Genomic DNA, 144,179 nt, shown 5'->3' with positions numbered 1-144,179 from the left:
CTGTAGGGCACCACGTTGGCAGTGTCTGTCTTGCGTGGCGTCTCTTAACCCACCAGACATTTCCTGCTGGTGGGCTCTGGGCATGGATAGTACCACAAGCTGTTTGGGAGAGTGCCATAGCTGAGGGATTCTGCAGCAGGGCGCAGATGGCCTCTCAAAATCCATCACTTTATTTGGAGCCCAAGAAACCAGTGGTGTAGCGTGGGTTGTCAGCACCCGGGGCAAGGCAAGTAATTTGCGCCCCCTAACCCGTGGATTTTAGTAGGGGCAGAGAGCTGCGAGTGCGAGCGTGGCCCCCCCCAGATGTTGTGCCCGGTGCGGCCGGCCCCCCCTGCACCCCCCACGCTACGCCACTGCAAGAAACTGAGGGGAGCCTGTCACCAGAATCTTTCCAGAGGGAGAAGAAATTCTCAGATAGTTTATTGAGGTGAGGCTATCTTTTACCGGCGGCAATAGAAAAGCTTCTTTATTCCCCCTACTCCAAAGTTTGTTTTGTTGCTGCTGCACCCTAGCTGTGGATTTTGCCCCCAAGCTGTGGATCCCACATCGCCGGGGTTAGACTAAATGATCCTTGGGATCCCTTCCAACTCTACAGAACAGTGATTCTAGACACAAACCACCAGATCTAGTATCACACAACCTTTGCAACTTGCTCTTCTTTTCTAGAAGGTGAGAAAAAGAGAAATCCGAGGGACCCCCTCCCCCAAAGCACATATTATGCAAGTGTCCCAGAAAACTTGGGGCATCCTGTTTTTTCCTCATTTGAGAACGGTGGCCATTTTGGATGTCGTGATTATCACAATTTCATGCTGTGATTCCCCGCCCCCCAATGCTTTTGCAGGGTGGAATCTCAGTGCAAAATCACGTAAGATCACAGTGTCCAAAATGGCCGCCGTTCTCTCAAGAGAAAAAAACCCAAGAAGATGGAATCCGGGAAGGCCGTGTCCCAGATTTTGCTGTGAGGCATTGGAGGGTATGAAAATATCTTCAAGGAAAATTCGACTCAGCTCTTAAGTAGAACATCCCCTGGTTTGCACATGGAAGCTCCCAGGTATTATCGCCATCTTCAATCCTGCAGTTGGAGGAGACAATGCAGAAGGCAACTTCCTCCTTCTGTATTTGGAAAGGGTTTTCGCTCAGCAGTAGAGCACCTCTCCTTTGCATGGAGAAGGTCTTGGGTTTAATCCATAGCTGTCAACGTTTCTCTTTTTTTAAGGGAAATTCCCTTATTCCGAATAGGATTCCTCACAAGAAAAGGGAAAAGTTGACAGCTATGTTTTAATCCCTGGCATCTCCAGGTATGACTGGGAATGTCCCCTCCTTGAAAACCTTGGAGGCACCAAGGCCAGTCAGTGTAGACCTTCTGAACTAGATGGACCCATGGTCTGGCTCAGGAGAAAGTAGCTTCCTGTCTTCAGTTGACCATAGAGACTGAGGTGCGCCAGAAAGTAGAAGGGGAACCATAGAGATCTGAAGGGTCATTTTTTAAAACTTTTTTTAAAATAAAGATTTCTTGATTTACAAAAGTATGTGCAATGTCTCTTTTTCAAGTTACATTTTCTACAAATCAGTTTCACCTGTTGAGACATTTGTGTTACATTAGGAAGAAAATAGGTTTTTTTAAAATTTGATATCCCGCTTTATCACTACCCTAAGGAGTCTCAAAGCGGCTAACAATTTCCTTTCCCTTCCTCCCCCACAACAAACACTCTGTGAGGTGAGTGGGGCTGAGAGACGTCAGAGAAGTGTGACTAGCCCAAGGTCACCCAGCAGCTGCATGTGGAGGAGCGGGGAAGCGAACCCGGCTCACCAGATTACGAGTCCACTGCTCTTAACCACTACACCACACTGGGGAAGAGGTGGAGGGTGCCATCTTGAGTGGGGGTGGGGTCGGGTGGCGATGTTTCTATTTTACTTAATGTATGTGTGGAGTTTTGTGTCAGCATCGCTTGTGTAGGTTCTCGTTGCTATTCCCTTGTGTTCCTTTGGTGGTGAGAGAGGTTGGGGTTGGCCTAGGGTGTGGTTGTTTGTTTGTGATTGACTGTGGTGGATTTTGTTTTCATGTGTGAGTAGGGTGGGTGGACATTTTTGAATCAGGTTAGCCAGATTGATTTGTATGCTGTTGGTGGATTCTTGTCGTAGTCTTGTTGGGCTGTGTATGTGATAAAGGGGAGCCATACTGGGGTAAAGGCGTCTTCTTCCATTTGTCCCCGTGTCAGTTTCAGTTTATTGGTTAATTTTTCTAATAAGGCTGTTTTCCATACTGTTTGGTACCATTGGTCCATGCTTACTCCTGACAGGTCTCTCCAATGTTTATCCATAATGTTTCTGGCTGCTGAGATTAGGTGAGTTATCTGAAGGGTCATTTATCATTTGAAGAAGAAGAAGAAGAGGAAGAAGAGTTTGGATTTGATATCCCGCCTTTCACTCCCCTTCAGGAGCCTCAAAGCGGCTAACATTCTCCTTTCCCTTCCTCCCCCACAACAAACACTCTGTGAAATGAGTGGGGCTGAGAGACTTCAAAGAAGTGTGACTGGCCCAAGGTCACCCAGCAGCTGCATGTGGAGGAGCGGGGAATCGAACCCGGTTCCCCAGATTATGAGACTACCGCTCTTAACCACTGCACCACACTGGCTCTCATGTTCACTTCCTGGCTGGTCCATACCGAAACATCCTACCAAGGTCTGACCTTGCTCTTTCCTTCTGTTTATGAAATTCTGGGGAGGGATGCCACTGTTTTCCTTTCATCGGGTATTTGTTGTGTATTGGAGTGTGCCATCAAACATCTTTTCTCCTCTGCGCCTCCTGAAATTAAAATGTGGTAGGTTGCTCTGTTTTGAAGCTCAAGATTAAAAGTTGTTTGAAGACAAATATTTGCCTAAGTTTTCGCTGACATTCAATTTTAATGGCTTTTTAAAACAAAGTAACTATTTAACTGTGCGTCATTTTATAGTTTCCTGATGTCTGACAGGTGTTTTTGCCCATGTGGGAAACAGATGCTAATAGCATTTCCCCTAATAGCTCATAAATAATAATCATTTAGCATTTTCCTTTGTATACCGCTCTGTCAAATAGCCAATTTACTTTTCAGAAGCTGCTACGTTTTCCTGTCAATCATTTTTAGCCTCCGGCTCTTTTTGGTGATTAGAAGCCCCTTGGAGAGTAAGAACTCCAAATTAGTTTTAAATAAAAAATAAGAGTATTCATGCTGTTGAACATCTAAAGGTAAAACCAAAAAAAGAAGAAGATCTGGGTACACAAATATCACTGGTAGCATATTAATACTTTATAAAAATAGAGTGACCAGCTGTCCTGGAGAAACAAAGCAGAGATAAATACGACATAAAAAGTAGCGGGTGAAAGACAAAAAGAAACACATTTTGATTAAAGGAAAAGTAAGTAAGTAAGTTTGGCTGTTAGCGATATCTCTCAACACTTGGTGGTTTTTCCATGCTTCTGCACACACAGAATTTGGCAACTGGCGTGGAATCTGCCAGTTGCACATGACAACTTTTGGGAATCTTGACTTTTAGTGTTTCTAGCCCTCATTGTTGCAGGAACTATGCAAGCAGAACCCCATGGGTGGCACAATACTCACAACGGCCTCACCCTTTGTAGTCATTAGAATGTCAGGCTAGGACCTGGGAGACTCGGGTTCAAATCCCCACTTGGTCATGCAGCTCACTGGAAGATTTTGGGCCAGTCACTGCCCCTCAGCCGTGTTTGGGGCCACTGTGGGGATTAATTGAGGAAGAGGATAACTGTTATGTACTGAAGTTCTCACCCTGGGCCAGCAGGGGGACACTGTAGATAGTTATGCAAATGAAGGACTGAAAGTGAGGATCGAAAGTGATGTTCAGTGATTGGATAGTTTGTATGCAAATGAAGGATCGAAAGTGACGTTCAGTGATTGGATAGTTTTAGAAAGTTGCAACAGTTACGTTGTTCTGGAGCTCCATATAAGCAGGCTGACTGAGCCCTTCAGTTCAGTTCTGTTCTGGCATCTGAATAAAGAAGAGCTGTTTGAAGAATCGCTGTGTCGTCTGATATGTTCACCCACGACTTAACAATAACCACCTTGAGCTCTTTGGAGAAAAAGGTGGGAAATAAGTGAAGTACCGTAAGTGGAAATAATAAATAAACTGAGGTGCACTTCTGTGTGTGGATGGTTTTCATACTGAAGTTGATTTTGAAAAAAGATATCAAAACTCGATCAGGGACCTGTTCACTTAACACATTCCTATTACAAAATCAGACTCTTCAAATTGCAGCTTCAGTGACCTGCTGTGCCCATTTTACTAAACTTCCATTGCCACCATAGCTATTATCTGTATATCTTTCCAAACTGTGCGTCACAACACACTAGTGTGTTGGCTGCAGTGTGTAGGTGTGTCGCACGAACGCTCTCCGTGTTCCTTCCAGGGCTGGAAAGGGGTTAGGTTAACCTCTGGTTTGCTAGTGAAAACTGAATTACTGTGTCACGAAATGATGCATGTCTCAAAAGCGTGTCACCAACATGAAAAGTTTGGAAAGCTCTGCTGCATATCATTCCCTCTAATAGCAAACCGGCGATTTAGTGATTAATCTGTTTGGAAGCAAAACAGGAAACCACACAGGAGATTCCACAGGCAGAGGTATAGACATTTGCAAATTATAAGAAAAACATTTTTGGGTGGTGGTGGTGGTGGGGACTTCTCAGAAATGTTCCCCAACCGAGCAGAAACTACCTGCAAACTTTATCCTTTTTTTTCCTTTGTAAGTTAAAAGGGCTATAGTCTGAATATTCTTTAAGGGGGAGCAGAACCCCAGAACACCTCCCCCATAAATGCTATAACCCTGGAAACACTGGTTTGTGTGACTTAACTCATTTTGCATAAAGGCACTGAGGAGGCAAGAGCTGAAAATTGATTATTCAGTTGGGAGCATTCAATCCCAATTCTTCATGCTGCTGCTTAGGAGAAGATTTAATGCTTCACTAACGTAACTTTATCATCTCCAATGGGTTGGGGTTTTTTTTGGGGGGGGGCGGGTTTCCCTCCAGCTGCTCCAACGACCCAACCTTGTGTTTTAGTTGGTTTTCCCTCCTAAAGCATGGCTGGGTTAAAAGATACACGTTCAAAATGCACAAGCTCTGATCTAACCGCAGAGCAGGTAAGTTTTTCGTGGGTTTCTAAAGCCCACCAGTCCACAGTTCACAGGTTGAAATGACCATTCACGAAACATTTCTAAGACCATACAACAAAATAAACTTTTGACCAATGCAGACATGGCCATATTGACAGTGGCGTAGCATGGGGGTGCAGGGGGGCCCAGCCGCACTGGGCGCAACATCTGGGGGTTAGGTTTAGGGGGCGCAAATTACTTGCCTTGCCCCGGGTGCTGACAACCCACGCTACGCCACTGCATATTGACACATTGGATTTGAAGCACATGGGAACCCAATCCCGGGAACTGTAGTTTAACCACAACTGAGCTGCAATTCCCAGCATCCATAACAAACTGCAGTTCCCAGAATTCACGGAGGTGCCGTGTGTTTAAACGTGCTTCGAATGTATGGTGTGTATGTGACCATTATAGCTTCTTCTTCTTCTTTTATTTGATTTTAAAAAGCATAAACATACAAGAAAAAAACAGTTCCGAATCCAAATATCAAGATTACTCTGAATCTCCTGACTTCCCCCTATCCCTTCCATGGGTCCTAATGGTATTATTTACAAGTGCATATCAATACTTATCCATTTTTTTAAATCCTTCTAAATTATGCATACTTTCCATTACTTTACAAGTATGGTTAAAATCCTGCCAACGTTTCCATCTGCTTACTGTGGTCTCATAAAAAAAATTATAAACTTTTCCCATTCCTTATTAAAGTTTTTGTCTTCTTGATTTCTAAGCTTAGCAGTTAATTCTGCCATTTCGGCATAGTCCATCCCCTTGGTTTGCCATTCTTCTTGTGGCCATTATAGCTTCAGTACAAAGCTGTATTTCTGCCCCCTCCCTGCCCTTGAGCTCTGCTTAACACCCAGTCCTGGAGGATTCAAAAGCTGACTCACTGTTTTGTGACATTACGGATGGCCACAGAAAAGAGATCCAAGCGATTCCCTCCCCCCCCCAAAAAAAACGAAAGTGGAAATTTAACCCATGTGCATGCTAATATTTAAACCCACCTCTCCCTCTGTTTGCTGCTGTTGTTTTTTCCCTGAGAGAAATTATTTCTTTGGCCTGAAATATTACTTACATATTCTGTTGAAAAATATTGGGCAAGTACCTTTTTTATATACCGTATTTTTTGCTCTGTAAGACTCATTTTTTTCCTCCTAAAAAGTAAAGGGAAATGTGTGTGCGTCTTATGGAGCGAATGCAGGCTGCACAGCTATCCCAGAAGCCAGAACAGCAAGAGGGATCGCTGCTTTCACTGCTTTCTTGCTTCTGAGATTAAGAATATTTTTTTTCTTGTTTTCCTCCTCCAAAAACTAGGTGCGTCTTGTGGTCTGGTGCGTCTTATAGAGCGAAAAATACGGTATATTCTGTTTTGCATATTCTGCTTTCTTTTACAATGTGTATGCAGGTAGCTCAGTTTTGTTATCATTCATCGGTTGTGTGCCTTGTATCTTATTTCCAGCTGATGAAGACTTGTGAAACAGTAGTGTCATTCCGGAGACACCGTCCTTTTGAGGCTTTTGAGACATCTTCCATTGAAACTTTTGAAAGACTATTGTGAGGCTGTCCTTAGACATCTGTTCTGAACACACGGCTTGACGGTCCTCGCTGCCGCTCTGTTATACTGTACATATGAACTTTGATTTGGCTTATTCCTATAATTTGAATGATATCCTTATTCTGTTATATATTCTCTACTAACTATTAGCCTACGTGTTGTGTTTGGATTGTTGTGAGGATTGACAAATATGGTATGCTTGTTATTGAATTAGGATGGAAAGAAAATATAAATGGACAATGGAAAAATGGAATGACTATGTTTTTGAAAATACAGTGGTACCTCGCAAAACGAATGCCTCGGAAGACGAAAAACTCACAAGATGAAAGAGCTTTTCGTTTTCTGAGCTGCTTCGCAAGATGGATTTCCCTATGGGCTTGCTTCGCATAACGAAACATCTTGCACAGTTTTTTTAAACCGCCAATGCATTCCTACGGGAAACCGTCAATACGCAGTGGTGCTTCGCAAGACGAAAAAACTCGTAGAATGAATTAATTTCGTCTTGCGAGGCACCACTGTATACAGTCTGACATATATTTGAACAGGTAATGACGGAAGATACATGGGAAAACAAATGTCAAAAGATTTTGAATAAAAGGACAAGTTATACGAATTGGATAGCACGGGGGGATGCCAACCCAAGCATCCAAATTAGAATGAATAATCTGTGCACATGGTTAAAGATTTGAAGACAGAACAAGTTTTGGGGAGGAGGGGTTAAAGGGGAGGGAGGAAGGGGAAAAAAATGAGGACAAAAGTATATACTGTTATGTATAACGAATAGGAGGATGATTTTGATACATGCTATTGTTAGATTTTTGACTGAATGATTTTTTTGGTAAGTTATTCGACATCCCTGGATGAAAGTGTGATTATAAAGAATGGGGTGGGAAAATAGGATTGCATCTTAATAGAGGGCAGCATCATTTTTGCTGCAAACTAAGCAGCAGTCCTTTGGCTCTGCCTGCTCCTCTACATCACTGCATCTGCAGCCAAAAATTGGTCAGGGGTGGAAGGCAAGAGAAGAAATTATGGATCTGAGGCCAAATAGTCAGCACGGCCAGGGACTTCTGCAAATGTGATCCCTGAGCGGGAGGTGGCAGATTTTAAGAGGCTAGTTTTGCTTGGCTCAAGAATTCCGACTCCAGGTTCAGTCTTGTGCCCAAATAGGGACATGCATTATCCTTGACAGATTAGGGATCTTGTGATATTTCTGTTCATAAACTCCGGACCACGCTCCGATATTGATCTCGCCATTGTTTGGGCTGGAGCATATGCCTTGGGCACCCGCCGTCCCCAGAGAAAACCCCTGTCACATTTCTAAATATTTTAGCAAATAAAGATTTTCTCCTTCCGCCACCGCCGTTTCCAAACCCACCCCCCACCCCCAGCACGCGGCCAGATGTCCACACTGACACAGCGCTTAAGGCGTTTGACTGATAAAAAGGCAAAGGACCTGGGTAAGTGGGGATTTTCAAAACATGTCCCGAGGCAAAGAGTGTGAAATTAAAAACATCCTGGGCTCTTTTGTATGGAGATTTGCATACGCCGAGGTTTTTAAAGAGGATGTCCATCTGTCACTGAGCATTCTCCCGATTCTACAAAGTGCTGATAAATATTTTGAACCGCGGTCGCTTCTTTTGCGGTGGGCACCAGCAGTGGAATATAATAGCTTCAGCTGGGAAATCTGTGCTTTGTGCCTTAAAAGAGAATCCTCTGCCTCTCTCGGAAGGGGCATTCAGTATTTATGAGGGTGACAGGAGCGTTACAATTAGGGGACCCACAACCTGGTCCTTCGGAAGATTGGTTAGGAAGGGCCTGTCAGTGAAAAGTGAATACTCAAGCTTTTTGGGGAGGGGGTGGGGGAAGAGAAGGACTAGGCCATCTAAGATAACAACTAGTACATGAATTATTATTAGTCTGAATTCATAGTTTTATTGTTCTAGCCAAAGGCTGTGACCAACAATACATCCATAATATAAGCTGACATTGTTATTTATTTCAATGACACCCTCCCATTCCCGCCAACATTTTTCTGATGAAAACAGGTACGTCCTACCATACAGTCCAATATTTCTCTGATGAAAATAAGGACGCGGGTGGCACTGTGGGTTAAACCACAGAGCCTAGGACTTGCTGCTCAGAAGGTCGGTGGTTTGAATCCCCACAACGGGGTGAGCTCCCGTTGCTTGGCCCCTGCTCCTGCCAACCCAGCAGTTCGAAAGCACGTCAAAGTGCAAGTAGATAAACAGGTACCGCTCCAGCGGGAAGGTAAACGGCGTTTCTGCGTGCTGCTCTGGTTCACCAGAAGCGGCTTAGTCATGCTGGCCACATGACCCGGAAGCTGTACGCCGGCTCCCTCAGCCAATAAAGTGAGATGAGCGCCGCAACCCCAGAGTCGGCCACGACTGGACCTAATGGTCAGGGGTCCCTTTACCTTTACCTAAGGAAAAGTGAGACATTCTGGGATCAATTCAGAAACCAGGACAGCTTCTGTAATCTGGGACTGTCCCTGGAATATAGGGACACTTGGAGAGTCTGTTTATTGCAGGAGTTCCCAAACTTTGTCGGAGCACTGCCTTCTTGGGTTGAGGCCCTCTTTTGTGTGCCTCCTCCTTGAGAGGTCCAGAGGGTAGCAACACGAGAACGGGGCCTTCTCTGCAGTGGCTCCCCATCTACTGAATGCTCTCCCGAGGGAAGTTCGCCTGGCGCCTTCATTATACAGTAGTACCTTGGGTTACATGCGCTTCAGGTTACAGACGCTTCAGGTTACAGACTCCGCTAACCCAGATATAGGTTAAGAACTTTGCTTCAGGATGAGAACAGAAATTGTGCGGCGGCAGCAGCAGGAGGCCCCATTAGCTAAAGTGGTGCTTCAGGTTAAGAACAGTTTCAGGTTAAGAACGGACCTCCGGAACAAATTAAGTACTTAACCCGAGGTACCACTGTACACCTTTAGGTGCCAGGCAAAAACATTTCCTTTTAATCAGGCCTTTGGTTGACCTGATGGACATCCTACACCCTTTTAAACTGTGGGTCTTTTGGGGAGGGGTGGTTATTGGGTTATTGTTCTTATTTTGATTTTATATATTGTGATCTTTTCTGTTAACCGCCCTGAGACCTCCTGGTGTACGGTGGTATATAAATTCAAATAATAATAATAATAATACAGTGGTATCTCGGGTTACAGCTGGTTTAGGTTACAGATGCTTCAGGTTACAGACTCCGCTAACCCAGAAATAGTACCTCAGGTTAAGAACTTTGCTTCAGGATGAGAACAGAAATCATATGCTGGCGGCACAGCGGCAGCAGGAGGCCCCATTAGCTAAAGTGGTACCTCAGGTTAAGAACAGTTTCAGGTTAAGAACGGACCTCCGGAATGAATTAAGTTCTTAACCTGAGGTACCACTGTAATAAAAATAAACAACTCATCCCCAGTGCCCCCTACCCTACCCCTTCCCTCCCAAAAACCCTCTAGGTGGATTAAATAAATCAACTTTCAAGTGAAAATAATCATTTGGTCACGACACTCTCCAGTTTTGAATTCAACAGCGTCTCATTCCCATCCCCACCCACTCCAGTGCCCAAACGGTGCTAGTTTACATCCAACTCTTTAGGGCTTGCGTAGCTGCAACTACTTAATTTGCACAAACCGATCATTACAGCCAAATTAAAACCTACAATTAGCAACCCAGGAGTGCATAGCTCTCATTCTGGCAGATGCAGCACTTAAAAAAATATTTACATAAAACTGCCAGAGTAAGTACCTGGCTCGCGGCGATCCAAATAAAACTATTTTTTTAAAGGTATCAAAGGGCCAACTCACATCTTGTGCTAAACATGGTTTTTATTTTTAAACAAGTGGGATTAAATTATCCACTTTTACGTCAAAGCAAAATCAGGCACAGGGCGTGGAAATGGAATATGCCTCCAGCCTGGGCTGGGAACCCTACCCTGCTTTCATGCTGGAAATGGTCCCTCTCCCAGCTGCTATTTGCACAAAAATCTGCTGTTCCCTGCAAAGAGTTTACTGCACGGGCTGCATGTCGCCCAGCAGGGGATCTTCATTGCACCAAACTGAAAATATAATAATGGGATGATTTAATCTTATTTCAGTAACAGCATTTCAATAAGTGATGGAGTGCCAGGGGACCTCTAGATCTTGTTGGACTACAGCTCCCATCAGCCCTAGCCAGCATGGTCCGAGGTGAGGGATGATGGGAATTGTAGTCCAACAAGCTATGGGGCCACAGGTTCCTCAATCCCTGCTGTAAATCTACATTAAAGCCTGTGATGTCAGCAACCAACCACAACAAAAAAACCTTATCTGCCTAAAGATCTTGTGTTTCCTCTCCTTGATTTCAAACTAACTCGTTTGAACATAAACCAGCCCATTCCCCTCGATTTTAATGAGACAGGATCAGCCTCTGGTTTTTTTTAAAAAAGAAAATTATTGGTGGTGACGATGGCAGAACTGCCCTTTAGCAAAGTGCTCAAAAACTTTCTGAAACCGAATCCCGCTTTTTATTTCAGAATGAAAGGAGATCTCATTCCAGCCCAATTAATCTCCTGATCTAAGAGTTTGGAATATCTGAACAGGTGATTTGCTTTGTTTCAGCACAATGGAAACTTAAAAAAAAAAAAAAGATACTGCAGACAAATTTTTTATTATTACAGCTTTTATAGGGAACATGAAATGAGCACTAGTTTAATACAAAGTCATTACTGCAGTTAAAACCATTAAGTTAATTAATATGGACATTTATTACTGCCGATAAAAGATAATAACAGGGGATTTATAGAATCAATATATCTGTATATGTATTCACACTCCTGCTGCCACTGCAAAGACAGGTGTACAGAGGAGCACTGCGTAAAAGGGTCTGTTACCATAGCCAGCGCTAAAGGCAGGTCAAGGGGAATTGCAAAATGTAAGTCCCCCCCAGCTATCCCCGAGAGCCTAAAAAATGTGTTTATGAACCAGAGGCATTGTCTGGGGGCTAACGAAGCAAAGGAACTCTGAACATACTATGCACGTTCACATTCGTAGTGTGGACATGCCGTTCCAGAGAAACAGATCCGTCAACAGTCATTTGATGGCTTTACAAAAGGATTGGACAAATTGATGGAGGGTAGTGCTATCAGTTGGTGACAGCAGTCACGAAATTAAAAGATGCCTGCTTCTTGGGAGAAAAGTGATGACAAAGCTAGACAGCATCTTAAAAAGCAGAGACATCACCTTACCGGCAAAGGTCCGTATAGTTAAAGCTATGGTTTTCCCAGTAGTGATGGATGGAATGAGAGCTGGACCATAAAGAAGGCCGATCGCCGAATAATTGATGCTTTTGAATTATGGTGCTGGGGGAGACTCTTGAGAGTCCCATGGACTGCAAGAAGTTCAAACCTATCCATTCTGAAGGAAATCAGCCCTGAGTGCTCACTCGAAGGACAGATCCTGAAGCTGAGGCTCCAATACTTTGGCCACCTCATGAGAAGAGAAGACTCCCTGGAAAAGACCCTGATGTTGGGAAAGATGGAGGGCACAAGGAGAAGGGGACGACAGAGGACGAGATGGTTGGATAGTGTTCTCCAAGCTACGAACATGAGTTTGACCAAACTGCGGGAGGCAGTGGAAGACAGGAGTGCCTGGCGTGCTCTGGTCCATGGGGTCACGAAGAGTCAGACACGACTAAATGACTAAACAACAACAACAAAAGTGCTATCAGTGATTACAAGCAATGATTGCTATGCTTTGGCTCTATGGTCAGAGGCAGCTGTGCTTCTGAATGCCAGTTACTGGAAGCCAGAGAAAGGGAGAGTTCTCTTGTGCTTGGGTTTTGCTTGTTGGTTTCCCACAGGCAACTTGTTGGCCACAGTGAGAAAAGGAGGCTGGACTAGATGGGCCACTGGCCTGATCCAGGAGGTTCTTTGAATGTTCTTAGATTAACCAGTAAACGTTCAGAGATGGATGCAAGGGAAAGAGAACAGATGGCAGCTCTACCAACACTTCCTAAGCCCTGTCAGGCTTGTGCTGGCCAAGGCAGGAAGTGGTCGTGCGATGATCAGTTTCATGGAAAAATTTAGTCCACAATGGGTTCACCAACTGGGCATGCCCATCCCACGTGGGCTTCAGCAATTTTTAAAAACGATGATAGCAAAAAGCAGCAAGTACAGCAGCAATAAAAACAGAAAAAGCAGGAATAAAACTAACCATTGAAAGCTTGGGTATTTATTATTTATACCCCACTTAATTACACTTGCCTCTAAGCTGTGTACAATAATTCATAACAACAACAACAACGATGATTATATACTTAAAACTATAGCTTAAGTGCACAGCTATAGTTAAAACTATAATGTAAGCCTGGGTAGCTCAGATGGTTAGAGTGTGGTGCTCATAATGCCAAGGTTGCAGGTTCAATTCCCGTATGGGACAGCTGCATATTCCTGCATTGCAGGGGGTTGGACTAGATGATCCTCAGAGTCCCTTCCAACTCTATAATTCTATGTTTCTATGATTCCATAAAATCAGAATTGTTAAGATGCCACTGTATTATTATTTGAATTTATATACCACCGTATACCAGGAGGTCTCAGGGTGGTTAACAGAAAAGATCACAATATATAAAATCAAAATAAGAACAATAACCCAATAACCACCACCCCCAAAAGACCCACATTTTAAAAGGGTATAGGATGTCCATCAGGTCAACCAAAGGCCTGATTAAAAAGAAATGTTTTTGCCTGGCGCCTAAGGGTGTACCGTGGTACCTCGGGTCAAGTACTTAATTCGTTCCAGAGGTCCGTTCTTAACCTGAAACTGTTCTTAACCTGAAGCACCACTTTAGCTAATGGGGCCTCCTGCTGCTGTCACGCCGCTGCTGCATGGTTTCTGTTCTCATCCTGAAGCAAAGTTCTTAACCTGAGGTACTATTTCTGGGTTAGTGGAGTCAGTAACCTGAAGTGTCTGTAACCTGAAGCGCATGTAACCCGAGGTACTACTGTATAATGAAGGTGCCAGGCAAACTTCCCTGGGGATAGCTGGGGATAGCTGGAACACAAAATTTTCTTTGCCTGGAGCCAAAGAAGCTAGAAAAACAGGAGCTGACCCGAATGTCTTTGTGAGAGTTCTATTTTGCAACCGGGGTGCCACCACCAAAAAGACCCTATCCATCTTAACTCAGAAGACAGTGGCACCTGGATCTGGTCCTCTGATGCAGAGCTTACAGAGTGGACAGGCTCACAGGGTCTTTGGGGGTATCTCGCTCCCAGGTCCAGAGGATTCCTGGTTTGTGGTCTTTGCATCTCAGTTTGAATAACATGGGACCCCCCTGCTTCAAATAGCAGAGCTGGTGGCCACAGCAAAATCACACCTGACAGCCATGACAGGCAACATGGGCTCTCTCAAACCAGAAACCAGCACCAGCAGCCACCTCTGGGCCACTGGCCTCTGAAGCCCACATTGTACGGCTACTGAGCATCTTTATCAATGTCAAAAGTTTGTGTTGCCACTGCCGGAGACTCTTGATAATTTCATCCCTCTGATTGCAGATGACATTTGGAAGGCAAGGTAATTTAGTGAAGCTCGGAGAGTGTCGGCAACTGCAAAACATGATACGGAAGGCTCTATCCATCACAATAATGATAGGCATTAGCAGAATGGCAAGTGTTTTGGTTGGAGCAACGGCCGCCCTCTCCGCTTTGCCACCAACAGCCGCCGAGCGAAGTTGCACGCAGTGGCCGTTCTAATTTAGTGCCGGCTCCCGAACTGTCACTTAGAGGGGAGATTTATTGGGCTGATACATTTGATTTACGCCTGACAGCTTCGGCTTTCCTAGCTCCGGAGCCACAATAGTCGTTAACAACCAATTAAAGCCTTTTCCAATCCATTTTGCCGGCAGCTACAAAGGCTCCTTTGGACTAACACTTAATTGCAACCTCCTCTTTGTCATCTAACGGAGGAAGACAGATTCACTCGCTGCCCTTGAAGGTGCAGCAAGAACCTTTTCCCACACACAGAAAGGTTCTGTCGGCTGGGATCTCCCAGGCAACCGGTTCTGGGAAGTGGCCAGCGACTCGTTCCAAGGCTTGTTTGTTGGTTTATTCCACCGTCGTCTCTCAACTGGTTTTCCTTCCCCATATGCTGTCAAGAAGGGCTGGGCAATTTGTTCTGGCCTGCAGCCACCTTGGAAGCTGGCAATGACCTCGACACCCGCATCTCATTTGCATATATTGCTGAACACACAACACCATTGGTGTGTGCATGTGGTGGATGCCAGGTGACAGCACACAGACAGAGTGTACTTCATCACCGCTGCAACTGGGTCTTTAACATTTACTTAGCACTGAACAGAATAGAGAAGTGATGTGCTCTCTTTTGGTGAGGAAGCGATCTACATAAAACAGATGAGACAAAAGTATATAGAGCAAGACGGGGCTTGTGGAAGGCAGATGAGAGAGAAGAAGCAGGAAGACTGCAAACTTCAACGGGTGGGTTAATCAACCACTGCTTTAGTTGATTAACGAGTGCCAGCGTAGTGTAGGAGATGCTGTCTTGCACTTGGTCTACAGAGACCAAGGACTCAGCTACATTAGTCAAAAGACGACGTTCTGAATTCGTTATAGACATGCATCACCAGATAGAGAAAACAAAACTTCTATGCATTTTTTACATAGCGCTTTTTTTCTTTTGTTATAACGATTTAATTTCTGACTTACTTACAGCGTTTCCCCCCCTGCGATCCATCCCAAGGTTCAGAGCCAAACTAGATCTACAGCAGCAATATATAAATGTAGCATGTCCACTCGAACCGTGTGTTATGTGGGAGATAGGATAGGAGTCTATTTTTTTTTAAGAGTATAAAGGTTGGATGCAGCCCATGAGTGTGTGTGTGTGTGCATTCACACATGCACATATAAAAATGTTCCTGCCCAAAGATATACAGCAACAGAATGTCAAGGAGAAGTCTAGGCTATACAGATTGTGTCCTTGATGTGCTGAGTTTCCGAAGGAAGGGAGTTTTTGCACTCAATCATTTCTTTTTCTGCAGTCTGAAATGCTATGAGCCAAGGACCACTGTACTGTATGAAACCTGCAACATTCCTTCCTGGGCTTCAAGATCTGGGATGATGCACTGCTCTGCGTATTAATGTGTAGAGATATTTGAACTACAAGTCCAAAAGACTAGGAATCCTCATCCATAAAGACCCATCAGCTTCCAGCTTTACCAGACAGTAAAAACTTTTTAAAAGTACTTCCAGCTTGATACGATTAAGTTTTTAAAACGAATCACTCCTATGCAACTGGAGAGACGTTGGTTTCTGGTTTGTCTTAATTCAGTTCAAGCCCTACATTGCTGGGAGCCTCCATGTATCTGAATTCAGTCGTTTTTGAAAATGCATTTTCTGCCCTTCATTCCAGTCTTCGGGTCAGTGCAAAGCCATTAAAAATATAAACCCACAGTACAAATAATATATAATCAGTAGCATAAGAATACGGTCCAGTGGCAAGGGGTGGAACTAAAGAAAAACACCACCTCATCTCACTTCACCAAAAGCCTGGGCTGTGAGCTGAAGGACTGTGGCTCAGCGGGAGACCACATGCTTTGTAGGAAAAAGATGGGCCAATGGCCTGACTCAGTATAAGATAGCTTCCTATGTTGCCCCACATGAGACTGTCAGCCAATTGAGATATTTGCCAGGGGCATCATTTTGTAGTTCCTGCCATTGTTTTAGGATAGGCTGGTGGGAATACAAGACAGGGCCTTTTCTGTGGTGGCCCCTTGGTTTTTCCCAGAAGGCACATGAGGCTTCTTCCTACTTCTGACATGGTACAGATCATTCTTTTTCACTGAGCTTCTTACGATAGCTAAGTGGATTGTAGTGGACCTTCATGCGGCATCTCTCCCCTAGGAAAAAAACACCAGGTATCAGATCCAAGTCACCGTTTCAAATTAATTTGCGGCAAGTCACATTTGATTGCATAGTACGAAATTATGCATTTTAACCTTTACGAGCTTCCTTGGGGGCCTTTCTGGAAAGCCACGTAGAAGCAAGCGATAAGAAAAGCGCCGTACGATATAGCAAATGACAACATTACACCTTGAGCGTTTTAAGGCGAGGTGACAGATAAACGTAGCAAACAAGCCAATGCCTGCCTGATTAAACCTGCAATTCTGTCCCCACTTACTTGGGAGTAAGCCCCACTGAATTCAATGGGGCTTAACTTCTGAGCAGACTAAGATTGCGGTGCAAAAATCTCTTTAACAAGTCAAGCGCCAGACCAGTTCGTAAGACGAATGATCTGGCATTGCCCTTATCGGCCGACTTCGCTGCACCTCCCTCCCCCCCCCCTTTCCCCATTCTCTCATCTCCTTTGAAGCGGATGCGTTGATAGCAGCGACTGTCTTCAGCACCCGTTTTCGAGGCAACAAGCAGCTCAGTCACACTGCTCCAGCTGATGGGCTGCCAAATCTGGCTGCGCGGTGGCATGTTGAGCCAATCTGGATCTTTTGTGTGAGATGAGAACTTTTTCCAAAAGCAAAAACAATCCGTGATAATTAGCTGCGCTGCATATTATGGGTGGTGGCTCTCCTCTGAATGAAGTTGTCTTAATTACTAATGACGGGTTTACTAATGGCTGCCCCTCCTCCTGAAACACTGTCGATATCCGGCTTAAGAAGCATTGGATCTGGTAAACTGGGTTCATGCCCTGGGCGTAACCAAGTTGTTTGGGGCAAAATGGGTGCTTCATAACCGTGGATCTGTAAAATGGGTGCAAGTAATTGTATTGGCCAATGGGAGGGGGGCAAGAGGGACGATGCCCCAGTTTAGATACTTAGCCAGTGCTGAAATAAAATGGGTTGCCTTGACGTTGAGCCTGGGACCTTGCGAAGGCTCAAACACTGATTACCCTCCCTCTCAAAAGGCACAGAATCGACTCATCTTGCTTTCCTTGGGATTAATAATTACAGCTAATCACAGCACACAGATAAGTTCCACAGCGCTGCTCCACATTGTAATATGACCCTCGATCTTTATTAGCCAATCGAAAAAGAATTGGCTCCCGTGCAATTTTTCAAGCTCTTCGTTATCCTGCAAAGCTAAGGCGGTTGCAGCGGATGAGCAAGTAAGCACATTGTTCCGTGGGAGTCCAAGTGGTTTTGCTGCTTCCTAAGACTTCTCCACTTCTGTGTTCCATGTCAGGAGATGCTGCTGCAAAGGTATGTTAACTACCTCATGTCCTGATGTATTGACACGATTTCTTCCCGCTTTGTATCAAATTTAATATGCATAATGTTAGGAGAAGCAGGTCAGCATTTGAGATTAACACCAATAACCATAATGAGAACAGATGTTTACATCCATCTGGAATGCAGATTTAATATGTTAAGTTCATAGCTCAGGCCCATGAAATGCAATCAGAGGGTTGCTGGTCCCAATTTAATGAGTGATTTCGGATTAAACGAGGGGGGCCCAAACAACAGGCCACTGATCTATATTAAATCTCCACAAAATGAAAATTGCAAAGATTTACTTAGGGTCATTACACAAGAAAATTTAATCACAACCCCATCCATAATGTCACATCGTCATCGGCTGATAATTGAAATGCCATGCTAGGGATTATGAATAACCCTCTGTTTATGGAGATAGCTTTCTGATTATCTTTATGTCCGGTGGGTAACATAAAATATGATTTTTAATAATGTACATACACTTTGCTTACAAGAATCTCCACTGGGAGCTTCGTAGAGAGAGAAAACCCAGTATTTACCTTCTTTTTCTTTCTGACTCTTGAGATCCTGGTACACACTAAAGGAAAGGCTAACTATGAACTAAAATCTGTCTCAAATTATGTAGCAATTTTCTGGTCTCACATGTTTTTAGATGTTTTGTAAATTAATAATGACTCTTTCCAATGGGGTCCATTATAATTCTGTGGGGCTTTCCAAATTTATGCCTGCTATAATTATTGCGACAGGCAAACTTTGCCTCAAATTCTTGCCATCCGTGTTGCGTTTGACTTTGGGAACCATCAAAATAACGTTGCAAGCACATTCCGGCTTGCAAAATGTTGTGGGAGAACCTTTCTCTGGAGGAATGCCTTTACTTAGGAGCAAACTGTCTAGGGGTAACCAAAATGATGCCCGTGGTCACCAGAGAGACTGACAGAACCTTCTCTGGGGCCTGCAAAAGATCTTGGAAAATATCCACTGGGGAAAAAATTCACACTGCATGACAGGCCGTTTGCAATTCCTGCTCAGCTTGTGTTTGCACTGTCAGGAGTTCAGCCTACACTCGAGTAGGACCCTGGCAGAGACACATGCCCGACTGGCATGTTCACTCCCTCCTGGTCTTTCATTTGGGAGCTTCATAAGCTTTCTTCAGCCCGAACATCACAGTGACTGATGCCAACCGACACCGTAACACTTAGGGATCCGTAGAGTTTGCACATCATGCACGTGACAGAACTCAGCATTTTGGCTAATCTACCATATTTTTCACACCATAGGACGCACCGGACAATAGGACACACTTTGTTTTAGAGGGGGGAGAACAAGCAAAAAATATTCTCCCCCTCTCTGCCCAGTGCCCCTTCTGCGCAGAGAGGGGGAGAACTTTCCCCCTCTTGTTTTCCCGCTCTAAAACAAGGTGCCGTTTAAGGTGCGTTCAGGTGACTACCTTGGAAGCCTGGAGAGCGAGAGGGGTCGGTGTGCACTGACCCCTCTCGCTCTCCAGGCTTCAGGTTCCTTTTGAGCTGCTCTTTGGGGCTGGCGGGGGCAAGCCCACCACCAGCCCCAAAGAGCAGGTCAGGGAGCAGCGGAAAGGCGCAGCGGAGAGGCTCCTGCCATAGCCACGCATCACCTCTCCAGCCCGGAGAGGGTCGCGGACTATGGCTTCTTTAGCCCCGTGCGCGCTCTCCCGGCTGGGGCGGTGACGCACAGCTATAGAGGCTCCTGCCATAGCCGCGCCTCACCTCTCCAGCCGGGAGATGGTCGCGGGGTGCTTCTTTAGCCCCCTGCGCACTCTCCCGACTGGAGAGGTGACGCACGGCTGTAGAGGCTCCTGCCATAGCCGCGCGTCACCTCTCCAGCCGGGAGAGGGTCGCAGGGCTATGGCGTCTTCGCTCCATAGGACGCACACACATTTCCCCTTCATTTTTGAAAGGGAAAAAGTGTGTCCTATAGAGCGAAAAATACGGTACTTTATTTAGATATAAACACACACAGAGCACTGCAACATGGCTCCCTCTCTATCTAGCATCAGACAGCAAAGAGAAAAAGAACAAAGGTCAATAGTCCCACTTCACGGAACACAGTAACACAAACATCCTGTCTCCCTCACTTCCCACTTTGTGGAGACAAAAATCCCATGACTGCAATCATGGAGCAGGAATTTTAACACGCACCAGCTCATCCATTCCTGCCTTGACGCCACTATGCTACACCCCTGTGGCACTTTCTCAAAATTCTGACTATGCCCATTGACACCCAAATGTTGACTACCCCTAGGGCTTTCACAAGAGGTGGTAGGGGGGGGGGGAGCAAAAAGTGGGAGGTGCACATTCTTTTCTCCTCTCTTTCTGCCACCTCCTTTTCTCTCTCTCCTTCCCTCTCTGCCCGGTGTGTGTGTGTGTGTGTGTGTGTCAGGTTGGTGTTTCTACAAGTCTGAGCTCATTGCTTGTAGAAGTCTTTCCTAGCCCTCCTTCCATCCCTTTGGCTCCCCCCCCCCCGCCCCGGTGTCAGCCCATCCACAAGGCGAGTCAACTGCCTCCGGTGGCAAGAGCCACAGGGTCAGCAAATCTGGCCCCCAAGAATTTTATGTAGTTGGGAGATGATTCCCTTTCCCAGTGGGTTGTTGACTGGTTGCTTAGAACTATTTAAGCTGCATTAATTCTTGAATCCTTGGCTGATTTAGAAAATATACAATCTGGTGTATCTCTAACCAGCCACATGGTATATCTCCCAATATAAAACTTATTTCTGGAGCTGCAAGGGTTTTTTGTTTTGATTAGTGTAGATGTCTCTGAGTTTCTGTAATCCCACTGTTTCCTGCCTAGCAAACGAGCCTGATTCGGCCGCTGTGCCAAAGGGAGAGTGTTGCGTTATTGGGACTAAAGGGGAATCAGAGGTTGGACGGCCATCTGTCATGGATGCTTTAGCCGAGGTTCCTGCAATGCAGGGGGCTGGACTTGATGACCCCCAGGGTCCCTTCTAACTCGGTGATTCTATGACCTCTTCAGGAGCAGGTGCAGCTGGTACACCAGCCTAAGATTAGTCTCAACCAGAGCCAGGGCCTTTTCAACACTGGCTCCGGCCTGGTGGAACGCTCTGCCTCATGAGACCAGGGCCCTGCAGGATCTGATTTCTTTCTGCAGGGCCTGTAAGACAGAGTTGTTCCGCATGGCCTTCGGCTTGGAATCAACTTGATCTCCTCCCCCTCTTTCCTTTCTCCTTCTGTGTTGGAACTCCTATTTGGGGACTTCCCTGGCTTATTTCTGGCCCATGTAGGACCAGTCTGGATAGTTAGCCTTGGTGAAGACTTGACATTTTTATCCCCCCAAAAGTTTTTGATTGAGTTCCACTGAAATGAGGCTGCATTTTAATGTTTAAATGTTGTATTTTAATTTTGTTTTTTCGTTTTTATATTTGGTGTTAGCCGCCCTGAGCCTGGTCTTGGAGGGCAGGATATAAATAATTTTTTATATATTATTATTATTATTATTATTAAAGCATCCCATGCCACCAATATATCCAGGTGTGAGGCTGAATCCAGGTGTGCCCCTGTTGGGATCTCCATTCGACTGAGCTGATAAAGCTCATCATCCTCCGGCCGAGTCCTTCGGAATCACCCTCGATATGATTGGCGACCTGAGCCTCTGATAAGGCTCCAGGCACATCCCCCATTCAGCAGAGTTTCCAGCACAGGGAAGAGACGAGAGGTTTGGGCTACATTGCTAGGAGTTTTATTTTCCTAACTACGCAGACAAAAAACCCATCCTCTCTCTGTGAGAGCAGAGAGCAACTGAACAACAAAGGAACAAAGGAACAGGAAACCACTAACATCACATCCGTCTCCCGGGAGACTTCCAACAGTATGGAATGTGTGGAATGTAAACAGAGTCTTGTGACTCCAAAGCACTGCTCAGTGGCAAACAGAAACTAACAGCCCCCACACTGAGTCTGATGCTTCAAGGACAGTCCCCACCCCATCCAAAACAGGCAGCATCTCTGGGCTCAGACGGAAGCCACAGAGCCAAAGTGATCCAAGGCTACTAGCTGCAATGTCTATGTTCCACCTCCACTCTTGGTATGCATCTGAACACCAGCTGCTGGGAATCTCAGCTGGAGAGGGTAGTCTTGCCCTCAGGTCCTGCTTGCGAGTTTCCATGGGCATCTGGTGGGTTACTCTGAGAACATACTGGATGGGCCTTTGGCCAGTTCCAGCAGCCGGGCTTTTACCATGCCATGACCTGAATATAAGTTTCCCTTGCATTAGCAATTATTTGGGCAACATTCTTTATCAACAACAAGTACAACCCCCCGTACTTGAAGAGCTGCACATTATCTCTCTAAACGACATATTTAGCTAGTTATTCAGGGCCATAATGAAGCCGCTTAATGAAGTCAATGTCCTTGAAAGTTCTTCATCAATTCCACCCCCCCTTCATCTGTCAGCATGTCCACTTGCCGACACAATATTAATTAAACACAACATTTCCTGAAGTGTTGAAGTGAAGCCCCGGCACTGATAATGAACAGGTTTAGGAGAGTCACATCCCAACAAAATTACTTTTTAAACCAGCCTTATTAAGCAGAAAATTAGACCTAAATCACCATACACCATCCTCATTAAAAGCCACTGATCCTTGGCTGCTTCTATGTTCTAACATCTTTAATTAGCAAACTGCTAGTCTCTCTGCCATGATAAATGCTATTAATCTTACCTTTCATTTGCTTCTCTCCCCCTAACCTATCATTTTCCAATTTGGGAGAGTCCTGTACATCCAGCCAGAATTCATTGCATTTCGCTGCCTGCCCTTGTCTACATTGCATGCAAAATGGCACAGTCCTATCAGCTCTCAGAAAGAATGCTGCAAAAGCAGTGCTTTCACCCCAGCTAACTAGCTGACATCCTATTTCTAGCTGTCTTCGAGTTCAGAACATTGGCTTTGACACTCAATATTCCCCTTTTTTAATAGTTAAAATGCACGGCTCCTTTGTATCCTCATTCCAGGGATATAGGGGAACTTTCTGAGGCCCACTGCTGACCACCAGAACCTCCTATCCCTGCCGTTGCTCCTCTTGCCACTGCTGTTTGTTTATTAAACAGGTGACTGTAGATCGCTTGCTCAATAAGAAGAAGAAGAAGAAGAGTTTGGATTTGATATCCCGCCTTTCACTCCCCTTCAGGAGTCTCAAAGCGGCTAACGATCTCCTTTCCCTTCCTCCCCCACAACAAACACTCTGTGAGGTGAGTGGGGCTGAGAGACTTCAAAGAAGTGTGACTGGCCCAAGGTCACCCAGCAGCTGCATGTGGAGGAGCGGGGAAGCGAACCCGGTTCCCCAGATTAGGTGACAACTGCTCTTAACCACTACACCACACTGGCTCTCAAATTGTAGTAAATAAATTGTAGTACTTAACGGCGACAATAATGCTTCGGTTTGGATCTTGATTCTGTCTACTGGGTTCTAGCTATCATCCTTTCACCCTTTTAGAAGCTTGGCACTCGCAGTGCCAAAGAGGCAAGCCACTTTTCAACTTACCTTTCAAAATTGATAGTGGCAATGCAGCTCACCTCATCGACACGGAGAGGACCTTTCTAAGAAACCATCTTCTTGGAAAAGTTGGGTGACTTAGCACTTTGCTGTTATGGCTTTGATTGTGAAAGTATATGCAAGACTACTAGTACGTTTCTGAGCACAATTCAAACTGTTGGTGTTGACCTTTAAAGCCCTAAATGGCCTCGGCCCAGTATACCCGAAGGAACGTCTCCACCCCCATCGTTCTGCCCGGACACTGAGGTCCAGCGCCAAGGGCCTTCTGGCGGTTCCCTCATTGCGAGAAGCAAAGCTATAGGGAACCAGGCAGAGGGCATTCTCGGTAGTGGCACCCGCCCTGTGGAACGCCCTCCCACCAGATGTCAAAGAGATAAACAACTACCTGACATTCAGAAGACATCTGAAGGCAGCCCTGTTCAGGGAAGTTTTTAATGTGTGACATTTTAATGTATTTTTAGTCTTTGTTGGAAGCCACCCAGAGTGGCTGGGGAGGCCCAGCCAGATGGGCGGGGTACAAATAATAAATTTTATTATTATTATTACTACTACTACTACTACTACTACTACTACTGGTTCCCAGATCATGGAGTTAAAAACCAATGGAGTCAGGTAGAAAAGTGGGATAGAGGAACTCTACAGTGGTACGGATGCCCTCGGATGGTGGTAGACTCTCTTTCATTGGAGATTTTTAAACAGAGGTTGGATGGTCACCTAGGATGGATACTTTAGTGGTGATTCCTGCATTGCATGACCCTCAGGGTCCTTTCCAACTCTACAATTTTATGATTTCATGAACCTATATTTCCCATCACCCATTTCCACTGTCCCAGAGCCCAGAAATATCCTCTTTCTAATTGCCACTGCTGGGGAAAGATAAGGCACAGCAACCACCTCTTGGAAGCTACCACCCTTTCCTGAGATCCTGAGAGACCACAACTGGCTGCCTCCTCACCTGAGATCTCATGCTCCCCATCACTAGATCACCAGTGCAAGCAATGGACTAGGAGGAAAATGGGAAAGATTTCAAAACAGAGGTTGGATGGCCATCTGTCAGGGATTATTTAGCTGTGGTTCCTGTGCAGCAGGGGGTTGGACAAGGTGATTCTTGGGGTTCTCCCTTCCAACTCTACAGTTCTGTGATTTGCACATTATAGGTTGCATACACACCATACATTTAAAGCGCATCCTCCACTTCTCAGAAACCTAAGGAGCTGTAGTTCACTGTCACAGAGCTACAATCCCTAGCTCCTGGTTTGTTTGCTTGTTAATATTTTTGGGGTGGAGGGGAAATGTGCTTTCAATGTTTAGTGTGTACGCCACCATAATACAGTCATACCTCATGTTACGTTTGCTTCAGGTTGCGCCTTTTCAGGTTGCATTCCGCGGCGACCCAGAAGTACCGGAAAGGGTTACTTCCGTGTTTCGCTGCTCGCGCATGCGCAGATGCGCAAAATGACATCACGCGCATGCGCAGAAGCAGCGAATCACGACCCATGTGTGCGCAGATGTGGGTTGTGTTCGCTTCAGGTTGTGAACGGGCCTCTGGAACCGATCCTGTTCATGACCAGAGGTACCACTGTAGTGGCTCCCTTGGAGCTCTCCAATGTCCTGAAACACTGGCCTTCCCTGCACCACTCTCAGGCCAAAGAATAGTAAACAAGGAAAGGAATTGGTGCGAAGGCAGCTTGCTTTGAGAGGACTTTACCACCCTGTGCCCTGCTCTCCACAAGCAGAGAAAGCAGGATTCTGCCCTTAAAAAGTGTCTGTGCAGCTGTCAGGCCCTAGGAGAGAAAGGGAAAAAAAGAGAGCAAAAAGCCAGTCAAGTTGTTCTGGGAGGAAACCAACCATACCAGGAGAAACTCGGTGTATTATAACCAGCCACCGCTGGAAGCGAAGACGGCTGTTCTCTTTGCAAGTGTCTGATGCTGAGCATTGCCGAAATAAGCTCTCCTTGTTCAAACCAGTCTCCTGGCATTGTATTAGTTGTCACCCTGCCAGAGCGAATCACAAAACCGCGTTTTAGGAGTAACAGAGCTTCTGGAAGAAAAATTGTTTTCTCTCCTCAAATCTTTTAGGAACAGATTGAGGGAAGATGGCAATAAAAACAAAAAAATTACCCTGGAGGAGAAAATCTTGTTGCTTGGAATATTTGCATTGTTCTTGCACACTGGGAAGCACGTAGACCAGCCAGAGGCCTTCAAGTCGGCAGCCTCTGCAGCAAAAGGTTCCCCATCCTCCTGCCCCCCACCCACACTGTAGCTTCCCCTTATTTAATCTCAAGAGTGCCAACAGACGCTGTTGATACTGTGCATCGAAGGAGAGAAGGAATGTGAAAAGCGTATTCACGAATGTGTGCATATATGCATGCAGGTACGTAGACACAAAATAAAAGCTTCTTTCTTCAAGCTGCACACATCAGAACACTGTGAACGACAAGCATAGGCGCAATGTCCCCTGTTTCGCACAAGGTGCTCTGCAAAATAATGTTTCCTGTTTTGCACAATGTATTCTGCAATGATTGTGATTTTTGCATGATTCATTCTGCTTCCGATAGCCTTGAAGATGGGCAAGGAGTGGCTCTGAAAGTTGACGCTCAGCCACTAGAAACCTTATTCAGAGAGGCATGATGTTGGTGATGGGAGGTCAGGTAAGCGCCATGAATCGCAGCTGCTCCCCATTCATCCTGGCCTCACATCCTGCTCTTCTGATCGCTTAGGATTGATTCCTTTCCCTTAGGCAGGAGTCCCACAACTGATTCCTCCTCTGCTGTTCTCAAGCTGAAAGCACCCGGTGATGCTCAGAAAAAGCAGGTATTTTCTGTTGTAGTGCAGGCCGGGCAAACGGGGCATCGTGCCACCAACCTCAGCCTGCCCCTACCTGTCTGGACAGATTCAAGAAAGATAAAGAAAAGTATTTCATGCTGCACATAGTAAAACTGGAACTCACTCCCATGGGAGGCAGTGATGACCTAAGCAAAACGTATAAACTAAACAAGCTATAGCTTAGGGCCCTAATCTCTTGGGGCCCTCAAAAAAATTTAAAGGAAAAAACAACTGGATATATGTAAGAAAATGTAAGATAAAAAACAAATAAAATAAAACCTACATACAGCAACAATGATTTGTGTTGTGTAGGCTCCTATGATGTAAGTAATGGGCCCCGCCTGCTAGCCTGCTCCCTAAAATATCACTGGTTTGCTCATTTCTATATATAGGGTGCCTACATTCTGCATGGACTGGTTGCATGGCAACACGTGCAAATGGCTTTAGATACCTATTAGGTCCATAAATTACCATACAGCATATATTCAACACACACAGAAAATGACAGTTTGTTGTTGACAAAGGACAGCTGGACATATAAAGGGCCCCATTGCCCCCAGTAGCTTAGTCTCTCTGCCTTACTCCCTATCAGTACCCATGGGCACCATTCACCACCGTTATGTTGGCTGAAGATTCAAACGCGGTACCCTTTGCACAGTGCTGCCCCAGGCAGCCACCAAAGGTAGTTGTGATGGACACACCTAATCATTAACTTGGAGGAGGGGGGTGGGTGAAAGAAAGAAAGATGAAGAAGGATCCTTCATCCCAAACCAGCGGTTCTGCACATAAAGCAAGGATAGGGAACTCGCCACCCTCCAGTTTTGTTGGAGTGCAGTGATGCTTTTTGGGCAATATGATGGACAAACGGCTTAAACAGCAGGGTGTCCCATGGCTGATGTTTGCTGGAATATAATTGAATGTATAGCATGGACACGACCAGAACCAGCCTTCAGGCAACTCTGTGTATTTATATACATAGGAAATATTTACATAATTAGAGCAATTAAAATTATCCTTGCCCATTTTCACACAGTTGGTTCTTGTGCAATTGACCATATGGGCACAAGTGACATTAAAGGAAGCCACGTACGGGGTCAGCAAATCAACGGCCAATGGTGGGCGTCGGCGCACTTGGGTACCCCAGGTATAGTAACTGGAATAGCCAAGGGTGCGGAGAGATTTCTCTGAATACCAACTTGAATACCAGCAGTGCAGATCCCAGGATCCCCTAGCAAACATGATCGATGGTCATGGAGGATGGTGTTCCAGCAGCATCTTGAGCCACATGTTGTCCAGTCCCGGTAATAAATAAATAAATCCCACCATTCAATTCAATTCCCATTCATGCATGGCTTTCCTCCATTCACTTCAAAAAGAGTACTAGCACTATGAGCTCAAAGCATCACAAAGCTCCCTCCAAAAAGGGAACAGGCAGTTGTGTGCAATCAGAAACTCTCTGCGCACATGAAGAGGAAGCACAGAAATTTGGATCGGGTCCCTCGTGGTCAGACACAGGCCTCTACGCACAAATCCATGCTTAGCTTTATCCATGGAACGGTTCATTTTGTTTGTTTATTCTGTTTATCCGTCTCGAGATCCCAGGCCGGCAGGCTAACACAATACATAAAATAAAACCGCATGAATATTGGAAATTGAAGACCTAAATCCTGCAACGGTCAAACCACAGAAATGCAGCTGACCTCAAACCACATAAAGCTCTCCCAAAAGGCTTGAATGGAGAGCTGTGTCTTAAAGCTCTGCCAAAAACTCAACATGAAGGCAGCCAATAGAATCTCCTGGGGGGGGGGGAGGGCATTCCACAAGCAGGGTGCCACTACTGAGAAGGCCTTGCATCTTCTCACTTGACTATGCGATTTGCATAGCATTAAACACAGTTTCTGTTCAGCACATGCAAGTGCCCTTGCAGTTTTAAATAAACATCACTTAGTCCCTTCCCCACCGCGGACTGACCTGCCTCTGGCTTCAAGGCAAATGAGTGCACAGCAATTCCCCACCCCTCCCTTGGCTGGTGATCACAAGAGAAGTGGGAAATATTTCTACAGTCTCTGCAAAAGTTCAACCCCACGTAAAGTCTTAAAGAACACCATTACTGTGATTAGTGTTTGTGCAGAGATATGCCTGCCTCTTTGTCATTTCTCATACTACGTCAAGCCAGTGCTGGTAGGTCCCTACTGGTGATGTCGCCCAATTGACGGTGACCTTTTTGGGTGACTGCATTCAGGTTCTGCTTCATGGTGGCTTCCCGTCTTCCCTCGCCCCCATATCTCCTTCTTTCCGTTTTTGGGGGGACAAACGTATTAGCATGGAAATTGCGTAGGTCTCCGCACATTAAGCGCAGAAGCTTAAAATATGCTTCCTTCTTAGATTTTGCAACTACGGTGTCATTTGCGATAGCTGGAGAAGGTGGGGGAGAGGAAGAGAAGGAGTATCTTAGAAAGTGGGGGGGGGGATCTTATGCCACTGTAACGGTGGCGATAAGAATCTATAATGTCAGTTGCCTTGTGGCAATCAGCAAACATTTCGCGTTGTGCTTTGCATCTTACAGTTTGCGGCCACAGAAACCCCAGATTTGCCTGCGTCTCATTAAAACAACGCAGGCAGTCCAAACGGATCTGCAGTGCCGGGCTGTACGTCACACCAAATCACAACGCGTTTGCGAAGCAATTGACTATAGCCTCATTACTTTAGACAAAAGTGGGCTCGGAGGGCGGGGGGGGGGGGAGAGAAATGGTGGCGATGCCTTTTCTTCAGCCTTGTTTCTTTCACATACTTAAAAGGCTGAAAGGATGGCAACCCGTTACCAGACCTGCAGAATGGGGGGGTTTCTGTTAGGTTTCAAATTCTCTCTCCCAATGCAAACCGAAAGTATGGGATTTCCCAGCCACTTAAATGCATTGGTTTTGGAACTTAATTGAATGCAGATGCTTTCGATATTTAGATTTAATTTTAACAGCAGGCTCGTTCTGGGGTGTAAAGCCAAAACTGCATATAGTCAAAACACATTGGGTTCAACGCTGGGTAGGATTGCCAAAGTCATTTCCATCAGACCCCACCCTTTAAATTTATTTGGGTTTTCTTTTCTTTTGTGCCAAGTGTGTAAAGCTCTGTGTGCACAAGTTAAATGCAGGCAAGTTGCAAGTTATAAGTTATCTGTATGCATATATGCATGAACCGAATGCAGAAAGGAGATCAGCATACCTTTTGTAAGAGTTGCGGCAGCAGAGATAAATCCCTGGTGTGTGCTTGGTACCTCCGTGTTGTGCTGTTTAAATAAAAGGTAAAATAATACTGTGGTACCTCGGGTTAAGAACTTAATTCGTTCTGGAGGTCCGTTCTTAACCTGAAACTGTTCTTAACTTGAGGTACCACTTTAGCTAATGAGGCCTCCCGCTGCCGCTGCGCTGCCAGAGCACAATTTCTGTTCTCATCCTGCAGCAAAGTTCTTAACCTGAAGCACTATTTCTGGGTTACCAGAGTCTGTAACCTGAAGCGTCTGTAAGCCAAGGTACCACTGTAGTGACAACAATGGCTGGCAGTCAGGTAATTCTTGGGTCAATGTTATTCAAGTTTGCACATCCAATCTGGAAGTGAGGGAGGGAGGATGATATATGCAATTAAACCATAATAATAATAATAATAATAATAATAATAATAATAATAGGCTGGATCCAGTCATTTCCTTCCGTGAATGGAAAGTCTCCTTCCATTCACAAAAGGGACTCCAATCCAACAGCGGCTTCTGTTGGAGGAGGCTGTTATTGGCCAGCCCACCTTCTCCTTGTAGCACCAGCATAGGAATTCTCATGTTTTTGTGGAGGGTCCCCCGAAACTCAGAAAAAGCTTTCCAGGTAGCACACAGGGGTCTGCAGAAATCTGATAACTGCTTCCCTCATCTCCTCCAACGGAGTGCTCCATTAGAGTGTGGGTGGCCAACCTAGTAGCCTAAAATGTTTTGGACAATTGCCATCACCCCCAGTCAACATGGCCAATGGCCAGGGATGATGGGAGTTGTGATCCTGCAACATTGGGAAGACATCACATTGGCTACTACTGCATCTGCACGAACTCTGCTCATGGGAGATATCAGATCCAACCCAGATCCAGTCTCTTCTGGTCCCTTGTTGGGATATTAAAGAGCATTAAACTTTAATCTGAAATGAAGAGCATGATTGATCAAGAGGTGCTCTCAGGGCCCCACCCCCAGGCTTCACTCATTTCCCTTAGGGCAGGGGTGGCCAACTCCCAAGAGTATGTGATCTACTCACAGAGTTAAAAACTGGCAGTGATCTACCCCCTTTTGGGGGGTCCAGGTCAAAGTCGTTAAGTTGTTGAGCTTTCCCGTTTTTATGGGCTGAGCTTTTTTTTGGGGGGGAGCCAAAGCTGTTGAGCTCCTTTGAGGGGAGCCAGTGATCTGCCAGTGATCTACCACAGACGTCTGGTGATCTACCTGTTGGACGTGCCTGCCTTAGGGGACATAAAGAAATCTCTGGAATGTAGCGAAATTTGCAAAGGTAGGAGTCACATCCTTTGCTCCGCCCACTTTTCATCAGGCCCCACCCACCACTTGCTTGCAGTCCTTAGATAGTTGCCCACAGGGAATGCAGTGTCCCCCTTAAAAAGATTCCCTATCCCCTAAGTTTGCCCTTGCAGTTATTCCTCATTTGGAAGGAGAATATTCAATTAGATTTGCCAATGAGTATTTATGCTTTGGTCCTTTACACAAAAGGAACTGAATGAGAGGGATAAAATGGGCGATTTAAAGCACAACAAATCCTTCAACATATTCCGCTCTCCCCTCCCTCACAACAAACTGCCAAAGGCGATTAAAAACAAAAGACCTATCACAAATAAATTTACATTACCAAAATTACTGTAATCAGAGTGTTTTCAGCATTAACCAGGATTTAGGAACTTTTCTGCTTTGTAATGCACAATGGAAAGACTACAAAACAGCAAACAGATTTAGGCTGCAATCCTATGCTTGGGAGTAAGTGCTATTGAACTCAATGGGGATTACTTCTGAGTAGTCGTGTACAGAATTGCACAAAGTAATTAAAATTGTTCTCTGCATTAAAGCAATTAAAAACAAAACAAAGCACAACACAGCACAGCACTCCCCTGGGATTCAAATGCATTGCCAAGGTGCTTTTCCCTTGCAAAAATGCTATACCTAGTAAAGGAAATGTAAATCCATACATATTCAAATAGGTTTTGCTAATGCTTGTAAAAGTAACAACAACAACAACCTGCTTCAGTTTAGAATAGCATCAATCAAAATTGCTTGCTTGCTGCTTTCATTTAGTTAAGTAGCATTTCTAAATTTACCCCCTTATTTTAATTGTGCTACTAAGGTTAATGTCAGGACAATGGAATACCATTTGTGGGATTTTCAGTGGGAGGGCGCTTCTGGTAATGGCGGATTTCCTCCGTTCGGGAGGAATCCACTCCTTGGAAATCAGGGTCTGACCGCCATGGCGAGGCAGAGACCCGCTAGAAACCACAGGCGGAAGAAGCCCGTGGACTTGGGATTCGGCAGGTACCTTTTGCGCCTCCCCTACTCGCGGGGAGACCCGGTTTCGGGGCTCCGGAGTGACATGGGGTGAGCGGCGCGGTACATCAAATCAACTGCTTCTTTCAAGGAGTGAAGCCGCATTGCTGTTGCCAGAAAGCGCCGACTTTTCCTGTGGACATTTGGACTCTAAGTAACTATTCGTAAGTAAACAGAAAATTGGATCATTTAAACATCATAATTTGGCATTTGAAAAGTGAAGGTCTAAACAGGAAGTCCGCCTTTCGTTTTGTAAACAGATCAAAGCAAAGATGTCGCAAGCTAAAGCCTGGGAAAAGTATTCTGTAAAATATTAAATTTTCACCATTTAAGATATCGAACCCCCCCTTGGAAGCAGGAGAAGAGGGGGGAATTCTTTGTGGACTGTTTAAACCTGCAGGAGAGTGAGTGAGATGAGATAAATTACCATTCGTGGGATTTTCAGTGGGAGGGCCTGTAGATCAGTGGTTGAGCATATGCCTTGTAAAACGTAAGGTCACTGGTTCAATCCCCAACATCTCCAGCTAATGAGATGATGGTCAGCAAGACGAAGAAAAGCCTCCACAGGATCTTGGGAATCTGCTACCGGGCAAAATGGACCAATGAGGGATCTTTATATGCTCACTGTATGTTTCAATAACCAACAGCATCAAATGCCAAACAATGGAACAATGGGTTATTATTTGATTGAGAGGCAATGTCAACTGATGGGTGATTTTTTTTAAAAAATATTGGAGACTTTGCACCTTTAGAAAACTGTATGACAGGCACATGTAGACACTGATAGACACTGATCTGGTCCACATGTAATGTTGAACCGTTATGTTATAAACCTTGGCTTTACAATCCAGGATTACAGTGTCTTCCAGTGTGGTCTCTGTGATCTCTGGTTTGTGCATCGCAGCAAATCAAGATTCTTTGAAAGCGAAACTAAAATGCTATTGAAACCCTTCTTTCAGCTATCGTCCCATATCCTGTGCGTTGCTTTTTATATACACTGCTTAGAAATGCAAATAAATAAGTGCCACAGAAATGCCTTAAGTAAATAAAAAGACACAATAAACTAATCCCATTCAAAACAACACAGCAATAAACACAGGAGTTAATAGATTAAGGGTAAATCTTCAAAAGCCGGCAGAATGCCAATACAGAGGCAGCATCTCATATTTCAGCAGAGAGCACAACCCTAAAGGTGAGAGTTTTGAAAAAATAAATCCGGCCCTCTTAAAAAGGTCACTAAGCATTTCAAAGATGGTGCGTTCAAAATGCCTCTGTTGTCTTGCACCCTGGTCCACAGTTCTCAGGCCTGTAGCTTTAGAATAAGAAATAAGTTTCAAAAATTATTTTAGGTAGGAAATGCAGGTAGCTTGGCTCTGGCTTCAGTGCTATTAGCAATGGGGTGGCATCCTTCACGGCACCTGAGCCAAGCAGGCTAGCTCAGGGGGTGCACAGAGCTCTGCCTGGGGCGGCACCCAAAGGGGAATGGTGGGCTTAGGAGGGACAGCTGCCCGAAGATGCTGTGTTCACTATGCCCAGTGATAAATGGTGACCCTGTTACCTGTCAGTTGTCAAACGTATTTTTGTGTCTCATGGAACAACAGGTTAGGCATGTGACTCTCTGGGATGCTGTGTCCTGGAAGCAGGCAGTGGGGCAGGCGGAATTCTAGTCGTGTGCCACAGACTGGCAAAAATGAAAACTGGGCCGAAAGTGAAATCAAGTAGGGGGAAGGCTGGAACTTCTAATTGATATAATTGGTTGGTGCTTTACAAACATGATCTGTCCTCCTGTGGGAGCTCCAGTGCAGCAGTCCATGCAAGCATTAAATATATACACCCAGCTGTCCCCAAAGGCCTTGTGTGTCCTGGGGCTTGAGTGCAAGTTTCTCATGCGCCTGCACGCTCCAATGTGCGTGACTGAAAGCCTTTTCCAAGATGTACAGTTTGCACCCTGCCAACAGGACAGAGCGTGCAACAATGCCCAGATCCTGTGGCATGGACATCATTGCATACTGTATTTTGTACTGGGGAATCTCAATAATAATAATAATAATAATTACTACTATTACAATTTGTATACTGCCCTTCATCCAAAGATCACAGCATAAAAATACAAAATGAGAGCATAACATACATAATAAAGCAAGAACAAGAACAAACCAATAACCTTCGTCCCACAAACACATTTAAAAGGCCATAGAATATTCAATCACCCAAAGGTCTAGTTATAGAGAAACATTTTCACCTGGTCCCTAAATATATGTAGGGAAGGAGCCAGCCAAACTTCCTTGGACAGAGCATTGCATCAACGGGGAGCCACAGCAGAAAAGGCCTTGCCACCTTGCAGACCTCTCATGGAAAAAGGGCACACGAAGAAGGGTCTCAGATGATGGCTGCAGGGTCCGGGGGGGGGGGGTCATATGGGGAAGGGGGTCCCTGAGGTATTGCGACATGAGCCATTTGAAGCTTTATGGGTCAAAACCAGCACTTTGAATATTATATACATATGCACACTGTCATTTTTCAATGGTACATGTCGGTATCAGTCACAGCTTTTACCTGCAAAACATACGCTAGTGGTTATTGGTCCTTTCTTCATCATTGCACTGAATGCCTTCCAGTCCAAAATCTATTTAGTAGGAAATGTGGATTTTGTGCCACTAATAAATTAAACTGATTCTACATGGGCTATCAAATAAGCACCGGCAAACCACCATTATAAACACACCCTTGTAGCAAAAAATAAATAAAATTTAAACCTTAACAACAATAAAATTTCCTATTATTTGCACCTTCGCATAAACATTAAGGAAGGAAGGAAGGAAGGAAGGAAGGAAGGAAGGAAGGAAAGAAAGAAAGAAAGAAAGAAAGAAAGAAAGAAAGAGTTTTTAAACTTGCTAATGTCGGAGAAGCCCTTTCATACTGATTTGATTCTAGAGCAAATTCCAGATTATAGAGCAGACAGAATTCTTGTAATTGCAAGTGCTGGCCAAGACCATTGGGCAACATGGATGCCCTGTGTCTATTGAGAGCACACCCAGTACTCTCCTGCGGCTACACATTATGGTGGAACATCAGCAGTAGTGGGCAAATCATCTTTCAGAGAAGCTCATCTGCCACTACTATCTTCTCAATGAAGAACAAACAAAACCATGATAAGCGTCCAAGGAAGCAGCTCTCTTGAACAGAGCTGGAAAATCAGTATTAAAAACCCTTAAACAGCATAATTTATATCTTAAAGCATGAGATAGAAGGAACTCAGAACTCACTGGATAATGGAAACAACCTGGTTGATCTCCTGAAGCCGATATTCCTCTGCCATGGGTACCACAATGGCAAAATTCCTGCCCCCAACAGATTTCACTTCTGTAGAAAATAAGAAGGGCCTGGCTGCAGAATCAGGCCAATGGTCCATATGGTCCAGCACCCTGTTGCCACCCATGAGAAACCTGCAAGTTGGAACTGAGCACAACAGCACCCTCTTCACTTCTGGTTCCCAGCAGTTGACACCCAGAGACATCCTGCATCCAAATGTGAAGGTAGAACATAGCCATCATGTATAATTGCCTTTGATAGCCTTATCTTAGAAGAGTGATCACTGAACAAAGGACTGTTCATTGAACAAATGGTGCTCCTTAGGTGTGGAGGGCCCTGGCTTTAAGGTTGTTGTTGTTGTTTAGTCGTGTCCGACTCTTCGTGACCCCATGGACCAGAGCATGTCAGGCACTCCTGTCTTCCAATGCCTCCCATGGTTTGGTCAAACTCATGCTGGTAGCTTCGAGAACACTGTCCAACCATCTCGTCCTCTGTCGTCCCCTTCTCCTTGTGCCCTCAATCTTACCCAGCATCAGGGTCTTTTCCAGGGAGTCTTCTCTTCTCATGAGGTGGCCAAAGTATTGGAGCCTCAGCTTCAGGATCTGTCCTTCCAGTGAGGACTCAGGGCTGATTTCCTTAAGAATGGAGAGGTTTGATCTTTTTGCAGTCCACGGGACTCTCAAGAGTCTCCTCCAGCACTATAATTCAAAAGCATCAATTCTTCGGCGACCAACCTTCTTTATGGTCTAGCTCTCACTTCCATACATCACTACTGGGAAAACCATAGCTTTAACTATACAGACCTTTGTTGGCAAGGTGATGTCTCTGCTTTTTAAGATGCTGTCTAGGTTTGTCATTGCTTTTCTCCAAGAAGCAGATGTCTTTAAGGTACGGATAGTCAATATGTTGTCCTCCAGATGTTTTGGACTACAGTTCCTATCATCCTTGATAATTGACCATGCTGGCTGGGGCTGATGCGAGTCCATCAAGATCTGAAGGACACTGTATTGGCTACTCTAGTAACCTTGAATCGGAAGTAACCTTAGCTTGCAAGTAACCAAGTGATCTTGAAAGCAAATGGGAAGCTAGTGCATAATAATAATAATAATAATAATAATAATAATAATAATAATAGAATAATTAGTGTGATGTGTTCTCTGTGGCCAGTCCTTGTGTAGAAGCAGCTCCAGCTGAATTCTGAACCACCTTCTAAGGCACACCCACACACAGAACACGACAGTAATATTAGAAGGCAAAGTCTTGCTCCTTCAACACACATCATGCATAGTCTTCTAACTGCTTCCAGAAATAATGAACCAAGAATAAAAACGTCGCACCTCCCCTAAATGACGTAAAGGGAACAGATTGCTTCTGAGAGCCCAGAATTCTATCTGACCCCCAAGCACCCTGATAAAGGTAAATGTAAAGGTACCCCTGCCCGTACGGGCCAGTCTTGACAGACTCTAGGGTTGTGCGCCCATCTCACTCAAGAGGCCGGGGGCCAGCGCTGTCCGCAGACACTTCCAGGTCACATGGCCAACGTGATGAAGCTGCTCTGGCGAGCCAGAGCAGCACACGGAACGCCGTTTACCTTCCCGCTAGTAAGCGGTCCCGATTTATCTACTTGCCCCCGGGGGTGCTTTTGAACTGCTAGATTGGCAGGCGCCAGGACTGAGCAACGGGAGTGCACCCCGCCATGGGGATTCGAACCGCGACCTTTCGATCAGCAAGCCCTAGGCGCTGAGGCTTTTACCCACAGCGCCACCCGCGTCCCTAAACACCCTGATATTGCATTACAATTTTTTAAATTTTATACCTTTCTTTTATCTCATTTTATACCTGTTTAACGAGAACAGTACTGGGAACTGGAGTTTGGTGAGGAATTATAGAAATCCCTCCTTAAAGTGTGACATACTTCTGAAAGCACTTTTTAAAGCCCCTTCCTCCATGACACACTTTGCCTCATTTTAACTACCTTTGTCACAATATTTTGTGATTCCTTCGATGGAGGTGAACCCAGTGCTTTTTTCTGGGGGTACGCATATCCGTAAACATTTTGTGAATCTAAGTTTGGCCTCATTGAGGGGCAGTATTTCAATATGAGTAGGAAAATGAGAGTACCTCTAAACATTTTTTTTAGAAAAAAAAAGCACTGGGTGAACCCACAGCTCCTCCGTAAAGACCTATAGTTCCCAGGGAACAGGGAGGGGATGTTATCTCCTTATTGCAAATTTAAATCTCTCTCTCTCTCCACACACACACACACACAAAATCTTTTTCTATCTGAGAAGCAGATTGTGGCAATTAAGGAGCACACACACATCTTCTTTGAAAGAAGCAGCAGAACCTAACCAGCTCAAATCTGTTACAAAAAAAGCAGGTCAAAGTCAAGGGATCTTCTGAAACCAGTTCCTCCATCCACATCTATGATTATGAATTTCCTTTAATCTCATTAGCTGCATCGAAAAGATTTGCAGGCTTGAATCATATTACAAATCAAAAGTACAACCCCCCCTCCCACTCACTTTTGCGTTATTATTTTTCTTTTAAGGTTCTTCTTTGTCTACCTGATTAAATCTTTTACCAGCAGTAGTTACTAAACAATTTCATCTATTCCTTTGCTTATCTTCCTAAAGCTATTCAACAGCGGCAGTTATTAAAGTTCTCAAGATGAGATTACTGAGTAACTGCTATCTATTTTAAGGGAGGAATTCAGTGGGCTCCCCCCCCCCAAAAAAAAAAATTTAAATTGAAAGGGAAAGCAATTGTTAATAGACAAATCAATTTCAAACCAACAACATGAGTTAACCATGTTGAATAGTGGAATTTAAAAGCTCATTAAAGTAAATTCATTCTGGGTCATCCACCCCCTGATTCCCCCCCCCCCATTTTTTACCATGTATGCAACAGTCAGAATTGAAAAACACATTCCTGTAAGACGGCATCAAAAGCACTGATTTTACCTAGCAAAAATAAACTACCTTTACACTGTGCAAACCACCTGAATAAGAAACAACAGAAATAAACACTTAAAAGTTTTTTTAAAAAAAACAAAACACCCACAGTCTTGTAATTTTTGAGGGGTTGTGAGAAGGGAACTAGTTTGCGTCCACCTCTCCCTAATTCTTTATCTTTGATTTGTTTAGTATCTCAGAAGCCAGAATAGCAAGAGGGATCGCTGCGCAGTGAAAGCAGCAATCCCTCTTGCTGTTCTGGCTTCTGGGATAGCTGTGCAGCCTGCATGCGCTCCATAAGACGCACACACATTCCCCCTTACTTTTTAGGAGGGAAAAAGTGAGTCTTATAGAGCAAAAAATACGGTACCTGATGTTTAATTTCTGGATCCTTGTATTTTCTGGATGGTTCAGTTGCCAGGTACGTTTATTTGCTTTTGTGTTTTTAGGGCTGCCATACGTCTGAGAATCGGGCAGCAAAATGGTGTCTGTGCAGATTTTCGCTGAATCGGCAACATGTCCAGGAAAACCCGGATGTATGGCAAGTTGGAGGATTAGAAAATTAATCAATCAAAGAAAAGGCAAAAAATGTTTTCATTTTTGGGAATATGGCAACCCTAAATGTCATAAGAATTGGTAGAAACACTATGGACCCATTTGTTTTTATTATTTTATTAAAATTTTATAATTTTATTTCTTACCTGCTAGGTAACCCTTATTTGGGTTTTTAAGTGATATGAGCTATGCAACCTACCACTTTCAACAACCAGCCAACCAACCAACCGCTATATAAAATATCATTGCCGAAAGAAGAAGAGGAGTTTGGATTTGATATCCCGCTTTATCACTACCCTAAGGAGTCTCAAAGCGGGTAACATTCTCCTTTCCCTTCCTCCCCCACAACAAACACTCTGTGAGGTGAGTGGGGCTGAGAGACTTCAGGGAAGTGTGACTGGCCCAAGGTCACCCAGCAGCTGCATGTGGAGGAGCGGGGAAGCGAACCCGGTTCACCAGATTACGAGTCCACTGCTCTTAACCACTACACCACACTGGCTCTCAAGAAACCTTGCCCACATCAATTCTTACTAGCGCACAAAACCCAGTTCTGGCTTACCTGTAGTTCATTCTCATATAACTAGAAAAGGAACAACACCTCACCTGCTCATCTGAAAGCAAGACTTACTTGCCACAGGCCAGTGACTATTTGCAAGCCTCATGTAACAGGGAAGGCAGGAAACAGAACCTTTGCAGGTGCAACCTAGAGAATCCAGTTAGCGCATTTGTGACAGTGGCATGCAAAATGCATGCACTGAAGGGTGTTCTAGCCTAGAATCATGCTGAACTAGCTGAAACCACTGACTGTAATTGACTTAAAAGCATAAGAAAAGCCATACTACATCAAACCAAAGGTCTACCACCTTCCACACCACCTCATTTTCTCTAGTGGGTAGCCTGATGTTGATGGGAGCCCCAAAGCAGGGCATGAAGGCATAAACGGCCTCGGTCCAGTATATCTGAAGGAGCGTCTCCTCCCCCATCGTTCTGCCCGGACACTGAGGTCCAGCTCCGAGGGCCTTCTGGTGGTTCCCTCACTGCAAGAAGCCAAGTTACAGGGAACCAGACAGAGGGCCTTCTCGGTAGTGGCACCCGCCCTGTGGAACGCCCTCCCATCAGATGTCAAAGCGATAAACAACTACCTGACATTCAGAAGACATCTGAAGGCAGCCCTGTTCAGGGAAGTTTTTAATATGTGACATTTTAGTGTATTTTTTATCTTTGTTGGAAGCTGCCCAGAGTGGCTGGGGAAACCCAGCCAGATGGGCGGGGTACAAATAAATTATTATTATTATTATTATTATTATTATTATTATTATTATTATTCTGCTATTGTACCCCAGGCAACTGCTGTTTAGTGTCATACTGCCACTGAAACGGGAGGTTCCATTTAACCATCATGACTAGTAGTAGTCACTGATGGGGGAAGGGCTGTAGCTCCACAGGACAGTATCTGCTTTGCATACAGAAGGTTCAATCCCTGTTAACTCTAGGAAGAACTGGAAGACATGCCCTGCTTTAAATCCTGGAGAGTCACTGCCACTCGGCGTGGAGAATATTGAGCCAGGTGGACCAGTGACTTGACTCGGCATCAGGCAACTTCCTCAGTTCCTATAGACTGCGCCTCCTTCCATAAATTTGCCCAATCCCCTTTTAACAGTCTCAGCAGCACAGTGGGTCAATGGGTCTGGCTATTAACCAGAAGGTTGGTGGTTCAAGCTCAACCAGGGACAGTTGAGAGCAGGATTCCTGCATTGCAGTGGGCTGGACCAGAAGACCTTCCCTTGCAACTCTATGATTAAAGCCATCTGAGTGAGTGGCCTTCATCACCACGTGGTGGCAACAATTAATTACACCGTCATGATTTTAATTAATTAATTTTTTTGTCCACCAGAAATCTACAGTGGTACCTCAGGTTAAGTACTTAATTCGTTCCGGAGGTCCGTACTTAACCTGAAACTGTACTTAACCTGAAGCACCACTTTAGCTAACGGGACCTCCTACTGCCGCCGCGCCACCAGAGCACGATTTCTGTTCTTATCCTGAAGCAGAGTTCTTAACCTGAAGCAATATTTCTGGGTTAGCAGAGTCTGTAACCTGAAGGATATGTAACCCGAGGTACCACTGTACTGCCAATCCATGTTTTGGCTGACCCAAAGTTCTAGAATTATTGAGAAGCAGGAAAACTTCCGATGCACTTTTTCTATAATGCGCATCACTCTACAGTACAAAAATCTACCAAGTCCCCTTCTTTTCCTAACTGAAAAGACCCCCCCCCAAAAAAAAACCTTTTAGTCTTTCATCCTCGAACATTGCATCCATCCCTCTTATCATTTCAGTCGTCCTTTTCTGCACCTCTACAGTATCCTTTATGAGATGGCGAGATTTGAGCCTACTCTTCCTGTCTAAATGCAGTGATTCCAGCTTAGAAGGCTCCAAAGTGCAAATGGGTTTAACAAATGTGCAGCCAGTTGTTAACAAGTCAAAGGTTTGTATCCACACTGAGTCATATGCCGATCTTTGTGTTTGCAGACAATGGGAACCTCATGAACTCATGTCTTTTGTATCACGGTGACCCATTTCCACAGGAAGCAATCTTAGTGTCGTGGCCTTTGAACACATCAAAACCTTCCCTAACAAGTACAGTACCCAAAGAAAGAAGGTTCAAATATGCTATTTTGGCTTAGCAAGAAAATGGAACGAAATAAAAACCAGGGCCTTCTAGATCCAGGTCTTTCAAGAAGTTTTGAGTACTTCCATCTGTCACAATTAAATATAACTCAGCTGAACCATTCTAAATAGCTTGGCCCAGATCCTGGTGCTAAAGAGGTATATGCCCACAGAACTCTTCCTCAGGCTAAGGAAGAGTTCTGTGTAATTCAGAGGTTTGCACATTCCTTTACCAGCAGAAGGCAGGTAAGAAAGGCCACCTTACTAATTTGCAGTCCATGTTCTCTGGGATCAATAATATAGAAATTTTTTACACAAAGCTCCTACTAACCAGCTGTCTGACCACTATTGAATAAAGTTTCCTTTCTTCTGGCTAAGTATGATACATGACATGACTATAACAAAGAGTACTGTTGGAGTCTTCAGACCAAAGGTCTGTCTCGCATCCTTCTTCCAACGCTGGCTGGTGCGATGCCACAAAGAAGCACATAAACAGGGCACAGCCTTCCCTTGTTGCTTGTCCTCTGTACCTGGCATTCAAAGATACACTATTGCTGAACATGGAAGTTCTATTTGTTAGCATGGCCAACAGCTCCTGATCAATCAGTCCTCAGTGAAGCCATTGAGGGCTGTCACAGTAAAGGCACTGAGATGGAGTCTTCAATTATTTGCTCCCACACTGAAGTCCAGATTCAGCTCAGTGCCACTCCACGCCTGGAAGGAGAGGGAGCAAAAAGATTCCATTGCTACGAATTTTCATTCCAATGGAAACTGCAGGCACAGGAGGCTGGGTCTGGATTGGTACCACAGGGGAAATGATTAAAAGACCTTAGGACTCCACCCTCGTTCCCCTGCATCCCAATCCAGCTGCTTCTACCTGATTACTTTTTTAAAAAAACTGTGGCCATCAGCTACTGGACTTCAAGAAAGAAGCAAGACTAGCTATCAAGAAAGAAGAGGGGATTCCTTACTTCTGAAATAGATCTGCTGACACCGCTTTCAATAAGAATCCACAGAGACAACCCTGCAGATTTGAAAGCTAGTATCTGAAGAAGCCCGTCCACTGCTTGAATCTTCCAATGCTAAACGTCTGTGTAGTGCATCCTTTCAAAAGCTTGTGGTCCTCCAAATATTTGCTCCACTGAAATCATTGGGACCTACCGTCTTTTTCGCTCCATAAGACACACTTTTTTCCTCCTCAAAAGTAAGGGGAAATGTCTGTGCATATTATGGAGCGAATGTGTGGTTGATCGCTGGCTCCCTTTCCAGCCCCGGACCCTTGCCCAGGCCTCCATTGTTGAATGTTCTGCAGACGGAGGCTGTTTGTTTCCCCAGCAACATGTGACTGGCTGATCTGTCTGGAAACGGTAGAAACGGCTCCCTTTCCTTTCCTAAAGAAGCTGCATAACTGTGAGTTGAACCCCATAAAAACAGGGCTTTCCACCTTTCCTCCTCTAAAAACTAGGTGCGTCTTATGGAGCGAAAAATACGGCACTTCAAAGCAAGAGTGCTTGGAATCAGGACACAAGTGCAAACTCTAAACTGGGTATCGGAAGCATTTTTTGGCTGCACTTCAGTCTCTTTTGGCCTGATGTACTGCACAAGCAAAAAAGACAGAAACATTACACTATCACAAAATATGCCATTATTATTCTGGTGCTGCAAACACACCTAACTAAGCAATAACTGGTTGCAGATATCCCAAAGTTAATTTTTAAGTGTTAAAAAACTCCTTCTTTTAGTCCGTTCTCTACCCATAATACAAAAGGGAAACCCTAGAAACAGTAGACTATAAAACTTATTCTATACATTTAGGAAATGTGGGGTATTTTGGTCTCTTGTTTCTAAATCACCAAGTCCTCCTTACTAATGGAAAACCAACAAATAAACAAACCCAGTTTGCAATATGCCAGGGAGAGATTAAAAATCCTACCAGATGTGCAAATCTGTTTTGTTTTTTCCCCTGGAACCACCACCCTATTCTGCAAATCACTGTAACTTATTTTAAAATTGCATTTTTTAAAAATTATTGCAATCTGCTCTGGAACCTTATGGAGAACAGCAGGTTTTAAAAAAGGGGGAAAATACTAATCCTATAAACAATCACCATCTCTTTGGATCCTGACCAAAGGGTTGTCAAAATGAACAGTAGCTCTAATCAAACAAGGAGGCCAACTCCCTGTTGGCTGCTCTCCAGTACCGTATTGACCCAAATATAAGCCACACCCGCAAATATGCTGCACCTTTAAAATCCAGGGGGATGGGGGGGGAGACAATACCTGAATCCCTTAAAATTGCTGCTCCCTTAAAATTCTGCAGGCACTCACACCCATAAATGGCAAATGTAGAAGAAAATCCTATGGGTCCTAGAGAGGACCTGCAAATGGGTTAAACACCTGTTCGTAGCACCATAAATGCAAAATAAAAAAATCAATATTGCACTGTAAAAAAACAGGGGAAATGACAAATGACATTAGAATTAATTGCACAACAGTCTCAGGCTCGCAAATTGGCAATAAAACATTTTTTTCTGTGTTCTGTTGTACAGTTTGTCTGTTTCAGCAGCGATATCATACAAGCCAATTTTTGTAAGGTTGAAAATTTAAGCCGCACTTTTAAGTTTTCAAGGTCAGAATTTGGAAAAAAGTTGCGACTTATATTCAGGCCAATGCGGTATATGCTTAAAATTTACCTTCCTTTACCTTCCCACTTGATCAAGCGTGCCCTGTAAAGTGTGATAGCAGAAAACACTTGCCTATTTTGTTTAAATACACCACGAAGTACCTATTTCCTGTGCTAACAGAGCAGTGCAAAGAAATTCACAACCATGGACTTCAGGGATGGGGAACCTGTGGTTTCCTCCTAGTCTGGCCCTCCTCCACCATGTCCCATGTCTGCATCCGCATTGGAATTGCTTTCGGATGTTTTACCATTTCTGTGCCACCTTGGGTTCCTTTGGGAGGAATATCAATTTGACTAATAATATTATTTGGGGATGATGGGAGCAGTGGCGTAGCGTGGGTTGTCAGCACCCGGGGCAAGGCAAGTAATTTGCACCCCCTAACCCGTGGATTTGCGCCCCCTAACCCTAACCCCCAGATGTTGCGCCCGGTGCGGCCGGCCCCCCCTGCACCCCCCACGCTACGCCACTGGATGGGAGGCTCCCAGTGCCGGATACAACAGCATCTCCAATAATACATTAGTAAACATTTACTACCTTAAACCCAAACATAATCTAAGCCCGATCTTAGGAATGTTCATTTGGAAGAAAGTCACCTGCCCTAAGCATTCAATAGTTCTTACACTCCCAACATATAGGGCTGTAGCCTTATTTAAAAGAGGGCTCTGTCAAAAAACTGAGGGGCCCACATCCAGCACAGTCCCAATTTCAGCTACCTGTAGTTGCAGTCACACCCCAAACCTCCTTCTATGTTAGTTTGGGCAATTGCTGTCTAAATGAAGATTGCAGATATTGCATTGTACTGCATCGCGGAGAGCAAGAAGACTATATGTTAGTCTCCGCAATATGAATTATGCAAATGTCCAAAAAACAAAGCAATATACCAGTGAATGTGGACAGTCATCCAGCTAGCAATTATTTCCTTTCAGTGATTCATGTCCAAAAAAGTAGGGAGGTATATATGTATTTGGGGGCATTCAGAAAAATTGTTTGGGATTATCCACATTCATATGTTAATGTTGATATTTACCACATGAGGGGCAAACAACATAATCCATATCTATACACACAGATAAACACACACAAATCTTGCCAATATGTTCAGTAATACATTTCACATTCTAATCAAGTTCCAGTGATATATTTATACAAATAAAACCAGCTCACAGCATCAGCATGGTTGAATTTTTTTTTGCTGAAACCCAAACCATTGTTTCATTCAGACTTTGCTGAGACTGATTTTACTGTTACTAAAAAAAAGCTATTTCCACTGAAAAAAAGCACAAAGTGACTAGCGGTTGCAAAGCTCACTGAATTCAATGGGCCTCACTTTGGAGCAGACAGGTCTGCAGGACTTTTCCAGAGTAGACCAATTTGAAAGCTGCAGCCTCAGAGCAGGAGGACATTATTTCTGAGCAAACGGAAGTTCCCAAAACATTTGCCAAGATAAACGTGGGCTTGGGAGATTTGGTAGGTGGGAAAGGAGAGCGATTAAATCCCAGACCTTCTGATTTCCCCTTGCAAGCACACCCACAGTCCCTCACTGCTTCTACACCAGTTGGTTTGGAGCCTGGCCGGCTGGGTAAAAAGCAAGAAAGATATCCGAGAACAGGTATTCGTAGAGAACAAGGAGAAAATGGAGGAACCTTTGCTCATCCATCACCAATTCTCCCTTCCAAAGTCTCACCACGATTCTCTCATAGAACATGGGTCTGCCTGTGGGAAATGGTTTCACGTTGAAAGACTGTCATGTCAATGTATGTGAGGCTTTCCCCCCTCTCTGAAAATTTGGGGCAGGTGAAATCCACCTGCAAAGATAAGCACATTTAAGTCCCATTTATTCTACTGGGAGAAATTTCACCTAACTACTTCAGCTGAACGTAATGGGCTAAATTTTGCCTGGATCGCACCATCCACCAGACCAGAGTAGCATTTGACTCAGTCAACATTTCTGCTTGCAATAATGTAATGGTAAAACCCCATTTTACCTCTGCCGCAGACAGTACATCTTTTAACAATATGGGAGGTTTTTTCATAAGCTGGCAGTTGTAGAAGAATCGAAGCTTTTCAGTCATTATTATCTAAAAAGAGAGCAATTATAAATCCCATTGTTATTAATAGAAGTCGCTGATTTGAAAAAGAAGAAGAAGAGCTTGTTTCTTTTTAAAAATCAGGCTCTTTAAATACTTTTTACTCTGCGGTTCTTTGGCGGGGAGGGGGTGGGAAGAGTGAAAGTTGAACAATTAATAACATTCTGCATTTAAATAATCCCAGTTAACTCTAATTTCTAGGGCTCTGTGCCAGAATTAATAAACGTTTATCTGAACATCATGATTCACTCCTAAATTAAACCTCTATTTAAAACACACACAAATGTTTCTGGCATCTCAGCAGTCTGCAATATTGAAAATGATTACTGCCTTTCTTTCCCTTTCACTTGTTTCCTTTCTTTTATGGACGTATCTGATATTGCACACCCCCCCCCCCCCAAAAAAAAACCCCACCAGTTTTTGTTGTTTTAATATAGCCTTTGTGGGGCAGAATGTAGATAAACTAGGCTTCTGAAGAATAAAATGAAGAAATTAAAATGGAAATGAGAAGAACCAATTTGAAACCATATGTCTTTCTGAATGAGGGTTAATCACATATTCCTTTTTTTGCAAACACATGAGGTAGAAAAAAAAGGGCTTCTGGGGAAAAAAAAGTGTATTAATTAAAATTAAATGCTTGAGACAAGCAGGTTTGGAGGCACTGCAAGTCCCTTTTGCATTAGCATAACATTTGCGACAGCCCAGGAAATTGGTTTAATAACCTTAAATACTTACACCCCCCACCTCTAACTTAAATAGCCCTGGACAGATCAAGCCCCCGAGGCTTCCATTGTACCAATTTGTGCGGCTGCTCTGACATTGAATGGTGAGATTTCTCCTATCCGAACGCAAATCGCAAAGTGTGTATTTATTATGACTGCACTGGAAACCCCAGAAAATCCCCCCAAACCCAGGCATTTGCTTTCCCCACCCAAAAGTTCACTCGACATCACTTATCAATGAGGCAAATACTAGAAAGGCGGTAACACAATGACCCACAAGCCAGCCACGTCTTAAGACCTGAAAGACCAAAGACACGACTATTGGGTGCACCAACTATTTCAGCTCATTTAAGTACATGCTAATCATAGTAGTCTTTAATGGGCTGAATCGACTGCCTCGTCGATTTGCTAGTAATACATGCCATTTCTCGTGTGCCTGAAGTCCAAGAAACCATTCAAAACCAAGATATTAGCCAATCCTAAATCCTCCTGACTTCAATGAGAACTATGGTATTTCAAGTAAAGGAACACAAATACAGTTGCCAGCAGCCTTGAGCTGTATTGATTAGGGAGACCGTCCCTTTAAATGAACTAGATCAAGTCTAAGGCTGCAAGTCTGGGGAAAAGATTCACTGAATTCAGCGCAAATCAGTGTGCACAAGACTGCAACTGTAGGCTGGGCAGCGTATCTAGGTAAGCAGCCCAATCTACAGGCTTCATTCATGACTGTTGGTTAAACAAATTGCAGATACAACAGAGTCGCAAGGAAATGCAACCTTCCCAGCAATGTGCACTGTAACAAGATCATTGGTCCCCATGCGCAAAAACCTGTTTTGCACAGCTGATGGCGCACGTTTAGCTGTGCAAGTCTTGCTCTTCCCCACATGGAACTGCATAATCTTCTCTTGCCTTCCCTCCTGTAGACCACTGGATCGTACTCTTAAGACACTGGACACCACCTAGTTGGTTTCCATCTCCTTAAAATTCAACTCCATCTCCCTTTTCCTCCGCGTACCCTGCAGCTTCCAGGAGGAAGAACTTGCTGGTCAACTGTGCCGATCCATCAAGTTCAACGCTCACTTCTGTTTCATTCTCAGTTGCAAAGGGGTGGGGTTGGGGAGGTAAATAAGCAGTGCTTCTCACTCGGACACAACTTGACCCAAAGTCCAATCACTGTTGATTTCCAATGGACAAAGGTCACACAAATGTACTTACGTTGGATTTCTGAGGTTTGTAGGTTGTACAGCTGTGGAAGATTAAAGATCTTGAATGCAGAGAGAAACAGATTTTTTAAAAATATATATACTCAAGTGTTAAACATACTTACTTAGAAGGATGCTCCATAGATTTCAGTGCAACGTTTCTGAATAAGGGTGCAGAGCTAAGATAAACACATTAACTAAAAACTTAAGTGGGACTTACTGCTGAGTAAGAACATAGGAAGCTGTCCATCTGGTCCAATTTTGTCTCTACACTGACTGCAAAATCTTCAGGATTTTGGGCAGAGATCTCTCCCTGACCTACCTGGTGAAGCTGGGAATTGAACCTGGGAACTTCTACATGCACAGCAGGGACCTGTGGACCCTTCCCATGCAAAGGAGCAGGGGGTTAAGAATCCTCAGTCCCATTCTACCCCCCAAATCTGTCCCACTCCAATTCAAAATATCTTTCCCTTGCAATAAAACTTCACTTAAAATCAGCAAAACTTACTACCAACTACTAGGAAAAAAATTGCTTCCTACGGGCAGAATCCAAATTTATGCAACCACACAGACAATTTTACATGACTGTTCACTCAAGAGGCGGCTAGTCCTCCACAGTTCAATGGGAGTTACTTGGGTGTAAGCATGCACAGGTATAATTTTCTTCGTTTTCAGTGGAAGAATCAACTCTTCATTTTAATTGTCTCCCACTGAAATCAACAAGAGGGCTTAAATCTGGCCAGGTTATGCCCTCGGTATTTAAGAAGAGGGTGCAAGATTTACTCAGTTCAGTGCCATCCATGTCTCTTTTTAGGATTGGTTTGCTTAGCAAACTGACCTTCTGAGAGATTTAGGACAGAACCCAAGTTAGCTGATGTCCTTTTTATTTATTATAAATACATATAAATAAGCTCAATGAATTTTTATTTTCCTTGTTTACCAAGATGTGTGGCCGACTTTGAAAAGTGGTCCTGCCAAAGCTCAGAAACAGGCAAAAAAGAGAAAAAGCGAGAGAGCGAGAGAGAGAGCAGGCAACAGCGTACAATAGAAAGACTGTAGTCAAAAGTCCAAGAATGGGTTCAATGCTTAAAAATATGTGTGTGTGTATAAATAAGTTGACCAACCCATTAAGAAGCGTTCTTGAATTTCACAAGCGGCACCCAAAATGAAAATAAAATAAAACAGAAAGATCAGGTGTCATTTGAATGTCTGATTGTACAGATACCGCCAATTATATCTGGAGGATATTTGCCATTTTTAGTAACTTTTGCATTCTGTAAACATTGCATAGTTTGTACACAAGTCGGTTCATTCCAGAGAGACTCTCACTGCAGTTTCCTTTCCAAAACCTCCCCTTCTCTTTTACTCTAGGTATAGAGACATATTTCAAAGCCTGGCTTAAGGCAGCCTCAAAACGAGAATAATAATAATAGTAGTAGCAATAAAAAGTTATGCACAAAATTAATCCATGACAGATCTGAGAGAGGAAAGGGGGGGAAAATCTACAGAGAGTTTGGGGAAGACGGTGAAATGATTAAACCATGGTTTGCATGTGTGTATGGAAAGGTGAGGAAGGAGAATCCGGATTATTTTCACAGGGGAGACGATGGAAAGCAAAAGAAGCCGGGAAAGTAGCTGAAAGCAAAAAAATTGCAACTTAACTGATGGCAAGAAGGCGGGGCTGATGGAGTGAAAAGGGAAGTCGGGTGGGGGGTTTTTTTGGAGTTTGTTTTAAGGTCAAACGGCTACATCAAGGTTTTTCGTTGCAGTGTTTGCAAAGGCCAGAGGTGGCCCCGGGGAAGGCAGTGCATTTCTCGGGGCAGCTGGCCAAAGCAGCGCCCGTGAAAGGGTAGACGGCGGCCGACTGTCCGAAGGGGGCCAGCGCGGCCGGGATGGGCGTGCTGAGCGTCTGGCCTTGGTTGAGGTAGGCCACGAGGCGCCGCATCTCTTCCAGGGCCTGCGCCTGCATCAGGATGTAGTTCTTGGCCAGGAGGAGCGTGGCGATTTTGGAGAGCTTGCGCACCGACGGGCTGTGCGCGTAAGGGATGACGGAGCGCAGGCCGTCCAGGGCGTCGTTCAGGTCGTGCATCCTGCGCCGCTCGCGGGCGTTGATGCTGAGGCGCAGCGAGCGCTGCTCCTTGGGCTTCTTGGTCCCCCCGAGGGCACCGGGCGCCTTCAGCTTGCCGTCGCGCTCAAACGCCGGGCTGCCCTCCTTGGCGCCGTCGAAGGCGTCCTCCTCGTCGCAGCTCTGCTCGCCGCTGCTCTCCGCCGACTTCCGCAACTGCGCGGCATGGAAGTCCAGGCCGCCCGCGCCGCCGGGGTACCCGCGCCCGGCCTCGCCGCCTCGCACGGCGCCGTAGGCGAACGCCGTCTGATTGTAGCTCTGCGCCAGAGCCAGGTACGACTCTCCGCCCAGGGACTTGAGTTCGGCCATGGCTTTCTCCGGCAGCTCCGCCGAGCCGGCGAAGAGCTGCGCGCCCGGAGCCACGCTCATCGGCGCCGCCGCCCGTCGGAGCTCTCTCCACAGCGCCGAGCCGGCCGGGGACCGGAGGGAAGCTACGTGCGCCCCTTTGCGCGAAGAAGAAGAAGAGCAGGAGGGTGCCCGCTTTACTCCGCTCCGAGCCCCGCGGCCCTCTTCCGGGACCCCGGGGCGTGCGCTCTTGCGCCGGGATGGGCGAAGAAGACGTGCGCCCCCCTCGCTTTTCCGTGCCTCACCTCGGGGCAGGGAGAATCCTGCACGCCCCTTCCAGGGCTGGCTTTGTGCCCCACTCGAGGATCGTCTAGGTGCTGAGGTCTTCTCCGGGGATCGGTTGCTGACCGCCTTTGTAAGCCGTGCGCACCGCTCCTGCGCTCCGGACGCACGCTTTCCTCTTCCTTCCTGCTGCCGTCTGGGATCCGGAGCCGGGGGCTTCGCGGCGCTCTCGCTTCGCCCGATTCCCTCTTGGATCCAAACCGGAGTGTTTGGGTGGTTGCTGCGGGAGTGGGGTGTCTCTCTCCGCTTCGCCTCCCCACTGCTGTACCTAGCTTGGGGCGGCGGCAGCGGCTCGTGGCGCTTTCTGCTGTCCCTCTTCTAACAGAAAGGCTGGTCCTGTCGCTCGTTCCGGAGCCAGCTGGCACCGCGCGGTGCCCTGACCGGGGGCGGGATATTAATCATTGCCCAAGTTGCCCATTATATGGCAGCGAGGGGCCCGCCGGGACTCAGCTGCCGTCCAATCAGAGCGATCTGCTTAATTAATGGCATTCTAAAATCATCAGGAAAAGAGAAGGCAAAAGTGTCTGGTCAAGGAGGAGTGCCATTTAGCCGCATCCCAGAAACTGAAGACTCGCCTTCCTTGCGCTAAGCAGAGACCACCCTGTCTCGGTGGAGAATTGCGACCTGCAGCCAAGAGCTTTCCTAAGCTTTTTTACTCTGTTTATTTAAATACCCTACAGCTTAATTAGAATTACAAACCCAGATAGCATTTTACTGGCCTGGTCAGTGAACCCATGATCTCTTTTTAGGTAAACTAGTATAGGAATATGAATAACAGAACAGTGGAATTGGGACCCCAAGAGTCATCCAGTCCAACCCATTGCAATTCTGGAATCTCAGCTGAAACATCCATGACAGATGGCCATCCAGCTTCTCTGCTTAAAAACCTCCAAGGAAGGAGAGTCCACAACCTCCTGAGGGAGATCCTTCCGCTGTCCAACAGTTCTTACTGTCAGAAAGTTCTTCCTGATGTTTAGTCAGAATCTCCTTGATTGTAACTTGAAGCCATTGGTTCGAATCCTCCCCTCCAGAGCAGGAGAAAACAAACTTACTCTCTCTTCCATGTGACAGCCCTTTTGGTATTTGAAGATGGCTTTAATCTCTGTCTTCTCTTATCCAAACTAAACATAGCCAACTCTCTCAAACATTCCTCACAAGGCTTGGTTTTTCAAATTCTTAATAATTTGTGTTCCTTTGGTACCCACCTACTCTCAGCAGCCAGAAGCATCATAGCCAGACACTGGAGAGACCTGTCAGGAGTATGCATGGACCAATGGTATCAAATAGTATGGGAAACAGCCCTACTAGAAAAATTAACTAATAAACTGAAACTGACACGGGGACAAACAGAAGAAGACGCCTTCACCCCGGTATGGCTCCCCTTTATCACATACAAGGCCAAAAGGACAATGACAATAACACAAGCAACGCTGACACCAAACTCTACATACATTAAACATAATAGAAACACCGCCACCCGACCCCACCCCCATCCATCTTCCCTCTCTCCACCCCCCCTTCTTTTTTCTTTCTTTTTTCTTCTCCCCCTAATGCCTCAACAAACGAAATGGATTTGTAAAAATGTTACACGGGGGGAAAAAAACAACAACGAGGCATTACACTTACTTCTGTAAAACAAGAAAATCCTTAATAATAATAAAAAATTCTTAATCATTTTGGTTGCTCTCGTTTGCACACATTCCAGCTTGTCACTATTCCAGCAGTAGCAGCAGCAACAACAACTCTGGGCAGCTTCCGACACACATAAAAACATAATAAAGCATCAAACATTAAAAGCCTCCCAACAGAGAGCTGTCTTCAGATGTCTTCTAAAAGTTGTATAGGTATCTATACAACTTGATATCTATGGGAGGGCATTCCACAAGGTGAGTGCCACTACCGAAAAGGCCCTTAGTTCCCTGTAACTTCACTTCTCACAGCGAAGGTACCACCAGAAGACCCTCGGAGCTGGACCTCAGTGTCCGGTCTAAATGATGGGAGAGGAGACAATTCTTCAGGTAAACAGGGCCGAAGCTGTTTAGGGTTTTAAAGGTCAGCACCAACACTTTGAATTGGGCTCAGAAACATACTGGCAGCCAATGTAGGTCTTTCAGGACCAATGTTATATGGTCCCGGCGGCCACTCCCAGTCACCACTCTAGCTTCCACACCCTGGATTTGTAGTGGTTTTCTGTAGCAAAGCCACCACACTTCCTAAGCCCTTTCACTGCAGTCTAGGTGGGGACTGAGAGGGCAGGTGTTTTGTAATGACTTCCTCATCTATTGCAGTCAAAGGAAGGGGTCTTACTATGCTGGCTTCAAAACTGGTTTGGTTAAGGGTCTATTTTGTGGCTGTGTTCAGAGAACAAGGGGACAACATTGGCATTTGCTAAATTTCAGATGTTGACTGTCATGCAGGGTGAACATCAGGCCAGGGAGCCAAATATGGACCTCCAAGCCTCTGCCTGGTCCTCAGGTCTCCCCGTAGCCATGCCTCTTATTGGCCCTGGTTCACATCCTTGAGTGTTTTTGAAATATCCGATTATGACTCACTCTTCCCTGGATGGAGAATAGAAAGGTGTGCCCTTAGAATGTAGCCTACTGTACAAAGGTAAGAATCACCATGGAAGGTTTCCTGTAACACTTGTGACTGGGTTTGAAAAGCATAACCTCCCTTTGGTAGCTGACATCAAAAGTAGGACAAGGAGGGCAAGAATTTCTTCTATGCAGGCCCCATTGAAATGCGCTGTGGTTGAACTGGATAACTTCCCAGTGGATTCTGCTCTATCTTGAAGAATTGCAAGGAAAATGATTTGTTGTTGTTGTTGTTGTTGTTGTTGTTTGGTTGTTTTGTCGTGTCCAACTCTTCGTGACCCCATGGACCAGAGCACGCCAGGTACTCCTGTCTTCCACTGCCTCCCACAGTTTGGTCAGACTCATGCTGGTAGCTTCGAGAACACTGTCCAACCATCTCATCCTCTGTCGTCCCCTTCTCCTTGTGCCCTCCATCTTTCCCAACATCAGGGTCTTTTCCAGGGAGTCTTCTCTTCTCATGAGGTGGCCAAAGTCTTGGAGCCTCAGCTTCAGGATCTGTCCTTCCAGTTAGCACTCAGGGCTGATTTCCTTCAGAATGGAGAGGTTTGATCTTCTTGCAATCCATGGGACTCTCAAGAGTCTCCTCCAGCACCATAATTCAAAAGCATCAATTCTTCGGTGCCTGCAATAGTTTGAGTAACAGAAATATGAGAGTTTGATGTGGTGGATGTGCAAGATAACAAAAGCATTCTGGGAAATGATACATAATGAGTTGAAAATAATGTTTAAAATCACATTTGTGAAAAAACCAGAAGCTTTTTTATTAGGAATTTTAGATGCAGAGATACCAAAGGAGCAGAAACGTTTATTGGTGTATATTGATGACAGCAGCGCAAATGCTACTGGCCCAAAGATGGAAAGAAGATGAAGTCCGGACCAGAGACAAATGGTTGATGAAGATGATGAACTACGATAAAATGGCAAAAATGACCGGGAAAGTCAGAAACCAGAAAAATAGAAGCTTTAATAAGGAATGGGAAAAAAATTACAATTTACTTAAGAGTACACTGTAGACAATTAAAAACCTTGGCAGGAAATGGGTAACGCTTGTAATGTATTAAAAACTTAGGTGAAAATGGATTATTTCAAGAAAAATAGAGAAAATATATGTTGCAGCAGAAAAAGTTTGATACTGGAAACCATGGAGTGGTGGAAGGAAGTCTAAGCATTCACGGAATCCTAAATGCTGATGATTATGATTAATGTTTTAATTCAATTGTATACTGTAAAATTGAATATATATACTGGGTATATATTTTTAAAAGAAATATGAGAGTTTGGGGGAATCTGAGCTCCATACTGAAAAGTCTTTTTCTATCTTCATGATACATATTAAGGAACTGGAAGTGAGCAATGCTGGAGAGCTGGCAAGATCATCTCAATTTAGGAGAGGCTTAGTGATGGTGGTTGGCTGTTGGAGAGTAACTTCTGAAGCGGGGCCTTGTCTGCTCCCATTTAATTCATGCCTTTTTGTTGACTCCTGGCTTTCACTGAGATCTAAATTGAAACAGACCTTTGCAAAGTCAGTCGGCTCTTAGCTGCCTCGATGCAATTTGACAGTTTTACCTTCTTTGGAAAAGTGTGACATTTGTGGCCGTAGCAGAGAATCAACGGTAACACAGATTTAGAAGGGGCTGAGAAAACATTTAGCACAATTCCGAGACCATCCATGCAGCAGCTTTTGAGAGGTCCACCAAGACGCAAACTGGGTCACCATATAACATTGTTCAGTTGCATGGCTTGTGGCATCCTCCTTTACTTCTGTGTACACAGAGAGCAAGTGCATCGCACTGCAATGCTCCAATTACGCCGAATGACTCAAGTAAGTAAGCCAAGCCACATTGCTCAGGCAGGGCCAACCCAAGACATTTTGCTGCTTGAGACAAAGCACAGGATGACACCCTTCAGCCAGATTTGACCCCCATTGAAGACAAATAGCATGGCACACACAACTCTGTTTTCCATCTCACTACAACTCCTCCAACCCTCTGCTGTCCCTCCTCCCAGCAACTGTTGTCTGAAATGACCGCTTTACTCTGTAGGGCCTGGCCTTGTCTGCAGGGAATGACAAATATTACTTTGGATGGTGATTTCATTTCCCCATTGGGCTTCCTGTTAAGACTTCAAGGCAGGGGCATCCTCAGGAATCATAGAATCATAGAGTTGGAAGAGACCACAAGGGCCATCGAGTCCAACCCCCTGCCAAGCAGGAAACACCATCAGAGCATTCCTGACATATGATTGTCAAGCCTCTGCTTAAAGACCTCCAAAGAAGGAGACTCCACCACACTCCTTGGCAGCAAATTCCACTCTTACTGTCAGGAAGTTCTTCCTAATGTTTAGGTGGAATCTTCTTTCTTGTAGTTTGGATCCATTGCTCCGTGTCCGCTTCTCTGGAGCAGCAGAAAACAACCTTTCTCCCTCCTCTATGTGACATCCTTTTATATATTTGAACATGGCTATCATATCACCCCTTAACCTCGTCTTCTCCAGGCTAAACATGCCCAGCTCCCTTAGCCGTTCCTCATAAGGCATCGTTTCCAGGCCTTTGACCATTTTGGTTGCCCTCCTCTGGACACGTTCCAGTTTGTCAGTGTCCTTCTTGAACTGTGGTGCCCAGAACTGGACACAGTACTCCAGGTGAGGTCTGACCAGAGCAGAATACAGTGGCACTATTACTTCCCTTGATCTAGATGCTATACTCCATCCGCTTCCCGATGGGCACCTATCCAAACTAGGAAATAGAAAATAATTGTATCCTCCTTTATGTTGGTGATATAACTGCTATTTTCTGCTCTAGACTTGGATTAAAACATTTCTTATCTAAGGCTGTGCACACACTATACCTCTCAAGTATTTTCTTTCTCTTAGATAATTCTGGGCTCTGTAGTTCACTCATCATAGAGCTGCAGTTCCTAGCAAACCCTTAACACACACACACACACACACACACACACACACACGTATTTAATCTATTGTAACCACAATTGAAGGGGACGTGTGTGGCGCTGTGGTCTAAACCACAGAGCCAAGGGCATGCCAATCAGAAGGTTGGCGGTTCAAATTCCCGCAACGGGGTGAGCTCCTGTCGCTCTTTTCCACCTCCTGCCCACCTAGCAGTTTGAAAGCAAGTCAAAGTGCAAGTAAATAAATAGGTACTGCTCTGGCGGGAAGGTAAACAGTGTTTCCATGTGCTGCTCTTGTTTGCCAGAAGCGGCTTAGTCATGCTGACCACATGACCCAGAAGCTGTCTGCGGACAAACGCCGGCTCCCTTGGCCTATAGAGTGAGATGAGCGCACAACCCGAGTTGTCTGCGACTGGACCTAACGGTCAGGGGTACCTTTACCTTTTACCTTTTACCACAGCTGACTGAAGATCAATTATGGGAAGTTAAAGAATTTTACAAAAGTTTTCCCAGCATAAGCAAGTTTGGGATGCCCAAATTATGGGATACATTTGAAGCTTCCAATAATTGGGGGTGGTATTTCATCATACTATATTGTGAACCACTCGCAGATCCTTTGCTTCCCAGGAAATTCAAAGTACACTGTAGGGTTTTTGTTTTCTTTTACACTAAAGGGGTTTTGCATGTCTTTGCAGCTATTAAACGTTTTTTAATGCTAGGATAACCTCCCAATTTATTTATGGAACTGCTATTTGGTTTAGGAGGAGCATAATCTGTGCCAAATTATGTACAAGTTCTCATTCCTACAAGATCCCAATATAGTTCCTAATTCAGCTGTACTTTGGGAAATGGGGCGGTGCTCTTTTGAGAACGGAGCTTAGCTGGCAGCCTTAAAGCTTTGGCTTGGCATCTTTGTTTTTAAATTGGAAACAGGGCTGTTCATATATTTAAACTGGGTACACCTGTTGTGCCATTTGGATGAAACTTGTTGCCCTAAAAGCTCCTCGTCCTTACCCTAAGGTCCTAAGGTGGGTTACAACAATTAAAACACAATGTTAAAGAGAGTTTAAAACAGCTTAGAATCACAGCTATAAAGTGGGTCTTAGAAATATATGTTCACCTGCTATCTTACTTAAAACTGGACTAGGGGGTGGCCGTGGCTCTCAGCTTCCTCCTCCTTAGGCTCAGTTTCCCCCCTTGCAGAACTCAGCAGGGAGGCTGTTGTTGTTGTTTAGTCGTGTCCAACTCTTCGTGACCCCATGGACCAGAGCACGCCAGGCACTTCTGTCTTCCACTGCCTCCCGCAGTTTGGTCAGACTCATGTTTGTAGCTTCGAGAACACTGTCCAACCATCTCATCCTCTGTCGTCCCCTTCTCCTTGTGCCTTCCATCTTTCCCAACATCAGGGTCTTTTCCAGGGAGTCTTCTCTTCTCATGAGGTGGCCAAAGTATTGGAGCCTCAGCTTCAGGATCTGTCCTTCCAGTTAGCACTCAGGGCTGATTTCCTTTAGAATGGATAGAGTTGATCTTCTTGCAGTCCATGGGACTCTCAAGAGTCTCCTCCAGCACCATAATTCAAAAACATCAATTCTTCGGTGCCTGCAATAGTTTGAGTAACAGAAATATGAGAGTTTGATGTGGTGGATGTGCAAGATAACAAAAGCATTCTGGGAAATGATACATAATGAGTTGAAAATAATGTTTAAAATAACATTTGTGAAAAAACCAGAAGCTTTTTTATTAGGAATTTTAGATGCAGAGATACCAAAGGAGCAGAAACGTTTATTGATGTATATTGATGACAGCAGCGCAAATGCTACTGGCCCAAAGATGGAAAGAAGATGAAGTCCTGACCAGGACCAAAGCATCAATTCTTCGGCGATCAGCCTTCTTGATGGTCCAGCTCTCACTTCCATACATCACTACTGGGAAAACCATAGCTTTAACTATATGGACCTTTTTAAGGCAAGGTGATGTCTCTGCTTTTTAAGATGCTGTCTAGGTTTGTCATTGCTTTTCTCCCAAGAATCAGGCCCCAAACAAAGAAATGGATATGGAATCATAGAATGGTAGAGTTGGACGGGACTCTGAGGGTCATCTAGTCCAATCCACCTATCATTGGTTTCGATTTTAGCTACCACTGAGCTTCCTGCCTCCCACCCCATTGGTTACCACTTTGAACACTTGAGTGCTATAAAACCCGTTTCAAGATTGCAGGAAAGAAGCAGAAGACCCAGCAAAGGAAGAATGGACACAAAAACTTATGGAATATACAGAAATGGCAAAACTTGCCAAAAGAATAAGAAATCAAAATAGCAAACTTTTTATGAAAGAATGGAAATGGTTTATTGAATATTTACAGATAAATTGTAAACAGATTAAAAACATTGTCTGGATTATTGTAATAACCTGCAGTTGTTTTTTTTAAAAAAGAAGATTAATAAATGAGCAAATTACGTTAATTTGGATATGCAGAAGATATTAAAAATAAATTTAAGGAACTGCAGAAAGAGGGGGAAGGAAGTCAAGTTTTGAAATGTCAAAATGATTGTGAAATGTATAAAATTGGTGAAATGTATAAATTTGAAAAGTATATTTTTAGTAACAATAATAATAATAAAGTTTGCTGGCGCTTCCTCTGATGAATGTACCTCAACATTATTTTTTTATCTATTTTATTTATAGACCACTATTCATTAATAAATAAATAAATACCAGAGTGGTTTACAAGAGTTATACATGAAACCATGCAATAAAATCCATACTAAAATGTTAAAACCAGAAATCAGTGAACTATTACGGAAAGGTGTTCTTAATAATAATAATAATATCTTTATTGTCATTGCCCCCTTCGGGGACAACGAAATTACTTGGCTGCTCCATAAAAACACTAATTAAAAAATATAGTAAAATACAGCAAGGGAGATTAGATGACTTTCAAAGTCCGGGCTTCCCATTCAGGGCCGAGATCGCTCTGGAGAAGAAGCTGTTCTTAAGACGGCTCGTTCTTGTCTTCATCGTCCTGTATCTCCGTCCCGACGGCAAGAGCTCGAAGAGACAGTGACCAGGATGCGATGGATCTTTTACTATGTCCAGTGCCTTCCTATGGCACCTTGTGGCATAAATCTGCTCTAATCGCCTGCAAAAGCCTGAAGGAATAGAACAAGTGTTCTATTCTTGGCACAGAAAACACCTGCTGAACCTCTATTGGCAGAGTATTCCACAATACTGGGTTGATGGCAGTAAAAGCTCAGTTTCTTGTTGCTGTCAGACGAGCCCCAGAATGGCCAGCGATACTCCTGCAGATGATCTCAGTGACTGAGCTGAGATTTAAGGGTTCAGCGGGTTCCCGAGGTTCCTTGGAGCTAAGTTGCTCACGGCTCGGTCAATTAATGCGGGGAACCTTGAACCTGGCTTGGCAGTAGATGAGCAGCCAGGGCAGATGATTTAGCAGTGATAGCACGTGCTCAGGCAGGTACCCCCTTCAGCAGTCTGGCCACCACAGTCTGCACCAGCTGGAGCTTCTGAACCAGACCCAAGGGCAGCCCCACATAGGGCAAGGTGCAGTAATCCAACCTTGAGGTTACCAATGCATGGACCTCCCTGTCCGGGAGGGAAAGTGAGGCTGGATAGCTCAGTCGGTAGAGCAGGGGTCAGCAAGGTTTACCTCGCCTGGGCCGGTTCACTCCAGTGGGCTGGATTGTCTGCATGTGTGAGTGTGCATGCCCGCAATTTCCGGTGTCTGTGCAGACATGTGTAGGGATGATCGCAGGGTCCGGAGGGAGCACACTCCCCACCCGCAGGCAGGCTCAGCCTGCCTGCATGCGTGACCTGTCTGAACATTGTGCCCTCTGTCTAACCTTTTGCGATCTCAGGAGACTGCGGTGTCCTGTCTGTGACCTTTGTCTCTGAGACCTTTTGTCTCCTTCGTCATACACTATGCAAGGGGGAAATGACGCGGTGGAAACAGGTGCCCAAATAACTTTGTACCACCCCACTGTCTCGGGACTGGAAGATGTGTAAAGGTCGCAGCCCAAAATGTATCTGCCTGGGTTTGCATATTGTGTCAATAAAAGGAGGCTCCACAGAGCTGGCCGGCAGCTTGCATGCAGCTCACCTGTGCACAGCTCACCTGCATTATCAACTCCTGCCTCACGTCCTTCACTTCAGACATGATTTCCGGCATCTGCGTCTGTGCAGACGCGATTTCCGGCGTCGTGGAAGCAAGTCCCCGCGCTGCACCGCACTGCGTCAGTTTAGTGCAGCGGACGGAGACTCACCAAGCAGGCGGCTCGGTTCAGGGGTGGCTCATGGGCCGGTTAAATGACCCCGGTGGGCCGCTTGTGGCCCATGGGCCTTAGGTTGCCGACCCCTGCGGTACAGCATGAGACTCTTAATCCCAGAGCACCTCAAAGTGCAAGTAGATAAATAGGTACCACTCCGGCGGGAAGGTAAACGGCATTTCCGTACGCTGCTCTGGTTCGCCAGAAGCGGCTTAGTCATGCTGGCCACATGACCCGGAAGCTGTATGCCGGCTCCCTCAGCCAGTAAAGCGAGATGAGCGCCGCAACCCCAGAGTCGGCCATGACTGGATCTAATGGTCAGGGGTACCTTTACCTTTATCCCAGGGCTAGGAAAGAAAGTGTAGACCCTACTCTGCTAAACAGAGCATTTGTCTGGTTCAATATAAAGAAGGTTTTGTGTTTGTATGTTCCTAAGATATTGACAGCTGTAAGGCCAAATCAATCCCCCCCTTTTGTGTGTGTTTAGTGATCAGATGCAAGAGAAGGCAATGCTCCCATACTTTTAATAGCTGTGTAGAAGTGAAATTCATCCTTTTTGGGGCTCAGTGATGCAGCCGACAATAAAGTCGCTGTTGCAAATCCATGCAGCCTTAGGCAAATGCATTATCAGTTACTCACAAAGTGATGGGTAAAACCAGCTTTCAATGCTGTTCTCATTCTCTACCTAGAGCTCTCTCCCTATATCTGCAGTCACATGCTGACATCTACTGGCATTGTAGAAAAATGCATTTTGAAAAGCGGGATAAAGGGAGGGGGAGCGTTACTTTTGTTGTTTAGTCGTGTTTGACTCTTCGTGACCCCATGGACCAGAGCACGCCAGGCCCTCCTGTCTTCCACTGCCTCCCGCAGTTTGGTCAAACTCATGCTGGTAGCTTCAAGAACACTGTCCAACCATCTCGTCCTCTTTCCCTTCTCCTTGTGCCCTCTGGCCTTGATAGCTAGGGGTGATGGGAGTTGTAGTTCAACAACATCTGGGGGACCCACAGGTTGAGAAAGGCTGTTCTAGTGTATGGGTAGGCAAATTAAGACCCAGGGGCCAGATCCGGCCCAATCGCCTTCTAAATCCGGCCCGCAGACGGTCCGGGAATCATCGTGTTTTTACATGAGTAGAATGTGTGCTTTTATTTAAAATGCATCTTTGGGTTATTTGTGGGGCATAGGAATTTGTTCATGTTGTTCCCCAAAATATAGTCTGGCTCCCTACAAGGCCTGAGGGACAGTGGACTGGCCCCCTGCTGAAAAGGTTTGCTGGTACCCTGTTCTAGTGCTTGAATACAAAGTCACATACACATGTACAGTGGTGCCCCGCAAGACGAATGCCTCGCAAGACGGAAAACCCGCTAGACGAAAGGGTTTTCCGTTTTCAGAGGTGCTTCGCAGGACGAATTTCTCTATGGGCTTGCTTCGCAAGACGAAAATGTCTTGCGATTCTTTTTTCTGCTCCCCACCCCCTTTTTCTAAGGCGCTAAGCTGCTGATAGCCTTTTAGCAGCTAATCCGCTAACCCCTTAAGCCTTTAATAGCCGCTAATAGCCGCTAAACCGCTAATAGCGCTAATAGCGCTAATCCGCTAATAGGGTTGCTTCGCAAGACGAAAAAACCGCTAGACGAAGAGACTCACGGAACGGATTAATTTCGTCTTGCGAGGCACCACTGCATTCCAGTTAAAATGTAATAATGACGTTTAGACTAGCAAAATTAAGGTATGTGAGATGGGGACGAAAGTGAGTCTGGACTGGTGGCTGGTGAGTGAAGGTTTGAATGTGAGTGCCAGGGAGTGAGCAGAGAAGGAATGGTAGAGACTGCCTCCCCATCCTGGACACGCCCCCCCCCCGGGAGGAGGAAGAGGAAGACAGTATAGATTGACAGCAGGGGTTTGCTGGAGGTCACAGCTCAGAGGCAGATGAGGGGGAAAGCTGGGAAATCATGGGAGAGCCAGAGCAACACCCAGCTAACAGGTTTTCATTGGAAAGCATTCCAGACCCTCCATCTCCCAGAACCTGGCAAGCCTTGAAAGTAGGAGAGCAAAGAGCTCAAAGACAGAGGGCACTTATCAGCACCCATAGAGGAGATGATGGGAATGACGAATGAGGGAGAGGGAGACACGGGGGTGGAGATTCACTTGGGACAACGTCATTATTTCAAGAGGCTGGGTTCTATATCCTCTCTCTGTAAAGATTGAAATAAAAAAAGGGTGGTAAGAAACTTTTCCTTATCTTTATACCTTCCTGGGCAACCAGCCGGGAGCCGCTGACAAGCGTCCTGACAGTGAGTGATGCACCGGATGAGTTTTGGTGACTAGTGGAAAGAGCTGGAATTGTGTTTTGGAGGGTGGAATTGCAGGTGCCGAGATGTGCAGGATGGCCGTGACGGTTGGTGGATATGAAGTTGGGTTGGTTAGATTAGCATCATAGGAACAATAGTCATTGTTTCGGTTGGAATGAAGTAACAAAGAAGGTATAGAAACATTTGAAACCCACACAAAGTTATCCTGAAACCCGTGTTTGGTTTTAATAAATCAGTTGCATTACACTCCTTCTTGGCTCCGTTAGGAGAGAAGTGTTCAGATGAGAGTCATCTGCGGTGGCAGCAGCAATAAATGTGGCAGCAGGAGTTGTGAAATACCCAGTAAAGCCCCAGCTCATAGCTGTATCTTGGCTAAACTGGGAAGGTGGTACAGGGAGCGTGGGCAATGCCAGAGCATCTCAGAGCAAAGGGGTGTGGGAGACATGACAGGATGCATCTGACATCCTGCTGCATCATTCCACCCTTAGATTCCACTCCAAGATTTCTGTTAGCACATAAAGGTAAAGGGACCCCTGACCATTACGTCCAGTTGTGACCGACTCTGGGGTTGCGGCGCTCATCTTGCTTTATTGGCCGAGGGAGCCGGCGTACAGCTTCCGGGTCATGTGGCCAGCATGACTAAGCCGCTTCTGGAGAACCAGAGCAGCGCACGGAAACACCGTTTACCTTCCCGCCGGAGCAGTACCTATTTATCTACTTGTACTTTGACGTGCTTTTGAACTGCTAGGTTGGAAGGAGCAGGGACCAAACAACGGGAGCTCACCTCGTTGCAGGGATTCGAACCGCCAAGCTTCTGATCGGCAAGTTCTAGGCTCTGTGGTTTAAACCACAGTGTCACCCACGTCCCTATAGCCAGTGGTAGAGTTTATTAAGCTAGCACTGTTTGAAGGGGTTATGAGTTTTGGGTGGATTTTGAGAAGTAGGAGAGGATATATCTGTTGGATTCCGAGCCTTTATCAGCAGAAACTGGCATCTCTCCCAGGCACCCGGCTCGGTCTCCTGTTGACCTCCCGGTCTGCTCTCCCCGGCAAGGACCAGGCAGAGGTCGCGATAGGCGATCCTTCTCAGCGTGAGAAGAACACACCACTCTTTCCTGCCCCCCCGGCAGGGGAAAGAGATAAGACAGAAACGTATTTACATGGCTTTTATTTCTGTCCCTGCAGTGTTACAAAAGTATGTCTGCTCTCTTCAACCTCCAGCAGACGACTCCCACAAGCACTTCCTGTGCAGCTCATATTACACTCTGAGCTAATTCCGGTGCTGTCTGTTTCCCACAGACACTCCCAACAGCACATGACTTTTCCCAGCAATCAGCTTGCAGCATCATTGCTTCAATATCGTAACATACTCCCCCATTTGATTCAATGTGTGCTGCGAGATCCAGAGAAGAAAACAAACAGTTGTTATACATATAACACTCCCCTGTTGTCTCAGTTCCACCCTTGGAACTACCCGCCACTGGTTTCCCCAGTGTACCTCTCTGGTTGTCTGATTTCCAAGGAATGAGTGCATCTGCATTTCCTTGGCTAGGGAATGTAGTGTTACGCTTTGCAACTCCCTGTTGTGTCTCTGTCTCTGACTTAGACACAGCTCTAACCTGTCTTGAGTTGTCAACAATAGTAACACATGCTACAGCTGAGTTAGCAAACTCAGGACTCTTTGGATAACCAGTTTCAATAGTAAACAGTGGTTCATCTTCCACCTGTGAAGGTCTAGCCATTGTGTGAGATTTCCTCTCAATGACTGTGTCAACTGAGCTCTTCGAGCTATCACTATCACTCTCAGTACCACTGTAATCAGTAAAATCATCATCATCATCTGAACTGTCATCAGTGGGAAATGTGTGAACAATTACTCTCTCCTGTTCAGGAGCACTCTCTAGAAATTTTGTGAGAATCACCTGACCAGATTCAGACAAAATTACTCTGTAGAGACCCTTTTCATAACCCACAAAAATGCCTCTGGCATTCTTCACCCCATCTGGAGTTTCTGTCCTGATTTGTGATCCAAAAACCTTAAAATGCGCGACAGAAGGTTTTCTGTGGAACAGCTTCTCAAAAGGAGAACATTCCATACCTTTGGAAACCTTTCTCACCCAACAATAACAATAACATGATAGGGACTCCGCCCAAAACTCATGTGGCAAATGTGAACTCAGCAATTGCGCCTTCATCCCATTTTGCAATTCTTTGTTCACTTGTACACAGACACTTCTGTTCCATGCATCTGCTGAAACAGCAACCTTGTGCCTGATTCCTTTCTTATGCAGGAAATTCTGAAAATCCTGTAAAAGAAAAACTGGCTTTTCATCTGTGAAAAGACAATCAATGTTAGCATCATGAATATCCTTAACCTTGCCACAAAACTCTTTAAACCTTTCTAAGGCTTCTTGTGGTCTGTTCAACATGAATAACCACACGTAATGAGAAAAATGATCCACACACACAAGATAGAATCTTGCATTGCCTCTAGAAGGTGCTAGAGGACCAATCACATCAGCATACACTCGCTGAAAAGCTTTGGTTACTCTCGTAGTCTTCGTCGTACCTGCAAGAGAGATCATGTTAGATTCAGAAGCATTACATTTTATGCAATCACTTTCATCAAAAGTCAACAAATACAGTCCATCTTTCTCTCTGGCAGAAAGATACAGTTCTCCATCTTTGAAGATTTTGCAGCTTTCTTCATCATAGGACAATTTCAGTCCTTTCTTTGTGATCTGCGAAACACTCAGCAGATTGTACTTTAAATCAGGAACCAAGTACACATTGTTTATAGTCAAGTTCAGACTTTCAAGATACACAGTCCCAAACCCGATCGCTTTCAGCTCCTGGCCATTGGCCAGTTTCACAGTGAAGCTTTGCTTCTTAAACGTTGAAAACAGTCCTCGGCGCGACGTCATGTGTTGCGTGCAACCCGTGTCAATAACAAAAGCGTTCTCCATTGAAATTTCGGCTTTTGTTGACAGCAATGCTTTTCCAGGTTTCATCTGGGACTTGGTACGACTTTTGCCTGACGCCTCAGGCTTTGCAGAGCTCCCCTTGGCTCCTTTCTGTTGACGTGGCTTCTTACAGTTCCGCTGAAGATGCCCAGTCTGTCCACAATTGAAACAACGGACAACGTTCAAAGCAACAGCCTTTTCTTCACTTGCAATAGCAGTGGGGGTGTCAGGATTCCGAGCTTCTCTCCCCCTGTCTTTGACATCTATTGCAGCAAGTCTGTCTCTTTCGTTCAGAACGACTGAACAGATTCTTTCCACCGTTAAATCGGCCGCTGGTAGCGAACCAAGCTGACTTGCAACGGTTTTATAAGTCCGATTAAGGCTGTTAATAATCATGAAGCAGAATATCTCTTCCTGTAGAGGGAAATTGCGTTGCGCCATCTGCTGGCGTAAGAATTTCATCTCTGTCAAATGCGCTTGCACATCTCCATCAGGCGCTAGCCTCAGATTGGTCAGCTTCTCAAAATGCAGCAACGCTGAAGAACCAGCATCTCTTTGATGTATTCTACGCAGCGTTTCCCAAATCTCACGTGCGTATTCCAAATCCTGAACATGCACGAGTTGATCATCTGAGACACACAGAATTATGGCCGTCCTGGCTTTCACATTCTGCGAATTCCAACCTGGCGTTGGTGCAGGAGGAATGGGGTTATCAATCACCCCATAAATCCTCTGATTCTGTAGCAGGGCTTTCATCTTTACAGACCATGAGGCATAATTGTCATTAGTCAGTGGAGGTGGGTAAGGTAAGCCTCCCCCCTTCTTGGTATCCATTTTGAATCCAAGCCTCAGCTCTCTCTATCGAGCCTTGTAAAATCCAAGAGTCTGTTGGATTGTTTACTGCCTTTTTGCACCTGGCAGCTAAACGCAGGCAGCTCTGGAAAGTCCCTTCCAAGAGTAGTGAGATAAGTCAAAACAAACGCTGGAATGTTTACTCAGTGTTTTTCCAGCCTCTTCACAGTCCCAGCCTCTTCCGGTTGGCCAGTGATTTTCCACTTCCTTTTCAAGCTAGCTATCTCCGAAGTAGCTGAAAAGATTGACGTCTCGTTGCTTAGCAACTGGACATTCCAAACTTGAACAACAAGCTTCTTATCTGGGCCCTGGTATGCGAAGTATGTGGCTCTCTCTCAGTGCCGTTTCTAATCCAAGAAAACAGCTCTCGTGAACCAGAGAATCTTCAATCTGCGTTCACCCTTTTAGCCCATAAAATCAGCATACCTTGGGGGTTCCGTTGCTCGTTACCTTATCAGCAAAACTGATTGCTCCGGTGCTCTGCCGGTCTTGCAGATTCCATCCGCCCGCTACCATATCTTCCCTTATCTTCAAGCAGAGGATGAAGTTACGATCCACCAACCTCTTTCGCTGCTTTCATGGAATGAAACCATCGGCTTCTGCTACCAGATGTTGGATTCCGAGCCTTTATCAGCAGAAACTGGCATCTCTCCCAGGCACCCGGCTCGGTCTCCTGTTGACCTCCCGGTCTGCTCTCCCCGGCAAGGACCAGGCAGAGGTCGCGATAGGCGATCCTTCTCAGCGTGAGAAGAACACACCACTCTTTCCTGCCCCCCCGGCAGGGGAAAGAGATAAGACAGAAACGTATTTACATGGCTTTTATTTCTGTCCCTGCAGTGTTACAAAAGTATGTCTGCTCTCTTCAACCTCCAGCAGACGACTCCCACAAGCACTTCCTGTGCAGCTCATATTACACTCTGAGCTAATTCCAGTGCTGTCTGTTTCCCACAGACACTCCCAACAGCACATGACTTTTCCCAGCAATCAGCTTGCAGCATCATTGCTTCAATATCGTAACAATATCAAACCTAATTTATCACCCCACTCTTCCTTGAGTGAGGTTTAGATCTTTTTTCTGAGTTAAAATATTACCATCCCTTTGCAGAGTAAAACGGAGAATTGAGACTAGGCTGCTTAGCATTAAATATGCTTATCCGGATTGCCCCAGCAGTCTGGATTCACCCTCTGTCCCTCCTACAGACTATAGTAAGCATAAGAAAATAGGTTTACTTACATTTAAGTCTTGCCAGGATTCAGCAACGCACAGTGAAGAATACGAGGCAGGCAGTGATACTTTTAAGTTACTTCCTGCATAGTAAAATGTCCTAAGATGGTGTTTGCTGTCAGGAGAGAACAAATGACACAGACATCTTCATCAGCAGGCAGATGAAGAAGAGGACAATCTGAGGCAAGGAGGAAATGCTAAGCATTAAAATCCTTTGTCTGAGTTTCCCGCCACAGAAGTTCAAAGGAAATGACACCACAGAGGTGTTCTATCTAGGAATTCAGGCTTTTGTGAATCTTAACTCTTTTTCCTTTTGGCTTTTGAATTATGGTGCTGGAGGAGACTCTTGAGAGTCCCATGGACTTCAAGAAGATCAAACCTCTCCATTCTTAAGGAAATCAGCCCTGAGTGCTCACTGGAAGGACAGATCCTGAAGCTGAGGCTCCAATACTTTGGCCACCTCATGAGAAGAGAAGACTCCCTGGAAAAGACCCTGATGTTGGGAAAGATGGAGGGCACAAGGAGAAGGGGACGACAGAGGACGAGATGGTTGGACAGTGTTCTTGAAGGTACCAACATGAGTTTGACCAAACTGCAGGAGGCAGTAGAAGACAGGAGTGCCTGGCGTGCTCTGGTCCATGGGGTCACGAAGAGTCAGACACCACTAAATGACTAAACAACAACAAAAAACTCTTTTATACGCTTGTAAAGTAAACATAAACTGGCATTTTGGCCCATATTTTTCCCACAATGAGGATGATTTTTAAGGCTCGTTTGATATATAAAAAAATGTTTCCTTCTTTCCCTCCCCATGCTAGTTTCTCCCAACAGAACATCTCAACTAGAGGATTACTCTGCTCACCTGGTGTGGACGGATGGAATCCTCTAGTTCAGGGATGAGGAGCCTGTGGTCCTCCAAATATCGTTGGACCACAACTCTCATCAGCCCCAGTTAGGAAAGCCAATGGTCAGGGATGATGGGAGTTGTGGTGCAGCAACCAGTCTGGGGGGACACAGATTCTCCATCCCTATCGACAAGGTTGTCAGTGCAGATGACCAGTGGATGACCCGGCTCTTACAAATAGATGTCCCATAATATCCATATATATCTCATTCACTTATAATGAACCAGAAATGCCTGGGGATCATTAGGCGAATTGCAGGCATAATCTTTGACCCTTTGACTCACGTGGAGCTGACTTAGTGGAATAACCCTCCAGTGAAAATTGGCCACAAAGTGATATTGTGGATTGTAATGTGTATACATCCAGCATTGCAGGGGGTTGGACTAGATGACCGTTGGTTTGCCTTCCAAATCTATAATTCCAGAAGTTCATGTAAGACAATTTCCTGCGCTGATGGGACATGTTACTCAGCACCACTGTGGATGCAACCCATGATTTTCTCCCCATTTCCATTTTTATTGTCACAACAACCCTGAGAAGTAGGTTAGGCATTAAGCAGAGAGTGCGCAACAGGGGCCCAAGGTCACCCCCTGAGCTTTCTGGCTGTGTAGAGATATGAACCTTCCCACCACCACCCCAGTCCTAGTCCTTTAACCACTACACCATACTGTCTCATGACTTGCAGTTGGAGCACAAACCACATAGTTTTGCCTCTTTTGGATATATTTGCCAGAAGCCTGTGCAACTTCTTTTTGCTTCACTAGGTGGTAGCATTACAGCATCTATGATCCTTAGTTGGGCTGTTCTTTTCACAGCTCAAGCAGAGCTGTAGCGTCGCATTTTGGGCAACCATTGCCCTGTCCTCTCTCCTGCACCCAGGGAAGTGTAAAACAGCCAGGACTAATTCGCCTGCCCAGAGAGGGTCAGGGTTTTTTTTGGGATACATGCATTTGGAGTCATTAATGCAACATCGTAACCCGTATCTTGAAGCGTGCCTCTAATTGGAAAGAAAGGATGAGAGCCAAACATGTCGCAGAGCCCTCTGCTGGTTAATTGAGGCACTGCACCGCTACTGATTTCAGAGGCAGCCAATACAATTTAATCAATTGTCATAATAAAAAACAACAACAACGGAATATTGTCAGTGTTTGTTATATTGTCAGTGGAAGCTTTGCTTCTGGGGCTAAACGCATGTGCGAGGGGGACACAATTTTAGTTGGAATTCATGGATTAAATCTATCCTCTAGGGATGGCTGAATCAGTTCCTCATTTCTCCAATGTTCACCTTATTCACCTTATTTCTGCAGCAGTTTGCAATTGTTTCTTTAAGTCCTCACAAAAATCCACCGGTTGATGAATTCACTGCACAATGGAGTTTATTTATAATATATTGTAATAATAAGGCACAAGATGCAATTAATGTATATGCATTTTTAGGCACAAGAAAGACACTGTTAATGTAAACAGGATGCAAGATATACGACTATGTGATTAGAAATATTAGTCGTATGAAATATGTGAAAGTAATGGGTGGATAATTTAGATGTGTCCCTGAGAAATTACTTCTGAAACCCATACAGCTTGGGAACTAGATACAGTGGTACCTCGCCGAGCGTCCGGGATCCATTCCAGAGCCCCAGACACTCGCCGAAAGAGATGCGACGAAGGAGCGTCGTTCTGCACGTGTGCGTGGAGCGGTTTTGCAGTTCTGTGCATGCGCTTCTACACAATTCAGAGCTTCTGCACATGCACAAAGTGGCAAACCTGGAAATAACCCATTCCGGTACTTCCGGGTTTGCCGCGGACATCCACCGAAATGGACGATTGAGGGGGCGAACATTCGCGGATGTATGACTGTACTTAAAGTACCCTCCCACCCTGCAACAGCCTTTAAGGTCTGCAACCGGCATCCTCTTCAGTCCCTCATTCTGCAGTGTTGTGCTGGGCCCAGGGGTAACCCGTGAAACACGGTCCAGGACCAGACTAGAATCCGAAGGTTCTGCTGGGAGTCAGTCTGACAGGGCCAAGGCAGGAAACCAGGCAAGGACAGGTACAGGTTCTCAGGCAGGATCTAGCACACAGCAATGTCGCTCCCGCAACCTGGGGCAGGGTCCGACAGCCTTTTATCTTTGTCGGGGGAGCAGCCAGTCCTGATCCCCCAGTGACTCACCTCCCTGTTTCGCCCGAAGGCGAGCACTCCTCCTGCGAGTACTCAGGTCTCTCCTTCTCTCAGACCTTAGTCCTCAGCTCAGGAGACGTCGGTGGGTTACTAGACCCAGAGGCTGCCTCAGCCTCCCCTGACCCAACCAGTAGTGGAGCAGCTATAAGTGATGGCCCAGCTGAAGGCAATGAGGTAATCCCCACATCTGGAGCCGGTGTAGGCTCTGGCCCCTGACTCAGCCCAGCTGGTGTTTGTTGCAGGGGAACCTGTGCAGACAGGCACTCTTCAGGATCAGGCCCCAGACTTGGTTCAGATGATGCCTGAGGCAAAGGATCCAGTGCAGACTGAGTCCGAGCCCGAGTCCCAGGCCATCACAGCTGTGTTACAACCAGTCTAGAAGCAACTGAAAGGAGAATTAGCCAAGGTTTTAAAGGGAGGTCAGCTAGAATTCCTGAGAAAAAAGAGAGAAGGCACAAGATGGGGTCAACAGCATTCTTAATAGCCTTGCTGGTTGGTCGTGTTAAAGATCTTGTCTAGCATTAGCCCCTGTCTCTTAGCCTGGCAAGTTCATTTTTGCACTGCATTATAATGCCACCACTCACTGGAAGGACAGATCGTGAAGCTGAGGCTCCAGTACTTTGGCCACCTCTTGAGAAGAGAAGACTCCCTGGAAAAGACCCTGATGTTGGGAAAGATGGAGGGCACGAAAAGAAGGGGACGACAGAGGACGAGATGGTTGGATAGTGTTCTTGAAGCTACCAGCATGAGTTTGACCAAACTGCGGGAGGCAGTGGAAGACAGGAGAGCCTGGCGTGCTCTGGTCCATGGGGTCATGAAGAGTCGGACACGACTAAACGACAACAACAATAACATAATGCCACCGGTGACTGTGTGCAGTCTCTAGCTTCTACTTGTTGTTACTCACAAGTGTAGTGAGACACTTTCTGCAGTTATTGATCAAAAGAAGAACCTGCTGGATCAGGCCAATGGCTCATCTGGTTCTCACACTGGCCAACCAGATGGCTGTGAGTAACCCGCAAGCAGGATTAGCTCACAAGGTCACCCCTCCCCCCTGGTTTCCAGCAGCTGGTACTCAGAAACATGGCTGCCTCTGAACGTGGAGGCAGAGAATAGCCTCTTTCAAAGCCATCTAGGCTGGCGGCCATCCTGTGGAAGTGAGTCCCATAGATGAACAATGTGCTGCAGGAGGAAGCAATTTCTTTTGCCTGTCCCAAATATTCCAACATTCAGCTTTGCTGGATGGTTATGAATTCAAGAAAGAGGGAGGAAAACTTTTTTGGATCCACTTCTCCATCCCAGGCGTAATTCTGTCCAGGGGCGTTTTACCCATAGAGGCTAGTGGTGTGGGGTGCCAGGACGCCAAGTTATGGAGGACGCCAGGGAAGAGGCGGAGGCTGGACGTGGTGCCTCTCGGCATCAGCTCGCCGCAGTCGTCTGCCTCCGCCATGCCGTGGCAAAGCAGCGCCACGCCCGGAGCCTCCGTCTGCTGTGGCCACCGCGGCATGAAGCGGCCAGCTGAGCCAGGAGGCGCCGCGTCCAGCCTCCGCCTCTTCCCTGCCAGAGGAGCCGCCCTCCAGCTGCTGCCCGCCTCCTCCAGCCCCACCGGCAGCGCCATCCTCCCTAAAAAGCTCTGGGAAATGGGGTGTGTGTGCTGGAGGGAGCTTTGCACCACAGGACTGGATATGCTTAAGACAGCCCTGATTCTATCATGTCACCTTTAACTTGCCTTTCCTCTAAATCAGTGGTGGCCAAACTTTCTTCTAAATCAGTGGTGGCCCTCCTGCTGATTTGGGACCACAATTCCCACCATCCCGACCACTGGTTCTGTTAGCTAGGGATGATGGGAGTTGTAGTCCCAAAACAGCTGGAGGGCAAAGTTTGGCCATGCCTGCTCTAAATTAAAAAGTCTCAAATGACAGGGGATAGCTCGGTTGGTGGAGCATGAGACCCTTAATCTCAGGGTTGTGGGTGAAGTGTAGGTGGGTTCCCACGAGGCAAGACACAGCAATAACAGCAAGAACTTTTATTGAACTACATAACTGGAAAACAGGGGCAAAGCAACTGCTTATATACATTTCTGAAAGCCTGGGCCACTCCCACTCCCAGTGTGATTGGCTGTCTAAACTTCCAAGCTGCGAATCACAATTCAGAGTTCAAGGGCCAATGGCAGGGTCCCAAATCCAGAAATGTTCTGTGACTGGACATCATGTATCAAATCAGAACACAGGGGCTCAGAATCCTTAGTCTAGACTCAAGCTCAGGCAAACACAGACCACTGAATAGATAACACCGGGTTCGAGTCCGAAGCTGGACAGAATATTCCTGCATTGCAGGGGGTTGGACTAGATGACCCTTGTGGTCCCTTCCAACTCTACAAATTCTATGAGTCTATGACACAGCCTTTCCTCCATCCTCTTGATCACTTGCCCTTTTCCTATTCTGCAATATCTTTTTTGAAGTAAGGCAACCAGAACTACAGTTGGCACCGACACTCCCTCTCCTTTTCTAATTTTTCCTTTTCTCCTTTTCTAATTTCTTGGGCATTTATAGGATGTTAGTTGTTGTGAATTTATTTTGAAGGATGAACCTGGTCTTTACTTTTGATGATCACTGTTATTTACTGCATTTTTAATCCCTTCTTCTAGTTACGGGGACTGGAATGTTATTTATGGGTTTTAAGTTCTGTGTTTTGAATCTCATCGTACCCCATGCTGGGATCGTTTTTCAATAAAGGGCAGGTTAGAAATAATTTAAGTAAATAAGCGAATAACGGTGTATTTAGCGTCAACTGCAGCTTGGCACTAAATAGCACTTATATCAATCTGGTTGCCTTGGCATTATTTATACCTTTATTTTTATCCGGTCTTCCAGCTCAAACACCTAAGGCAGCTTATAAGACATTCCCAGAGATCCCTCAGAAGAGGGAAAGATTGATTAAGCACCCTGGAAATTGTAGCTCCGTGAGAGGAATAGCATTTTCCTGAAGAGTTCACTTTGGTGCTGCTAACGTAGCAAAAACAACTCGGGTTGACTTCACCCCTGGAGGCGTTGTCTCTCGAGACAGAAAGATGACAATAACAGAAAGAAAGACAACAGAAAGAGACAATAGCGCTCAATACCTAACATCTTCACATCTGCATGTGGAGGAGTGGGGACGCAAACCCGGTTCACCAGATTACCAGTCCACCGCTCTTAACCACTACACCACAGGAGTAGGGTGGGTGGGGCAAAGCCTCTTATGCTTCCATCTCCTGAGGCGGGTGCTTCATCCAGCTCGTGCTGAGATTCCCCACTTCTGCTGAAGAACAAAGCTGGGAATTGTCGGTTTTTTTAGGTGGTAGAAGTAGGCCCAAAGACTTCAAATTTGTCTCCGTTTCACACCAGCTTAACTGCCACAGCTTTGTTCCCTGAAAAGACACACACACAAACAACGATTCTTGTTTTTTTGCGGCTTTGCAAAGTACCGAGAATTCGTTTTTTAAGATTCTTTTGGGCCTTTTGCTTCCAATTTGCCGAGGCCAACTGTATTTGAAAGCGACGCGGTTCCTAATGCAGCGTTATATTAATAGCATTACTTGCAATATTACTGTTAACACAGCCGAGCGTTGAGTGATATTAAATTATTGCTGGTTTTCATCACTGCCGTGGCTTGACAAGAGCCTGCAAAACCCAAACGCAAAGTGGCTTCCTGCAGACTCGGCCGCTTCTGCTGTCCACAGTTTTGCAGCTACCCGCCGGCTCCTATCTGCGCAAGATTGGGGGGGGGGGGGATAATGGTATGACCCTCCTAAATTGAAACTGATTTGACCACGGTAGCGCCAGCGGTAGGCCTTCGTATGTATTTCAGAAGGCAAGTCACTCCACACACACACTCACCCCGCTCTCCCCGTCGCTGCTTCCCTGGTGGCAAACGCACAATAAGGCTTTGCTGATCTCTCTCTCTTGCAATTCCAAGATGGGTTTCTCCCTTTGCAATTCCCATTATGTGTTTGCAGCGAGAGCAGCAGGAAATTATGGCTTGCACAAATGGATAGGGAAATGCGTTTTCTTTTTTTACTGGGAGGAATGGCAGCTTTCAGAGAAAGATCTAACAAACAAAACAAAAAAAACCCCACCCCTTAGCAACAACCATAAGCGCAGGAGAAAAAAACCACCCTGTTTTCTCGCCTCCCCCTCTTTGTTTCATTACCAGCAATTTATTTAAAGCTTGCTTTCATAAACAAACTGATTCGGAGCAAATCTGCCTTGCCATCGTTTAAAGTGAAGGATCTGAATTGCACTAAAATAGAGAGGCGGGGGGGAAGGATAGCAGCAATAGTTTCTATTTACCATTATTTATAGCTTTCTAGGAAAAAAGTGAATTCCAATCTTGGTGACTGCTGTGTCCTATAAGCTCTGATAAGTCATATAGGGCTCTGAGGGGCATGTATCAGCTGAGCCAGGCACTGGGAATCCTTAAGGTAAAGGGTAAAGGGACCCCTGACCATTAGGTCCAGTCATGACCCACTCTGGGGTTGCGGTGCTCATCTCGCTTTACTGGCCAAGGGAGCCGGCGTACAGCTTCCGGGTCATGTGGCCAGCATGACTAAGCCGCTTCTGGCGAACCAGAGCAGCACACGGAAACACCATTTACCTTCCTGCCGGAGTGGTACCTATTTATCTACTTGCACTTTGACATGCTTTCGAACTGCTAGGTTGACAGGAGCAGGGACCGAGCAACGGGAGCTCACCCCGTTGTGGGGATTCGAACCACCGACCTTCTGATCGGCAAGTCCTAGGCTCTGTGGTTTAACCCACAGTGCCACCCGCGTCCCGAAATCCTTAGGTATGGACTAAACATTTAACATTGTAAAAGAGGGGGGGCAACCTGGATCCAGCCCACGGGCTGGGTTCCTAACCCCCCCCCCATAGACCCACTTTGACAGGTAGATGGGAGTACCCACCTGCCAGTTATCTGATGTCATAATGAAACCAGGTGACTGACACCAGTGAAAGGTCAAAGGAGGTGACTAAGTGCCAGTCAGATGCTGCAGCAATCCTCCTCGGAAGACAGTCTTGCAGCACCAATAAAAAAAGATTTGCTGTAATTGCTGATCAGGAGCCTCTTTGAAGCCTCAGCAAGGAGGGAGGGAATATGAAGCAGTTTGCAGTTATATCAATATCAACAACAATAATAATTTATTTATACCCCACCCATCTGGCTGGGTTTCCCCAGAAAAGTACTGGACTTTGGGTTAGAATCTTAGAATCATAGAATCATAGAGTTGGAAGAGACCACAAGGGCCATCAAGTCCAACCCCCTGCCAAGCAGGAAACACCATCAGAGCACTCCTGACATATGGTTGTCAAGCCTCTGCTTAAAGACCTCCAAAGAAGGAGACTCCACCACACTCCTTGGCAGAAAATTCCACTGTCAAACAGCTCTTACTGTCAGGAAGTTCTTCCTAATGTTTAGGTGGAATCTTCTTTCTTGTAGTTTGGATCCATTGCTCCATGTCTGCTTCTCTGGAGCAGCAGAAAACAACCTTTCTCCCTCCTCTATGTGACATCCTTTTATATATTTGAACATGGCTATCATATCACCCCTTAACCTCCTCTTCTCCAGGCTAAACATGCCCAGCTCCCTTAGCCGTTCCTCATAAGGCATCGTTTCCAGGCCTCTGACCATTTTGGTTGCCCTCCTCTGGACACGTTCCAGTTTGTCAGTGTCCTTGAACTGTGGTGCCCAGAACTGGACACAGTACTCCAGGTGAGGTCTGACCAGAGCAGAATACATTAAATCTACATATACATTAAATCTACATTATATACATTAAATCTACACTTAAGACAACTATTAAGCTAAATGAAACCCATCAGCTATCCTTGGGTGAGTCTACACCCAGGAAAAAACCAATATAAGTCAGAAATTAAATTGGTATAACAAAAGAAGAAAAAATGCTACAGAAAATCCCATAGAATTTTTTATTTTACTCTCTGGTGCCATCTGGTGTTGCATGTTTACAACGCATTCAAAACAGCGTTTCTGAATCCCAAGTAAACCTCCTGATTTTTCTGCATAGGGCCTTGGAAGAGGGGCAGCTGTCAAGTGCTTAGCAGGCCACCAGCCTACATAGGAAGCTTTTACCTTTGCTGAATCGCAAGTTGTGTACCCAAACAGTTCTTCATCTCTTCCATGAGAAGTTCAGGGCCTGGATGCTCACGGCCTTACTACACATAATAGGAGACTACCAGCCTTGTACTCAGCATTGCTCAGGAATTCTCAGAAACCAAACAATCGGTGAAGTTGAGAAAGATTCCATTTACTCTCCTGATTCAAAATGGTGTCCAGTGTAGCTAACATAGACAAAAGGCCTGCTCCTTGATCTAGGGAACTTTCATGTAGAATTGGGCGATGATATCTGAAGAGGTGTCCAAATGCATGCTGGGAACAATGTAGTCTGCCATCTTGATTCAAAATGGCTTCCAGTGGTATCCAAACTGTTATGTACTGAGTTGAATAGGATTCAGAACGCAGCCGTCTGATTGGTCCTAGAACAATAGGATTCAGAACGCAGCCGTCTGATTGGTCCTAGAACAATAGGATTCAGAATGCAGCAGTCTGATTGGTCCTAGAACAATAGGATTCAGAATGCAGCATTCTGACTGGTCCGCAGGAGCCACCCAATCCAACTCCAGATGGAAGTGAATCCGCAACCTGATTCGCCTACAGGAGAATCCCGGAATTAGCCAATCATGTGGTGCTCATTGTGTAAATAATGTATATAAAATAGACATTTTGGGGGAACTGGCATTCCTCACTACTATGAGCTGAATAAAGAGCATGAAATCCACACTCAACTCCAAGTATATTTCACAAACATAGACAGAACCTTGGAAAGTTGTCTGCTCATCTGTCTGTCAGCTGTTTTTTGTGCATTGACACACATCATCACTCAGTTTGGCATGCTAGTTCCTGAGATAGAGGAGCAGGGCTTTGTCTATGTTCAAATGGCGTAGGAGGATGCCATTTTGAATCCAGATGGCAGACTAAACCATTTTAAACTGTGCTGATTAGAGCACCTCTGACCATACTATCTCCCAATTTGACATGGTGGTTCCTGAGATCAGAGAGAGGATTTTTGGTCTCTGTTTGGATAACATCAGAGGCCATTTTGAATCAGACAGAACCTTTTAAAACTGTGCTGGTGTTGACAAAATTTGGCAGGAAACTTAACACATTGCATCCCCCATTTACAAATCTCAGGGTTTTTTGTTTTTTAAACAGAATTACCGAGCAATGCCTGGTACTTTCTGCTAGCTCACTATAACGTGGAATCTAAAAACAGCTATGGCTGCCTCCCTTTGGCAAACGTGGATGAAATTTACAAGTGCAGAGTGGATTAAGCCTGCCAAATTGCAGACAAATAGATACAGGGGATTTATGTGGCTGAAGTAAGAGGGATTGACTGTCCCCCATAATCCCTCAGTGGCGGTGGGAAGGGGGGAGTCTCCTTTTTCCCTTAACATAATTAAGAGGTGACTGAGTGGTGTGTATTCCTGCTTGCACATATTATTATTATTATTATTATTATTAAAACTGCAGCTTCACACCGGCCTTTATTTCTGGTGGTAGTTTGTGTCCTTTAGTAAGCCCGGACAGGTCTCTCAACCTGTGGCTGTCTAAAATGCTGCTTATGGAGTACTGAAGAGCTCTGTGAGATCCATACGGGTTGGAGTGTTGGACTGGGAGCTGGGAGACCAGGTGTGGCGATCACACAGGGTCTCCGGACGTTTGACGGTCTATTGATCCCTGTGCCACCAACCCGTTTCCCTCGGGTACACACGGAGTCCAGTCAGTTGTTAACATTAACAAATAATCAAGTTTATTTTCAGAAGCATGAACAAGTTTAAGGTTTCAGTTAATTTTTCTTGTCAGTTTCTTAATCTTAGTTTCTTTACTGACCTATTCGTCCCTAACAACTTCAAACTGATTATCCCAACTATCTATCTGACTCCACCTAACAGTTCCTCTCACTCTCTCACAACACAACTCGACCAACCCACAGACCTATCCTCCCTCTTCCTTCTCCAACTCCCAACAACTCACAACTGACTTCCACACAATTCCAACTCTAACCCTAACTCCTCCTATCGGTTTCTCTCTGGCCAATCACATCACACTCATTTAACCCTTTCCTTATGACCCACCTAGGAGGCAAACGCCATACCAGGGTTCGAATCCCTGCTCAGCCATGAAGCTCACTGGGTGACCTTGGACCTCTCAGCCCAACCTACCTCACAGAATTATTGTGGGGATTAAATAAGGAGGGGGGGACAACTATGTACACCACCTGGAGCTCCTTTGAGGAAAAGGCAGGATGTATATGCAACAATTAAATAAATAAAAACAAAACAAAATAAACGCTTGTTTTTGTTTTGTTTTGTGAAAGCAGAGTAGCGTAGGATTCCTCCATCTCGCAAAGTTGGATCAGAGGGCTGAAGCACCTGGGTGAAGCTCTCCCCATAGACTGGATCTAGACGCTGCTGGATTGAATTAATCAAACAAACTCCCCCCTCCCCCACATTGCTATTTAATCAGGTTTATCGCGAGTCTCGCAGGCCCATTGGCCATGGTGGCACGAGTTGTAATAGACCAGCTCGGCCGCCGCACGCATCGAGTGCTTTGCAGAGCCAATTGTCATAATGTGGCATGAAATTAAAGCCCGGTGCTGCTTGACAACAGCGTTTCAGCTTCTTCCTCGCCTCCCTTTAACAAAGCCTTTACCTACACAGAGGCCTCCTCCTCCTCTGTCTTGTGCTGCTGCCTGATCGCTGCTGCTTTGAGAAGAGCTATTAAAGTGATCTTCATCTCTGCTCGCTCAGCCTGATCTCCCCCATGTTAGCTCTCAATGGCAGATTATTTGTCTCTGAAGAGCTAATAGGCATAGTGCTCGTAGCTTGTTTCAGTTCTGCTCTGACTCGGAGCTGGGTTAAGACGCTTCTCCTTTAAAATGGACAGGCTACATCGAAACAGGGGAGTCAGACAATTGGTCTTTCCAGCCCAGCATTGCCTACACTGCCTACACTGACTGGTAGCAGCAGCTTTCCAGGGTTTCTAACTGGGAACACTCTCAGCCCTATCAGGAGATGCCAGGAAATGAGCTAGGAATCTCCTACATGCACTGGAATCACCCATAGGACCACATTGAAGTCACATGGTGCAGTTGGTGTTGTTGCTGTTGGATGTGGGGAGGCACAATTTCTATAGGCTTCCACATCAGTTCCACACAGAAGGGACACGGGTGTCGCTGTGGTCTAAACCATGGAGCCTCTTGGGCTTGCTGATCAGAAGGTCGGCGGTTCAAATCCGCATGGCGGGGTGAGTTCCCGTTGCTCTGTCTCAGCTCCTGCCTACCTAGCAGTTCGAAAGCACACCAGTGCAAGTAGGTAAATAGGTACCACTGTGGCGGAAAGGTAAACAGCATTTCTGTGTGCTCTGGTTTCCGTCACTGTGTTCCGTTGCACCAGAAGTGGTTTAGTCCTGCTGGCCACATGACCCGGAAAGCTGCCTGCAGACAAACGCCGGCTCCCTTGGCCTGAAAGCAAGATGAGCACCACAACCGCATAGTCGCCTTTGACTGGACTTAACCGTCCAGGGTTCCTTTACTTTTTTTACCTTTTACATCAGTTCTACCCAGGCTTCTGTTTCCACAATGGCGCCGGAGCTAGTCATTATTGGGATTCCTTGATTGCCTCTTTGCCGGCATTACAAGAACGCTGTACATATGAATATTTATGATGATCTTACTAGTGACAGTCCAATCCAGCCCTGCAGGCCTAGAAGAATTAATGTAAATTCCACCCAACCATGAAAAAGCCACTCAAATTGAACTGTATTTCAGCCTGGTGGATGAAACACACATCAAAGAGCCAGATTCCTATGAGATAATTACGCACAATGGAGCTCTAATCACAGAAAGATTGTGGATGCTACTGATAACGTATAATAAATCTTTACCAACGAGGGCTCATTCTGCTGATTCAGCCGTCCGCTTGGGTTACACGCGTCTGCACTCTCTGCTGTCAATTTCTAACAACATCCAGGAAAACCCAAGCACAACTCAACTGGAAGGCCATGGCTTTGCTTGGGCTGACTCTCGTTGTGGCGCAATGTGCTGCTTTCGAATGGATCTTGACCCTTGTTATGTACTGAGTTGAATAGGATCCAAAATGCAGCAGTCTGATTGGTCCTAGAACAATAGGATTCAAAATGCAGCAGTCTGATTGGTCCTAGAACAATAGGATTCAGAATGCAGCAGTCTGATTGGTCCACAGGAACCAGCCAATCCAGCTCCAGGTGGAAGTGAATCTGCAACCTGATTGGCCTACAGGAGAATCCCGGAATTAGCCAATCACGTGGGGCCCATTGTATAAATAATGTATATAAAGCAGACATTCTGGGGGAACTTCCATTCCTCCTCACCACTATGAGCTGAATAAAGAACATGAAATCCACTCTCGACTCCAAGTATATTTCTACCCTGGACTTGGGAATGGACTTAGACTGGGTGTAGCCATTTGAAAGCGGCAGGTGAAAAGCTCCCCCTCTGACATTCAGTCGTATGGCACCTCAACACAAATTCGACCAAAACAAATTCAGCAAAGGAAGCGTTTCATGACATGAAGTTAAAGACCGTGAATTGGCAAGGATCAAGCTGGCAAAGCGACAGGGCCCACTTCCAAAGTAAGATGGTGGACTCTCCTTCGCTGGAGGTTTTAAAGCAGAGGTTGGATGGTCATCTGTCAGGGATTCCTGAGTTGTGATTCCTGCATTGCTGGCGGCTGGGCTAGATGGCCTTTAGCGGTCCCTCTCGACTCTCTGTGATTCTATGAAAGTGCTGGAAAAACCCATCCACGCACAAGGGCAAAGTTATGTGTAATGATGCTGTGGTAGATTCCCTAAGTGCCTCTTCGTTCAAGGCGCTTCAAGTGTTTCTCAAAGTTGGTCCCCAGCTGTTGTTGGACTTCAGCTCCCATCATCCCTGACCACTGGTCCTGCTAGGTATGGATGATGGGAGTTGTAGTCCAATAACTGCTGGGGATCCAACTTGGAGAATCACAGATTATAGAAGTCCCCAGTTTCAGCTCCTGGAACCTCAAGATATAAGGTCAAATAGGTGATGGGGGAGGACCCTGTGATACTGGTAAGCTGCTGTCAGCCAGAACTGGCAATACTGGTCTAGATGGGCAAATCACCTGACCAGGTGTAAATAGGATGTCTGTTTCTCCTGCTTCACAGAGGACATTTAAAGGTGTTCTCTATCCAATGGGCTGCTCAATCTAAGTCCAATTTAACGATAAGGCAGCCTAAGGAGAGAGAGCAACAGGGGCCCATCAACAGTTCACACTTAGAGAGAAGACGGAGCAGGTGCACAGCTCACCTGTCGGTCTTTCATAGCAGCATAACATAGGAAGCTGCTTTATACTGAATTAGACCATTGGTCCATGTAGCTCAGGATTGCCTGCACTGACTGGCAGCAGCTCTCCAGAGTTTCAGACACGGGTTTCCCCCAGCTCTGCCTGGAGATGTCAGGGACTGAATCTGGCCTTCTGCATGCAACTTCTTCCCAACTACAGAGAGATATAGGTAAAGGTAAAGGGATCCCTGACCATTAGGTCCAGTTGTGGCCGACTCTGGGGTGGCCGACTCTCACTTTATTGGCTGAGGGAGCCGGCGTACAGCTTCTGGGTCATGTGGCTAGTATGACTAAGCTGCTTCTGGCGAACCAGAGCAGCACACGGAAACGCCGTTTACCTTCCCACCAGAGCTGTACCTATTTATCTACTTGCACTTTGACATGCTTTCGAACTGCTAGGTTGGCAGGAGCTGGGACCGAACAACGGGAGCTCATCCCATCGTGGGGATTTGAACTGCAACCTTCTGATCGGCAAGTCCTAGGCTCTATGATTTAACCCACAGTGCCACCCAAGTCCCTACAGTGAGATCTATTTCTATTTAAATTGTAGCAATCATTTCTAATTTTGTGCCTCTCTATATTAGCATATGTAAATATTGTGCCAATCGGTGCCCTTGTTTTCATGATGCATAAGTCGTCCTGGCATATTGTGAGCGACCTGAAATTCTAGAAATACTTCAGAAACACCAGATATAACAAGGCACAAACTCCGTGTCGTCCTTTCAGCTGTGTGTTCAGCAAGCACAACCTGGGAGGCCCATTTCGAACAATGTTCCCAAAATGCAATTGTTGTGATCCATACTTAGTTAACAAAAGTTTCCTTTTAACACGCGGCAGCATTAACGGTTCTCAGGGGGTCACTCTGTGCACAAGTACAATACATGTTTCCCTTTTCCCCCTGCTTTTGCAAACAAGGACTTCCAAGTGGTTTCTGATCTGCGCTAAGGCAGAGCTTTCTACCCTCTTGAACACACACATACACACTTCTTACGACTGTATTTTAATGAGGGAATATCACCTTGCCTTCAGCAAGCCCGCTCCCTTTGCCATCCAGAGGTTGTTTGTAGTCAACGCCTTACAACTCTGAGAACAATAACATTCAGGGGGCTGTTTGAGTGCCGTATGCCGCCGCCACTGCCCTGGGAATTTTGTTTATTTGCCGCAGGCGGTCACAAGAGGGAAAAACTTTCAAAGCCCAAATAGATGCCCATCCAGGGAGGGAAATGAAATGAAACGAGCATTCTTTGCAGGCTCCTGCTGTACTTTTGTTCGTGCCTGTGCATCTTTCTGGCTTAAGAACGAAGAAGAACTGAGGATAACAGGTGGTTTAACGGGCAGTGCAAATAAAACTGTAAACTCCTGTAACTGCATTTGTTGTTGTTGCTGTTTAGTCCTGTCTTCCACTGCCTCCCACAGTTTGGTCAAACTCATGCTTGTAGCTTCGAGAACACTGTCCAACCATCTCGTCCTCTGTCGTCCCCTTCTTTTCGTGCCCTCCATCTTTCCCAACATCAGGGTCTTTTCCAGGGAGTCTTCTCTTCTCAGGAGGTGGCCAAAGTATTGGAGCCTCAGCTTCACAATCTGTCCTTCCAGTGAGCACTCAGGGCTGATTTCCTTCAGAATGGAGAGGTTTGATCTTCTTGCAGTCCATGGGACTCTCAAGAGTCTCCTCCAGCACCATAATTCAAAAGCATCAATTCTTCGGCAATCAGCCTTCTTTATGGTCCAGCTCTCACTTCCATACATCACTACTGTGAAAACCATAACTTTAACTATACAGACCTTTGTTGGCAAGGTGATGTCTCTGCTTTTTAAGATGCTGTCTAGGTTTGTCATTGCTTTTCTCCCAAGAAGCAAGCGTATTTTAATTTCGTGGCTGCCAGTTTGCCAGTTTGCTCCATTCCAATGCTCTTTTCCCCTTGGGTGTAATCTTCGACACCTCCCTCTCCATGGAGGCGCAGATTGCAGCTATAACAAAGGCGGCATTTTTTCATCTCCGCCAAGCTAAGCAGTTGGCTCCTTACCTCTCTCGCCCTGACCTAGCCACTGTGATCCAGGCGATGGTCACCTCCAGACTGGATTATTGTAACTCGCTCTACGTGGGGCTGCCCTTGAGACTGACCCAGAAACTCCAGAGGGTGCAGAATGCCGCAGCGAGACTCCTTACAGGGTCTTCACTGCGAGATCACATTCATCCGGTGCTATACCAGCTGCACTGGCTCCCGGTGGAGTACAGGATCAGGTTTAAGGTGCTGGTTTTAACCTTTAAAGCCCTATACGGCCTAGGACCCTCGTACCTACGGGACCGCCTCTCCTGGTATGCCCCACAGAGAAACCTACGCTCGTCAAATAAAAACATCCTGAAGGTCCCAGGCCTCAGAGAGGTTAGGCTGGCCTCAACTAGAGCCAGGGCTTTCTCGGCTGCGGCTCCAATCTGGTGGAACGCTCTGTCACAAGAGACTAGGGCCCTGCGGGACCTGACATCTTTCCGCAGAGCCTGCAAGACAGAGTTGTTCCACCAGGCCTTTGGTCAGGTCCCAGCCTGACTCCCTCCTCTGGCAACCTGCACAGAATTTTGCTCAACGGTTGCCATTAATTTGACTTTAATTAATTTTTATAATGGAATGTTTTTAGAATGTTTGATTATTTGATTGTTTGATTATTTAATTGTTGTTAGCCGCCCTGAGCCCGGCTTCGGCTGGGGAGGGCGGGATATAAATAAAATTTATTATTATTATTATTATTATTATTATTATTAAAAAAGGACTCCAGGAAGTTCCCAGAGGTGACAATTGCTGGGCTCATTGTTAGCCAAGGGAAGCCAGATCTCATCACCTGACTTGCCTCAGGCTCCAGACATGCAAAGGAAGTTCTATTGTACTTTTGGGTGGTGGGTACTTAAGGCATATTTGTCTACGCTAATCTTATACCTGAGTCTTACCCTGCCATGTCTGTGTATGCTAATCTTGTACTAAGGACTTGTCTGGACATGTTTGCCAAGGTTAAACTAGTGTAAACCCCTGTCTACCCCTCCCCTTTTGTGACATGTCAGTGATGTAGCAATGATGCTGTACAAACTGTATTCTGGGATATGGTGGGAAAGTTTTAAAAGTCTTTGTCACCCCATCCTCGGGGTTCAAAATTCCTCTTTGAACCTATTGCGCAATAAACTGATCTACAGCTATTTGCTCCGGTTGGTAGCTGGACTCCTTCCTTTATTTCTCAGGGACCCGCGGGCTCTGCCCGACGAGCTGGGTGACTGAACAGCCTCACACCTAGATTTTTCCATAACAGTCCCTATTTTCTGTGGGATGTGATCCATGAGAGGCAGTCAAGTACAACATTCCTTGAAATGCTAGAGAAGACATGCGAGGGAATGTTTGGTCCAGCCAGTCGAAAACTCCCTGTTCCTCCTGGCTGGAACATCCTTCCTTTTGCATGTGACTAGAGGTGGGTGTGACCTTACCTGTCCAGGTAACAAAAGGACGAGTCACACAGCAACCTCTCTCTCTTTTGACTTCCTTCTTCGTTTGACCAGCTTTTTAGCTAGGACTGCTCTGCTAGCTCTCAGCTGGGCTCTCAGCTAGCAGAAGCACTGGGATTATCCACATGTACATATTTGTAACTAAGTCTGCCTTCAGGAATCCAACTGTGAACTGATGTGAGTAAACTTCTTTTATTGACTTTGAATAAGATTGTGGCATGTTATTCTTTTAAGAGGGATTCAAGAGAACTTGCCAGCAACGTACAATTCAATCTGAAGACAGACTGAATTGTAGAACAGTGAGAGGCTCACACGAGCCTGCAACCAGCTATCTGCTGTGCATGTAAAAAGGGGAATGTAACTCTGGTAAGTAGAGGAACTTGCTAGCACTAGTTAGGAAGGTTATTAATAAACAAGATATCCTCTCCTGCCACCCTGAACATTCCCACATTTTCCAGGGACGGTTCCAGGTTTACAAAAGCCGTCTTGGTTGCTGATTTGATCCCAGAATGTCTTGCTTTTCCTTAGGACGTCCCTATTCTCATCAGAGAAATGTTGGAGGGTATGGATTTATGCGACCCCTTGAGCCAAGGAGATAAGTAACTATACAACCGTTAGAAGACAGATGGGTGGGGTATAAATAATATATCTATCTATTATTATTGACTAGGACGTCCCTGTGGGACGCAGGTGGCGCTGTGGGTTAAAGCCTCAGTGCCTAGGGCTTGCCGATCGAAAGGTCGGCGGTTCGAATCCCCGCGGCGGGGTGCGCTCCCGCTGTTCGGTCCCAGCGCCTGCCAACCTAGCAGTTCAAAAGCACTCCCGGGTGCAAGTAGATAAATAGGGACCGCTTACTAGCGGGAAGGTAAACGGCGTTTCCGTGTGCGGCTCTGGCTTGCCAGAGCAGCGATGTCACGCTGGCCATGTGACCCGGAAGTGTCTTCGGACAGCACTGGCCCCCGGCCTCTTTGAGTGAGATGGGCACACAACCCTAGAGTCTGTCAAGACTGGCCCGTACAGGCAGGGGTACCTTTACCTTTACCTTTAGGACGTCCCTATTTCCCTTGGAGAAATGTTGGAGGGCATGTCGTTTTGATGAAGCAATGAGGTTGCGCTCTCTCCCCTATGGCTGAGTCCTGTTTCCTGTAACTGGCTTTCTGCAACAATGAACTGAACCACTTGCTTGCTAGCTTTCCTGAACATGCTGGTTTTCTCATCCTTCAAAGAAGAGTTGAGCTGGGTTTTTCCTTTCCCCCCCATCTTCTTGAGACAGATCCTAGAGAAATATGGGCAACATGCCACTTACTGTACGATCTGAAGCACTGCTCACTCAGGAGGCGATGACAGCTGTCAAGAGGGTGACACCACTGCTCCTCTGTGCTAACTGCACTCACTCAGGAACAACCCCCAGTGAGTAAAGTGAGACTTAACTCCCTAGCAAGTGCCATTGGGGCAACATCCACTCTACCGCACGGTAAGGCGCTATGGCAGAAAGAGACTTTTATGGCAGAAAGTAGGCCAATGTTCTCCCTCTCCGACTTTGCTTGTAACAATGTCGATTAATTCTGACACTTTAGGTGACTGGGTGTGTGTTATTAATTCCAACAAAGGCTAATAATTTGTAAGCATTGTGTTTCCGACAATGGTTTTCAGTGTGCGCCATAAAATCTCATTTTCTAAGGGCTGTTCTCTAAGGCTCGCTGCTTACTGTAGCCGAGGCTGTAGAGAAGAGCAAGCAAACATTTATTATTATTATTATTATTATTATTATTATTAGGGGTGGGGATTCATTGTACCATATCCTGAGCTTCTTACCACATGGCTGCATTAGTAAGAAGGGCAATTCCTGTTACAGTGGTACCTCGGGTTAAGTACTTAATTCGTTCCGGAGGTCCGTTCTTAACCTGAAACTGTTCTTAACCTTTAGCTAATGGGGCCTCCCGCTGCCGCCGCACCGGCGGAGCACAATTTCTGTTCTCATCCTGAAGCAAAGTTCTTAACCTGAAGCACTATTTCTGGGTTAGCAGAGTTTGTAACCTGAAGCGTATGTAACCTGAAGCCTATGTAACTTGAGGTACCACTGTATTATTTTTTGTTTTAGGAATAACTGTGGCTAACAACCCTGAGATAACATTTCAGGCTTAAGGCATGGGCAGGGGGCATGAGCCCTGAAGCAGCATCAGCCGTCTCTCTAAAAGCAATGATGGATGGATGGATAGATAGACAATAAATAGATAGATATAGTCAGATATATAGATATATATGGTTTCATCAATTTCCAGTTTTAAAAAAATACAATTACTGCTGTGTCTCTTCAGGAGCTCATATAGCCAGCCAGTTGAAACAACTCACAATTGGATATTTAAGTTATAATTAGAAAAATCTTAATAATTATTCATAAAGGAAACAGCTTATAAGAAGTAAATAAGGATGCCAGAAACAGGATAAAGGGAGTCTTTTATTTGGTTGTTTGTATTGTTGTATATTATGCTTGTTGTTTGTTATGTTTGTGTCTGATGGGGTGGATTTCTGTGTTGGGGGGGTGGGGGGTTTGTGTTATGTTGTAAATAAAATTTCCAATAAAAATTTAAAAAGAAAAGAAAAAAGAAACAACTCACAATAATTATTTTTCTGACCAAAACAACAACCATGCCCGGTGTTAGATTGGAACAAAAGATGGCAGACTTGTACAAGATTTGCATATGCTAATTTATGTATATAATGTACCTGCAATTTTTCAATATATAAATTGTATTTATATTTTTTTCATGACCACCTATACAAAGCAAAACATTACATTAAACATCGACTTCCCTTCTCCCCTCCCCCCATGCTTCCATAATTCCTTCCAATTATCCTTTGCGGCCTCATATTCTAATTCCTCTGAGTTTTTCCTCTCTCATTTTATCTCAACATACTTTTTGCTGCTGAATTCACTCCAATCCTGCTAACGTTTTAACCTGTTTACAATGATTCTCCAGATAGTCTACAAACATTTTCCAATCTTCCTTAAAGATTGCAATTTTTTTTGAGGTGTGTGTGTGTGTGGGGGAATACTGTAATTTAAATGGAAGCACAAGACATCTCGCCATTGTGAGGAAGTGTGTGCCTGCTTAGTCTGTCTCTACTTTCCCAACGCATAGTTCTTCGTCTTTAAACTTGACTCATTTGGCCAGAGACCTTGCTGAAACTGACCTCTGGCCCCGCCTCCCCCTTTAGCCTCTCACTCTGGACCCCTCCCAAGCAGGCAAAGTCGATGGGCTCCTTCTCTGGGCCTGTTCGGCCCATTGCTCAGCAACATGCAGGACTCTCCTCGAGCAGAGTGTCAGAGATGGAGGAGAGCCAGCAGGACTGGGACTGTCCCACTGCTGGGTAGCAGGGTCAACCCCTGACTCCTCTCTGCCTGTGCTCACACTGTCAGTCTCAGTCCCTGTCATGAACGAGCCAGCTCCAAGCGAAGGTTTGCAGCCAACTGCAGAAAGCAGCCAGGAACTTAGATGTTAGGAGGCTTAGGTGTTAGTCAGGCAGGGGAGAGCTGTCAGCTGCAGACCTCATCTCTTCCTGACCTTGAAGGGCAGACTGATAAGGCAGTAGCTGAGAGCAGGCTAGAACACAGCCAAAGCTTGCAGGAAGCACAAAGAAGAGCGAACAAACTCAGAGATAGCCTCTCAGAACAGGAAGAGGATGGATCTGATCCAGTAAGTCCCAAAAGTCGGCAAATGGGAGGGCTGCTAGATAGGAAGCAAAACAAGAGACGTAAGGGTCATAAGTTCAACATCTTCTGTTGACGCCGGAAGGAATCTTCAGAAGGGTCATCTTGAGTAATGATGCCGGAGGCTTTGTTAGAGCTGTCTGGAGCGATCTGTTTGTTTTTGCAATAAATCCTCCTTTTCAATTACCTACACTTACTGAGTTATCAAGCTGGGAACCTGGATTCCTGACAGTCCCTAACCCTGTCCTGGAAGGCCCTCCTTCTCCTGACCACCCACCCTGCTTCTAGCACCTCCCAGTTTGTTCCTTCCCAAGACTGCTCCTCAGTGTTCCACCACCAAGCTCCTGGATCTAAGTCATCATCTTCTGTTTCCTCCCTGGGAAGCTCGTGGGCAAACAGCGCCCACCAATCTTCATCTGGCCAGTTCCTGACACCTGGTTCTCCAAACAGAGGACTCTAATCTGCAAAGGAGGACACATGACCACCCACCCAACCAGCAGCGTCATTCAGCTTTTGCTCCAGTTATGAGTGTGCTCCAGTAAGCGTGACCTGCACATTCCAGGCTTTGGGAACACTAAGATGGACCATCCACACCATCCATCATCATTCCACCTTTAGTTATCAGGAGACGCAGAAGCCAGGAGAGATGGGCATGTCTTTCTCTCTTTGCACAATGGAACAGCCTAATCCCTTAACAATGCAAGGAGAGACGCCAGCCCGGCCCGCTGGAATAATTGCAGTCCTCAGATCCATTCTTCCTGCTGAAAGCAAAGCCAGGCTGTTTGTTGCCCAGGCAGAGCAGGAGAGATTATGGTGTTACTGACACAGAAGAGGCGGAGGCAAATGACTTGGCGTTCCCTGTTTGCGGTGAAATGAGAGAGGCAAGGCGAGCTTGCTTGCTTGCATGCAGGAAGCCATCCTTGCTGCAATCGCCTCCTTGCCTTTCCATCCCACTTCTCAGCATAACATTATGGGCTAGAAACGCCCCGGGCAGATTGTCGAGGTGAGCGGACGATATGGAGCCGCAGAGCATCTGGGTCATTTGCAGAAAAATGGCATTTGAAGGGGGGTGGGGAGAGAGAGAAAGGTCGTTCTAACTAGGATGCAGCCTCCTCTTGGCAATGGTGTTTTTGTTGCCGGCAAACAACCATTTCACTCTGCACCAGCCTTCCCAATCGAGAGAAGATTAGAAGCGGCGCATCTTCCTTTTCCTGCAAGCACTGGAAAGAATTGGGGAGAATTTGATGTTATTCAGGCCACTCTCATTGGAAACATCCTTTTCCTAATACTCTCATTAGGCTTGTTGTTGTTTAGTCGTGTCCGACTCTTCGTGACCCCATGGACCAGAACACGCCAGGCACTCCTGTCTTCCACTGCCTCCCGCAGTTTGGTCAAACTCATGGTGGTAGCTTCGAGAACACTGTCCAACCATCATTAGGCTAGAGAGCTGTAAAAAATAATAGTAATAAATGTCTATCTATTATGTAAATCACTGGCCTTAATAGCAGAAAAACGTGAGTCTTTTGAATTTAACTTGCCTTCTCTTTCCAGAGCAAATCCCTTAACTATACCTTGAAACCTTGAATGCTCTCTGTGTGATTTTGTTTTGTCTTGCCCTGCCTTCTGACCTTATTTCCCAAAATACATCTTGCTTGTGACTTTCCCTCCTCCAGTTCAGCCTCCAACAGATCTCCTGCTTTCAAGGTGTCTACTTGGGTTTCACGAGGAAAAACCCCAAAGTGGATGGGAAAGGACAAAGATGTACCTAAAAGTTGCAGGTGTATTTTTACTTTTTCTGTATTCCACCCCTGTTGTAAGTTGCCCGGGGCAACGCAGATTTTAGCCAATAAATTCTTAAATGACAAAGAACTACTAGGACTACAAGATTTAAGAAAAAGCAACTGGGGTTCCAAGGCACCCCAAATTCACATGATATCATATTCCTATTGAATTTCCATACATCTGAAGTCATCATGGAACAGAAAGGCAATTCTGGCATTTCCATATACATTGTTTTCTACCCCGCCACCCCTGAAATGTTGAGGAAAAATAGCAACATGCTTCAGAGCGTGAGCAAAAGGTGTGATAAATTTTTACTGCAAATATGATGCTAATGACACTAAAGTGTTAAAAGCAAGTCTTTGGAAACAACCAGGTAAAGTTCTCACCCTCCTTGGCAGATACCTTCTTTGTGCATTGCTACAAGGGATTTCCTTTTCTGAGGTCCCTTTAGATAGTAAACCTCCCTAGAGGACTGCGGATGACACCTCTGGTCCTCAAGGGATGGGATTTATGATAAAATAGTTGCCTTTTCAGCTCTATCTGGTTTGCCAGCAAGGCAGGGATGCTCTGGCAACATCTAGAATGGATTACTGCAATGCACTCTACCTGCGGCTGCCCTAGAAGACCACTCAGAAACTTCAGTTTGGTCCAAATTGCAGCAGCCTGGTTGTTTTAAAACAGCTGTACTAGTTGCCAGTTTGTTTATGGGCCCAATTCAAGGTGCTCACATTAGCGTTTAAAGACCTTAGTGACTGAGACCCCCAAATACCTGAATGACCTCCTCCTTCCCCACAAAACCTTTTGGGTGCTAAGATTAACAGAAGACCCTTCTCTTGGTAGTTCCTCCAGCTTCAGAGGCTCAGGGTGGCGGCCTGGGACAGGCCCCACAGAGGTGCATCAGACACCTTCATGGTGCAGATTTCAGCAAATGCTGAAGATGAACCTCTTTATCCTAGCTTCTGACACTTGAGGTGTATATTTTAGAACCCACCTTATTTCTGTGATTCTGTAATTGTAAGCTGTTATAAGGGACGTGGGTGGCGCTGTGGGTAAAACCTCAGTGCCTAGGACTTGCTGATCGCATGGTTGGCGGTTCGAATCGTCACGGCGGGGTGCGCTCCCATCGTTCGGTCCCAGCGCCTGCCAACCTAGCAGTTTGAAAGCACCCCCGGGTGCAAGTAGATAAAAAGGGACCGCTTACCAGTGGGAAGGTAAACGGCGTTTCCGTGTGCGGCTCTGGTTCGCCAGATGCAGCTTCGTCACGCTGGCCACGTGATCTGGAAGTGTCTGCGGACAGCGCTGGCTCCCGGCCTATAGAGTGAGATGAGCGCACAACCCTAGAGTCTGGCAAGACTGGCCCATATGGGCAGGGGTACCTTTACCTTTAAGCTGTTATAAATTATGCTTAATATTTAATGTTAACATTTAATAACAACAACAACTAATAATTAATAATCCATCTATCTATCTGTCTGAACAAATAACAGTTCATAGATAGATAGATGGATTAATTATTAGTTCTTATTATTATTAAAGGGATGCGGGTTGCGCTGTGGTCTAAACATCAGAGCTTAGGGCTTGCCAATCAGAAGGTCAGCAGTTTGAATCCCCACAACGGGGTGTGCTCCTGTTGTTTGGTCCCAGCTCCTGCCCACCTAGCAGTTCGAAAGCACGTCAAAGTGCAAATAGATAATTAGGTACCGCTCCAGCGGGAAGGTAAATGGCATTTCCATGCGCTGCTCTAGTTTGACAGAAGCAGCTTAGTCATGCTGGCCACATGACCCGGAAAAACTGTCTGCGGACAAACACCAGCTCCCTCGGCCAATGAAGCAAGATGAGCACCGTAACCCCAGAGTCGTCCGCAACTGGACCTAACAGTTAGGGGTCCCTTTACCTTTACTTATTATTAAATGTTAACATTAAATATCAAGGATAATTTATACTATCTGAACAAATAATACAGTGGGTATTGTATTCAACCTTTCTAATGCCGCTAATGTAGCGTCACTTTGGGACATCGCAGTCAAGTAAAGTGATGGGTAGACCTTGGTCCCTGGTGCTGCCTAATAGTGTTGAGTTGCCAAAATGAAGTGTGCGTGAGAGAGAGAGGAGGGTGGGGTGGGGTAGGACAGCCATCAACCTTGCAAGGACACTGGAGCCTTGCATCCAGTGGAGGACCTACATTTTGGGGGGTCCTGAAGCTTGAAATATAGATAGATGATAGATAGATAGATAGATAGATAGATAGATAGATGATAGATAGATAGATGATAGATAGATAGATAGATAGATAGATAGATAGATGATAGATAGATAGATAGATAGATAGATGATATAGATAGATAGATAGATGATAGATAGATGATAGATAGATAGATAGATAGATAGATGATAGATAGATAGATAGATAGATGATAGATAGATAGATAAAAGAGTCCTAATTCCCATTGCAGAATAGTGGGAGGTGGTTGACTGTCTAAACATTGACTTCACAAGGACTGGGTGCTTGATTCTTTCACTTCATGCCCTACTGATTTTTGACCATGCCATCCCGTAATTTGCTTTGGAAAGATTTGCAGTGTTTCAGTGAGAGAGAGAGAGAGAGAGAGAGAGAGAGAGAGAGAGCACATGTTTGACCAAGGATTCGTCATTCATTGTTTTTAGATTGGGGCACACCTCACCAGTGTTAGCTCTAATTTTACACTGCTGTTATTTGAAACATGAGCGAGGCAATGCTTTCTGTTGCAGAGGTCATGCTTGTTCTTCTTCAGCCAGGCTTGTCCTTCTACATTTTTAAAAAATAAAATCTGACCTTATTAAAACTCACTGACTTGAAAGTATTATGCAGCAGTTAAAAAAAATGTGTGGAAAGCCAGTTAATAATTTGCTTTTCAAAATTAATAGAAAATAGGGAGGTATTTCAGCTCACAACGTGGCCAGAGGTTAAAAATGGCAGTCTGAGCCATCAGACCAGAAGATTTCACAGTGCTTGCCGTTCAGCTGGCAGCTGTGTGATTGCACTCTGCGATGCTCCCCATGTGTGGACACATGCGCCAAGAAACCCAAGCCATCAGCTGTGCAGAGAAACTCAGCTATCTTTGCAGACATGTTCATTAGAATGATGGAAACCAGGAAGAGCTATTTTACACTCGAAGAATGCTGTCCCAGCTCCCTTGTGGGAAACGCAGCCTTTGGAACCAAGCCAACCTCAAATGCCATCATCCTGACACAGCTGCCTCCTGCAATTGCAAATGCTAACAATGTTTCGGGAGATATCTGGAAGGAAATGCACTGTTTTCTTCAGATGTCTCTATTAATTTGAACCTGTTGAGGGGTGGAAGGGCGAAGGGATGCAAAGAGTCTCATTTGACAAGCGTGCGGCCCATCGATTTTAGAGGCACCAGAAGCAGGAAAAACAGGAACCACCTGAACATATTTCTTCAGCACATTTATATGTGTGCATCTGCAGCGTTAGCCATCAGAGATGCATCTTGTGTGAACATCTCTCTCCTAGAAAGCTGGATCTAACAGTTGATCATTTAAGGCAATATCTATATACCGTATTTTTCTATAAGACGCACCAGACCACAAGACGCACCTAGTTTTTGGAGGAAGAAAACAAGAAAAAAAATATTCTGAATCTCAGAAGCCAGAACAGCAAGAGGGATCGCTACGCAGCGAAAGCAGCAATCCCTCTTGCTGTTCTGGCTTCTGGGATAGCTGCGCAGCCTGCATTCGCTCCATAAGACGCACACACATTTCCCCTTACTTTTTAGGAGGGTAAAAGTGAGTCTTATAGAGCAAAAAATATAGTATGCAGCAGAATATGGTGGCAGTGATAGAGTGGACTGTACCTCTTTAGACAGCAAATGGGGATTTCTTATGTCAAAAACTCTGTGCAAGTGGATAACTAGCCCCTCAGAACAACAGCTTTTTTCCTTGATTTGTTAGTTTTCTATCTGCAGAGAGTGGTATATATGAAGATCAACATTAAAAAGTGGGTTATCTGACTTGCCTTTCTTATACAGTGGTACCTCTGGTTACATTGCTTCAGGTTACATACACTTCAGGATACAGACTCCGCTAACCCAGAAATAGTACCTCAGGTTAAGAACTTTGCTTCAGGATGAGAACAGAAATCGTGCTCCGGCGGCGCAGCAGCAGCGGGAGGCCCCATTAGCTAAAGGGGTGCTTCAGGTTAAGAACAGTTTCAGGTTAAGAACAGACCTCCGGAACGAATTAAGTATTTAACCCGAGGTACCACTGTAGTACATTTTGCCACACCAGCAGTCCACAGCACATCCGATGCTGCCTGCATAGTGTAGATCTAACCTCAGATTTGATATCTGGGAGAAGCAGGTTCAAACCCTTGCTCAGCCATAAAGCTCTCAAAGGGGGCTTAGGCAAGCTGCTTTCTCTAAGCTTCAGTTTCCTGCAAAAACCAATAGCTGTTAAAGTGGAGGCATCAATCCTGTGGGGTGCTGTTTCACAAGCAGAGAATCTCCTTGTGAAGGAGCACTATGCAGAATTGAGCCCTCCCCGCTTAGCTGTCAGTCAGTTGGGGTGGGGTGGGGGTGGAAAGGCGATGTATGTCTCCTCCTCCCTTCATGACAATTCATTTTCTTTAAAAAGAAATAAATAAAAATCCTAATTAAACATTAGGCCCACCCCTGAACTAATTCAGGACTTGATCTGAGACAGGCGGGCAATCCACAGATTGCGGCCATGAGGTGGATTGGAGATATACATTTATAGATATGTATTATTATTATTGTTATTATTGTTATTATTATTATTATTATTATTATACCCCAAGCATCTGGCTAGGTTGCTACAGCCACCCTGGGTGGCTTCCAACACATATAAAAACATAATAAAACATCAAACATCAAAAACAGCCCTTTCAGTTGCATTAGGAATATTAAATATGCTGCCCTTCAGATGAAGCTAGACATTCAGGGCTGGAGCTTTCAATATCCATTGGGTCAACATTCCCCAGTCTGGTGCCCCTCAGACTTTTTGAACCATAACTCCCATCATCCTTGACCATTGGCCATGCTGTCTGGGGCCGATGGGATTTGGAGTCCAAGAACTCCTTGGCTGCCCCTGAGTTATGCAATTCCCTCAGCTGCAGATTGAAAGAATGGAAGCCAGGAATTGCCGTGTGTAAGTTTGTGTAAGCAGACATCATCACCAATCAACTTAGAACCTTCTTGGAGCAGATGGCCTTTCTAGGACAGGGTTGCCAATTTTTCAACCAGCCATGATAGCTATGCTGGTTGAAAAGTAGGCTGAAAGCAAAGAGTAAGGTTACCGTAACTTCCATCATAGAGCTTCAGTATGCTGATGACAATGAAGTGTGTGCACACTCAGAGGATGACCTCCAAACCATCCTAAATATCTCCACAGAAGCTTATGAAAAGCTTGGCCTATCCCTCAACATCCAAAAAACCCAAAGTGCTGCACCAACAAGCACAAAACAACCCCTCTGCAGCGCCACAAATCCAGCTCAATGGTGTGATGTTGGAAAGTGTCAATCACTTTTCCTATCTGGGCAGTTATTTTTCCACAAGGGCTGACATTGATGCCAAAATCATCTAATGCCAGCATCATCTAATGGCAAACTAATGCTAGTGTACTGGAAGAAGCAAAGATCACCAGTGTCGAAGTAATGATTCTTCAATATCATCTTCATTGGACTGGTCATGTTGTTCGGATGCCTGATTATGGTCTTCCAAAGCAACTACTCTATTCCAAACTTAAAAATGGGAAGTGTAATGCTGGTGGTGAACAAAAGAGGTTCAAAGACTCTCTCAAGGCAAATCTTTAAAAATGTAGTATAAACACCAACAACTGGGAAACACTGGCCTGTGAGCGCTCCAATTGGAGAACAGCCTTTACTAAAGGTGTCATCGACTTTGAAGACACTCGAACTCAGGACGAAAGGGAGAAACGTGCTAAGAGGAAGGCACACTTGGCAAACCCTCACCTGCCTGGAAACCCGTGTCCCCACTGTGGAAGGACGTGTGGATCCAGAATTGGCTTCCACAGTCACTTATGGACTCACTGTTAAAACCGTGTTGATGGAAGACAATCTTACTCAGCTACGAGTGATCGCCAAAGAAAGAAGAGGAAGCTACTAGCAGCACCTTGATGCGCAGATGTGAGATGAAAGCATGCTTTGTCTCCAACGCCATGAAAAGCTTCACTTCATCTCACCTTATTTCTGCTGCACAAACTGCAGAAGAGCAGAACATGCTGTTTATTTTTCCTGGTCTGTTGACATCCCTTTCCAAGGAAATGTTCCGCACCCTTGAACTCCCAGTGACACCAGAAAGGAACTGACATCCATCTTTTTGTAGTGCTGAAAGAATCCTGCTCCCTTCCACTGAGATTGCCTTGACCTGCCATGTCAAGGTTTTATCACTGGGTCTCTTAATCACACAAGCGTTGGTACAATAGCTTCCGAGGCCCCTTCCCAGATCGGAGATGTGCTATTGTGTCAAAGCAGCACTCTGAAGGAGCTAAAAAGGCAAAATCACTGAGTTATTGGCATGCCAGGCCAGAAGGCTGTGCTTAAATGTTTTTGATCGTTGCCTCGATAGCGACTGAATATTTATAAAGGGCCCATGAACTCTTCTGCATCCAGGCTAGTGTGTGGAGGAGCTTTGGAGAGAAGATCAGGGAAAAGATCTGTTTAAAACGATTATCTGCTGGGAAGCCTGCTCTGAAACAGCAGCTGATATCAAGGAAGCAATGTCCAAACAGTGATTGGCTTTACTAGGATACATGCCAAAAATCCCACTGCATGTACAGTGTTAAAGGAAAATGTTATGAAAATGATGTAGAGATGGTACTTAATCCCTGTAAAATTAGCAAAGATATACCATAAGAGTGATAATTTATGTTGGAAATGTCAAGAAAAAGAAGGTACATTTGACCATATGTGGTGGACTTGTCCCAAGGTGAAAGACTTCTGGGAAAAGATTCCTAATGAACTGAAAAAAATGTTGAAATACACATTTATTAAGAAACCAGAGGCCTTTCTTCTTGGAATAATAGGTTTGGAATTGCCCAAGAAAGATGTTAGATTGTTTTTGTATGCCACAACTGCAGCAAGAATTTTGTTAGCCAAAAACTGGAAACTGCAAGAACTACCAACAGTGGAGGAATGGCAGATGAAGATGAAGGACTTTTCGGAGCTAGCTGACGTGACCGGAAGAGTCTGCGACCAGAAGGAGGAGGAATATCAAGAGGAATGGAAGAAATTTAAAGATTATTTAGTTTAAAATGTTAAGATAACTTAAATAGAATTACTTGAGAGTACCAAAATGACCTAGGATTTAAACATATGATGTTGTAGAATACTATGGATAAAAGTTAAAATGATAAGACAGAAAGATGTTAATTGGACTAAGTGAATTTTATGTGAAACTAGTTTTAGAAAACTGCTACAAAGCCACTTCCGGCCTGCCCAGGAGGTGGGGTTGCGGGCTTCACGCCCACCCCACGTGAGCGGGGGCTGGTTCAGCCCCCGCGAGAACAGGGGAATTCCGGCGCCTCTTCCCCAGTGAACGAAGGGTGGTCCGATAAAGGACTCCGGGGGGCGTGGCCCTGTCCGAAGCCTATGGAGGTGTGGGCCAAAGGCACGCCCCAGAGCGGTGACCCGGGGGAGTGCCTAGTTGACGTGCCTCAGCAGGAGACTCCCCCTCTATGGTGTTAACCCTTCCTGTGTCTCCAGCAAATGGGCTGGAGCCGGATAGTCGATAGGACCAATGCCTAAGCCAATGCCTCTCATTCCTGAATTCAATAAAGTTGTGGCCTAATTCGCCCATTTAACCTTAAATTATGGTGTCTCGTGTCTTTATTTATCCTGGTGGGGGGTGGGAACTCACCACGCAATGATTTATATGGAAACTCAGCCAGGGGGATTTGAGGAAGTCACCTAACAAGGTAAACAAAAGTGGATTTCTTACAGTTAGGATATAGGGTATGTATGTTTGTTTGCTTGTTTTTTGATGTTTTCTTTTTATGTTTGTTGATATGTTTGCTTTAAATTTGGAAAACCAATAAAAAAAATTTGGAAAAAAAAGGATACGTGCCAAAAATCAAACAAATCAGAGGCGGTGATGCCGGGGAGATAAATTTAAATTCTCAAATTTTGCCTCAGCAGATTTTTACCAGGTTAGTTGCTTTGAGTGTTAGAGGCTTTGAATGGGAATGTGAGATTTGAATGGGACTTATCACCCTTTTGTTTGGGTGAGTGCATGGCAGGCAGACATTAAACAGGTGTAGCCTTTCTGACGATGGAGTGCGGGAGGGAGAAAAGCAATTGCCCTTATTTTCCTGTAAGCTGTATGCATAACGCTGATGCGTGAAGTGTTGAACTGCCCTCAGGAATGTCTCTGGTTTTAGCGAAGTTTTCTTAGTTTCCCTTGAAATCCTTTGAATGTTTGTTTCCTAAACAGAATGTTGGAGGGTGGGGGATTAGATCTGTGGTAGAGGTGGTCCCAAATTGAATCCCAGCCATCTCCAGGAAGGGCTGGGGAACACTCCCGCCCCAAACCCTGGCGAGCCACAAATTGGGTGCGGACACTTCTGAGCTAAACTGACCTGCGGTCTTTATGTCCCAACTCCCTTTGGAGCCTTGAACTAATTAATTAAAGGTTGGTGGAGCGGGAAAGCGAGGCGAGAGGGGAGAGGGGAGACAGAACGGTTTCTGGCAAAAGTGGTTTTCTCTCTTGTTGCGAGTCTGCAGAGACGAACAAAAGAACAATGCGGAAGACGCTACCAGAGTTTGGGCTGAATAAGTGAATTCTTCATTCCCACATGGATTTGGGAAATGAGGACATTTGATGCCAGATTGCCTGAATAATTAGATATCCATCAACTCCCGGTGGACAGCCTGGTACAACATTATAATTTAAAGGAGTAGCTGCTCTTTCTTTTCTCCTTATGTTGTTGTCATATATATATATATATATATATATATATATACCGTATTTTTTGCTCTATAAGACTCACTTTTTCCCTCCTAAAAAGTAAGGGGAAATGTGTGTGCGTCTTATGGAGCGAATGCAGGCTGCACAGCTATCCCAGAAGCCAGAACAGCAAGAGGGATTGCTGCTTTCACTGCACAGCGATCCCTCTTGCTGTTCTGGCTTCTGAGATTCAGAATATTTTTTTTCTTGTTTTCCTCCTCCAAAAACTAGGTGCGTCTTGTGGTCTGGTGCGTCTTATAGAGCAAAAAATACGGTATATATATATATATATATATATATATATATATATATATAATGTATAATATACATAACATATATACCGGTATGTGCTTCCTTATGGAAATTCTCTATCTCTCTTTTATATTTATGTCCGCACCCTATGTGATTCTGAGACATGCTTAGCCTGAGGCCTAGTTATCCCAAACAGCAAATGATTGGGGGGGGGGGGCTTTTTCTGAACCGTACCACTTCATATTGCAGGCAGGTCTGGGGCCACATACAATTGGCTGTACCAAAATAATAAATACACCTCTCCACACACAGAAAACTGGTGCGCCAGGGAAAGTTTTTTTTTTAATTCTATGTGCAGATTTTTTATTATTATTTTTAAATCGAGGAAGAGGCAGTCATGCGAGCCCACCCCCCACAGTCTGAAGTTGTAGCACTCCGATATGGTCTTCCTATCTCGTCTGTTGTTTGCGAGGGCGTTGTCTTCCCATGGCTATTAAGCAAAGGGGACTTCTGGGTGACATGCTTATTGGGTCATCATCCTGACTGGTTTACAGGGAGATTTAGACACCATTGACTATTGAATGAGCCACGTCAGGAGCATCTCAGACCCTGAGATTTCAGAGCCCAAACCTGAGACCTAAAGTAACCTCTTGGTGATGTCATGGGGCGGTCCCTGGTGATTCATCCAATAGGCTCTCTCCCACCGCTGAGCCCTGGAGATGGAGGTTAATTGGGAGAAGGGAAGAGGAAGCTGTGGAGGGCAGACCTTCCAGATAACCAAAGGACGAGTCACACAGCAACCTCTCTCTTTTTTGACTTTCTTCTTCATTTGACCAGCTTTTAGCCAGTACTGCTCTGCTAACTCTTAGCTAGCATAAGCACTGGGCTTATTCCCCATATGGGGTAGATCCACATGTACATATTTGTAACTAAGTCTGCCTTTAGGAATCCAACTGTGAACTGATGTGAGTAAACTTCTTTTATTGGCTTTAAATAAGATTGTCGTGTCTTTATTCTTTTAAGGGGGATTCAAAGGAACTTACCAGGAACATACAATTCAATCTGAGACAGACTGAATTGTCTAATAGTGAGAGGCTCACCCGAGCCTGCAACCAGCTATCTGCTGTGCACTTAAAAGGTAAAGGTAAAGGGACCCCTGACCATTAGGTCTAGTCGTGATCGACTCTGGGGTTGCGTGCTCATCTCACTCTGTAGGCCGAGGGAGCCGGCGTTTGTCCGCAGACAGCTTCCGGGTCATGTGGCCAGCATGACTAAACCGCTTCTGGCGAACCAGAGCAGTGCACGGAAACGCCGTTTACCTTCCCGCTGGAGCGGTACCTGTTTATCTACTTGCACTTTGACGTGCTTTCAAACTGCTAGGTTGGCAGGAGCAGGGACCGAGCAATGGGAGCTCACCCCATCGTGGGGATTTGAACCGCCGACCTTCTGATCAGCAAGTCCCAGGCTCTGTGCTTTAGCCCACAGTGCCACCCACGTCCCTTAAAAAGGGGGACTGTAACTCTGCTACATAAAGGAACTTGCTAGCGCAAGTTAGGAAGGTTATTAATAAACAATATATCCTCTCCTGCCACTCTGAACATTCCCACAATGCTTTTCTAGGGAGGTGGGTGCAGATCACTTAGAGAAAGGTGATATTTCTCTTTTTAGGGGAGTGCTGTTGTTTTGAATGAAACTTCACTCCTCCCCACCAGCCATCCAAAATGGCGCCTTTTGCTGTGAAAAAATGCAACCAGTGAAAATTTGGTGTGCAATCCTAATTTGCGCATGTATGCACACTCATTCATTACTGGAAATCAACCTCACTGAATGTAATGGATCTAGGTGTCTCTGGTAATGTTGCTTGATGTTACCAATTGGTAGCTTGTTATCTGAGACCAACGTTCTCTCTCTCCCCCCCATCTCCCCTCATATTTGTGTATGTGTGTGTTGCCGCTTTGGCTTAACATTAGTGTAATCAGCGACTCCAGATATTCAAAATTGGTGCAGCTCTGTGTACAGATCTATTCTGAATTAGGGAACTGTCACGTCCCTCGTTAGCAGACACCACAGTTTAGTGCTAATTGCTTTGAAATTAGCTTCATTGAAACAGAGCGAGTGGGGTTTAGCAAGCCATTTCTCACATGGCAGCAGGAGACTGGAAAAGCGCTCATGCTTTATTTAATGAAAAATCACGGTGCTATTTACATGATGGGTCATGGATAACGCCTCTATGCTGCGGAATGCTTTCCTCAAAAATGAAAAACAGCAAGCAGAATTATGCTAGGCGACCTTTCGGAAATCTGTTATGCCACCCAATAGCTAGGTGGAACCATAGTGCCATGGTAGTTGCTTTTTATGGGAAGACTCCATCCTTTTGCATCTCCTGCTTAAAAGCACTGGGTTCTGTCTCTAAGGACTCTTGTGGCTCATTTGGTGTGAGAGGTTGGACTGCCCTGGGCTAGCTGGTGAAATGAAGTCTTTTCTTCCTGTGACTCTGCAGAGCTGCTGCCAGCAAGGACTTATGAAAGCCCAAGGGCCTTATCTGTTACTCCAGTGTAGGGAACCTTCCTTCAGGGCTGCCTTCAGATGGCTCGGGGGTCGAATAAGTCCACACCCCTCAGCATTTCTCCAATGAAAACAGAGACATCTTATACCTGAAGTATAACTGAAGGAGCGTCTCCACCCCCATCGTTCAGCCTGGACACTGAGGTCCTTCTCTGAGGGTCTTCTGGTGGTTCCCTCACTGCGAGGTTACAGGGACCCAGGCATAGGGCCTTCTCTGTGGTGGTGCCCACCCTATGGAACGCCCTCCCATCTGATGTCAAGGAAATAAACAACTATCTGACTTTTAGAAGATGCAGTGTGGGAACCGCCAGAAGCCCCTTGGTGCTGGATCTCAATGTCCGGGCAGAACGATGGGGGTGGAGATGTTCCTTCAAGTATACAGCTCTGAGGCTGTTTAGGGCTTTAAAGGTCAGCACCAACACTTTGAATTGTGCTCGGAAACGTCCTGGGAGCCAATGCAGATCTCTCAGGACCGGTGTTATGTGGCCCCGGCGGCCACTACCAGTCACCAGTCTAGCTGCTGCGTTCTGGATTAATTGCAGTTTCCAGGTCACCTTCAAAGGTAGCCCCACGTAGAGCGCATTGCAGTAGTCCAAGCAGGAGATAACTAGAGCATGCACCACTCTGCCAAGACAGTTCGCAGGCAGGTAGGGTCTCAGCCTGTGTACCAGGTGGAGCTGGTAGACAGCCGCCCTGGACACAGAATTGACCTGCGCCTCCATGGACAGCTGTGAGTCCAAAATGACTCCCAGGCAGCACACCCGGTCCTTCAGGGGTTGGGTCATTGGCCTCATCCAGCAGGGAGCGCATTATGTTCTCAGCATAAGATTCCAAGGAAATCTGAGGAGGAATCCTGTGGAGGAGAAGGCCAAAGAGACAGCAGCCTCATAGCTGAAGGTGATGTCTTTATTTGCAGCAACCAGCATCCAATTAAGTTGACCCGTGGTTGGCCACTCAGCAACAAATTAAGCAGGCCAGGAGATCAGCGCCCTGACTCTTTCTCCGATTCCAACCCGTAAAAGAGCTGCTGCTTCCTCGTTACCTCCAGCCTCTTTGGGTGAGTCAGGAAGCTCTGATTGTCAATTTGCGGCTTCCCTCCCTCGCCCGGGAACCCACCCCTGACCAGCTCACCCCTGCCAACGGGCGCCCTCTTCCTTGTGAAGTCAAGGGGAATCTATGTTGTTTGTAATAAAGCTGATTATCATAGATAAATGCATCTAATTAGTCTCATTTGCTGACATGCAAGCCTTTTAATTGCAAGCTGAATAATTAGGCAGATCTGCATATGCAAATGAACGGGGCTGCTGGTGGTTTCCACCACGTCAGTCTTCAACATGATTTCTCCAGAGACAAATAACTCTTGATACTTCAGCAGCGGGCATGAGATATTAATTTGCAGAGGCAAATAACTTTATCTGGGGTGGGAGGAGCTGTCATGCTTGTTTATAGAAAGCAACAAGCGGAAGATGACTGTGTGTGTGTGTGTGTGTGTGTGCTTGCATGCGTGTTCATGTGTAACCAAATTAAACAGCTAGAGGGGAGATCTCTGCTTCCCTCGCTCTCTCCAGTACAAAATTTAACCATGGCATAATTCTTTGCAATGACACAAAAGTGCTAGATCTTCCGCTGCTCAATATTCCATAGGCTGTAGGAGCAGACAGTAAGTTCAAGATGCTTTTGGATACATCCTCATTTAACATGGGGAGAAATCTTTTAAAACATGTACAGCCGGAACATATATCTTACCCTCCCCGTTTCCCCGCACCACCTACATTTTTACCTCCCCCCATCCTCTCCTCCCCCCCTTCCACAGTTCATAACGCGATGCTTTGCCTTTAAACTGCTTGGCTGGTTGTTTTCCGTAGCAGATGGCTGCTGTGCTGCTGCACCGCGCGCAAGGCTGCAATTTCAGTCCAGTTGCATGCTGGGATTTGTATGTCCCTCCTCCATCTGGACGCAGCATGCATACTAATTAGAGAGGCCGCAGGACGGATGGCCTTGTCGCAGCAACCCAAATTTCCAGGCTGCAGCTGCAAGAAGCATCACACCAGCCTGAACGTGGACGGCCAGCTCTGTAGATAAGAGTGGCCGGATAAACAAAAGGAGGACTGGGGAGGCTCACTACATCATTGACAGTTGTGGAGAAGAGGTGATAACACCAGCTACAACGTCTATGGCACGCGGCACCTGCTCAGATTCTCTCTCCTGCACAGGAGCCCTGGCCTGTTTTTCACCTGGCCACCCCCGCCGAACGAGGGGTGGGGGAGAAATCCCTTTTGTTTCATATTTAAAGGCAAACCTGTCTCGTTACACTTTGTGAAAAGGTGCACAAACTGAAGCCCAGCCACCCTTTGAAATTTGCGATTCTCTGGATTTTTGCAGTGCAGTTCTTCGAGCAAGCAATGTGTACAAAAATCCACATACAGTGGTACCTTGGGTTAAGAACTTAATTCGTTCTGGAGGTCCGTTCTTAACCTGAAACTGTTCTTAACCTGAGGTACCACTTTAGCTAATGGGGCCTCCCACTGTTGCCACCGCGCAATTTCTGTTCTCATCCTGAAGCAAAGTTCTTAAACCGAGGTACTATTTCTGGGTTAGTGGAGTCTGTAACCCGAAGCGTCTGTAACCCAAGGTACCACTGTACAGGTCTCAGCTCTGTTCCTCCCCCCCTCTCTCTCTGCCCCGTTGCCTTCCAGATGTTGTTGAATTACAGGTCCCATCATCAGTGGCGTAGCGTGGGGGGCCTGCCTCACCGGGCGCAACATCTGGGGGGGGGGGCGCGCTCACACTTGCAGCTCTCTGCCCCTACCTGGCTCACTCTCACTGCAGTGCTGGCTGTGCGAATCCGATCCGAGCCGCCAGGTCGCCGCCCACTGTGGAGGGGAGGGTACCAAGCGTGCAGTGCGGTGCGGAGAGAGAGCGAGGGACTATCTGGGGGAGGGACAGTCCAGCGGGGGGGGGGGGGCGCAAATTACTTGCCTTGCCCCGGGTGCTGACAACCCACGCTACGCCACTGCCCATCATCTCTAGTCATTGGTTATGCTTGCTGAGGCTGATGGGAGTTGTAGTTCACCAATATCAGGACTGCTAAAGGCAGCTCTGTCTTTAGCATATATGCCGCTGGGGTGCAAAGATCCACCCAGTGCCTCCACATTTAGTTTAGCCCCCCAAATTAACTTTTATTATGCTTATGTCAGACACCACGCTTACACTTTATCTCTTGTTTACAAAAGAAGGATGGAAAAAGGAATAAACTTTTTTGATTTGCTCATTTATTTACACTACACTTATACTTAAGTATACAATAAAGAGCATGAAATCCACACTCAACTATGAGTATATTTCAAACCACCTGCTGTGAGACAATGCATCCTTCATCAATGTACCTAATCCCCCTTTAAAGCAGTCTAACTATGTGGCCACCAGCCTTAGAACATAGAATCATAGAGTTGGAAGAGACCACAAGGGCCATCGAGTCCAACCCCCTGCCAAGCAGGAAACACCATCAGAGCACTCCTGACATATGGTTGTCAAGCCTCTGCTTAAAGACCTCCAAAGAAGGAGACTCCACCCCACTCCTTGGCAGCAAATTCCACTGTCGAACAGCTCTTACTGTCAGGAAGTTCTTCCTAATGTTTAGGTGGAATCTTCTTTCTTGTAGTTTGGATCCATTGCTCCGTGTCCGCTTCTCTGGAGCAGCAGAAAACAACCTTTCTCCCTCCTCTATGTGACATCCTTTTATATATTTGAACATGGCTATCATATCACCCCTTAACCTCCTCTTCTCCAGGCTAAAAATGCCCAGCTCCCTTAGCCGTTCCTCATAAGGCATCGTTTCCAGGCCTTTGACCATTTTGGTTGCCCTTCTCTGGACACGTTCCAGTTTGTCAGTGTCCTTCTTGAACTGTGGTGCCCAGAACTGGACACAGTACTCCAGGTGAGGTCTGACCAGAGCAGAATGCAGTGGCACTATTACTTCCCTTGATCTAGATGCTATACTCCTATTGATGCAGCCCAGAATTGCATTGGCTTTTTTAGCTGCCACGTCACACTGCTGGCTCATGTCAAGTTTGTGGTCAACCAAGACTCCTAGATCCTTTTCACAATTACAGTAACAATGAAGTCCATAAATACAGTGCCTTTTTTTTGTACTTCCCTTTGATTGCCCTGAATTTACCAGCAATGAATTCCACCGATGACCCCTAGTTCTAGTATCGTGAAAGAGCCAGGGAGAAAAATCTCTCTCTATTTGCAGTCTCCACACTGTACATAATGTTGTAAACCTCCATTGTGCGACCCCACACTTACATGTCTTCCCCCCACCAAAGTAAAAAAAGCCCCAAGCACAGCCCATTTAGAACCCAAGTACTTTAGCTAAGCCAGCTGGAGGACTGGGACAAGGATCAAAGAGTTAACTAAAATAGAAATTAATATTTCCTGATCAGCAAAATTTGTTTCCATGGCAACCATACTTAACCACTCTCCACCTGAATAATCAGGGTTAAGAGATGCTGTTATATTTTAAGGCGTGTGTGTGTGTGTTCTCGTGTATTGTGGGTTTAATAGTCCCCCCTCCGATTGTTCCACACTGAATGCCTCTTGTTTCAGACAACAACTCAGAAATTGACCTTTGGCAATATTAGGCAATCGGGCTAAGCAATACATCGTTTCTATTGGGTATTTTTTTATTTTTGCAGATTATGTTTCAGGCATAGATTGGCTAGAATCTAATAATAATAATAATAATAATAATAATAATAATAATAATAATTTATTATTTATACCCCACCCATCTGGCTGAGTTTCCCCAGCCACTCTGGGCGGCTCCCAATCAAGTATTAAAAACAATACAGTGTTAAATGTTAAAAACTTCCCCGAACAGGGCTGCCTTCAGATGTCTTTTAAAGATAGGATAGCTACTTATTTCCTTCACATCTGCTGGGAGGGCGTTCCACAGGGTGGGTGCCACTACCGAGAAGGCCTTCTGCCTGGTTCCCTGTAACCTTACTTCTCGCAATGAGGGAACCGCCAGAAGGCCCTCGGCGCTGGATCTCATATTATTGTAGAGTTGGGGGGGGGGGGCTTTGAGGGTCATTGGGAGAGGTCTGCTATGAAACTAATGAAGCTTAAGATCCAGGGCCCCTAATATTGGAAGGGACTTTAGTCCACATTGCTTAATTATTATTATTTTTGCATTAAAAAGTGCATCAAATGTATATATAAAGATAAAGGTAAAGGGACCCCTGACCGTTAGGTCCAGTTGCGGACGACTCTGGGGTTGTGGCGCTCATCTCGCTTTAGTGGCCGTGGGAGCCAGCGTACAGCTTCCGGGTCATGACTAAGCCGCTTCTGGTGAACCAGAGCAGTGCATGGAAATGCTGTTTACCTTCCTGCTGGAGTGGAACCTATTTATCTACTTGCACTTTGACGTGCTTTCGAACTGCTAGGTTGGCAGGAGCAGGGACCGAGCAATGGGAGCTCACTCCGTTGCAAGGATCCAAACTGGCGACCTTCTTTTCGGCAAGCCCAAGGCTCTATGGTTTAACCCACAGCGCTACCCATGTCCCTAAATGTGTATATAGCATTTCCCTTCTTTTCCCCCTCCACGTAACTCGAAACACGGATTAGTAGCATTCACACATTGGAACACAAGACAATGCCGAGTCTAACCCTTGCTCAATATTGTCTACAGCAGGGGTCAGCAAACATTTTCAGCAGGGGGCCGGTCCACTGTCCCTCAGACCTTGTGGGGGGGGGGGGTGGACTATATTTTGAAAAAAATAAATAAATGAACAAATTCCTATGCCCCACAAATAACCCAGAGATGCATTTTAAATAAAAGGACACATTCTACTCATGTAAAAACACGATGGTTCCCAGACTGTCCGCAGGCTGGATTTAGAAGGCGATTGGGCCGGATCCGGCCCCTGGACCTTAGTTTGCCTACCCATGGTCTACACCAGTGTTTCTCAACCTGTAAGTCCCCAGATGTTGCTGGACTACAACTCCCATCATTCCTAGCCAGGAGGAATGATGGGAGTTGTAGTCCAACACCATCTGGGGACCCACAGGTTCAGAACAGCTGGTCTACACTGATTGGCAGCAGCTCTCCAGGATTTCAGAAAGGGAATCTCTCTCAGTCCAACCTGGAGATGTTTGCGGACTGAACTTGGGATGTTCTCTGCATGCAAAGAAGGTGCGCCACCTCTGAGCATGAGGTAGGCTCCAAGGCAGAAGTAACTTTCGCAGCAGGCCATAGCTTCTCAGCAGCGCATCACTGCCACATACCAGAAAGGGTGAGTTGACAGCCAGGCCACTTCTGCCTGTGTGGGACAGGAGCACTGGACTGCTCTGCTGGTGCAGCCATGCAGCCCCACCCTTGCTGCCCTCTTCAACCCCTGCTGGTAACCAGCAGTGTACATTGCTCTCAGGAGACTGTAGCTGTGAATCTTTTCCCCCAAGCAGGCGCTTATACTATTGAAATATACTCGGAGTCGAGAGTGGATTTCATGTTCTTTATTCAGCTCATAGTGGTGAGGAGGAATGGAAGTTCCCCCAGAATGTCTGCTTTATATACATTATTTACACAATGGGCCCCACGTGATTGGCTAATTCCGGGATTCTCCTGTAGGCCAATCAGGTTACGGATTCACTTCCACCTGCAGCTGGATTGGGTGGCTCCTGTGGACCAATCAGACTGCTGCATTCTGAATCCTATTGTTCTAGGACCAATCAGACTGCTGCATTTTGGATCCTATTCAACTCAGTACATAACAACTATCCTGTGTGGACACACCTCATTCTTTCGCGATCCACATGTGGTCGGGTTCTCCTGTGGTTGCATCTGCACAAAGACAACATCGAGCAAGCTCAACAAACCCACAATGGGCTAGCTTTGCTGCAGGAACACCAGCAATTTTTATTTTTATTTTGTTTCTGCTCCCCTTTTGTTTATCCCACTTCATCGTTATTATTGTCCGAGTCATCTTCAAAGAGAGGGCTTAATGACTCTTCCAAGCCAGCCAGTTACCAAGAACCACATGGCTTTGCGCCACTGCAGATGCTTAATAGGAGAAATATGACTTGAAAAGAATCTGAAATGAGCTAATTAGGGAGTCCTGAGCCTAGGTGGATTTAATGGGCTGGCTAATTACCATCCCTGGTAAGCTGAGGTTGTAGCAATATAAACAACGCTTTCAACACCCAGGCTTTTCCTAGCCCCCTGCAATAGAATGGGGGGTGGGAGGCTACTCACAGGTCCCTTGGGCACTCATTCTCTTGTTTAATCTCACATGTAGCAGAATGCACAAAATATTGGCAATTAAGGAGCAAAGGCGGGGGAAGAGAGAGAGGTTCGCCCCCTCTCTACGTCTAAATTCTCCGAATTCCTTGGGAGCTCCTCTTAGGGGATATTTGGTAGGATCTGCAAGAAGGGAATTTGCAAGCCCTCCTCACTCTCTCCACCCCCCCACCCCCACATCCCAGAGCCCTTCCCATCTTCCCTGCAAGGCAATGAGGCGTTAGGCTGCACCTCTGCAGTCACATCCCTTCCCACAAGCCTCTGTGGCAGCCGCCGCCGCCCCCCCTTCCCGTTTCCATGGCAACAGGAATGGTGATGCTCACTGGAGCTGACACTGTCCCAATTTAACCCGCCCTCTCGGCAACGCCTCCCCACCTCCCTCCCTCCCTCCTTCCCCCCAAAGCTCTCCCCGATCGTGCCTGCAGAGCCCCCACAAGGACAGAAGAGGGCAGCTCTGCCTCAGGACTGCTGGGAGAGAGGCCCGAGTAGAATCACCCAAATTAGAAACAGTTGCCTCCAAACGGAAAGGTCTGAACTATTAGTGGACTGACATGGATTTTTACGCGTGCCTTCTGTGTGCAGGGACACCACACAGGAGGAGGAGGAGGAGGAGGAGGAGGAGGAGGAGGAGGAGGAGGAGGAGAGAGACCCGGTCGGTGGACAACAAAAGGGCTATCTCACCTGCTCTTCTGTGGGTTGTGGATGATGTGGTCACCCTGTTTCTTACCTCTTCTGCCACTTAGACTGGATGACCCACACCTCCTCCTCCCCTCGGTATTTTTATTAAAAAAAAAACCACCTACCTACCCAACAAACCATTGGTCCTAAGTCCATTTGTCAATGCAATGAGCTCTTGTCAACTTGCTGACAAGGCAACCCCAGTAACAGACGATTCTTGCCACAGGATTGCGATCTGCAGATAATGCGCTGAAGCCCAGCTGCGGCCAACTTCAACCACGTTAACTGTTTAGCAGCAAAGGAAAAATGTGTGTTTGTGTGTGTGTTGGATTAATGATGAGGCTTTGATCATCTGATGATGTTTTCTTCCATCTTCCAGTTCCAGCAAGTGGCAGAATTTCCTATTTCTTTTTCCGGGGGTGGTATTGATCAGAGGAAGCAAGCTTGGCTTAGTTGGGATTTTTTTTTTTTAAAAAAAAACCTCCCTGAAAATAAAATATCTGGGTTTTGAATTGACATTTGGAGCATTATAGGTTTGGGTTAGGTTTGAATCTAGGCAATGCGAGAAAGATCTTTCCTGTTGTTTCCATTAAACAGTGCTGTAATTTCTAACGATTTGACATTTGCTGTAGGAATTCCCTTCCCCTTGCATATTTATTTCTTTAAAATGTGATCAACAAGAAGCAGACATAGTTGTATGTGGGTTATATGGCGGTCCTTCTTTAAATAAGGAATGAGGAATAATTGCAGGCTATCCCTATGCCCTCAAATTGTTCTTAGACTTCCCCCAGTGTGATTCCCTTCACATTGCACTCTTGAGGAGCTCTTGACGGGCTGAAGATGGAAAAATATTGACTACAATAAAACCACAAATTGTCTCTTGCGAACTATATAAATCTTGCCATCAAAACTGAGCAGCACATATTTTCGAAGGAACTTCACTCTATTTCTGAAACACTGTGGACATTATTCATTTCTCTGTGCGGTCTGGAAGGAATCGTCCCTACCATTTGGGCAGAGGACGGCTAAAGAAGCAAATAGCTGGTTTGGGTCTCCATTCATGGACAAAAAATGTCAAATTGTTGAACAGCAACTAATTTGGGCAGTGGAGATTAAGTGGGTTTTCCACCTCGGGCATCAAGGTTCTGAGTCCTAGACTTTTCCCAGCTGAATGTTAGCAGAGAGAAATGTGAGAGGTGACCGCAACAATTGCTAATACAACAACCCATAGTTTCTCAAGGAATAAAGATGGTGATACTTGTTTGCTCCAGCTTTTCACAAAATGCGAATGTAGACATATATTGGTGGAAAGTTGATGCCGTTTATTTGGGCAAGGTTGTTGCACCAACAGTCTTAGCTTGAACTGCTCAGATGCAATAGCAGCATGGCCAGGAGACTTGGTCAGCAAGTTGGCCTGTCTCTATTTTTATTTCTTGGTTTAAAAACATTTGTATGCTGTTTGAAAGAAGAAGAAGAAGAAGAAGAAGAAGAAGAAGAAGAAGAAGAAGAAGCTGCCTTAAAGGCATATGAGAACAGCAGGGAGGTCAGTGCGGTGCAAATGCACTGGTGGAACCTGTGTGCCTGTGAGTGTTCACCACATTCTCCCTTCCACTAAGCAACAGCACCCCACCTGCCAGGAAGCTAGCATAGCAACTTGGATCCATCCTATGAGTCACTGGAGGGTACTGAGTTGGGGAAATTTGATCTATGGGCTGCCTAACTTGGTAGCTGGATTCTAAAGGACAGGAGCAATCAAGGGGGAACACTCAATGGGCGGAATTACATGCTGTTACAAACATTCTGGCTGTACAAGCATATCAGTTTGCCGGACAGAATGAACTCCCTTTGTGTCCCATTTTATGCTCTTCTGGGGGTTCACACAATGCCCTCAAGCCAAATTCAGGCGGGGGGGGGGGGAGAACTCATGTGGCTTTTTAGGCAAATCCTGCCCCATAGGTTTATTTATTCTGAAAATCTCTTAAGTGCTTAATATTCAAAAGAACATACAAACGTGCAAATACGGAAGAAGATACGATTTATATTAAAACACAATTTAAAAATATTAAAATAACAGTTCCAAAACAGTGGCCAGGCCAGGATCATCCTTCAGCAAAGGCTTGCTGTTGTTGGACTACCCCTCCCAGAAGCCCCAATCAGTAGAGCCAATAGTCAGGGATGATGGGAGTTGTAGTCCAACAACATCTGGAGGCAATATGTCAGCCATTCCAGCTGTAGGAGCTATGGCTTGTCAGAGGCTCAGCAGAGAACAATCCCTTCGACATAATGTACTCCCCCTACTTACGGTTGGAAGCAGTGAGCCTTTGAATACCCGGAGCTGACAATCACAAATCGGAAGAGTGCGATTGTGCTTGGATCCTGTTTGTGGGTTTCCCATAGGCAGCTGGTTGACCATTGGGACAACAGGATGCTGAATGTGCTGAACCAAAAAAAAAAAGAAAGAAGAAGATGCAAGGGCTCTGTCCTCCTTTCCACCCAGCACCTCTGCTCCTTGCTGCAAGGTGGAAAAGTTTCCAGGCATCCTGAAAGCAGACTTCATAACCTGCATCACATGATGGAAAGCGACAGCATGCTCACTTCATTTCATGTGAGTGAGCGCAATGTAAACAAGCAAGCCGCTTCTTCAGATGTCTGCCGGTGTTAAATGCGAGCATATTTTTCTGTATTAACTTCAATCAAAACATCCATTTTCTCTTCAATGCGTGGAGTGCATTTTCAGATCTTGAGGTCACAAATTTGCAGATTATTATTGCCAGGAAGACGAGTCTTACCAGGCTCCATTCCTTAGGCAGCTCCTCTTGGAGAGCACGAAAGGAGGCTTGTGGGATAAATGTTCCCCTGACGAAGAGTGCTTGAAAGCAGGCATATCATGCCCTTCTTAATAAAGGCTGCCTCCCGCACCCGCTGAAACAACAGTTTGTGGCCTCAGCTTGGTAGCGCCATGTGGAAGGGTTTCACTCCCAGAGCCCTGCTGCAACTTCTGTACCTGTGAGCAAAACTCCAGCTTCCCAGGCACAAGAGTATGGGTGAGGTGGGATTTCAGCATCGTCACTTAGGCTGCCTTTCCATATTAAACTACACTTAAGGTGGCAAGAAGGATGCGGGTGACACTGTGGTCTAAACCACTGAGCCGCTTGGGCTTGCTGATCAGAAGGTCAGCGGTTTGAATCCCTGCGACAGGGTGAGCTCCCGTTGCTCTGTCCCAGCTCCTGCCAACCTAGCAGTTTGAAAGCACACCAGTGCGAGTAGATAAATAGGTACCACCTATTAAATGCCGTTTCCGTGCACTGCTCTGGTTTCACCAGAAGTGGCTTCGTCATGCTGGCCACATGACCTGGAAAAACTGTCTGTGGACAAATGCTGGCTCCCTCGGCCTGTAAAGTGAGATGAGCGCGCAACCCCAGAGTTGTCTGTGACTGGACTTAACTGTCAGGGGTCCTTTACCTTTTTAAGGCAGCTTACAACATCGGCAGCTTTTGATGCTGAAATCACTTGGGGCCCCACCTTCCCAGGTAAAAAGTAGAGCAGGGAACAGTTCTTGCAGGACCTGATTCATGTTCCAAGGGGTGAATGTCCCTAACATTTCCCTTTTGAAACTAATTCAGGTTACCAAGGCTCCTCTTTGTCCAAATTGTGCTTGCTTAAAGAGAGAGGAGGAGATGGACAATGCATGTTGAACTTGCAAATTTGGTGGCTATAAAAGAGGATTAGAGGAGGACCAGGCTATCAATGGCTACTAGACCTTTGTTTCAATGGGTGCTGCATATGTATGCAATGCCTTCTCTTGCTATGGTGCCCCGTGGCTTCAATCCAAAGAACTGCATGTGCAGCCAGGTCTTGTGTTGCTTGCCTGTAGCAGGCAAAGAACTAAGCGTTCCAGCCAATTCCATTGCCAATGATAAGGAAAAGCCTGGCTGTGCTCGTAGCTCTCTCCTGCTGGATCTCACGCTATGCCTACTAAGTCTATTCAGGTTAGATCTGGGCTAAATGAGCAAGGAAGAGAGGTGATAGGAAGAATGGGAAATGTTTTTCTTTGTGCTGACTCTTCAAAGATTAGTCACAGCATGGCACCATCTATTCTCTAACAGGGGAGAGATGAGTGGCAGGTAAGATCAGGAGCTCATAGATGGCAACACCTGCGCTTCTCATGCTCATGGAAGAGTTGAAGCTCAGTGATTTGCTTGCAGAATGTCCCTGGTTCACTCCTCATCGTCTTCAGATAGGGCTGAGAATGTCCCCTGCCTGAAATCATTGTGAGCCACTGTCAGTCATTGTGGACAGTACTAAGCTACATGGACCAATGGTATGATTTGGTATAAGGCAGCTTCTTATGTTTATTGGAGAAGGGCTATAGCTCAATGGGGACGCGGGTGGTGCAGTGGGTTAAACCACAGAGGCTAGGACTTGCCGATCAGAAGGTCGGCGGTTCGAATCCCGGCGATGGGGTGAGCTCCTGTTGCTTGGTCCCTGCTCCTGCCAACCTAGCAGTTCCAAAGCACGTCAAAGTGCAAGTAGATAAATAGGTACCGCTCCAGCGGGAAGGTAAACAGCGTTTCCGTGCGCTGCTCTGGTTCGCCAGAAGCAGCTTAGTCATGCTGGCCACATGACCTGGAAGCTGTACACCGGCTCCCTCCGCCAATAAAGCGAGATGAGCGCCGCAACCCCAAGTTGGTCACGACTGGACCTAATGGTCAGGGGTCCCTTTACCTTTATAGCTCAATGGTAGAGCATCTGCCTTGCATGCCTCAGGTGTCAGGTTCAATCTCCAGCATCTCTAGGTAGGGCTGGGAGAACTGAACACCTGGAGAGACACTGCCAACTAGGGTGAACAATACGGAACTAGATGGATCAATAGGTTCGACTCAGTATGAAGCAGTTTCCTATATGTAGCTGCTCAAACAGCAGACGTTTGAGCCCCAGATTAGCTTCAGCAGCGTTTACGAACTGTTTACAAGGTGATGTCTATGGGAGCCTTTTGTGTCCTGTTCTAGTCAGGCTGGGAGCCCATAGATGTGTGGCAAGTTTTGAAGGAGACAGAGTGAAGGAAGGTAGCACATGAAACAAGGAGTATTAATTCAGCATCACAAAAGTAGCTTCCAGGCAGAGGATGGCTCTGCAGGACCTTGGAGAGCTCCCAAGGAAAGCTGAAGTTACTCTAGCTCAGGCATCCCCAAACTCGGCCCTCTAGATGTTTTGGGACTACAACTCCCAGCATCCCTAGCTAACAGGACCAGTGGTCAGGGATGATGGGAATTGTAGTCCCAAAATATCTGAAGGGCTGAGTTTGGAAATGCCTGCTCTAGCTACTTTAGTCCTCAGCTGAGATTGAGACTGCTTCCATTCTCTACCACTGAGATAGCATGTAAGGACTATCAATGAGGCCATGGTAGGAGGTCCTCTTCAGCTGCAGTCCCAGAGGCTGGGAATGCTCTTCCACAAGAAGTACACATGGCCATCTCATAGGGATGGAGGAGAAAATGGATTCAGTTCATGCTTAAAGGCAAACGTACAGAATTCACACTTTTTGAAACAAACCAGGAAACAAAACACAGCCATCATTCAACATTTGAACTTTTACGAATGCAGTTTTCCAGCCAAATAACGCGTGTTCTGAATTGTGCCTAAAAATGCATATATTAGTGAAATCAGCAGACAAAAATGTGTTATATAAGGGAAACTGCACCACAAAAATGTGTACAGCAGGGAAAAATTGCAAATGAATGTGTATATAGGGAGAAATTTGCACTAAAGTACTGATGAACTTACACGAGGACTTCAATAAATAATAACAAATACTAAACAAACTAACAAATAACAAATTTAACTTGTACAAATACAAGATAAATAAACAAAATACATAAGAAAAACAAAAACAATTCAATACATTTAAAAGGCCTGGTTGAAGAGGAATGTGTTTGCCTGGCACCCAAAGGTGTGTAATGAAGGAGCTAGATGAGCCTTCCTGGGGAGAGCATTCCACAAACGGGAGCCACTGCTGAAAAGGCCCTGTTCTCATGTTGCCACCCTCCAGACTTCTCTGGGAGGAGGCACACAAATAAGGGCCTCTGGTGGTGATCGCAAGCTATGGGTAGGTTCAGGTTGAGATTGGGAGGAATGATCCTTGATTTATTGCGGTCCTGAGTTGTTTAGGACTTTATGGTTTTAAACCAGCACTTTGAATTGGCTGTCAGTGCAGTCAGGCCAGGATCAGCGTCAATTGCTCAAGCCCAATCCTTGCCCGGTGAGCAATCTGGCTGCCAAATTTTGTACCAGAAGAAGTTTCTGAACCATCTTCAGAAGCAGTCCTACATATAACACATCACAGCAATCTAACTTAGAGGTTACCAGAGCATAGACAACAGAAAATCACAGCCATCTCTTTTTACCTGCTACCGATGAAATCTGCAATTAGGGGATGAGTAAGCAAACGTACTATACTGGTAAATGCCTTGAAGATAAGCACCAGGGAAATGGATGATAGTAAGTGAAAGAGGAGAGGAGAGTTGCACATTTCCTGCACTATTCCCCTTGAATACGATTTGTTGTCTTTTCATGCAGCCATGGTCCTAAAACCCTTCCTAGAATCCAGAATAAGATGCACAGCTGTGCTCATGTTCTACACCCTTATTTCTCTTCATCAACATTTTAACTGCATAGGAAAAAATATTTTTATACACTCAGAACCTAATCAATGGGAATGAAGTATGATGTATCACTTATTTTCCCCAAGAAAAGGTAAACCTAAAAATATGCCGTTGTGTTAAAGGCTTTCAAACCTTCTGAGGTGTCATCATGTCACAATTTCACTTCATTAGTCTCTGAAGGCAGGAATTTGGGACATCAAAGCACCTCCTTCTCTCTACAGGAACGAGAATCATTCTTTTGATCTACACCCGTCGCACCCCTTTGTCCCCAGATTAATATTTACTTGCACAACTAAAACCCACAGGGGATGCTCTTCCGAGTTCCTCCATATGTTCTGGGGCAGTTTGGGGTTGCTTCTCTGATTTCCTTGGAATATTTTCCCTTCCTCTTCTGTGTATGTAGCTTCCACAATGCCCTGCGTATTCATAACTCAGCAGGTACAGAGCACCCAACCCATCACAAGTCACCCACTCGCTTTGAAGTTTGCCACAATAAGAACACTCTTACTTGGGGTGAGGTGAAAGCAGCCAGCTGTTTTATTTGATGCCCTCTTTTCCAGTGATTCACCAATCCCCCCCTGCCCCCCACCGCAGTGCTTAATCTGTTAATGTTGCATGAGACATCAAAATAGCCTCTTCCTCCGCTGCTTGCTAGTTTGCTTGCTTGATGTGTAGGTTATATAACGTTCTTTATCCAAACAGAACACGGTGATACATGTATATTCACAGGACACCCACTGTTTTCCATAAACAACATAAAGGACTCTGTTGCACCGTAAAAGCTAACAATTCTTTTTGTGGACAAGAGGATTTTGCTGTCATAATCTGGTATCATTCGGACAACAGAGCTGCATCTCTAGACAAAAGAAGACATTAACTGTTTTGGTTCCACCGTTATCTCTGATCAAACTGGTTTTGTAGGTTAGCGTCTTTTTTTTTAATGTACTGCAAAACCCTGAGAAGCTTGCTTATGGAAGATGAAAGTGCAGTATCAGTGCCTCTGTCGTACTGTCTTCAACACTGTGGATGAAAACTATCACCTAGTCAAAGATTATTGAGCTGTTCCATTTCGTGGAACGATCAAGGCTGTTCATTTTCCACGGTTCTGCATCTGGGCAAAAGCATGAGATCCTCTTCACCATGTTAATCACACAGTAACTTCATTACTCACTTATCAGTCGTTCTGCAAAGATCCACACGGAGGTGCTGCCTTGAAAATGCATGCCTTTAGAAATTGCATGTCAAATTTGCAATGGTTGTCCATTTGCAAATATTTTCAGTTTTGTTGCATTCGCTAGTGCTGCAGGCTAGTGCTGCAGGCATGGGAAGGAAGGCAGACTGCAGATCAGGGATGGGAATGAGCAGGAGTGGATGATGCATTGATGTCAGCCTTAGTCTTTGTCTTTTTAACTAATGCATACACAGGAGCCTCTGCCTGGTGGCCTTAGAACAGCTTATGGAGTTCTTGCAGTATTGGCCATGGATAGATTGGACATCTTGGCAGGCAAACAGTATTGAAGATCATCATGGAATAATCCAATCAAGCCTTGTTCCAGAACTAGTTTGAAGCCTACTGAGGGTTGAAATATGCATGCAGTGTGTAGGTACCACAAGCCTGAAAGAGATATGTGGTCAGCGCTCTGCTCCAGGGGTGTACACTTCAAGAATCCTCCCTTGCTGCTTGTTGTCTCTGACACTGGCGTGCAGCAAATGAAGAGCATCCAGTTCTGTGGGGATTTCTGAAAAGCCACCAGTGGAATCTGAGGGTGTTGGAAGGGGACTTTCTCAAAAGCAGGGGCTAAAGAAAGCATGGTCTATTGGGTTCATCCGCCTCTTCGTCCAAGAAGATTTCTGCAAGCCTTTGTAGATGCTTCCTAAGATGTTCCAAGAAAAGACTCTTTCACATTATCAAGGGCCTTGATGCCTGAAATGTCTTCTTCTACAATCGTTTGGGAGTCCAGGTTGCAGGCCATGAACTGGCATTTAATATTGACATATAGTCAACATCTAACAACTTCTAGCTGACATCTAGTCAACATCTAATTGACTATGGGGTGTTTCTCATGAAGGAAGTCCAGTGGGGAGAACATTCTGGCACGGGTCCTGCTTGTGGGTTTCCCAATGGTTGCTCGATGTGAGAATAGATGGACCTTTGGCCTGATCCAGGAGAGCTCTATCATCATCATCATCATCTTTCTGCAAATATGACATGGAAGCTGGCAACATCAAATCCCTGCCTAGAGACAGACAGACAGGTCATGCATCTAAAGCAGTGACCAGAGGAGAAACGATCACATGGAGGAGAGCAAAGAGGACAACAGCCATGGTGCATCTGCAGCAGCACAACTGGATGTCTTCATCTGCTCCAGCTGCAACAAAACATGTCTCTCCTGTATCATCGATGGCTCCTGAGATCAAGGAATCATAGAATGGTAGAGCTGGAAGAGACCTTGAGGGTCATCTGGTCCAACCCTCTGCAATGCAGGAATCAGTCTCTTCAGTTGCAGCAGGCCAGTGGCATAGCGTGGGTTGTCAGCACCCGGGGCAAGGCAAGTAATTTGCACCCCCTAACCCGTGGATTTGCGTCCCCTAACCCGTGGATTTGCGCCCCCTAACCCTAACCCCCAGATGTTGCGCCCGGTGCGGACGGCCCCCCCTGCACCCCCATGCTACGCCACTGCAGCAGGCGCTGTAATCTTCCAACAGTTGGGCTTCATCCCTAAAGATGCACTCCTCCATTGTATCTGGAGACAGATGGATGCCAACCAGCCAGCCAACCAACCAACCAACCAACTAACCAAGTATTAGCTATGGATCAAAGAAAAGCAAATCCTCAGAACTACAGAACTACAGAATTCAATACACATTGCTGTGTACTGTTTGCTATTTGAGGTCACCAGTATACATGCAAGCTGCGATCTGAGTTGTTTAACCACGTGACACTCTTGCTCACACCTAATTTTATGCTGATGCATCAGCGATGTCAGCCGACACTGAGATGCGTTTCCCCACATATATCATTAATAAGGACATGTTCCCAGTTCCTGTTTTCCTCGCTCTGTTCCCCTCCCAGCCCTCTGCTGCTGCTCAGAGATTTGAACAAGCAGTCAGATATGTCTGCGGCTGACAACAGCACCCATATGCTATTTATCTTGTCAAAACTCTTTCCCTCTGTCCTCAGCTCCCATTTTGTTCTTAGTAATAGTGATTGCGGGGGAAAGAGGCTAAATGCTTACTTTGGAATGATTTATCCAAATGTGGAACAGCATCATTGGGGAAGTCAAGACATTATCCCGTTTGCTTCTGTCAAGACTCAATTTCTCTATTTGATTTAATTTTAAACCTTTGACCCATAACTAAATACACACTTACTGCCTCGGTGTCACAGTCTGGTGAAACAATATCTATCTACAAGTCAGAGGGGGAAAGTTATGTTTAATTTGTAATGTGACCAATCCTCAGACCTCTGCTTTAACATCAAACTCTCCCAGCCAGGTCGTATCTTTCTGATTGAGAAACAAGCATCACTGTCTTAAATTCCTTCAGGAAACAAAAGCCTCATTTTGGTTCCTTGCCTCATGCAAGTTACTGTATTTTTCGCTCTATAAGACGCACCAGACCACAAGACGCACCTAGTTTTTGGAGGAGGGAAACAAGAAAAGAAATATTCTGAATCTCAGAAGCCAGAACAGCAAGAGGGATCGCTGCACAGTGAAAGCAGCAATCCCTCTAGCTGTTCTGGCTTCTGGGATAGCTGCGCAGCCTGCATTCACTCCATAAGACGCACACACATTTCCCTTACTTTTTAGGAGGGAAAAAATGAGTCTTATAGAGCAAATAATAAGGTATTTTAGAGCAGGAATGGGCAGACTACAGCCTTAACTCGTGTACTTTTTTTTCTTGCTATAACTTTATGATTAGGGATGGAAAGAAATGAAATTCAGTTTGTTTTTAAAGACGAACTTATTGGATCTGCAGTTTCTGGAAAAATCCACAAACTGAAACACGCCCATCCTTTGAAATTCATACTTCTCTGAATTTTGCAGTGAAGTTTTCCAACCTGTCTGGATAGCTCAGTTGGTTAGAACATAGTGCTGATAACGCCAAGATTGCAGGTTTGATCCCCGTATGAGACAGCGGCATATTCCTGCATTGCAAGGGGTTGGACTAGATGATCCCCAGTGTTCCTGAGCGGACAAGACCAATAGTGGTTCTAGTGGTCAAGAAGGCGGTTTCTGAGTGTACAGGAAAGGGAGGAGCAGGTGAGGATCATCAACCTGGGAAGGTAGCCCACGTTGGAGAAGGAAAACTCAGATCCTAAACCTCCTTTGCCTTGTGAAATATCTTCGGGAGAAGCTAAGGACCAAAGCCTGTACCAATCCAGAGCGGAGTCCCTAAGTGTCAGGGAATGGTCTGAAGAATCATAGAATCATAGAATCATAGAGTTGGAAGAGACCACAAGGGCCATCGAGTCCAACCCCCTGCCAAGCAGGAAACACCATCAGAGCACTCCTGACATATGGTTGCCAAGCCTCTGCTTAAAGACCTCCAAAGAAGGAGACTCCACCACACTCCTTGGCAGCAAATTCCACTGTCGAACAGCTCTTACTGTCAGGAAGTTCTTCCTAATGTTTAGGTGGAATCTTCTTTCTTGTAGTTTGGATCCATTGCTCCGTGTCCGCTTCTCTGGAGCAGCAGAAAACAACCTTTCTCCCTCCTCTATGTGACATCCTTTTATATATTTGAACATGGCTATCATATCACCCCTTAACCTCCTCTTCTCCAGGCTAAACATGCCCAGCTCCCTTAGCCGTTCCTCATAAGGCATCGTTTCCAGGCCTTTGACCATTTTGGTTGCCCTCCTCTGTACACGTTCTAGTTTGTCAGTGTCCTTCTTGAACTGTGGTGCCCAGAACTGGACACAGTACTCCAGGTGAGGTCTGACCAGAGCAGAATACAGTGGCACTATTAGTTCCCTTGATCTAGATGCAATACTCCTATTGATGCAGCCCAGAATTGACTGGGGAATGCATTCTATGGCAGACCAGCTTCTCTTCGATGGAGAGCTGGAGGTGGAGGAGTCGCGCCCCCCCCCCTTGTCCACAGTGTGTTTAGAAGCAGAGAGAGAGAGAGACAGGAGCTGAACAGCTTAGCGGGGAGTTACCCAGTTACGAGATAACGACATCAGAACCAGAGGAGAGAGGGCAGCTAGTTGAGATGTCACTTGAGAGCATCCCTCATCATGGACTTGGAGGTCTGAACGTATCAGAGAGCAAAGGAGTCAGAGGCAGTGAGGAACTTCCCTTTGGCACTGAAAATGCTGTGGAAGTCGGATTAGACTAGCCAACTGCCCTCCTTGTGCAGAGCTGTGCATTTTTGCTCGCAACATGATGCTGTAATAAAAGGACTATAAATCTATCAGCCGCTCATTAATTCTTATCTGTGAAGTCACTGAAGGGAGGGGAGGACTCTCCACGCCTGACACTAAAATAGCTGGATGGCACCTTGTACACCGCCTTCCGGCAAGTCCTGCAGCTAAGCTGGTGCCCAGTGGCATAGCGTGGGTTGTCAGCACCCGGGGCAAGGCAAGTAATTTGCACCCCCTAACCCGTGGATTTGCGCCCCCTAACCCTAACCCCCAGATGTTGCGCCCGGTACGGCCGGCCCCCCTGCACCCCCCATGCTACGCCACTGCTGGTGCCAAACGTTTTGCTCTGCTTTCCTTTGGGCCACATCAGTGAGGCTGAGAGGGGGGGTCTGGGCAGCCCAGGACCTCCAGACACACTGCCCAGGCTTGTGTGTGTGTCATTTTGGTGTTGCTAACACAGCAATTTGGCACCATCACTGGAGGTGCACTCTGTTGTCTCTCACAACAGATGCCAACAACAACAACAAAATGTGCTAGGGACAGGAAGCCTCTATCAGTCCAAGGGCTGCATGCCCTTGTGGGCAGTTCTTCAGGGGGCTGCATGCCAGTGGTGGGGGGCGGGGGGCAGAAGCAAAAGCAGGTGGAGCAATGAATGTGATTCTTACCTTATAAGTAGGTAAAGGTAAAAGGTAAAGGACCCCTGGACGGTTAAGTCCAGTCAAAGGCGACTATGGGGTTGCAGTGCTCATCTTGCTTTCAGGCTGAGGGAGTCGGCGTTTGTCCACAGAAATTTTCCGAGTCATGTCGCCAGCAGGACTAAACTGCTTCTGGTGCAATGGAACACTGTGATGGAAACCAGAGTGCACAGAAATGCCGTTTACCTTCCCGCGACAGTGGTACCTATTTATCTACTTGCACTGGTATGCTTTCGAACTGCTAGGTCGGCAGGAGCTGGGATGGAGCAACGGGAGCTCACTCTGTCGTGGGGATTCAAACTGCCGACCTTCTGATCAGCAAGAGGTTCAGTGGTTTAGACCACAGTGCCACTCGTGTCCCTTTGTATAAGTAGGCTGCAGTCCAGCTATGCAAAGGTTCCATATACACACACACAGTTCAATGCAAGGGGCATCGCTACAGTTCAGTAAAATATTTCACCCAGGCAAAAGCACTCCGGGAGTGCACAGTGCAAAGTCAGAGAATGGCATGACCTGGGGGAGGTTTCAGGTCTCTGTTCCCCACCCGACCCTGCTCTAGGGTGGCCTAATGCACATTATTAAGCAACCCTTTGTGAAATCTCAGTTCAGACAATGCGCTGGGCATTGCAAAACCCTGTATATATCGACTCAGAAGTCCAATTCAGTTCATTGGGACTTGCTCCCAGGTAAATGGGTACAGGATGGCAGTCTTAATCCCACAGAGGTTAGCCAGATTAGATTGCTTTAGATTCAAGTACTTTGATTTGTGGATTAGACTATTAGATCCACCGCCTACAGAAGCTGGTCTCTGGGCTGAGTCATTGAATTCGTGCAGAAAAAGAGGGAGGGGAGGGAAATAGAGACCCCACCTTTGTTGGGGAAAAGGCTTTGTTAGATGGGAGCCATTTTCACAGTTGACTACAAGGTCGGGAGGTCAAAGGGCTTGCCTGGGAATCACAGCCAGTTGCTGGCTAAAGGGTGAAGAGAGTCCAGTTCTGCTTTGGTGCAATTCTCAGCTTAAGTTCTATATCTCTTACTTGAGTTTTACCCAGGACTGATTTGGGCCCTGTATTTGAGATCAGTGTCTTTTGTTGGAGTGGTTGAGATACTGTTGTTGTCATCTTTTTTTATTATGAAAAAGAAAAAGAAAAGAAATTATATCGGCTATCTTCCTGGTCTGGTGGACATTAAAATGTCACCATTTATTATGCTAGTTGAGATCCGTGCATATTTAAAAGCAGTCTTAATATTTCCTGGACAGGGATTGTTCACAGAATAGCCACCTCCTGCTTCTGAGATTTGTCAATAAAAACTTAATGGGACGCAGATTTGTCACTGCGCATTTTGGGTGTCTTTTTGTGATGTCTCACCCTAGCCGAGAATTCGTATATCAATCATTCCCCATTTACTGTAGCATCTATATTTATTTTCCATTTCATTTTTTTTGGAAAAATAAATAAATTGAAATTTGATCTTTTAGATAATAAAGGCTTGACTATGGAAGTATGTGAAAATTGTTACCATTATTATAAGCGAATAAAGCACCAGAAATGGAAAAGAAAAAAATATCAGAGGGAAAAGGGAACAATTTTGTATTCTTACCTATTTAGCAAAATGTTAGCTGTTGTGGAATAAACTCCTGAAAGTCAGGTGTGGGAAAAAGGTGTATCGATTTGTCTTTATAAGGCTGCAATCTTATACGTACCTTCTTGGGTTTTGGGATGGACATAGTTGCCAATTTTGGTTTCTTTCGGTTTCTCATTTTCCTGAAGTCTTAATTTCAGCTTTGAACATTTCAGCATCAGTTCACATTTTGGGTCTAAAAAAAGGTTGCCATGAAATTTTAGGAGCATTTAGTGCAGATTTATCACAACATGCACATTCTCTATGCAGTTTTGCCTAATATACACGTTTATGCAAGCATTTCTCCTAATATAATTCATTAAATATATACTGTATTTCCCTAATGTATTTTTGTAAGGTTTTTAATGTAAGGTTTTATCCACACTATCCCCTAACACCACACATTTTTGTACATTGCTGCCTAGACAACATTTGTAGAATTGCGAATTTGAAGGACAGCTATGCTTCAGCTCATATATTGCCTAAGAACCTGCAGGTTATGTTCACATTAAAATCCTAACTAAATGGAAACTGTTCCCCACTGCTGTCTACTTGGGAGTAAGTTCCCATTGAGTTTAGTGGGACCTACCTCTGGGTAAACAAATAAAGAACTGCATTGTTATTCAATTTGGGTTGAATGCCAGGTAGATTCCAGGTCCTAGGCAGGCGTCAGCAAACTTTTTCAGCAGGGGGCCGGTCCACTGTCCCTCAGACCTTGTGGGGGGCCGGACTATATTTTGAAAAAAAATATGAACGGATTCCTATGCCCCACAAATAACCCAGAGATGCATTTTAAATAAAAGCACACATTCTACTCATGTAAAAACAACAGGCAGGCCCCACAAATAACTCAGAGATGCATTTTAAATAAAAGGACACATTCTACTCATGTAAAAACACGCTGATTCCCAGACAGTCCGCGGGCCAGATTTAGAAGGCGATTGGGCTGGATCCGGCCCCCGGGCCTTAATTTGCCTACCCATGTCCTAGAAATTTTTAAAAAAGATAGCCCAAGACTGAATTGCAGAGAAAGATTCATTCACAGGCAAGAACAGGGACCTGAGTTTTTAGATCTGTATTTTAATCCATGTCGGCTAGTTGTATTTTTCATTCCCATGGTGCTATATTGCACTTAATGACAGAATATAGTCAGATGTCTGCTGTGCCATTTGAAACAGAGACTAACCTTTTCACCCTCCAACGGTGGGTGGACCATGGCAAGAAACACATAACAGCCTCCCTCCCGAATGGAAGGTCAGCGGGTCGTACCATGTGATTTTTGAACCTGGAGCCAATTGCAATTTATGGGCTCTTCTCTGTTTCTTTCGGCGAATTGTTTCATCCGTGAGTAAAACGTGCCTCTATTGTGTATGAGCAACTTAGGGTATATATGTGGTGCACTGAAGAAGCATCTATTTATAACACGGCACAGAAACCTCTTTTGGAACGTGCTGTCGAATCACAATCCCTTGCTGTACATTTGCAAGAATTATTAACGGAAGGTTGGAGCAACAGAAACAAGGAGTTTGTGTGTGTGTGTGTATTCTTATTTCCCTTATTTTATGGTTCTTGGCTATGTGGAAAATATACATTTAGTTCTTCCCACCTCCCCTTCTGTTTAGCTAGCACTGGGGATAGGTCTGTGTTTGCCAGATGAGGTCAAGCAGCTCACAAGATATTACCTTGGTGGAAAAGGTTAAGGGGGACATTCCAATAAGGAAACACATGCTTGATAAAAATGATTCGAGGGGATCTAATTTTGCATACCTGTAACTCAGGATAACATTTCATGGATCCGATGAACAGGATTGTATTCCGTGAAAGTCTAAGCCACGATAAATTTGTTAACCTTTAAGGGGCCCAATATTTTTGAGTGTTTTCCCCCCTTTCAACAACCCCTCTGTAAATTATATTTTATAGAAGCTCACAGCAAGCAAGCAAGCAAGAGGTTTCACCAGCTCCACTGCCTGAAACCTTTGGACCACATAATAAACTGACTGAAATAATCAATACAAATAGAAGCACACAATGTGGATGTAGAGACAGCTTACATCGAATCAGGCAAAAAGAAAAGGACGACTGGGACGTTTTCTGTGCTTTCTTTCTGACATAAATATATACATATAAATATATGAATGAGAGAGAGAATGACTTGGTATTTGATCATGGGGTTCTACTGAAATAACTGAACTTGTTTTGCAGGAAGAATGGAAGGAAGGAAGGAAGGAAGGAAGGAAAAAGAGAAAGAGAAAGAGAGAACGAACAAATTTTCTGGCTTTAAATGGAGCAGATACATGGGTTGAGGATGCTTCTCAGGTTTTCTGCTTACACAACAGTCCTTTGGCTGACGGTAAATGTATATACATGGCAGCCTCCAAAATAGGCCAGCGGAAAGGAAGCAACATTTGTGCACTCGTCACTTCATTTTTAACTTAACTGACTCACCAGCTCCTGGGAGCGACCCTCTTGTGCATCACATCACCAAAACCATCTGCTAGGATTCTGCTTGAAATCGCCTGCATCTCTGGGGGCTGCAGTGGGAAGGAGGGAGGGAGGGCAGAGGAGGGTGGGGTGAGAGGCAAAGACACACTCTTTTGTGGAAACTGAAGGGGGAGGAAAGAGCACTTTAACCCATTCGGACCTGGAATAATTTCCCTTTGATTATGGGTAGGGTATCTCTCTTTGATAGTGATGTATGGAAGTGAGAGCTGGACCATAAAGAAGCCTGATCCCCGAAGAATTTATGCTTTTGAATTATGGTGCTGGAGGAGACTCTTGAGAGTCCCATGGACTGCAAGAAGATCAAATCTATCCATTCTTAAGGAAATCAGCCCTGAGTGTTTACTGGAAGGACAGATCGTGAAGCTGAGGCTCTAATACTTTGGTGAAGAGAAGACTCCCTGGAAAAGACCCTGATGTTGGGAAAGATGGAGGGCACAAGGAGAAGGGGATGACGGAGGATGAGATGGTTGGACAGTGTTGTCGAAGCTACCAGCATGAGTTTGACCAACCTGCGGGAGGCAGTGGAAGACAGGAGTGCCTGGCATGCTCTGGTCCATGGGGTCATGAAGAGTCGGACACGACTGAACGACTAAACAACAACAACAACCTCTCTTTGAGGCTATGTTTCTCTTCCTTCTAACCACCCCACTTTTGGGCTTAAGTCACTTCTGGTTGTTTTGCAGGAGGATGTGGGGGCTGCACCCAACACTTATGCCCACGTAGCTCAGGGCCCATCAACACTCTACGTTTAAAGAAGCATCACCTCAGTTCCAACAGTCATGGCTTCCCCCAAAGAATCCTGGGAGCTGTAGTTTGTTAAGCATGCTGAGAGTTGCTAAGAGGTTCCTATTCTCCTTAAAGAGTTACAGTTTCCACAGCGGTTTAACAATCTTCCCAGGGAATGAATAATAATAATAATAAATAATAATTTTTTATTTATACCCCGCCATCCCCGGCCAAAGCCAGGCTCATGGTGGCTAACACCAATAAAATTACAATAAAACATGATGGGGGGGGGGGGGGACAAACAAACACCAGTTTATTAAAATATGGGTTAAAATACAATTTAAAATGCAGCCTCATTTTAATGGTAGCCAATAAATCAAAACCATAAGGGGAGGGAAACATAAGGGTCAGACTGAGTCCAACCCAAAGGCCAGGCGGAATAGCTCTGTCTTGCAGGCCCTGCGGAAAGATGTCAAGTCCCGCAGGGCCCTAATCTCTTGTGATAGAGCGTTCCACCAAGTCGGGGCCAGTACTGAAAAGGCCCTGGCCCTAGTTGAGACCAGTCTAACCACCTTGCAGCTTGGGACCTCCGAAGTGTTGTTATTTGTGGACCTTAAGGTCCCCCCCCAAAAAAAACTAGGTCTCCCCCAACAAACGTTTGAGACTAGCTCCCCTAAATCATGCTTTTGGATGCTTTTGGATCTCTTTGGAACTCTGAATGGGAAACATTTTTGCCCCACATCTTGTGCATATTTGTTAGCGTTGGTCCCTTGTTATCTTGGCTTCCCTTCTTCTCTCTTGTTTGTTAGTCTTTCCTCTCCGATCTCTCCCTTCTATTTGTCACTCCAGCTCACTTGATATTTAGATTGTAAACTCCTTGGGGGCCATCACAGTTAAAAAAAGCCCATTTCTTTTGACATTGCTAGATGAGTCACTTGAATAACACATACAGAGTCCAGAGAGAAAAGAAACTGTTAATACTTCATTGGGTAAACTCAACAAGAACAGTGTACAACTTGAGAAGAAATAAACACAGGGGTTCAGTCTTTCTTAGTAATTCAGGCCTAGTCCATACCAGGAAGATATTCAGCAACATTTACCCGGGGGGGGGGGGATGCCTACGTGAACTACACAGCCAATCAGAGCATGAGTTACATCAGCAAGGATCATACTATTCTGACTGGTTGCTAAGCAACATCTCCACCTGCTCTTCTTGGTTGACAGGTGAACTGTAATCAGAATTAACCCGTTGGCTACTAATTTGATGATCTTTGCTGTCATACTTCCAACAGTTGTTGCTTATGATGGCCTGTATGGTGCCATCTACAATGGCAGAGCTGTAAAAATGCTAACAATATTCATTACTGTATTTCTTCCTGGAGTTTCACAAAACCATCTATGGCAGTTGTGGGATGATTTAGGTTAGGTCTCACCATTCTTCCATTACAGAACTTATGGAAGCTTACTCGTGGTTCCCTTTAGGAAAGGAGTATGACAAGGCTGTATATTGTCTCCCTGCTTATTTAACTTATATGCAGAATTAATCATGTGAAAGGCTGGGCTGGATGAATCCCAAGCCAGAATAAAGAGCGCTGACTGGACGGCAGGATTTAATTGCCAAATAAACGGCGTTTCCGTGTGCTGCTCTGGTTCGCCAGAAGCGGCTTAGTCATGCTGGCCACATGACCCGGAAGCTGTACACCGGCTCCCTCGGCCAATAAAGTGAGATGAGTGCCACAACCCCAGAGTCGGCCACGACTGGACCTAATGGTCAGGGGCCCCTTTACCTTTACCTTGTCTTTAGCTCTGGAATTCCCTGCATTTGGCTGAAAGCAGAAGAGGGTAAGGATGGGAATCAAGATATGATAAGGCTAGGATCCAAAGAACACCAAAAGGCAGTTTGGGGGTTGTTTTCCTTTCTTTTTTTGAGAGGGGTTGTTTTTTGCAAATGGCAACTGCCATGCTGAATAGTGAACCTCTTTTGAATCTCTATGGGGCATTCAAAAGCGGTTTGTGATAGGTTGTGAGCACCTGCATATCAAAGGGGGAAGAGGTCAAAAATCCCACTAGGAATGTTGAGGCTTGGGTATGCCCTAAATAGCTCTTTGGAAGCCTGCCTAGAGGGTGGAACATTTTATTTTCTTGGTCATATATTCAGCATAGCAGTTGTTATCAGCCGTAAAGCTGGAGGCCATCAAATTCAGGGGGACGTTGTTCAGCAAGGGAAGGAAAACACCTTAAAAAGAGAGAGGGGCTAAATGGAAGGAGCAAAAGGACGACCTGGCATAGAGAGAACGCAATCCATTTTGTGTAAAACTCATTCTTAAGGAGTTAATCCTTTTTAATACATTTTGCATCCCTGATTTTGTGTGTGTGTGTGTGTGTGTGTGTGAGTGAGTGAGTGAGTGAGAGAGAGACTAAGCCAAGTTCTTTTTTAGCTCTACCCTTTTGAAAACTGCTGGTTAAAGATAAATTGAAATGCCAGGATTGAAATTGCCCACGTTAGCCCCTAAGGGAGCCCAACCTGTCATCTTGCATTAGCTACCGCTAGACCAAAAGCCCAAGGCAAGGAGAAGGCTGATTCTGAAGAAAAGGCTGGGAGCCAGAAGCTCATCTCGGTGCTGCTGTAATCTTCCATCTCCATCCTTTTAAGCTGGGGATGAGCAAAGCTTCCTGCTTTCAAAGCGCCGGTTTCCACCTTTAAAATAAACAACGGCTGTGTTCTGCAAAATCTGAAATGGGGATGGGTGTTCAGTTGCACACACATGAACACATACATAGGAATTTGGGCCAATTTGTCTGATGAAGCCATGGTGAGATCCAGTACACTCTGCTCCAGCTGTGTACTGTAATCCACTGCTCCAATATAGATGCTTTAGACTGTGTGGAGAGAAAAAACACATATTTGAATAACACACTTGTTTGCAAGAAGCTTCCTTGGACTGTCAGATTAATGGTACACTAAACTGCATATTGTTAACTGAGAATGGCAGAAAATCTCTCTAGAAACTCTTGTCAAAGGTCTCTCCTATCTCACTACCACACATCTTTTATCTGGAGATACTGGAAATTAAATGTAGGGACTCCAGCATTTGAATCCTGTACTCATTCTCCGCACCACACTACTTAGCGATGGTTGAGGAATTCAGCCTTGCAGGTCCCTATAAGAAAGGATGTCATTCGTAGCTCTCAGACTGACACATATTTTGACAGAAAATGCACATCTGAATTGTTATTGGGAGAGAGCATGCACATTGAAATAGGCATTAAAACAAGTAGTTTTAGCAGTTGCAGTAGAAGGCAACAACTACAATATGCAGATGTAGTGGAAGACTGCTAGTTTGAAACGTGTGTGTGTGTGTGTGTGTGTATGCAGGTTAATGTGGAAATGAAAGTGAATTATGGATAAAACCTGCAAAATTGACCTGGATTGGAATAGACAGATTCACCCATTTGTAACAGTCTATCACAGGGGTCACAGGGGTCGGGGATGTGGGTGATGCTGTGCGTTAAACCACAGAGCCTAGGACTTGCCGATCAGAAGGTCGGCAGTTCGAATCCCCACAACGGGGTGAGCTCCCGTTGCTCAGTCCCTGCTCCTGCCCACCTAGCAGTTCAAAAATACATCAAAGTGCAAGTAGATAAATAGGTACCACTCCGGCGGTAAACAGCGTTTCTGTTTGCTGCTCTGGTTCGCCAGAAGCGGCTTAGTCATGCTGGCCACATGACACAGAAGCTGTATGCTGGCTCCCTCGGCCAATAAAGCGAGATGAGCGCCGCAACCCCAGAGTCGGTCACGACTGGAGCTAATGGTCAGGGGTCCCTTTACCTTTACTTTATCACAGGGGTCAGCAACCTTTTCAGCCGTGGGCCGGTCCACCGTTCCTCAGACCTTGTCGGGGGCCAGACTATATTTTGAAAAATATATATGAATGAATTCCTATGCCCCACAAATAACCCAGAGATGCATTTTAAATAAAAGGACACATTCTACTCATGTAAAAACACGCTGATTCCTGACCATCCACGGGCTGGATTTAGAAGGCAATTGGGCTGCATTCGGCCCCCGGGCCTTAGTTTGCCTACCCCTGGTCTATCATGTTGGCTAAAAGGTCTTTCATTTAGGGCTGCAAAACCCTAAACACTTACTTTACCAGGGACCAAGGTCCCACTGAGCTCAGTAGGACTCACATGTAGACATGGTATCCATCTAGATGGGTTTGTGTGTGTGTGTGTGTGCATGTGTGCGCATCACCTGACACACAAATCAAGTTTGTTGGAGACCAGATGAGTGTTTGAAGGAGAATCCACCTTTAATTAATTAATTAATTGCATTTATATCCCACTTTTTCCTCCATGGAGCTCCACAGTTCTCCGCCGCTTCATGTAATTCCCACAACAACCCTTTGAGGTAGGTTAGGTTGAGAGACAGGGATTGGTCCAAGGTCACCCATTGAGCTTCATGGCCGAGTGGCGATTTGATAGTCAAACCACTATACCATACGGACTCTCCGTGAATTCCATTGCTTAACTGGAACAAATGTGGTATGGATATCTCACCTAGTCACAAGGTTTACAAACAACAAACAAACAAACAAACTGTGGTTGTGAGTTGAAAAAATGTAATCCTTTTGGATGCCAAAGAAATTAGAATAATCGTAGCAACCTCCTCCTGTTAACATTCACTCTACAGATGGAGATGGGAGGGCTCAGGGCAACAGAGAATGCTTGACGTATGTTGTCAAATACGCCAGGACATCATTTAGCCAGTGGGGAGAAATGTTTTTGGTTTCAGAAACAATAATACTAAAAACAAGGAGTCTTGCAGGCAGAATTTCGTTCTGCTTTTATATTCATACAGAAACCTATGGTGTAAAAAACAAAACAAAAAACCCCCTACTTGCTAGTAGGGAATTCTTGCAGAGGAAACAGAAGGAGCAAAAATGGTCTATTATATCAAACATATACCCAATCTCTCTCTCTTTCTTTCTTTCTTTCTTTCTTTCTTTCTGGCAGACAACTCAGAGCTCAAACCAAGTGCACTGCAAGTCAGGAGAACTGATTCCCTTCTTGGGAGGTACCCAACATGGTGCCCCCTGGAAGCTGTCAAATTCCAGCTCCCTTCATCCATGACCATTGGCCATGCCAGCTGGGGCCAAATCACACCTAGGGAGCACTGCATTGGCTGCCCATGCGTCCCTCACTATCTGTTAGTGGATTAGGGCAGTGCTGTCCAGCTGAGATATGGTAACTCCAAATACCTGACCCCCTCTGGTCCAAGGTGGTCCACCAAGCGATTCCGGAGAGCCAGTTCCATGTCAGTGTCTTGCTAGAAAGCTTCAAGGTCAGCTGAACTAGTCCCAGTCTGGGCATCTCATCACTGAGAACCATCAGCTGGAGGAGGCGGAGAGGGCAAAGGGTGAAGAAAGACCTATGAATAGAGAGAGGCCCTTTTCTCAGTCCTCTGGATCCCCTGGGAAACTCAACAAACGTGCTGTACCTGGAATTGGATGTGGAAAGTGTACCTGAATGCAGCACAGCTGTAGGCAGTGGCGTAGCGTGGGTTGTCAGCACCCAGGGCAAGGCAAGTAATTTGCGCCCCCTAACCCGTGAGCCAGGTAGGGGCAGAGAGCCGCGAGTGCGAGCGCCCCCCCAGATGTTGCGCCCAGCGGAGCCGACCCCCCCTGCACCCCCCACGCTACGCCACTGGTAGGCAGCCTGAGGAAGAAACATCTACCTTGGGCCTGCCCATCAAAATCAAGTCGCAAGTGAAAGACTAGAGTGATGTCCACTGTTTTCAGGAACTCCTCTCACTGCAAGACTTTTGTGGGTCAGCCAAGAGTTTGTTTGGTCCCTGTGTGAGAACCCAGTGGCCGTGAAGGAGGCTGTGTCAGAAGGAAAGTGACTTGATATTGATATATAAACTTTGTATCTATGTAATATTTTCATACGTACGTAACTGTGTACAGTGGTACCTTGGTTCCCAAACTTAATCCATTCCGGAAGTCCGTTCCAAAACCAAGGCGCGCTTTCCCATAGAAAGTAATGCAAAACGGATTAATCCGTTCCAGACTTTTAAAAACAACCTCTAAAACAACTATTTAACATGAATTTTACAAGACCATTGATCAATAAAATGAAAGCAATAATCAATGTACTGTACTATAAAATAAATAAGACAGTACTGTAGGTGATAAAAAATTAAATTATTATTTTTCTTACCTGCACTGATTATAGTCATTGTTTGGGTGAGGGGCTTTTATCCATTTCCACAATCACACGATCAATCAATCAGTAGCTGAACTGGGTTCCACTCAGTCACAAAAACAAATTAACCCCAAAAGCCTCAAAAACAAAAACGCAAAATAAATAGCAAAAACGAAAGCACCAAAATTAATCCGTTCCAGAAGTCCGTTTGACTTCCAAAATGTTCAAAAACTAAGGTGCAGATTCTGATTGGTGCAGGTGCCCCGGAAACAATAGCCGACAGCTGCATCGGACGTCCGAAAAACGTTCAAAAACCTGAACACTTACTTCCTGGTTTTGGCCGTTTGAGAACCAAGGTGTTTGAGAACCAAGGTATCACTGTATTTTTGTAATATTTTTGTTCATGTTGTCTGTTGTTGCTTCAGTTTTCTGTACATCGCTTGGAGATATTTTTTAATATATTAAGTGGCATTAAATTAAATAATCAACCGACTAGCAGTCACTAGGTTTATCTCAATCAAGCTTTGTAACACCCTTGTGAAGTTCAGAAGCAGTAAAGAGATTCAAAATCACCCATTTACTTTGTAGCTTAGGTGGGATTTGTAACTGAGTTCCCCCAGTCCAACTCTGAGATCCTCTCCATATCATCCTGACACTCCCATGTATTTTTACCAATTTTCAGTGCACAACCCCAATGAAAATGTATGTGTGTGTGCGCTTGCACATGCCTGGTTTTGCAAGAAAATCATCATTTAGTTTCTGGAGCCTAGTGCTTGAAGGCGGGCACATAGTCCCTAGAGTCTGAGGAAAGGGATTAATCTCATCTCTCAATATTCTCCTCTTCATTCCATTATATTCTGGACAGATGCAATGTTGCCGGCTATCATTGCCAATGGGCCACACAGCAGTGAGCTAAATTCACCACTCTGCATGCCTACAAAGAGTTGCCAGCGCCGCTTACACCATTTATTTATGTGTTTTGTGAAATTGCAGGAGAGTGAAAATGAAGTCCCTGTGGCTATCTTTTGGAAGTCCCTCTCTCTCCTCCCCTCCCACCTCCCTCCCTCTCTCACACACGTAGGTCTCAGTCATTACTTTGTGTGATAGGTCTGTTTACTGAATCAGTCACAGATGAGGTCGGTATGAAGGGAAGGGGAAGAGTCCTTGGGGTTTACTGTGTCACACTGTTTGATTCCACCCTGTATACACAGTAACACGAGTTAATTCAGAAGGAGGCAGAAGAGTCCATGAAGTCCGCCGGCGTCTGGGGAAAATAGTCGGAACATATAACACAGCTGCTGTTTGCTGCTGCGCTGAGAGATGTGGTCTTTTGCTCTGCTAGAAATCGCCACTCCTCCAGCAGCCTTTTGGATATAGGTTGACGTCCCTCTCTCCTTTGAATACAGTGGTACCTTGGGTTACAGACGCTTCAGGTTACAGACACTTCAGGTTACAGACTCCGCTAACCCAGAATTAGTACCTCGGGTTAAGAACTTTGCTTCAGGATGAGAACAGAAATCGCGTGGTGGCAGCGAGGCAGCAGTGGGAGGCCCCATTGGCTAGAGTGGTACCTCAGGCTAAGAACAGTTTCAGGTTAAGAACAGACCTTCGGAACGAATTAAGTTCTTAACCAGAGGTACCACTGTAGTTACTTAGGGAGGAAGATATGGCCCTGATCCTTTGGTGGGGGTGGGGCTTTTCTCTTGTGCAAGTCTCCTCAAACTGGGCAGGAGAGGAACAGTAGCATAACTGCTAATGACAATGACAATGATAATAAAAATGTTATTATTTTTCCCCTACCCGTCTGACTGGTTTGCTCCAACGACTCTGAGCAGCTTCCAACACTTATATAAACATAACAAAATGTGAAACATTAAAAACTTCCTGATTCAGGGCTGCCTTCAGATATCTTCTAAAAGTTGTGCAGTTCTTAATCTCCTGACATCTGATAGGAGGGCATTCCGTAGGGAGGGCACCACTACCGAGAAGGCCCTCTGCTTGATTCCCTGTAACTTCTCTTCTTGCAGTGAGGGATCCGCCAGAAGGTCCTCGGAGCTGGACCTCAGTGTCTGGGCTGAACGATGGGGGTGGACAAGCTCCTTCAGGTATACTGGACCGAGGCCGTTTAGGGCTTTAAAGGTCAGCACCAACACTTGTGCTGGAAAATGTACTGGGAGTCAATGTAGATCCTTTAAGGCCAGTGTTATATGGTCCCGGAGGCCTCCTCAGGATCACTGTTGGTGCAGAGATCTATTGAAGGTCCTTTTGCACCTGCTCCTCCTCTGAGGTTCCAAGTCTGGTCAGGGCTGAACCCTGACCATAACTAACCCCTTCCTCCATCTGTATTCTTGTGCTCTTTTAACACTCATATGCCAAGCCATCTTTATTCTTATTTTACTTTTGTCCTGTGAGAAAAATGCACACAGCTTTACTCTTCTTCCCAACTGCAAAACCCATGATGCAATGAGACTGTGAGTTAAACATCCAGGCATGAAAACACCCCAGAGCTGTCAATGAACTAAGGTAGTGGCAAGCTCGAAGCAAATCCGCAAATCGAGATGGCGGAAATATGACTCTACGGATGGATTGGGCTCTTGCTCAGAGATTGCAGAACATAACATGAAACAGTTTTCTACTGGTGGCTTTCAAGGATGCCTAGCAAAAGCGCCATGTGTTTCCAAAGAAATAAAGACAGAATATGAACTATTGAAATGAAGATATAACTGAGGCATAATCAAGCTCAGGTCTAATGACTTCAGAGCACATCTTTCCAATGACTTCAGAAGATATCTTGTTAGCATGATTTCACTTTCTCTGTTGTACGGCTGCTTGGCCCATGATCTTTGCTTAGCTGCTTCCTTATTAATATGCATGCCGTAATGTCATTTGCTTTGCATTGCTTTGATGTTAATTCCTATGTTTTGGTGCAATGAGCTATTGTTATCCTCCTCTCCCTGGACCCAGCTACATAATCAAAGAGCATCTATACTGAGGGAATAGCATTAATGGTAATTTCGCTTCCTTGTTCATGTATAAAATTCCAGAGCAGTAAAGGGAGTGAATTGTAAGTTTGCCTTAAACACAAATGTAAGATTACGAGATGTGGCATTAAAAGAAAAAGAAAGAAAAGAAAAATGGTTGCGCTATAGACTGTAGCCGAAATGATTTTCTCCCTGAAAATTCACTTCAAATGTCTCCTTGGCAAAATAAGGTGCTAAATATTCTTCAGACAAGTCTCAAAATGCTCAAACACATGACCTATTTGATTTCTGAGCTTGATATCATATGATATTAGGTATCAATACCTGATAGCTGACAACTGACATTTGACAGTGTTTGATAGCTGGCAGATCCACAACCTTAAATATCTCATAGCTTTCATATTACTATATTCAGTATTTGACAGAATTTTATAGCAGACTTGCAATGGCATTTAGAATCTGAACTGTCCTCAATCGCAAATTCTTGAATATGCTTGAGTGCAATTCTAGGCATGTCTATTAATAAGCAAGAAGAAGAAGAAGAGTTTGGATTTGATATCCCGCTTTATCACTACCCGAAGGAGTCTCAAAGCGGCTAACATTCTCCTTTCCCTTCCTTCCCCACAACAAACACTCTGTGAGGTGAGTGAAGCTGAGAGACTTCAGAGAAGTGTGACCAGCCCAAGGTCACCCAGCAGCTGCATGTGGAGGAGCAGGGAATCGAACCTGGTTCACCAGATTACGAGTCCACTGCTCTTAACCACTACACCACACTGTCTCTCAAGGAAGTCCAGCTGAATCCAGTGGGACTTACTCCCAGCTAAGTGGTTATAGGATTGTACCCATAATCAGTTCTTTCCTGACCTACCACAGCTCACAACTGTCTACAACTTTCTAAGTAACGTGAATATACCTGTAGAGCGAGAGCTCTTTGCTTTCTAAAGTTAAATTTATGCTTAATTTTAAAAGACCAATTATTGCCAAAGATTTATTAATCCATTGATGCACTGGAGGCAATTCTTCAGAGTTCATTTCTTCGCTATTAATATTTTCACTAGTGTTAGTAAATTAAAAAGTAACTTTATTTCATTCCTGGGTCGGATGGCTGTCGCCACATTGTGTGGCAGTAAATTCCACCAGCTAATTATAGGTTGTGTGAAAAAGTAGTTTCTTTTAACTATCCTGGATGGGCTGCAAATTAATGTCATAACCCAGAGACCCTGCATTATGTGACAGAGTCAGAAGAGCATGAAACTCTAGCTCTTTCTCTGGGGAAGGAACGGCCACAACCATCTCTAGGACTTTCTTAACCAGAGGTCACAGCCTTGCTGCTCTCCTCAGACTCAGAGGAAGAATCTCCCAAGCTACCCTGCTCTCCCTTGCCCCACATAACCCAAAGGCTGAATCAGGTGAGGGCCCTTTAACAGCTAGCCAGCTCCTCTGGGGAGGGAGGACTTAAGCATTATAGTTCAGACCATGTCTATATAAGGCTTTAGCTGGCGTTAGGTCCTTGCCAAGACAACAGATTGCATAGATATTTCAGTAGACGCCTGGAGCTCTCCAAGGTCCTGAAGAGGCTTTCCGTGACCTCTTGATGGGACACTGCCGGCCTCCCTCTGTGAACCTTGAGCTCTTGTAGAACAGAACCAGTAACTTGTAGAATAACCCTGAGTTTGGCAAGTGATAGTCAACTAAGCTTTACTCAGAGTAGGTCCACTGAAACTAATGGACCTGAGTAAAACTTAGTTGACTACCACCTAGTGCTATGAAAGGAGGAGGAAGGGTATCTGTCTACCTTCTCTGACACAGTTCAGATGTAAATAGAGATAGGTGAATGTGTGCATTTTAGTTCCTCTCAGTTTCTTATTTATCCAAGCTTAAATTCAGTTTTCTGCATCCACATTTCTGCAACAGTCTGCATTTTTTTTTAAAAAAAGAAGTTCACATTTGAGTATGCATTTCTCCTATGATAAACATTTTTCCGTACTAAATATTATACGCATCTTTTCAAGCTTGGAAACTGTTAGACAGTATTGTGTGCTTCTTCTTCTTGTGGGGCAATGCAGTCCTTATCAGTATTATTGCATACTGAGGTCCACTTCCGAGGGTCTTCTGGCGATTCCCTCAATGCGAGAAGTAAAGTTACAGGGAACCAGACAGAGGGCGCCCTCCCTGTGGAACGCCCTGCCATCAGATGTCAGGGAGATAAAGAATTACAAAACTTTTAGAAAACATCTGAAGACAGCCTGTTTAGGGAAGTTTTTAATATCTGACATTTTATATATATATATATATATATATATATATATATATATATATATATGTGTGTGTGTGTGTGTGTGTGTGTGTGTGTGTAAAGGTACCCCTGCCCGTACGGGCCAGTCGTGTCCGACTCTAGGGTTGCGCACTCATCTCGCTCAAGAGGCCGGGAGCCAGCGCTGTCCGGAGACACTTCCGGGTCATGTGGCCAGCGTGACTAAGCGGCATCTGGCAAGCCAGCACCAGCGCTGCACACGGAAACGCCGTTTACCTTCCCACTATAAAGCGGTACCTATTTATCTACTTGCACTTAGGGGTGCTTTCGAACTGCTAGGTGGGCAGGAGCTGGGACCGAACGACGGGAGCTCACCCCGCCGTGGGGATTCGAACCGCCGACCATACGATCAGCAAGTCCTAGGCACTTGCTATATATATATTGCAATATATATATATATTGCTAGTAGCCGCCCAGAGTTGCTGGGGAAACCCAGCCAGATGGGCGGAGTATAAACAATAAATTATTATTATTTAACTTACACATTTTTAGTATCTTTTTGGGTCGAAGAAGTGCATCACAAAAGTTGGAGAAGTGCAAAATTGAAAGGACAGCGGCATTTTGGTCCTGGTGTCGTTTTGAGAAGTGCAAATGAAGTGGGTTTGCATTCCGATGTGACGTGGCCCAAATTCCTCCATTGCTAGATGCTTCCCAGAAATTTTTCTTTAGTTCACACAGCTTGTATCCACATCCAGCGCTGTTGAGGTACATGGAATGCTGGAGTCATCCCTTATCAAGAAGACTGGGCTTTTGCAGTCTTCTGATAATCCGGTAATCTCATAAAACCTTCTGATGTACATGCATTGTTGAATGACCTCACATTGCAGCTTGAATCTTCTGTTCATTGTGGGGACACACTGCATTGCAAACATCCCCCTGTGCTTGCACACTGCTGCCCCAAGTATGAGGGGAGTACCTTCAGCAAATGAGCAACCCTCTTCCAAGGAACATCCAGGCTGATACTACTTGCATTGTTCTTTTTTTAATCCTCCTAAACTGCCTTTAGAACTTGTCATATGTCATAAGACACAGTCAGGGCCAGATGAAGCCAAGTCGAGGCTCTAAACAATGCCTAATTTAAGATGCCCCCATACCATTATATATATAAAAAAGCCCATGTCATTCTGACAGAACGAACAATGAAAATAGAAATAATGAACTTTCACACTTGCAATCCCGCAAACTGCAAACTAACAATCTAAGCAAAAGGTAATAATGTAAAACTTCAGATTTAGGAATTTTTGGGGGTGAGTGGGATGGTAGCTAACAAATTCATTATGTCTATGCATGGATATTGGCTTTCACAATGAAATTTCTGCCTCCCTCCTGCATTCCACTAAATTTCTTCTGGGTTTTCCTCCAACCCACTGGAGCAGATTTGGGAAGGGAATGGATGTGCTCAGGGAGAGGACAATAGGCAAAAGTTTCCTTGTTCAAGTGTAATAATAATAATAATAATAATAATAATAATTTATTATTTATTTATTTGTACCCCGCCCATCTGGCTGGGTTTCCCCAGTCACTCTGGGAGGCTTTCAACAGAACATTAAAAACACGATAAAACTTCAAACATTAAAAACTTCCCTAAACAGGGCTGCCTTCAGATGTCTTCTAAAAGTCAGATAGTTGTTTATTTCCTTGACATCTGACGGGAGGGCGTTCCATAGGGTGGGCACCACTACTGAGAAGGCCCTCTGCCTGGTTCCTTGCACCAATGGGACAAGTTAGTTGGACCCCACCCTCTGTACTGAGAGGCCCTCTCTTAATTTCAGGCACTGACCTGTAGCTTAATTTGCTGGTATGTAAATCCAGCACTGGGTAAAGTATGCATTTAAAAAAGGGAGTATGAAATAAATTCAACATGGACAGAAATGTCACATCACACATCACCCGAAACACAACACTTTTACTGGCGTCCATTCACAACTGAGTGGAACGTAAAGTAATAAAGCCATGTGTCATGATGGGCGAATGGCAAGCCGCAGAGAATGAATGACCGGCTGTGTGGAAAAAGCTGCTGTGGAGAAGTAATTTAAATTAGTCCCCTTGCAGTGGCTATTTAATATGCAATGGCCCCTAGGTAAGCAGTACATGATCTGGTAAAGAACTCGATTATAAGGTGGGCTCCCAACATGGACATTTCTTAGAAAAGTTATTTTGGTTTGCGGAAGCTGTGCTGGGTCAATTCCAGGGCGAAGTATTGTGGTTTTTTTAATGTGTGTGTGTCAATACACGGTTGTGCATGCAACACACACACACACACACACACACACACAGGCATGCTTGCTTTGAATAAAGAAGTGCCCTTAACTTCTTGGGTCGTCCCCCTCTTTGCTCTCTTTTGGTTGTTGATTAACCAGAATTGTAAATCAGAGTAGGATTTATTCAGACCCTGTGTTTTATTTGATAAACGTCAAAGTATGTAAATACAGAGCTCTCCTTCCTACAGTCGCTGAAACAAATGGAAAAAACACATTTATTAGCATAGAGATGAGTTTAATCAAATCAGTGGCGAGTACAAATTAGCCACAGGAAATGTAATGAGCTGGGAATTAATTAGCAGCATAATGATAATAACTTCGCCTGCTGATTACCTTGCGGCCACGGCACTCCCCAAAGGCCTTTCTTGCGTTTCTCCAGCAGCTGATCTTTTCTGTTGCAAGAGTCCCTGAACTGGAACACTATGGCCGACAGCTCCTGAGGAGCAGAGTGGAGAGATGGGAAAGGAGGAATAGAAGGAAGGAGGGAGGGAGGGAGAGGGGAGATTTGACGGGAAGAGGAGGTGCTGAATAAAATTAAGCCAGCCAGGCTTCACATTTGCAAGTCTTATGACTTTTTCTACAGCTATCCTCATCTGAAAGAGCTGTATGCTGCCTCTCTGTGGGCAAGGGCTCACCAGCGGCCCAGGGTTCAAATCCTGGGACTCTTGTTAACAGGAGGTAGAGACCTGCGGGTATAGGGCAGTATACAAATTTAATAAATAGAAATAATTTTTTTTAAAAAACCGTACTCTTTACGGCACTATAAGTCATCTTGCACTGGGATGTCAGTTTCACTAGAGCGCCATCATGCAGATGGCTGGAGAGGGTACTGCAGTTTTTATAGCCCAGCGGGATCAGGTGACCTGAGAAGCCAATCAGATCCCGTCTGCTGAGTCTGGCTTGGTTTCTTATGCTGAGTCGCTGCAAACATCACCTGCCGACGCATCCGCTCGCTTGCTCTGACAATGAGCTCCCCAAGGAAGTGGTCATTTCATTTGTAATTTAGAAGAACAGGGTAAAATGTGTGAGGAGCAGCACACAGTGTGACTAAGAAACCAAAAGCACCATCCAGCCACAGGCTTCCTCTTGCAGAGGGCTGCTGGGATGGAAGCCACCTCTCACCAGTTCAATTAGTCCATTTTCTTCCAACACTGCAAGCGACTCACTTGCCATACCACTGGGGAACAGCAAAGACAGTGAGTCTGAAAACAATGCACCACTGGAGCATTTGGATGATTAAACCGTCTGGCCAGGATGAAGGTGTCGGGCTTGATATCGGGTAGCACTTTTTCAAAGATGGACATTGCGTGAGACAGAAAACAAAAATTGGCCACTGCTGGGGTGAGAGGTGGGATAGGATGTGCAAATTAACTGTTTTGACACCAGCAGTGTTGGAGAATGATGTGAGGTGGACAGAGAAAAGGCGAAGAATATTTGCTTTGGGGGTTTTTCCCCTCTTGATGTATGCTGGATATAGGACGCGGGTGGCGCTGTGGTCTAAACCACAGAGCCTAGGACTTGCCGATCAGAAGGTCGGCGGTTCGAATCCCCGCGACGGGCTGAGCTCCTGTTGTTCAGTCCC

The 144,179-nt window shown here is 45.5% G+C and overlaps 2 protein-coding genes and 2 long non-coding RNA genes across 4 annotated transcripts in view; 2 read left to right on the top strand and 2 right to left on the bottom strand.

Annotated features, from left to right (window-relative positions):
• The window catches only part of SLC17A9 (solute carrier family 17 member 9), a 67,978-nt gene extending 52,359 nt beyond the window's left edge, over positions 1-15,619 (top strand). Inside the window, exon 14 of the transcript XR_014512857.1 lies at positions 15,603-15,619. The gene's annotated coding sequence lies outside the window, so the exon portion shown is untranslated. The remainder of the gene's footprint in view (positions 1-15,602) is intronic.
• A 33,376-nt stretch (positions 15,620-48,995) lies between these two features.
• On the bottom strand, positions 48,996-51,153 carry BHLHE23 (basic helix-loop-helix family member e23). The gene has a single exon (XM_083444672.1). It carries the CDS (start codon positions 50,570-50,572, stop codon positions 49,829-49,831), a length of 744 nt encoding a protein of 247 aa, XP_083300798.1. The 5' UTR covers positions 50,573-51,153; the 3' UTR covers positions 48,996-49,828.
• Positions 51,154-85,268: 34,115 nt separating this feature from the next.
• On the top strand, positions 85,269-91,472 carry LOC310680772. Its single transcript, XR_014512930.1, has 3 exons — positions 85,269-86,165; positions 87,262-87,462; positions 91,374-91,472. It is a non-coding gene; the product is annotated as an uncharacterized lncRNA (long non-coding RNA).
• On the bottom strand, positions 88,648-143,051 carry LOC310680750. The gene is made up of 4 exons (XR_014512906.1): positions 142,931-143,051; positions 131,612-131,714; positions 128,052-128,137; positions 88,648-90,911 (listed from the first exon to the last, which is right to left on the bottom strand). It is a non-coding gene; the product is annotated as an uncharacterized lncRNA (long non-coding RNA).
• Between the last annotated feature and the right edge of the window lie 1,128 nt (positions 143,052-144,179).

This window comes from Podarcis tiliguerta (genome assembly GCF_965153285.1).
Source record: "Podarcis tiliguerta genome assembly, chromosome: 6".
In the NCBI taxonomy this organism is placed as follows: Eukaryota; Metazoa; Chordata; class Lepidosauria; order Squamata; family Lacertidae; genus Podarcis; species Podarcis tiliguerta.
This window is presented reverse-complemented; position numbering and strand designations above follow the sequence as displayed.

Coding starts and splice junctions, on each gene's coding strand:
- BHLHE23 (XM_083444672.1), bottom strand. CDS start 50,572: ATGAGCGTGGCTCCGGGCGCGCAGCTCTTCGCCGGCTCGGCGGAGCTG.